The 127,937-nt window shown below is 40.3% G+C and overlaps 7 protein-coding genes across 10 annotated transcripts; 3 read left to right on the forward strand and 4 right to left on the reverse strand.

Annotated features, from left to right (window-relative positions):
* Positions 1 to 6,823: 6,823 nt before the first annotated feature.
* On the reverse strand, positions 6,824 to 18,642 carry LRIT3 (leucine rich repeat, Ig-like and transmembrane domains 3). Its single transcript, XM_066185002.1, has 4 exons — positions 18,435 to 18,642; positions 16,681 to 17,159; positions 8,888 to 9,193; positions 6,824 to 7,887 (listed from the first exon to the last, which is right to left on the reverse strand). Exons 1-4 carry the CDS (start codon positions 18,548 to 18,550, stop codon positions 6,824 to 6,826), a joined length of 1,965 nt encoding a protein of 654 aa, XP_066041099.1. The 5' UTR covers positions 18,551 to 18,642.
* A 1,314-nt stretch (positions 18,643 to 19,956) lies between these two features.
* RRH (retinal pigment epithelium-derived rhodopsin homolog) lies at positions 19,957 to 29,924 on the reverse strand. Its single transcript, XM_066185003.1, has 7 exons — positions 29,819 to 29,924; positions 26,249 to 26,439; positions 24,585 to 24,684; positions 23,733 to 23,886; positions 23,204 to 23,372; positions 20,995 to 21,173; positions 19,957 to 20,086 (listed from the first exon to the last, which is right to left on the reverse strand). The coding sequence occupies exons 1-7, from the start codon at positions 29,922 to 29,924 to the stop codon at positions 19,957 to 19,959; spliced, it is 1,029 nt and encodes a 342-aa protein (XP_066041100.1).
* Positions 29,925 to 35,074: 5,150 nt separating this feature from the next.
* GAR1 (GAR1 ribonucleoprotein) lies at positions 35,075 to 40,650 on the reverse strand. 2 transcript variants are annotated; one of them, XM_066186237.1, is made up of 7 exons: positions 40,577 to 40,650; positions 39,035 to 39,270; positions 38,800 to 38,954; positions 37,901 to 37,960; positions 37,356 to 37,491; positions 36,494 to 36,604; positions 35,075 to 36,182 (listed from the first exon to the last, which is right to left on the reverse strand). In XM_066186237.1, exons 2-7 carry the CDS (start codon positions 39,255 to 39,257, stop codon positions 36,166 to 36,168), a joined length of 702 nt encoding a protein of 233 aa, XP_066042334.1. In that variant the 5' UTR covers positions 39,258 to 39,270; positions 40,577 to 40,650; the 3' UTR covers positions 35,075 to 36,165. The 2 variants fall into 2 exon arrangements, with proteins under 2 accessions (XP_066042334.1, XP_066042335.1); XM_066186238.1 differs by lacking the exon at positions 40,577 to 40,650 and adding an exon at positions 40,023 to 40,307.
* A 453-nt stretch (positions 40,651 to 41,103) lies between these two features.
* Positions 41,104 to 54,089, forward strand: CFI (complement factor I). The gene is made up of 12 exons (XM_066185005.1): positions 41,104 to 41,182; positions 42,803 to 43,121; positions 43,781 to 43,925; positions 45,252 to 45,430; positions 46,436 to 46,546; positions 46,969 to 47,085; positions 48,206 to 48,244; positions 48,725 to 48,828; positions 49,436 to 49,551; positions 50,266 to 50,543; positions 51,663 to 51,764; positions 53,666 to 54,089. The coding sequence occupies exons 1-12, from the start codon at positions 41,123 to 41,125 to the stop codon at positions 53,881 to 53,883; spliced, it is 1,788 nt and encodes a 595-aa protein (XP_066041102.1). The 5' UTR covers positions 41,104 to 41,122; the 3' UTR covers positions 53,884 to 54,089.
* A 2,147-nt stretch (positions 54,090 to 56,236) lies between these two features.
* PLA2G12A (phospholipase A2 group XIIA) lies at positions 56,237 to 61,856 on the forward strand. The gene is made up of 4 exons (XM_066186239.1): positions 56,237 to 56,524; positions 58,195 to 58,271; positions 59,128 to 59,293; positions 60,354 to 61,856. Exons 1-4 carry the CDS (start codon positions 56,314 to 56,316, stop codon positions 60,470 to 60,472), a joined length of 573 nt encoding a protein of 190 aa, XP_066042336.1. The 5' UTR covers positions 56,237 to 56,313; the 3' UTR covers positions 60,473 to 61,856.
* A 3,263-nt stretch (positions 61,857 to 65,119) lies between these two features.
* Positions 65,120 to 74,533, forward strand: CASP6 (caspase 6). Of its 3 annotated transcripts, none has more exons than XM_066186241.1 (8): positions 65,120 to 65,232; positions 66,300 to 66,341; positions 67,095 to 67,137; positions 68,893 to 69,042; positions 69,474 to 69,550; positions 69,994 to 70,169; positions 72,086 to 72,242; positions 73,132 to 74,533. In XM_066186241.1, the coding sequence occupies exons 1-8, from the start codon at positions 65,199 to 65,201 to the stop codon at positions 73,368 to 73,370; spliced, it is 918 nt and encodes a 305-aa protein (XP_066042338.1). In that variant the 5' UTR covers positions 65,120 to 65,198; the 3' UTR covers positions 73,371 to 74,533. The 3 variants fall into 3 exon arrangements, with proteins under 3 accessions (XP_066042338.1, XP_066042339.1, XP_066042340.1); XM_066186242.1 differs by having other exon boundaries at positions 65,120 to 65,226; XM_066186243.1 differs by having other exon boundaries at positions 65,120 to 65,226; positions 68,896 to 69,042.
* A 378-nt stretch (positions 74,534 to 74,911) lies between these two features.
* Positions 74,912 to 121,689, reverse strand: MCUB (mitochondrial calcium uniporter dominant negative subunit beta). The gene is made up of 8 exons (XM_066186240.1): positions 121,419 to 121,689; positions 83,388 to 83,463; positions 82,945 to 83,115; positions 79,492 to 79,596; positions 79,122 to 79,282; positions 78,222 to 78,425; positions 76,080 to 76,196; positions 74,912 to 75,114 (listed from the first exon to the last, which is right to left on the reverse strand). The coding sequence occupies exons 1-8, from the start codon at positions 121,515 to 121,517 to the stop codon at positions 75,037 to 75,039; spliced, it is 1,011 nt and encodes a 336-aa protein (XP_066042337.1). The 5' UTR covers positions 121,518 to 121,689; the 3' UTR covers positions 74,912 to 75,036.
* Positions 121,690 to 127,937: the final 6,248 nt, after the last annotated feature.

A 127,937-nucleotide genomic window follows, 5' to 3' on the forward strand; every position in this document is an offset into this window, starting at 1 on the left:
GTTCTGCTTATACTGAGCACCTTTCTAAATGTTCATCTACCGATTCTGGGCTTTCCCAATCTTTTATTTTAAAAAGAGCAATTGTTTAACATTATTCCTTTTTTGGGCCAACTTCCGGCTGATCACCCCTTATAAGAATTTTCACTAGCATTTTTCTAGTTTCTTAATGATGGTCAATGAGCTTTAAGAATCACCCTTTTTTTCTCTCATATCATTGGATTCACATTTCATTTCTAAATCTCTGAATCTTCAGTAGTGAGAAACCGAAAACTTAATCACCTTGTGACCAGTCAAACTCTTGTCCCTGCCAGGCCACATTCAAGCATTCTCTAGTGTGAAGTCATTATCAAAGGCACAAGAAAATGTCACTTTTCTATCAATAAACAAGGGACTTTATTACTTACCTCTCCTCATGAATTCCTGTTACATTTTGAAAGAAATAGTTCATATAGCTACTGGATATAATGTCTATTCAATCATTTTGCCTGACCAGAACAAAGACCATTATTTTTCTAGCTTGTGAAAAATGTTTCTTTCCTTGTTTATGCTGCTGATTACTCTATCCAAAGGGAATGTCTGCTCCTCAGTCAAAGAGTAAAAAATGCTCAGGCAAGGAACAAATAAACAGCACTTTTGTGTATGAAAATATGCCTCTGCCATTCTAGACAGTTCCTTTCCTAATGTTGAGAAGTAATTTAGCACAATCTTCTACTGAAAAATGCTATGCTCAGATTTTACGCTGAACCCAGAATGATTGACACAGAACTCCAGGAACTGAGTGCTTTGGAGATATTGATCCAGACACAACAGCAAACAGTAAAATTGCAAGGTGCCGTGCCTGAGTTCATGTGGAAGTTAAATCACAGATAAGAGTACAGTAAGCAGCCAGCTATAGAGAATGGAAAATTAAATTCAGAATAATATTACTTTCTCTAATCCTCAGCTATGAAACATGATGCTCAGAACACCCAGATGCTTAAAGTGTTACAATTCCTGTTTTCACATTCATGCTTCAGCAGGGAGGAAATCACTCCACCATGTCACTTCCATGCCACCACAGAACAAGAAACACCAAGTAGTATTCTTTTTTTGGAGAATCAGTGAGAAATCATAACAGGTCACTCAAGACTTCAGAGCATGCTCTGGAAAAATACCCACAGCTAACATCATTCATGTGCAATCTGAAGCAAGCAATACACTGCAGGATTAGTTTAACATTGAAGAAGGCTCTATGCAAAGAGAAAAATAACATTAGAAGAGAGTAATGTCATTCTGAATTTAGTTTGCCACGCTATGTAGCTGCATGTTTACTGTATGCTTATATTGCCTTCTTTCTCTCACTGTGATTTAACTTCCACGTGATCTTAAATACAAGAGATTGGGCTATAAAACAAAAAATATAATTGGTACAAGTTATTTTTGGAGTCTTAAACATTTGACCAAATATTAGCAGGAAAAAATTCAAGACACATGACTCAGTAGTCCATCTGATTAGTCTGTGGCATTAGATTTCATCATCATTAATTAAATCAGGTTCTTACAAAAAACCAGTATTTATGAGTACTGGATTTAATTTCCTTTCTCTTCAACAAAGGTGTGACTGTTTTAGAGACTGGAAAATAATACAAAGTAGACTATACATATTGTTTTGTTCCTCTCTTCCTGAACAATACTAAACTAGAAAGAATAGATAAGAGTCAAGCAAGAACCTGATCTAGAGATTTGTTCATGAATTCACTTTTTGAAGTATTAGAGAAATTAGTCTGAGGATGCTAGAGGATTTCTCCAATTGTGTATCTAAAGGAATGAAAATACTAAAGAAAATTTGGCTAAGTACTCATTTACTTGACCAAACAAGCAACCCATTGAATTTAAACTAGGCTTGCACCCAATCTACTAGTAATTGTCATTTCGGATTGCTCTTACTTTCCATCGAGTTTAGTAGCATTCTCAAGTGCCAGCAGCCCATACCAGAGGCCTTAGAAGAAACTGCTTGAACTTTGTCTGAGGCAACAACCTTGGAATAATCTATTCCTGCCCTCAATACACACACATACATAAAGCTCCTTTCTCCTGCACTAAAAAAGTAAGAAAACACATTCCATTTTAGCCTTCTCTAGGCATAAGAATTTCACCAAGTCCCCTCTCAGTCATCTTAGTTCTATAAAAGATCAAAACAAAAAAACAAACCCCAAAAACAAGAAACCACACCACTATCAAATTCCTTTGACTCCTCCTTGTAAAAGAGGATGTCTCAGTCAAATATTTGACAGCTCATCATGTTGTAGAATAAAGTATTTTCTTCTCAGAGCCTCTTCTGTAAAATGTAAACATTCATACACTGTCAGTAAAGTGAATACCTTCCATTATAATGAGAGGTTAGTTGTAGTTGTTTGCAGTCAGCTCCTTTTATAATATTCTTAAGTCAATCAAGGGTCTTTCAGAAATACCAGACCTGAAGTTAGAACAAATATACTTAAAATATGTACCTGACAGCTGCTATTGATCTTGCTGCAGCAATTCTACATTCTTTTTTAAACACTAGGATTTTTTTTGGAAAAAAATAGAAAATTGAGAGAAGTGCAGTTACTCCTATATTGGGAAATATTGTAGCTTTTGTTTATAGCTACTTTCTGCCTTCTTGATTGAAAGGATTCCCATCTTGAACACTTATGAATAATACAACTTTGTAAAAAAAAAAAAGTCTCCTTTATACAGGCCGTTTCAGATCAATATTTCAGCTTGATTTTCCCCTGTTTAGCAAGGGAGTCTTTCAGATATAGCAAAATGACACATTATTTGTGCCTCCATTCTGAAGGGAAATCTGATCTCTTCAAATTCAGGGTAAAAAAAACTCAGTGATTTGTAAATAAAAGAGAAAGCATCTGGTCTATGGAGAATTTCTCATTTTCAACAAAGGAATGTGACAGTGGAGCTTCTATAACCTAGAACAATGCAATGAGTACTGTGAGAGAAGGCATCCAGGTCAGCAGGTTTCCAATCTATACACAGTTAGATCATTAAAAAATGTCCATTTTGAAACTTCATCTGTGGTCATGAAGAAGATTCAAGTTTGTATTTACCTCCCAGGCACAAATCTAACAAACTGATTGTTTTTAAAAGAAAATCATAGATCAAGATGGATGATTGTAGTATATCTTGGTTTCAGAGCCTCTCCAGAACAGTTGCTGATGCTTGTCCCTCTTTCTTGCAATAAACTCATAAGCTACTTGCTCATCCCTTTTCAGTCTAAAGGCAGTGGTCTCCAAAAACCTCTCACAACTTTCACTGGGGCACAGGCAGACTTCAAGACCAGCTTCAAGTGCATTCTTCAAATTCCCCCAGTGCCATTGTTCCACACTCCAGCTTCATAGCTGCCGCCACCTTGTCAAAACTGGCCATGTGTAGAGCTCCAATCATTGCAATAATCTAGCAGTATCTTCATCCATCATTTTACAGCTACCTGTCTGCAAATGCCCCAGCACCTCCAGGGCATCTGCAGACATTGTTACATGGCAGAATTTCAAGCAAAAGGTATTGTGGCACACAGTCACGGATTTCTCTAGGATATCACCCTTCTGTTGTTTCTCAGGCTTCTTTCTGTATTTTCTCTCATTTCTTTTCAGACTTCCTTTCATCCCCACAACCACACTCGTCACAAATTGTCTAAAGCTATAAACACAAAGCTATAAAAACAAAAGGGTCAGTAAAACACACTATCTTGTATAAAAACAATTTTTTATTTTCACATGAAAACAACTTCTATTTTACTTACTTCTTCAAAAAGGTATTGAGTTTGAAATGTCTTTTGTTTAGTCTCCTAGACATAGTCCAAATGCGAATGGTTTCACTATTATAGACATTTTCATGTTACACATGAAAGAGTTTTCTCTCTTAATTCCCTCCCTGAGAAAAAGGCGAGAATCTGATGATGGTGCGAAGAATACAAAGCCCACTGTGAGCAATGGCAAGGACTAAAATAGATGCACAGATGCCTTAAGTTCGGCTTAGTAAGTGCACATTGAAGTCAAGATTATGGTTTAATATGGTAAGTACTAACATCCACTAAAATTCTAAGTAAAAATGAGGTTTACTTAGAATTCAGCTCAGTTATTTCATTAGTCATCCAGTTTTGACACAGCCATTGTAGGTAATGTATAAAAAGAGCTCTAACCTTTCTGGTGAAAAGCAGGATGAATTCAGAAAACAAAGTGTAAAATATATGAAAGGCGATACACAAACACAGGTTAAATCCTCTTCAAATTCTCCTACACAGATTATAGTCATCACTGTTCTCACCAATGCTGGGTCCAGTACTGAATTTCAGAAGACCTTGTACAAACAATTATGGGTGACAAAATCTATCTCACAATGATTCCGTCGTCAAAAACTTACAATATAAAAAATTACATCTGTTAGCAAAGTATTTTTTCAGCTCTTTATTAAACCAGTCCTGGGTGATACAGTACAAACTTCATTATTGTGTGATTTGCCCTTTGTGTCAAATTCCAGCCAAAATTCCCCAGCACATTTGGTATTTTGACACAAGTTACAGAAGCGTGTCCAGATTATGTAACTCTTTTGTCTCAAGAGCCATGGAAAAAACTAATGTATCACGTGTTTTCTTGAAAGAATATGCTCTCGATAGTAAATTTCATCTTTGATATACGGATAGCCCATGTGGTCAGAGATTAATTTCTAACTTTAGGACATGCTAATTCCACAAGGATTAGTCAAACCAAAATGTTTAACATTCACAAGTGAGCTCTCTCCAAAGAACTGTGCCCCACCACAGTTCAGTATATTGATGGATCACCTACAAGTCAGGTGATACCACTTTTGAACTCCAGATCTAGATTTAGAGCTTTGAAACCTGAAATAAAATACTCTCTAGGAAAAAAAGAGAAGTAAAACAACTGTTCTCATGAAAAACGTGGTGTTTTAATTGGAAACACCTTCAACAACAAACAACTATACTTTCTATCAGGAAAATAGAAGGCAAATATTGTAACACTTCAAGTCCTGTTCAAACTTGGTTTGTCATTAACGTGTCAGATGAACCTTGGTTTTGACACACAGAGAATCTCTTTTCCCTAAAAAAACCCACAAATTAAAAAAAAAAAACCCCTACCAAAGTAAAATGGCTTAGAAAGCTAAAACTATTTTCATTGCAATCAAAATTATTCATGAAAAAAGAAGAAAGACTGATTTTCAACCACACAAAGCTGCAAAACAGAAAGGAACACCAAGGCTAATTCTAAGCAGGCAAGCTAATTTTGCACTTTTGAATGTCTCACCTGCTTATTACAGCTCCCATAGTCTCAAATACTCATTCTGCTAATCCTGGTCACTGGACACCATGGTGTAGGTGCTACAGAGATTTTTCAATGTGTTCATTTCCTGCCATGATTTTGTGTTGGTGGGTTTTTGACACCTCTCACCAAGCTATGTCTTACAAGATAAGCTCGTCAGCATTCCAGCAGGCAAAATTTCATCCTACATTACTGACAATGAGAAATCCTACTGTTTTGTAGCTGACAAACTAAGCTTTGGTTTTTAGCTTTGAGTAATATTTCTCCCTCTCAAAAATGTCAATTCCCAATTTCCTAGCAAAACAAACCATTCCTCCAGGCACAGAAAGGGTCAAGAAAACAACACAGCTGTAATTTTCAGGAAAAACTGTGGCTCGCAACTCATGCATCCTTCTAAACATAGTATCTGAACCTAGGACAACAAAAGTTCTTTTATTTACTTCAGGCATTAAAAAACAGCCTCAGAATAGACTATTCATTATTATAATTAACAAGCAGTTCTGAAGTCATTGTTACTATTAATTCCTGCTTTTTAAACATTGGGAAGCACACTCACAATTAACTTTCACTGGGCTCATTAAACTTCACATCCAACACGTTCTGAGGACAAAAACTCCTCTTACTGTACATCAAAAGGTACTATATTACTGCAGTGTAGTACAAATTGTGCAATATCTGTGTAATATATTGACATATAAGAGTGTGTGTTGTATTACACAGTACCACAGAATTTTCTGTACAAAGATTTCTGAAATTGAGGTATATAGACAGACACATCCAAGCAAATTCTAAGGCTGAGATTTTGCAATGAGATCATCTGATGTATGTTAACATAATTATCTAGTGTCTCTCAGAATTAACCATCTTACCTGAGCTTCAGGACACTAAAGAAGCTTCTTTGCCCTTTGCAATAACATCTGCAAAATGACAATTCGATGTGTATTGTACTTCTCAAGAGTCCATAAACTGTGACTTCCCTCTTGACTGGCCTGAGAATACTTCAACCCAACATACTGTACAAACAGCTGTATGACATCTCAAAGCACAAGCTGATGTCAGAAGAAAACTTATATATTCAAATAAAGTTTTGATCACAATAGAAGTAGTGAACATTGTTTCTCTATTATGTTGAAGTACATTGCTTTCAAGAAGATTGTGATTCATGTTTGATACATGTCACTAGCAGATCATGTGGTAAAATGAGAGAAGAGAAAACAGAATGTTTTAATAAAACCATAAAATATCTTTAACCATGGAACCATTTCACACTGTATTTTTCTTCGGAAGAACATCATTCCTTCACACCCAAAACCACAAGCATAAAAAAAAGAAAATAAACAGGTAACATTTTTCTTCTATTCTCCCTCCTACCCACCACCACCCAGGAAGACTCAGTTACACCAGGTAACGTATTCTGACCACCATCTAGCACCGAACTGCTTCCAGCTGCAGCATCACCATTCTGTATTAATTTTACCTATTATTTACTTCACCTCCACCCTCACCCATGCTCAGCACAGATACTCAGACCTGGAGCCCTCACTTTTGAAGGTCATTTGAGAATCCATGCTTGACCTAGAGCAAAGCAGAAGTCTTTCTGACTCATCTGTGTACCTTCGTGCCCAGAGCTGATCTCCTGCACTCAGTGTTCGTGGCTTCAGGGACAGTGTTTCAAACTGCACATAAGTCTCTTTTGCAAGTTCAGCTTCCTTTGCAGATTTTGGTTTCAAATGAAGTTTTAAAACTTTGTAGAGTAAGAAAAATATCAAAGGCAAAACAACCACGCACGCTGCACTGCTGGCCACTATCAGAATAGAAAACTCAGAGCTGCTTTCATCATTTAACCCATCAGTGGAGAAAACAACACACTGCTCTTTTGTAGGTGGCACACCTTTGGGTGACACACATGCCATATATTGAGTACTAGGTTGCAAACCATCGATTGTGACTTTGTTTTTGTTAGAATCAGTGCTGAGAGGCAACATATCTTTCTCACCATACTTGGAGTATAACACAGTCACAGCAGAATTGCCTGTGGCATTGACAATTTTCCAAGTTAAGGTCACTCTTTCATCAGTTTCACTGATCACTCTTATGTTCTTCACAGTAACATTTTGCTCAGTCATACCTGCCATATTCAATGAAGTATCCTCACCTTTCTTGCTTAAATCTCCAATCTGCTTTTTGTTTCCATTTGTCACTGCCTTTGAAATTTTCTTTCCATCTAACATGAGCCTGGATTGCTTTTTGTCAGTAAATGTCATGCTGGTGGATCTTTCAGTGCTAACCAGAGCTGTGGTGGTAAGCGTGGTGGGAAGAGGTGTGGTTGTTCTCTCAGGTTCCTGCTTGGATTCCTCCTGAGTTGTATTCTGCCTCTCAGCCTCTGGCTTCCTCCCATACTTCTGTGGTGACACAGTTGTAGTAACTACGCCAACCACTGTGACCGTCACAGCAGCTTCTGACATTCCTGCCAAGTTCTTGGCTTTACATCTGTATTCTCCTGCGTCCTTGTATGAAATTCCTGTCAAGCTCATTATAGACCATCTGACACCCTCTCCAGGAGTTTCTTGAATTACTATGGGGAAATGCAAAGAGTAAAACATTATGAATGGGAAGTAAAGAGGAAGTAAACATTATTAGACTCCTTCCTTTTCTGCCAGAAGGAATCACATATATGACAATTTAAAAAATTAAACACAAGCAGTCAAAAAAACAGAACAAAAACAAAAAACCAAAACAAACGAAATTTCCAAGACAAACTGTGGAATTCCCAGCCATAATCTATTACTAATTAAAAGTGCTCAGCGTGGGTCAAAATGGAAATAAATGTCTGGAGTTATTAGAATATAGTTTGCAGTTTCACTAAGAAAAACAAAACCACATGAAGTGAAACCAAATGTCTTAAAGCTGCTATTGACGCTTAAATACTTCCTGTGATACTTACCATGCTACCCATTTAAAATGCTATTGGAAATTACCTTTGTTCTAAGATATTTTAGTTCTCTTACCTTCAACAGACCTATGATAACTGCAAACTACTTGGCATTAGCAAGTAGCATTTTTTACATCTAAGTTACTACATAAGTATCCGTCATAGCAGCTAGAATGATGTCAGACAATTATAGCCTTGCATCATTTGCACACAGAAAACACGAATTTGGAAAATTTTCTGTTTACAATGCTGAGTTTTAAGTCATACAGTTATCGTCTCACTGCTTTTTTCAACATGAACATTTTCGAAGAGAGGTTGCAGCAAAAAATTCTCCTTTCTACTTTTTAGCTTCTTTTAGAGTACAACTAACCCAAACTCCATTTTCCTTTATCTTTGCCCCACTTTAGCCATCTCCCCCTTCTAGACACATTGTTTTTGTAACAGACCACATCCAGAATCAAAACAGCCTGGTGGACCTGTAAAGATTGAGAACTAGACAGAGCATTTCATAACAGCTGTTGCACAGATACGATTGCCAGCTTGACACAATACTTGGTCCATTGTTACTCATTACAATGATCTCAAAGCACAAGCAACCCAATAATTTTCGGTTCTCCCATCTCCTATAAAAGAGCAGTTATACCTGTATAGTTCACTGGATTATTGTCTGACCTATTCCAAGTGAGCTGTGGTGTTGGGTACCCCGTGGCGTCACAGCGTAGCAGGACATTGCTGCCCAGAGGAGAGGTGATTTTTGTTGCTGAAGTCATCACAGATGGTTTAAGACACTGCTCTAACTCAGCTCTCTGGAACATGATTCCTGCCAGGCTCTCAGGTCCGCTACATGAAACCAATGGATCAAGAAGTACAACGGAGGTGTCCACAATTTTGGAAAATTCAATTAGCTTTGAAATGCGACAGTCACAAAACCATGGGTTGTCCTGAAAACCTGAGGCAAGGAGGTAAGCAGGGAAAGAAAAAAAAAAAGTTGTCAGTCAATATATGGATATTGTGATTACAGTATAACACATGACTACTACCAAATACAATCAAGGACAACCCTGGACCTAATCTGAGTTAATCTTTTCTCTGTCAACTTGTGTTTTTTGTTCAGCTGATTGGTAGGGGAATATTTTCCGAGGTTAGGGAGAACAGTATGAATGTTTATTAAGCTAAACTTCTTCACAGAAGTTTACAGAGGCATAGTGATGTGCTGGCATTACCTGTGCTTAACTTTGCTATTTATCTACCACATTTAAAACCACTTTGAAAAGATGTCTTAAGACTGATGATATATTTTGATACATTTTCACCTGCCTCTGCCTTCTGGATAGACAGCTTCTCAGGGCTATTGTTTGGTGTCACTCTCCTCTGCTCTTAGTCCTTCTTTGGGCTCTTACAGCTTGACCTTCCCTGACCCCTTTTTCAGTGCTTGAGGAGAACACAACGATTTAAGGGTTTTGAGCTTATACCAACATCTCTGCCCCTTGAGAAAAAGGGATAAAAGCTATGGAGAAAAAGCTTTAGGCCAACAAAATTTTTATCTGGCTCTGAACTACACCAATATTGTTACAAGTTGGCCTCACCACAGCTTCTGAAATGTATTTAAAAAGAATAGCAGAAGAGTAGAAAATAGGAAGGACCACAAAACACCGTAATGACTACAATATTTTTATGATAGCACACAAGAACCCTCTCTTCTGTCAGAGCCAATAACCTTTGGTTCTTGGTTCCAGTCTATGAATTAGAAGCTTTTCCCTCTTCGTGAACTTATGATGTTGGAAGACAATAGCCATTTCTGAGAAATATCAGTCTAAATCCTCAGTTGGTATTGATTACTCCACTATGTTGGCTTTCATAGAGCAACAATGGCGTCACCAGGTAAAACACAACACAGCGTATCACTCAGGAGTTCAAAGATCTTCTTATTGGACTTACAATTTTGAATATGCCTTTCTCATTTTCTCCAAGTACTACTAATAAACAAAACTTATGGTCTGAAATAAGGGATGGTATGCAAGGACCCCTCGCTACTGAATGTACTGATCAGTACAATAAACAACCACATAAGTCAAACCAGTATTGAAAAAAAAAAAAGCCCTAAACACCTTAAAATATTTTTCAGAGTGTATGGTTAAGAATTATCAAAATAGATATTGAAGAAATGATGGGTTGTTCTGGAAAAAAACCTGCAAATGAAAGAATACATGAATAATTAACTACTTCTTCCTTTTACCACCAGACTAAGATTAGGTTATTTTAAGAGCAGTGGTGGTGATTGGTTAAAACTGCAGTAAACCCCAATTAATCCCTGCTCTTTAAAACAAGACTTGACCTGAAGAGATTCTGTGACTTTGACATCACAATCCAATTTCACCCCTTCCAGACAGAAGAGATTTTACATCTATTCACTACTTATTGTTTGCCAGACCAGAGAAAGAGAAGTCAAAGGAAAGTGTATCAGAAACTGCTTTTCTTCCAAAAAATATCCAAAACATAAAAACTTCACCTGTGAACTTCACACATATAGTCATAAGGAGAAAAGATACTATCCAAGTGTTTTGTATATCTAGGCACATCAACAGATTGTGCTTATAAAAATTCTGCTCAATCAGGACATGTGTAACTATTTGGACTCATCTTTTCAATTAGGGATGTTCTGTAGTCAGAGACTCCCATAATTTTCTTTTTCTTCTCACTTTCTTGCAATTTTCCCAACTATAGTAAGAAATTTACTGCAGGAAAGGAAGGGGTTTATTATTGGTTTTAACCTACTTGAAGCAGTCAAAAGCCTTTGAAACAGAACCAAATAACGGTTACATTAGAAAAGACCTTTCAGACCATCAAGTCCCACTGCTAACCCAGCACTGCCAAGTCCAGCACTAAACCATTACCCTGAGTGGCACATTTACATGTCTTTTAAATACCTCCAGGAATGGTGACTCCACCACTTCCCTGAACCTCTTCCAGAGAAGGAACTTTTCCTAATACATATGCACATACACAGCTGTCATATTCTCACCGTGCCCTGAAGAAAAGCCAAAGTCATTTTAATAGGTATCAGAAATTGACAAAATAAAAAGAATGATGAAGCAACAATGAGCAGTCCTTAGATTGGATGACTGTTTATTCCAGCCTAGGACACAGGTTAGACCATCTGAATGTAGGGCAAAGGAAAAGTTCTGTCAGTCAGCCACCTCATCTTCCCCGTCCATCATGCTTCCCAATTAAACTGCCTAAAGAAGCAGGACTTACTCAAATATATATAATAGATACAGCTACATGAGTTCCTTCCTTGTCCCCACAGCACAGCCCCTCAGTTTATCTGTGTCTTGCCAATGTCTGACAGTATTCCAATTATTTCTAGGCATTGTAAATCACCAAGTTATGTGAATTCCCATAATGAAAAGGTGAAAGCACAATTGACTTGGAAGCAAGATAAAACACTGAATTTCATTATACTTCAGTTAGGGTTGAAGAGAACAGAAATGTTAATGTAAACCTAGTTTCCAAACTACAAGAGGCATTTTGAACTTTAACAGCTTGTGCTGACAATATGTTAGAAGTGAGAACAAACACGTGAAAGAATAAAGAAAATGTTAAAAAGGGGGGAATATTAAGAAAATGGAAAATATTAGGGAGCTTTATTAAAAGAAATAATTTCTTAAGAACCAAAAATTAAAATAATGATAAATCTCTGATGGCACATGTATCTGAGGAAAGAGAATGTCTTCATAAATTTTGGATGCTTTTGTAGAAATATCAAGGCAGCTTGTTGATCTGAGAAAGAAATACAAGCCCAGGCAAAACAAACACTGATAAATATTTATGCATTGCAATATACCAATGCACTGTTATTTTAATATTAATTATAAATTATTAGCTATAAATTGCTCTAAACGCCTTTATTCTAGATTTAGCATATTTTATATTTACTCTCACACATCTATATGTATGCTTACACATACAATGGCAAACTTATGTATATTTGTCTGTGCATGCACATTTTTGTAGTCTTCTCAGTAAGCAGGGTTTCCCTGGGCTGTGTCAATATGGACTTTAGCTATGAGCAAAATTTCCTTTGTAAATCATTAACCAGACTCAGAGCATAACTTGTGTAACACATTGATTTTCAGTGGCTGCAAAATAGCAGGATAAAAAATATTCAAGTTTTGGGCTGATAGAAATATTCACCACATCTGGGCCAGCCTAGTCCAGGCTCTTTCCAGCTGAACCTACACATTTTGATCCATGGTTCTAAACAGTAAATTCCCTATTCAGCACTGTGTCACAGCATTTTCACCACATGGCAATTGCTAAGAGAGTAGCTTCAGGAAAAGCAATATCTACCCCATGATTCAGCGTAACAGGTGGGAGCCTCATGGACCTGCAGTATTCCAAATTTCTGGCACCTCTGCATGCAACAGAGGCAAGATCTCAAATAACTGCCACTCTGTCAAATACTGGACTCATCTGTTCATCTCAGTGACTCACTAGAGTCCACCGTATGGAAAATTCTACTCCCATCATTCCTGCCAGAAATGTAAATCTCTCTACAGCAGCAGCCAGCGCTGAAATTTGGTTGTGATTTGGATCAAAGTATCAGGCTACGACTCCAGAGATAACCAAGAGGGACGGGTGAATTCACACACTAGTCGCCCAATCATTTGCACTGCTTCATTTTCAGCTCATTCCACAGCTTCGTTTCGAGCTGCTCCAGAGGGCACTTTCCAAGACAAAGCCAGACATGGGTCCAGGAACAGTTGGCACTCCAGGGGTTGCTCCCTGAAAGGCTCATGGATGAGACCACACCAAGGATGGCTCTCTATCCTGTTGTCTCCTCCAAAGCAAGTGCAGCAGGTTTTGTACCTCCAAACTATTCTGCATGTCTGTCAGCCCTTCAGGCATACAACATACCCTGGCTATTTCATATTCTAAAGGCACAGATGAATGATTTCCAAAGCAATTCTCACGTAATTTTAGACAGGTTAGACTGAAGAGAAAACATCCCCATTCCCAGAAATACATTTGAGAGCCACTGTAGCATCCTGTAGAGGCCACAGAGAACCAAGGGCTAAATCTTACAAAGTGTGGAACAGACAGTCAGCTTTAAAAAGAGCTGGCCCTAAACTGTGTGGATGAGAGCCAGAGCCAGCCACTTGGACAAAGGGCCAGGAATCATTCCCTAACCCTCTTTCATTTAGCATAGTGCACACACAGAGGAACCTCATACAGTGGGAAGTAGTTAAAAACCCCAAACCTCTTAGTACAGAGATGATGTACTGGGAAAAGGAGATGCTAACATGCCAGTCCTCTGGCAAAAGTAGCCTTTGGCTCCTCCAAGAGTCCCTGGGGGACAAGAGTCATGGGGAACCTGAACTTTCCCATACGAGCAACTGTCTTGATGCTCAGTCAAGACACCAAAAATAAAATTGCTTCCTGGTGTTAAAAAATACATTTGCACAAACATATGAGTTTCGGGCCTTGCTGGTTTTGACCTTGTTAATTACATACATGTGACAATCTTGGTTTGCCAGAACCAGGAGAGAAGACAGCTCAAGCCATAGCTGAGTGCACTAATTAGAATCTGCCTGCTGTTTTCCTGACTAGACAAAATCAGCATTTGCACTCTGGATTCCAGCTTCCAGCAGAGTTCTGGCTGCAGTGATGGTTCCATGTAGGTAACAGGTCAGGCTGAATACTCCCACAGAGAGTGGCTAGAGCACATAGAACACTCTTCAGCATCAAAGCATGCAATTGTGGGCACTGCATTTTAAGAGAAACATTTTTTTTAAACCTAAAGGTGTCCAAAGGGAAACAGTAACTATGGTAGAAAATTAAAAGAAAATACAAAAACCGCACAGATGGGGAAAAAAAAAAAAAAAAAAAAAAAAAAAAAAAAAAAAAAAAAAAAAAAAAAAAAACAAAACACAGCAAAACCAATCAAATCAAAAAACTCAGCAAAACCAAACCAACCAAAAAAACCAATTCAAACAAAAACCAACCAACCAAAAAAACCCACAAAAACCTTCACATTGTTTTAGAAGCTGGAGAAAGAAATGGTGTGGTTAGTTAGGATGGCAAACAGGTAAGGAAAACCTATGAAAGACTACTATAAGAGATGGTGATTAGTTTTTCTGTATGCGCATGCATCGTAGGACAAGAGGTAATCAGCTTAGTTTGCAGTAAGGGGGATTGAGGTTAGATATTAAGAGAAACTTTCTCACTACTAGATAAGCACAGGAGAAGGTTATCATGGAATGCTCTGGGATGGTCTGGCCACAGGCTTTAAGAACAGCACTGACTTTACCAGAATGGCTCAGCTCCTCTGGATCTGTATCCCAGTCGGCTAGGTCCTTCCTGACCACATGTCTCTGTGAATCCCTATCTGTAGCTCAGAGGAGGAGGAGGAGGAGGAGGATATCTGTGGGATGTACTTCTTTCTCAGGCTCCACCAAGCCCAGCAGAGAAAGGAGGGCCATCAGAAAGGAAGCACTAATACTCAGTGGAGTCTAAAAAAACTTGTCAAAATAACCCATTACATAAAGAGCATTGCACTTTCTAATCTCCAGAGAAAGGGGAGGTTTTCTTGTTCACTACAGAGTTTATGTAGCAGGCACTGTCTGTCTGCATTGGAATACCCTCATCAGAAAACTATGATGTCAATGAAAAACAAAATTCAGCTAATTCATTCATAGCTTACCCAAGGTAAATTTACTCAATATAACACAAGGAAAGTACTACCTGGAATTTTGTGTACTCATTTGCAAATCTATAAGGCTGCACAGAGCCTACCTTAGCACCTAACAGCAAAAAGAAAAAGAGAAGCACAGTTCTGTTTAAACCCAGTGTATGTTCCTTTCTGGAGACCAGTTGCAGTTCACAACAGAAAACGGTCCAAAGGTCACATCCCAAGCCTTCAAAGAACTCAGTGCTGACACCAGAGGGTTTGTCAGGACTACAGGAGGCTGGAAAAGTGCCTGCACCAAGGAAGCCTGCAGATAATTCCCAGAGTTAAGGGGAGAGAAGGGGGTGTGAGTGAAGATTTTTTGGTGGTTTTTTGTGTTGTGCGTTATTTTTTTTTCTTAGTTCCTTTAGTTTTGTCTGAATTGGCGAGGGCTATATAAGACTAGGAAACCAATTAACCTCTGGGACTCCCACATGAAGACTAGATCCAGTGCTTCACAGCCTCCTGTAGGCTTCAGTGTGCTGATGTAAAAAGTTAGATGGACTTACTTTTACAGCTTTTACTCTTTTTTTTTTTAAGCCTGAATAAACAAAAACCCTTCAATGATGCAAGCCTACAGTTAACATGCTTATGAAGTCATGCAGCCTTACTTGCATCTATTAAGTTACTTATATAAACTATGATCTGAATGAGAGTTTCAAGCTGCAGCTTCTTCTGTGAAACAAAGCAGCTTAACAAATGGACACTGAATATTGGGGAGGGGTGATTAGAACAAGAAATTGGAAATATTGGGCAGTACAATGCAGGACAGATCTTTACCAGGGCTTATAGAATTACTGCAGTAGAGACAGCCAGCTGGTTTTTCTCCCTTCCACCTGCTGCACTACAAACACATCAAAATATGCACTTATATGTAAACAGTGATAGAAAAGAACAGTATTGATAGAACTGTTCCAGCCTGAAACTAAAGAAGAGAAACGAGTTACCCTGACAAGACTAGGATGTGGAGATAAAACTGTCAGATAAAGCACAACTCCACAAAGAGAACTGATGCAATTTGCCTACTAGAGAAGGGGATCAATTTATGATAAAATCAGAGTCTGACCAAATTATTCTTAAATACTTACCTTAAACACTATAAAAAGTACCACGAATATATAGGGATCAGACTCCTACTCACTCTCATATTCAATATGTAAATTAAGAAAAACTTCGGCATAATCAGTCAGCTTTAGAGTAATGCAAGGTCAGCAGATGTCCCAGAAGATCAAAGTTGCCCTGTTTTGGGCCACTGACACTATCTGCAGCATGGTGTCACAGGATAGGCTTTATATGAGCATCAACGCTAGACGCTTGCTTGGCTTGGGAGCCTCTGGAAAAAAGCAGCTGCAAATGGACACACTTACAGTTGCAAACACATACAAAGATGAGGGAAATGTCACCAGAAACACAATGTAAGTCCTGTATTTATATAGCTACTGAATGGCCTGCATTCCTGCAAACTGGATTCTCACAGCTTTTACTTCAGTTTTATAGTTTTGAGGTAACAACACACATGGGGGTCGCTATCTTCATTTTATGGTTTTCTGTTACCAGTAGAAAATAAATAAATGACCACAGAGTGAAACACAGGAGTGACCAGGTAAAACCCCCTCTCCTGAATCCTAGGCTGGTCCCCTAACTGCTCTCACTCACAATTTAATGTTCAAGTATATTTTAGTAAGGAATGAACAGGCTGTTCAACATACCCAGGATTACTCTCTGTGTCACCAGAATGTCTGTGTTCTTGGACATGATAGCGCCTGAGAAGGGGGGCCAGATGTCCATGAGGTCTGATGGCAAGGTGGTCAGCTTGTTGCTGGATAGGTCCAGGTAGGTGAGGTTTCTCAGGTAGCGGCCAGCATCAGCAGGAATGCTGGTCACCTTGTTGTTGTGAAGATCGAGAGTCCGTAAGTTGGGCATCTCTGCCAGGGATTCCCAAGGGAAAGTTGAAAGCAGATTACCATCCAGCCTCAGCTCATGCAGTTGTTTCAAGTTATAGAAGCTGCTGATATCAATGTTGGCTACGCAGTTGTAAGTGACCCACAGGTATTTGAGATCTACCAGGTAGTAAAAGGCTTCAGTTGGAATCCTTCGTATGACAGTTTTCTCTATACGAAGTTTTACAGTATCCACAGGAACATTCACAGGGATCTCATACATGTCAGGGTCATTACAGAGTACAGACCTAGAAACAGGGAAAATAAAAATAAAAATAATAATAATAAAAAAAAGAGGGAGAGAGAGATATTTGTATTTATTTATCAGAAATTTGAATTTCAGATTTAAATGCAATTGCTGTAACTTTCTGCAACACTACCACCAGAACAAAGAACATGGAAATCAAGAACAGTCCTCTGCACTTAAAAGTTGAACAAATTCCACAAACATGGAGTCTCTAAAGACTAAAGGAATACAAACTAGAACTGAAAACATCACATAAAACCTAGATTTGCTTTATTCTAAAGTATGTAAGCACCACCCTCTATCCACCCCTCACTCAACTGACAACTGAAAGACAGAAGTCACTGTACAAGGAATAATACATGCATGTATCTCAAATGGGAACTGCATACCCCCTTATTAAAACTCAAAATTAATATTACTAATCTGTATTTTTTGTGTGTGTGATGAAGATTCCAAGTATTTTCTATACTTACCTTTCAGAATAGACTGAAAATTTAAAATATACCCAAGAAAAATAAGTACAGAAGAGCTTTCTAGACCTCTTTTTGATGTCTATGTACAAATTACTTGCTTTACAGAGATGAAAACAACTTTCTGCTCACAAGGATTTCAGTGAAATGGGATTTCTAAGCATTTTCAGTTATTTTATTTCAGGAAACAATTTCTTTGGAGTATATTGTTTGCACATACTAGCTTGAAGATTCCTCTGCCTTCAATAAGTCTATCCTTAATTTTCTCCCCCTTTTTCTCTAGATAATTCCTCTATTTTACTTTTTCCTCACGCAGCTTTATACCAGATAGGCTGTGAGAATAAACAGCAATGACAAATAGCATCTCCTAAAATGCACACAACAATACCAGGTCATCACATTTCAAATTAACCTCCTCACTATCAAAATTTACATGATTTACTGCTGACTAAAAAAAAAAAAAAGAAGCTACTGTATTTATTCAAACCAGAATCACCTTACACTAGTTAATTACTTTGTAGAGAGAGAAAAGACATTGCAATAGTCATGGAATGGAATGTCATGGAACAGAAAGAAATTGCCTCCTGCAAAAAATGAAGATTTAGAGTAGCTATTTGCTAAGTACAAAGCCATAATCACCATCTGCTCCTGTTCAGGAATGCTGCTAGCCGTAAGAAGGCTAATGTAAAATATGCCTTCATTGCAACTATGCTAGAAATAACAGCAATGTCTGAAAATATTATCTCCACTTTCTTCAACCCTTTTCCTTATAAATTGCCCTATATAACAAATAATAAAACATATACCTTGTTCCAGTGCCATCACTTCTGCCATGGTAAACGCAAGTGCATTGTGAAGGACAAAAGCCATGAACTTCTTCAAAAAAATTCATTAGGAGGTAGAAGCAAATAAACAGATACATGGCTTCCTCCCAGAAAAACTGGCATGAAGAAATGTGAAAGCTTTATTCCCAGGCACTCATGTGCAGTGTGCTATGAATGTGAATGTAGCCATCCATTTAGTAACAGCAGATTACAACAGATTAGCCGAGATCTGCAGTTGCTTAACCTTCAAATGTATCCTGAATGGCATCAGTTAAACCAGCTCGTTCTTTACTCTGTCAGAACACACTCTGCTTCAAATCACACCCAACCATGTTCCAAGATTTTTTTAATATGTAGATAGTAAAGTTAGTGTGTAATAAAATACCTCTTTTCTTCTCCTAAGAGGCAGTGCATATATTATAGTGTCTATAAAGTGTTCCAAGGTTCCTGAAGGAAATCTAGTACACCATGAGGATATTGCATGGCATTTTCTTTAATACTGAAAATGGCAAACCAATAGGAAGCCTAGATTCCAGAGCTTTTAAAAATCCTGTAAAAACAGGGTTTTGCCAAAAATACACATATACTTTAAATAAGTTTTACACTGCAAAGCCAAACTGCATATGTGCACATACATAATAGTTGAAGCTAAATCTACACAGTCATCTTTTTCACCCTGAATAAATCCATTGCTCATATTGACAAAGGTATTTCTTGAAAATTAAACATCAGATCTATATAAACATAAGATTGACTTAGAAGTGATGAGAAATTACCATAAATATTTACTCAGTTTTATGTGCCTCCTGAAGTGGGAAGCTTTAGGGTACAACTTGTCACATTTTCAGGATTTGATGTGCAGTCACAGCACTAGATACATACTACTTACAAAACAATAGCTGTTTTTACTACAAATTAATTTGGTTCTGCCAATCAAATTTTTAAAAATACTTAAAATATGCTGAAATTCCTTCAAAATCCTAAAACCTAATAAAAGATTGTATGGGGTCAGTGTAGATATTTTGACAATCTAACATATTCACAGAAACAGAACTTTGCAAAGCATATCAACATGGACACTTGGTATGAATATATACAGTCATAGGGAGTATCCAGAATATTTGAAGTCTGGAAAACTTTCAAGGGAAGCTGGTGGAAAGTACTTCATTAAAGGAATTAATCCATATGAAAAATCTGGGGTTACTGAACCTAAGAACTTTGCACTTCTATCTTTCCTGGCCCCTCTGTCACCTTGTCTAACTCTAACCTTGTCTAAGAGTCACAGTGGCCACTTTGCTACCCCTTTTTTCTTGGGACAGACATACTGGACCCATAAAACTCACTCTCAAAAACTAAAGTCTTGGCAGATTTTGACTCCTTAAATTCTCTAAAAAGATTACTGTTACTAACACAAAATAGCTATCTGGGAAAGATTATTATTCAAAAAGAAATTGTCCAAAAGATTAATTAACTTGAACTCAGATTTCACTTCTTTCCGTGTAACTTATGCAGGCAAACGACTGGAGTTCTGGGATGTCAATGCACTTTGAGATACACTCATGGGCAAAGCATTGTTTATGGTTATCTCTTGTCTTGTCTGACATCGCACCATTGCCAGGATTGCCCTCCGAAACCTGCAAAGGGCAAAAGAGGGACCACAGAAAGATCATTAGCTGGAGAACCAAACAGAAGGGAAAAATTCTGTAAGGTGGTCTTAACTATTACAGTAGTTTTCAATATTAGTAGAATGTACTTAATAAAACACATGTATTTGTTATTCAAAAGGACCTGGGTGTTTTTCATTTCAAGGTACAAGAGTGTAAAGCTAACTTCACTTCTTAAACTGGGATCACCGCAGCTTTTTGTTTATCCCAGGAGAGTGTACAACCACAACAAATACGAACTTACAGAATGGGAAAAAAACACAGATGTTTTTCCATTGACTCCAGCAGGATCAGGTGTGCTCATCTAGGGAGAGATCACAGGCTCTGCTTGAAGGTTGGTAGCAGAGACAGGAAGAACACCTCTTTGCAAAACACAGTCCTCAGTCAGAGGCACTGGCTTGATTAGAGCATTTGTTATGCTTGCTCAAATCAGAATAGGCTTAACCTATTTACTTTAATGAAAAGGGTTAATCCATCCTAATCTGTCAGAATATGATACATCCCAAATCAAATAAGAAAATCTACACAAGTTTCATGTCACTAAGACGCACACACTTTAGCCACAGTCATTAAAACCAGTCTACTACTGATGCAATCCAAATTCCATACTGAATCCCCTTGAGGAAACACAAATGGGACGTTCAAAAGCTATGTTAATATGTTCCCAAAACTATGTATCAATTCAAGATGTTCTGATGATCATCATAACAATTTATTTTAGGCTTTCCTGTCCAGAAGGTCATCTTCAGTAAATTAACAGCAGCATACTCTTTGCTCTTCACTAATTAGTTTGCCTTATTTTACAGGTGATCCTTCTATATACTCAGATGACACGTTAAAACCATGAAATAGACTGGTACTAATTTCAGAACACTTACTTTTTGTTTGCAATGACATAAATGCAGGGATTATAGAATGTGGAAGATTTTGCGAAGAGGGGGGCTATGATGGCCATTGCAGGAGAAATTTTCTTTGGGTCTCCAAAGGAAGACCACAAACACACGATAGAATATGGAGACCATGCCACCAAGAACATTATAATCATCACAACAGACATCTGTAAAATTAAAGGAACAGATACATAACCATATTAACTCAAGTTGAAGACCTTATAACAAAATCTAGTAACAAAAGCACATGTACCTATGTGAAAACAGAGCTATCCTGAACGAAATAATATTTAAATAAGCACACCTAACACATTCTGACAGTTTACGCTGAAATCTCACTTTGGTGATTTAATAGAACACCTCACTGCCATGTGTTTGGCATGGTGTAATTTCATTACATATAATATTCCTTCAAAATCAGTGCTTCTCATTATGTTAAATCTGCCCATCAGGAGTTTCAATTACCAGAGAGGACTTCACACATTAATTATGACACCCATAACAAGTTACTCTGGAATGCTATTACAAACAATAAATATGAACAGAGACAAAAATTAAAGCCAAATATTTAATTAGGCTGTTCATAAAAATGTTTCATAAGGTTTAATTGCGGTACCATTAAATAAAATAAAGTATATGTTCTAGGACATATAGTGAAGGAACCCAGAAGTGTCTGCTCGGTTTAATGAAGCATTATAGACATGTTCAAGTATGATAAAGAGGAGGTATCTGAGCAGTCATGTCTTCTCTGCCTGCCTGCAGAGAGAACAACCTGGGCAGGTTGAGGCTCACACCCCAGGACATGCCACATCACAGCCAGACCTGACAGTGACAAACTGGGGGTAGTAGAAAGTAGGAGAGATTATCAACTGAGACAGACTTTTCTGGCTTTTGTCAGGAACATGAATCAGTGGTGGAAACTGGAATGGAAATCTCAAATGAATCAAGAGGACAAAACAAGCCACCAGAAAACCAACCAAAACTGCAGGGCTGTGTACACACAGGATTCCCTAGTGCTGCTCACTCATGCTCCTAGTTAGCCTTTCAGAGATTAACAAAATGAGAAACAAGAATAGCTACTTTGCATGAGCTGCTCTAGAGCACAATCAATACACAAGCAGTGACTCTCACAGAAGATCTCTGTTTAAATGCAAGCACAATACCAAACACAATACCAAAATGTAAGAAAGAACCCTTTCATTTAGAAGTTTGGTGCATAGAAGGCTTAGAGGATGCTGATTTGCAAAAAGCAGATAGTAGTCCAGTTCTAAAGAAAGATGTTGCTTAACTCCAAAGCATTAATTTTTTCTCTTTTTGTGTCTTCAACCGTAAAATAGGAAAAATGCATTTTCCTCACAAACACAAGTCTAAATTTTTAACTGAGTCCTCAATTTCAAGTATTCTGAAAGTTCTTCACAAAAGTAAAATACCCAAAGTACTCTTCTTAGGTAAAAATACTATTCTTCAGAACTTAGCAATGAGAAAGTTTCCAAGGAATGCTGTTTGTACTGATAAGTAATTCAAAAACATAGGTACACACTCTTCTGTCCAGTCCTCTCTCACTTTTTCATCATGCCCAACCATAAATCACATCTTTACACAAAATCAAAGGAGCTGGTGAACTTCAAGATTACTCAAGGACTTTTATACATAAAAAGAATGTCAACCTTCCAGGCAGGATATATCATTTCATGCCATAACTGACATTTGCTGCTGCTTACATAAGAGATAAGCTCAACAGACTGAAAAGAACAAGGGATTGGAATTACATAGCTCAGGAAGTGGAAATGCACCCTCATTTCTAGACCACGAGTTCCAATGAGAGTTGACCAATTCATTTCAGACCAGACACATCTGTGAACCAAGCAGGAAGCCTAAGGACTCTGCAGACACAAAGCAAAAGTTGTCCTAGGGCACCTTGGAGGTACATTTCTAGGTAATGACAGAGGAGAGAGGAAAGGAAAATTCACAATGTTCCCAGCCTTCAAAGCAGCTATTAATCTGGAAAGGGTATTAGATCAAAAATAAAGAATCTAGTGTGTCAAGCTCAGAGTTTTTACCAAGGCTCAGATTCAGCTAATATTTAGTATAAAAGGGGAACATAGGAAACTGAAATGCTTTAAAAGGTACACCATTCCTTTGCCAATAGAACTTTAATACAAAGAACATGCTTAAAACAAAAAATGCACTCATTTACCTTTGTCACATCTACTTGGTCAGACCAATCTATGTTAATGCTCTCCAGGCAGTTACTGCTGGCATATTGTTTCATTGTCCGGGAAACATTGTAATAACAGTAAAACATGACTGTTAAGGGCACAACAAAATTAACAGCAATTACACTCATTGTGTAGGAAATAAAGGACCTGATAAGACAGAAAAACAAAACAGAGTAACTTACAAATAGCCATCCAGGAAAAGTTACCAAAGAATTTGGTATTTTGGTTTGATTATGATGTTTTGTAACAAGCTCTAAAATAATAAGGAATTTTTTCTTTATCTATTATTTTTTAATAGGAACTACAAGTATTGAAATTTTGAAGCGTATCTCAACTCCTGTGGGGTTTTTTTTCTAGACTTACTCTTCGTTATTTTCTATTGCTTTAAATTATTGTTAAAAATTTTGTTTCATGCTTCAGAAAGAAGTTACGCTCCTACAGTGGTGAATTAATCAATCTTAGACTTCAGTGAGCCAGCAAAAATAAAAGTGTGAGGGGGAATCTTACGCATCATTTTTCCTCCAATTTACTGTGCACGTTGCTCCAGTGGGATCCGGAGCGTAGCTGGCCCAGCCTGCAGTAGGCATGGAGGACCAGAAGACTGCATTTATCCAGGCAGCAAGGATGAGAGCAGCATAGCTTCGGGTGGTCATCCTTCTTCCTGCAGCCAAGCACAGACAGTCACAAACCCTTCTCACCTGCTGCCTCTTTCCAGTGTCAAACTGGAGTGACAGGTGGCTTCCAAGCACACGTGGCAAGCACTTAACGAGTTAATAAAGACCCTTTCCAAGTCCCAAACACTGTAGGATACGTGTTTCCTTCTGCTGACTGACATCTCAGTCCTTGCAGCCTTTAAAGCCACTTGAACACCATCACCCCTTCCAACTCAGCATACAGGCAATACCTGACCCCAACCCCACGCCAAAAGCTTATTATGCAACACTGCGTTCAAGTACATCCTTGGAAGATTGCAGGAGAGGAATTAACTGTTACAACATAGCTGTAACAGAGGAGAGAAAAACACTCAGGGTGGTGTTAACACAACAGAGGCACACACCTGCTTGACAGAGGTCAAAACCTCACACAGCCAGAGGCTTTTTGTGTTCTTCTCTGTATGGATGTGGCCCTCTAAAGACTGAAAATGGCCATAAAAACACAACTTATAAACAAGAGTAACAGCCTAATGAATTTTTCACTTTAATGTGCACTATGCCAACTAGGTAACTTATTTAACCAGGTGCAGTAGGTTCAAGTTCTGCCCAGCGCTGTAACTATGGAGTCATTCATGAGAAAACAATACAATCAAATCAGAATTTTATTCCTCCCAGCAGTGACCGAGTTTTGCCCCTAAGTCAGTACCTATATCAGGCCTGCAGATGGTCAGGTAACGATCAACAGCAACAACAGTCAGCAAACCAATACTCGCCATCCCGAAAAAGATATTTAAGGCAGCATAGATCTGAAATTAAAACAAACAAGCAAGGAAATAACTTCTGAGAAATCTTTCAAAAACACAAACATAAATCTGTGCACTGAAACAACACAATTCAGCCAGAGTTCTCTTCCATAAGCAAGGTCTTGAAGGTCTTAATTCAAAGCAGGCAATTTGAAGGTGGCTCATTAAAACCAAACATTTCAAAAGCACTGGCTTGTGTGCACATCAGAAATCCTAAAGACAGCAGTCTCAAAATCGAAGAAACACTGTCCTTCAATCAGCAAATTTTGAGATTCAGTGTTTGGGGGGGTTTTTTTCATGTTTTCAATATATGTTAAGGAAACCTGAGGAGCGTTTGGGCCATCAGGAAGAGTTGCAGCCTTAGCAAATGTGAGGACCTGAATTATCACTCTTTCATCTGTTGTGATGATTTCACAGATATGGCCCACTGATTTCCCCTCTCAGGCTCCCTTTTTATGTGTGTCAGATATTTTGCACCGAGCAATACATGCTGCAATCCCAGCATGCTCCAAACGCATCAGCCCCATTATCCCATGGGAAGCCTGAGCAGGAATGATGACGGGGAGGGCTATGTTACCACTGGCACCCCAGTAATACAGAGCCCTGAGCCAGAGCACACGGCACCAGCGCTTATAATAGAACCACATGGCATTCAGCCATCTCAGGTCACAGGATTCACTTGGTTTAGGTTGACACGAGTTGTGCTTCAAGTGGTCTAACTTTCAAATCAGTGAGATCTCTCATCAACCTGAACAGATTGCAAGTCAATCCAGATCCAAGGATGTTAAAAGTGAGGCTTCCTGCCAAACAATGACTGAATTTTGAGCGTGAAGGTACTGTCTACTGAGGCAATTGATGTCAGATAAGCATCCATTATGTAAATGTCCAAAATGTTTGCCTTATGACACATTTTCAGTATATGCCTTCACATTACTGCTCATATTCCTGGGCACTTAAGCCCAACAGTCCACCAATAATGTAAATTAAAACCACAATACACAGTGAGCAAAGGCCGCCAACTCCCTGCTATGGGAGTATACATTTTTCAGCCAGTCTACTCCTAAAAATAGCTCTTAAGAGTAGGCTAAATCTTTAATGGAGACCAAAAGCCTTAGAGGCCTTCACGTAGGATATCCTATTAGTCCCACCCAAAAAGGACATGCATTTGCCAAGCAGAACTCACCAAGATCTGTCAAGCTCACCATCAAAACTGTAAACCATCAAAGTTTTCTAGCTATCAGCAAAATCATCAAATGTGCCTGTGCTACTAAAACCATCTTCATTTCAGGATTTGATTTTGTGAGCCTTCTGAAAGCTATTTTAAAATGTCTAGTTGATAAATATAAGGTTACACTTTAATGTTTTCTGATTGTAAATATAAGACTAAAATGAAAATTATACAAAATACCATCTCCAGAAATTCCTGACATTCCTGACATCAGCTTCAGGTCCAGAGTCAAATTCTGCATCTCTGCCTTATCTCTTAAAATAACACAAGGTAGAGCCATTATTTACTTCTCATTTTGCTTAAGTGCTGAAAATATTCTCTCTAACTGATTTGCAGTACCTGGCATCCAGTATGTCCAAATTTCCAGCTTCCATGCAGGTCTGAGGCAGCAGACATGGGGTATCCAATGCCACTAACACCAATATCAGTAAAAGCCAAGTTGATAATAATTGCATTGGTTGCTGTCCGAAGTTCTTTGTACTTAACAAAGATGCCTAACACAACAATGTTACTGAAAATGCTTATCACTCCTGTAAAAACAGAAGAAGGAAAACTTTGCAAAAGATACACACCAGTCAGTAATACACATGCAGAAGAAAATGCAGCCTATTGTAATATGTAAGTCCAAAAAAAGACTTCTTTTCAGTCAAGTGCAATTTTGCAAAAACGATAGACACCTGAAAAGGAGAAAAAAAGCTTTTCCAGTCAGGCAACCTTCACATGGATTCAGTAAGCACCGACAGTGGAGCATTTGCCAAACCTAAGACTTCTGATGCAAAGACAACAAGCATAGCAGAAATTCAAATGCACCTAGGATTGCCCTTCAAACACTCTGGCCACCAAGTTCAGTGCTGACCTCCATGGTAAAGAAGAATGTGGGTTGGTGACTTAAAAAAAAATTGTGTTGGAAAAAAACCTTATGCACTTGATCTAGCAGAAGGCCCCAGCTAACCCCTGAGATTCAGTAATTTTAAAATTAAATGAGGAAAAATCATAATTAACCCTCAGCTTTCTTTCTTTTAACACCACCAAGGATGTCTGTTCTCAGGTGCAGGTCTCCTGTTGGAGGTCCAACATCTTTTGGCCACGCAGATGCCGTCATCTATCATATTCATATATTCACACATTTCAGGAATGACACTGATCCTATGCTCTTCTAAAATTTAAATAAACAAGGAGCTGAGGATCTGATCTGAAATGAATACCATAGTAAAAAAAAAAAACCACTTGCAGTGCCAGCTCTGTCAGCTCTCCTGTTGACAGATAGCATGCCATCTCTCGGGAGAGAGGGAGCAAAGAAGAATTACAAGTTCAATAACACAGGCTTCTTATGAGGCATGTTTTAACAGATATTACAGCTACCAGTAATAAAATCAGACATACAAGAGGACTGTAAGCTTGTATCCTCAAGGTGAAGAAAAGACCCTTCTAGACACACTTAAATTTAATCATTCAGAGTCCAGTCTTAAAAGTAAGGGGGGGAGAGGGGAGGCAATGAAAAACAGGGGGGAAAAAGTGGAACCTATATTCATTAAAAATGTTAGTATCACTAAAATACACTAATAATAGAGCAAAAAAAGAATGCTTTGAGGAAAAAAATGTAAGACGGAAGATGGATTCCATCTTGAACAAAGCGAGAAAAAAACATGTAGATACAAGAAATTATCTCTTCACTGTTTCGGAGGAACAGGTCAAGCAGATGAATGAAGTTTTTCCAGGCAGCAGTTGAGCAGTGCCCATTAGAAGAGCATTGAAGCTGGTCAAAGTGCCAGAACACAAATCTTATGAGGAGCAGCTGCGGGAGCTGGGGTTGTTCAGAGAAAAGAGAGTCAAGGAGACCTTATCATTCTCTACAACTACCTGAAAGGAGGGTGAAGCCAGGTGGGGGTCAGTCTCTTTTTCCAAGGAACAAGCAATAGGGTGAGAAGAAATGCCCTCAAGCTGCATGAGGGAAGAGTATTTTTGGATATTAGGAAAAATTTCTTCACTGAAAAGGTTATCAAGCACTGGAACAGGCTGCCCAAGAGAGAGGTTGAGTTGCCATCCCTTGGAATGTGTAGACATGGTGCTTAGGGACATAGTTCAGGAGTGGGACATGGCAATGTTGGGTAGTAGCATCAAAGTAAAAAAAATCAGGTACATGTATAACATGGAATTTACCTTTCCAGCTAGCATTTTAAAGTGATACCCAAGCATTTCACCACTATAAGCAGAAAGACATCCATGAGGCAGCATAGCTTGCTGCAGCCTGAGTATCCCCGTTGTCATTACAAAAATGAATACAGTGACCAGTGTAATGCTTAACAATTATTTCCTTCTCAGAAAACAAGAGAGAAACACTTAAATCTTTTATAGAGTTCCATAATGATGAGCGCTGTACCCAGGCTTCATTCTTATTCTTATACATCTGCTTATTAACAAGACTTAAATCTTACAGATGTGAAATTAGCTGTGATAATGCTTTTGCAAAGCAATCAATCATACTTGCAAATATTTTATGGACTTCATTGTCAAAAATATTTTTCATTAGGAAAGTAAAGATTTATTAGACTCCCTCAACTATAATTAGAAACAAAATATGGAAAAAAACTAAAACCACAAAGTAGTCCAACTTTTTTTATTCCCCAAGACATTTAATTTTCATGCAAGATTAAGAAAGAAGAGCTGGGTTGATTCTGGCTAATTCCATTGATACCCTATGATCACCAATGATAGCTTTGATCCCAAATACCAGCTGATCAAAGCTATCTGAAAATATCACCTTGTTACATACTACATAATGACTTTTAATTAAAATATAAGAGGTATATCTAGGCTTCCAATACTTGACTGTTATTTATCTCCACAGCTTCTTAAGAAGCCTACTGCTCTGTGTAGCTGTTCTATTAATTTCTCCAAAGAACTTAAATAAATTATTGTCTTTGCATCCAAAAATACCCACTTTTCCAGAACAGCAATTTGATACTCACCACTTCAGACATATATGCTAAATAAACTGCAACCATCAGCAATACTATTTCATGTAAATATAAAATACACCAATATTTTAAAATCTAACTACAAGATGGAAAAAAAAAATTGGTACAGTCAATGAATACAGACTAAACTGATTTGCTCTTCCATAATAAATGTACAGAAGGCCTGTTTTTAAATACAGTAGATTTCAGTTTTGGTTAAGTGGATATTTGATTACTATGGCACTCAGTGCTTCAGAAAAGCACTGCTGAAGAAGTTGTGGTTATACAATGAGCAAGTGTTTAAGGGGAGAATAAAAATAATTTTATAATCATTCAAGTTCAGTCGAAGACCACTGCAGTCACAGAGAACAAACACGATGTGAAGCCTCACAGCGTGCTTTTCTAACACGTGTCATTGGTGAAAAATACAGCTGCAACTGGAATCTGCTCTTCTCTGATTAATGACCAGCTCCCTCCCTCTAAGTCACATTCCAACCCTTCCCCTTACATCCCCCTAACAGACACCCGCTCACATGCTCAGACTACACATATATTACTACAAACATGTGGCCCAGGAGAAATCTCAAGATAGCTTCGAGCACATCACAGAAAAATGCAAGATGTGACAGCTATGCCCTATTTTTATCTCTTTTGCAAGCTGGCAGAAACTAATTCTCACTCTCTTCTATAATTACATATCAACAAAATGTATTTTTTGAGACACAATGCTGCCTTCAAATATAGAGCAGAAAACTTAGATTCTGCACACTTCAGATGTTTCTGCATATTTCAGTCAGGCAGCTGATTGCTAACTTGTCAGTAAGCATGAAGAAAAGCCATCAGACAGCTTGTCTAATATAAAATAAAACACCATCATTTTTACTGTACAAAATGATTCAGATCTACAAGTTCTAGTTTAAAAAGTTACGCAACAATTTGCCCATGCCCATACCTGCTGTTATTAAGTAAGCTGCAACTATGTTGTGCTCAGTCTGTGTGAAGGCTGAATGATCTTCATTGTCACTTTCTGAGGAATTGGATGAGTCATTCCAATGCATTTTTGACAAAAGACTGTCGTCTATCCTCTGCAATAATTCATCAAGAGGAGGAAACACGACAAAAACCTGTCAGGCAAATTCTTTCATTATTCAACAGACTCACTGAACAATTAAAAGAAGGGGGGTAGGGAGGAGTTCCCCCACCATTGACAGCTTCCAAGCATGATTTAATTGGACGAAAGTGGAAAGAAGTTTACGCTCCCAATCTATGCAGGAGATTGTTAATTAAAACAAAGAGCCGCACAGATCTGAGTAAATTTTGAACAGTGTGCTTAAACTTCATTCTTACTGCTAATGAGATTAACTGTCACATGCCCCCAAACTTTTTCCCCTCAAACCTCTTGTGCAATGCTTTGGAAACCTCAACAAAAGTTGACTCAGTTCAATCAATCATCAGCCTGGCTTGGAACTAATTCTCATAATCACGCAAAACACAAAAGGCTGCAGTACAACATGAAGAGACAAATGTCAGTTTCCTTAAAGACAGGACACATTTACTCTAAAGCCCATCCCTTCAAATCTTTAAAGACTTACGTCTTCAAGGTTCTTTGATTTAAACTCTCTGACAAAGACACAAGGAAAACACATTCCAGTATTTTCCTAAGCAAAGCATGACTTTCAGAAAACTCAGCTGCCACATTTCTAAAATAGCCTGGTCTATAGAAAATGGTTGTTGAATACGTCTGCCTCTCCCAAACACAATATATGTAAGCTTACTTTGGTCAAATTTCCAAAAGCATCTTACCGGGCATTTTTCAAAGATCTGAGGAGCAAAAGCTCGTATTTTCTTCCCTTCAATGATGAGGAACCAGCACAACAAAGCAAAGACTTTTTTAAAAACCCTGCATAAATAATAATAGCTGCATTAAGTCTTTGCCCAAAGGACTTATCAGAAAGCAGCTGCTCCCCTTCAGTCCTGCTTCATACAGTTTTTGCCTTCAGTCAGTATTCATACTGGGTGTAAAAGTGACAAAGATGAGTACCACTGGTTCTTCAGATGTATATGGCTCAGAGGTAGGTCAAGCAGGTCCCAGGCTGTGGGGCTAAGGTAAGGGTGCAGTGACACAGGAATACAAACATCCAATAGAAAGTATACCTGAAGAGCTCTCTCTCCTCCAACCTGTGAAATACTCATAGAGCATTCCCTCCCACTGCTCAGTTCTCTAAAACAAACATCCTGCATGTTTATTTTTAATACAAAGGTATGAAAAATTTTATATAAACTTGTGCAGTCACAGCATTTAGTCGTCATTGCTACACACAATCTCGCATCACAGTCCCACAAGCAAACATTTTCTACAACGTCCCACATCTACACTCACAGCTCTCAGGGTATTTGGATTATTACAGTATTTTTCCTGTCAGAAGAGGATTAGGCAGGAACAGTGTAAGAGTGTTCTGAAAGGAAAGATGATCTGTTTGGCAATGAAGCCACTTTCCTCGTGCAACACTGTCCTGCCCTGAAAGATATAATGGTGATAATTTGATATCTTTGCTTTCCTCCTCTGACACTTTGGCAAGATTTTCAAAAACACTTCAGATCTTGCAGCTTCCACAGAAGTCAGAGCATGCAATGCTGAATGTCTCAGAAAAGCAAACCATTAACATTTTTACTCAGATGGGATTCCAGATGTACAGTAGCAATTAACAAAAGAAATTTCATACTTGTTGATTTAACTAAAACTTTCTAAGACATGCAGTCCCTCCTATGTACCAATTGTTTCTGTCTCTTCTCAAATTTGATTAATTTTACTGCAACTAGAATTGACAGAGAAAAGTCAAAACTGAAGGCAGACACTATCATAAGTATTTTTTCTGCAACACTGTAGTTCATAAAATAAAGCCAAAAAGATAAAACAAAAAATTCAATACTGAAGTATAAAAATAATCCACAGCTTCTAAGCCAGATAAAATATGTCTTACCACATTACTTATTAATACTGGTACAAGAATATAAAATCCAAAACCTCAGGCTGTTTTTATCCTTCAGTAATATAGCATTACAGGTGTCAGAGGGGCACTTTATCAAGCCAAGTGATGCTTTTCCTTCCCACTTGTTCCCGATCAGTAGCAAAATGTAACTTCTATTTAAATCCATTCTTCAATTTGCATGTATCTCTATATATGCGTGGGGCAGTGTGAGGCGTAGCAAGTTGCTTTCAGTTATGTGTAAAATACATATCATTGCATGAATGATGTGAGAAATGTACCTTTTGCATTAAAAATAAATAAATTGGAAAGCAAAACCCACCCCAAACCTCTTCCTATTTCCATCAGTAACCCCGCCAAAAACCCACCCCAATCCAATCCCTCCCACGTTTACTACGCCCTCCACCGCTGGAGGGCTCTCTAAGGCAAAAGGTCCCTTTAATCTTTTCCCAAACTGATGCAAATTGTTCAAACCCTAAGGAAAACAAATTAATAACTTGCCTTTCTCCTCGTTCCCAGTGATTTTTACTAGACTTAACTGTCTTTAACCAACTTTAACTAACTGTTGGTTAGAAAAGCTTTGCTCTATAGAGATTTTCAGCTGACAGCCTTGAAAAATGCATGACCCCACTAAGATATTTACTTGCCCTACATCACACAATAGCTATATGGGGTTTTTAATAAACAATACTGTTTCTTGCCAAGACAATGCTTTACACAACTTCAAATTACTTTGCACCAGTATATGTGTGACAGTCCAGCATTTCTTCAGGCAAACATTCACATGTACAAGTCAGTGCCAGAGAAAATCCTTCCGGTACTGCAAATGCCACTGTCGCAGACTTACACTAAAATGTCCCAATTATTTTCTTCCCCTCATCAAATTTCTTTGACAAAGTAACACAGCAAATCTATGAACTACATTGAGCCATCCTATCCCAGCATCTGCAGAAAACACAAGGAAAATAAACAACTCTGCAAGGAATGCAGGGGCACTAAAGTCATAATAGGTAACAATCTAAGTTTAATAATACACCTCCATGTATTCCCTCTGTTTAAAGAGGATTTAGATCCCAAACAGAAAAAGAAAAAAAACCCAAAATTTTGCTGTGGTATGGACTAAAGGCTCCAGGTCTTCTAAATACTTGTAAGCGATCTGATCCTGGTGACACACCAGGTGTCAGTTCGAATATCAGCTAAAAGTCAGACCCTACACCTGGTTCAAACACAGCCATGGCAGTGGAGGAGGACACAGGTAGGTGACACTACCACTGCTGAGTACTGAGCTGCTCTGAAACCCACCTGAGCTTCAAAGGAATTTCCAGGACATCAACCCCTCTTTTGCTGCTGGAGCAGGTGGCAGGTGAGAAGCTATTTGGATGGTCCAGCTATGTGGCCCAAAGGCTACCAGAAAGGGGAATGAATACAGGGAACACCAAACTATCATACAGAGCCTACGGTAACACCTTACCCCCACTCCCCTCACTTCAGACTGCACTGTGACTTTTCTTCCCCAGACACTACAACTACTTGAAATTTGCCATTTCTGCCAATATACCTATTTCTGTCACAGTACCCGTGAGCTCCTCTCCTATTCTCTGCAGCAGAAGCACAGAGTATCTGTAATTATGCACATAAATAAAACCAGAACATTTCACTTACTAGGATCAGGAGCACTGTGACACACTCACAGCTAGAATCTGAAGTTCACAACTGAGAGAAAGGTGTCATATAAAATTAGAGGACCTCTGTCTCTGTTCATTACACTACAGACAAGACATCTTCATTTTTTTTGAGACTGAATTTTTATCTATTACTGCTAGCACCTTACTTATATTAGAAGGGCAGGGTCACACCATGGCACAGAGAAGACAATGCAGAACTGGGACTGAATGTGTCTTGCAAATACTCCCTTCCCCAGAATGGAGAAGGAAAAAAAGGCACGTGGCGAACACATACACAGTTTCCTCATATGCTCTTTCATCCTGAGAGCACCCTACAACCTCTGTGAAGATCTAAGATTATAAATTTTCTCTGGATATTGGTATAAAATCCATCCAGCATTGTTTGTATGCGTAGGCCATGCCATAATGCTCCTCATGCATTTCTCCATTGGGACTGCAATCCCTTCCCTATAACCAAGAGGCCAACCTTTCCTCCAGAGCTGCAATGGATATTGCTGTTCAGCCCCTCTGCACACAAAGGTCAAAGCCTTTACTTTCCCCTTGCAGTGCCTTAGGCTGACTCGCTGCTCCACCTGCTGAGAGATTCAGCACAGTCTGCTCCTGCGCTGCCAGGCAACACTGCCTGCAGCCAAACACGCGGTGACAGCCGGCACTGCACAGGTCATGGCAGGAGCTTTCTGACACCCTGGCAGAAAGCAGGTCCCTAAAGAGCAGCACGAATTTGGGTGTAAGAGCGAGGACTGTGTTATGTTATTCTTCCAAAGTCAGAACAATAAGGAAAGAAGATCTGAGCCAACTGCCCATTCTTGAAGCATCAGTGAAGAAACCCAGCACAGCAGAGGATCCAGCTGCAAATGTAACAGAAGTACTGACATTGCAGCTGCACTTGGTTTGTGCTGTCCAGTTGCGATGTGGAATGCCCAAAATGGAATTACTTCGAAAGAATTTAGATAAGAGGCCATTTTACAAAGCCTCAAGTCAAAGCCCTGAGGCACTTAGGCCTAGCAATGCATAGCAACAAAAGCCTAATCATTATCACAGCTCTGTATTTAACTGACCTGGCTAAAGCTAGGCTTGTAGCAATAGCAGGGAAAAAAAAAATGGAATCCCCCAGTTCCTGGGGTTAAGAGTAGACTCAGCTTCTTCTCACAAAAGCAGACCTAGCAGAAATTCAATGTTCTGCGTTTTGTTTTTTTAAGCTGAAGAACATTTTTATCTATTATCCTTTGCAGCATCTATTCACATTTAAATGAATTCTTTACCGTTTGTTTTTCCACTTCTTCAAGTTTTGGTCAACATTATTAAAAGTAATTGTCACATTTGAAAAAACAAGCAGTAACTATCCAATCCTGGTACTGAAAAATTACCTGTTGCCCTTGTTAAGCAGAAGGCTAACATAATTAAACTGCCTCTTACTGCATTCATTAATTAAAAAACGTAACAGTCCAATCAATTCTGAAAAGAACTTTTTTCACAATGAACAACACGTTCAAAATACTTGCACATACAATATTCTACAGATCCCTTTTCAAAAGTGCTTAGTAGGAGAGTCTGTGATTAGACTCCTGGCTCCAGCTGAAAGAAATCCAGGGAAGTCCTATTTTCACCTCTTTTATTTCCAAAGTTCCAGAGCAGAGAGGCACCCTGGTCTCCTCCACCCTTAGGAAGACACGGTCACTATCTTTCCAACAATCCTCATAATACATCCATTTAAAGAGACCAAAGACTCGTGCAGACTTTGTCATGTCTTTCCAGGCAATACATAACTGAAAGCATTGTGTGCACAGGAGCCCTATGATGGGTTGTTTAACCTCAGCTCTGCACAAACCCAGAGCACTACAGAGGTACAGCACCAGGACATCAAAACCTCAAGAGAAACAGTCTAAGGGGGGATGCAGGGCCAATTAAAAACCCTTAGCATTTTAATATCAGTGTAATTAGATACCATTAGATGACTGAAGTATACTATTAAACTTGTCTTGTTCATTAGACAGTAGCTTCTAAGAAGACTATGTCTTAATGCCTTTGGCTTTCATTAGTATTTACGCAGAAAAATTCACAAAATACACTTTGCTGTCTTCTCTCTTACAAATTATTACGCATTTAAAAAATTACCAACACAGAATTTTGAAATTTAATTTATACAAAAAGGTTCACAAAAGTTCTTTAAACAGCATGTCCATTTCAGAGCAGCCCAGAAGATTCAATACAAAAGGAGGAAGAAAACCAGGAATCAGTCATGCACAGGTTCACACTGAAGTATGTGCATGCAGTGAACCTGCAGGGTCTTCTGAAAACCCATTTCAACTGATTGGTTACTCCAAACTCCAACACGGAGTTAAGCATTGACTGCGCTGCTTGTCAGAAACAAACAGTTTAAGAATAACATCGAATTGTGGCTTAGTTAGAAAAGTTGACACGTATTCTGAACAGTCTTCAGCTCTTCACCTGCAGCCACACTCTCCTCATGCACCCATCAACAGTCATTATGTGTAAAAATAATTGTCATTTGTAGCTTCAAGTTCTTTATAAATAGATTTGCAGGGTCCTTTACAAAAATTTTCCATGGTTCTTCGCTTCTGCAGATGACATGATAAGACAATGAGGAGATACTCATGGCTCCATTTTTAATGTCCTCTTCCTCCTATTTTAAGAGAAAAAATAATACATCCAACAATTCTTATCTTAGTTGTGTTTAAAGCAAATTCCATACGTAATATTGAATGAGTTGATAGAATGTGAAAAACTAATATGGTTTTACACATGTATCAACAAATGCAGAGCACTTCATTTAAACTCTGCTTCAGTTTAAACTACCAGAATGCACAGAGATCTCTTGCATAGAACTATAAACATCTATAAGACATCAAAAATCACAACATTCTGTTTAATATTTACAAGCTTTAGAAATCAGCAGCTATTCTTATTACTGAAAGATAAAACCCACACACTCACCCCGAAAGCCTCCTCCACCACCTCTTCCTCCTCTGAATCCTCCTCCTCCTCCACCTCTACCTCCTCTGAATCCTCCTCCTCTTCCTCCACCTCTGCCTCCTCCGAATCCTCCTAAACAAAAGAAAGAAATTACCCTTTGAGGAGCATATAAATTCTTGGTTATGCACAACAACTTATTTCATTGACAGCTTCTGAAATGAAAAGAACAACAAAAAACCAGAAACTGTCAATTTGCCAGACAGTTACCAGATCTATAACTAGTACCTTGTTTCTTCTAGGGGCCATCTGGAGCATTTTAGATATTGCTTAATATTTGATATACCACATCCAAAATACTAAAGAGACTTAACTATTAACTTCTTTCACAAAAGCAAAAAATTAATTACACATATTAATCAGTAATTCATTACAACTATTAGTAATTATTATCTATTAATTACAACTCAACAGAACATTAAAACAAACAAACCACTTTGAAACGCTCATGCCTTGTTGCAAAGGGGCAAGTATGGAAAAGAGGCAAGACACTGCGACGTAAGAGAAAATGAACTTCAGTTTTAATTGAAGAGTACATCACAGGTGATGTTCAAAAAGCTTTCTGTCTTTGTTATAAATCAGCATTCTCTCCTCCCTATGCTCTGGAGCTGTTATTTAGACAGTCTCACCACCTGAAAGGTATCACTGCCTTTTCTATAAAGTCAAACAGAAACATCTTTATTTGCAATACAGTTGTTGATATTCCAGTACTCACCAGCAGCTTTAGAAAACAAAACACAAATATTCCACAGAACAAGTGACCAAAGCAAGCCATGGCACCTCAAATAACTCAAACATTCTGCAGCTTTCATTCTTGTGATCTTACCTCTACCACCACCTCTTCCTCCCCCACGTCCACCACCACGTCCTCCTCTACCACCTCCTCTGGGAGCACCTTTTTCTCCAGGGGGCCTTGGCAAAAACCTCTGAAGAGGCAGCAGCTTTGCTGGATCAATGTAAAACTGCAGGAAGAGATTTCCATTAGGCTTTCAAAATACCAAGACTAAAAAGCACGTTAATATTTCCCTTTACAAATATCCACAATTTGGTCTTATCCCACTATGACAAACTGTCCTCTGCAAAAAGCCAAACAGAGAAAGGACACAAGAAGTAAATCCCAGAATTAAAAAGCTGCTAAAATATAGGTGATATTTGTGTGATTTTGTTACAGCTTTTCTCGTGGAGCAGAGAGAAGTAATAATGTGGCAAACACAAAACTTAAAAGGATGAGGAATTTAATTCCTATGTTTACAAAGGACAATCGGCTTTTAAAGTTATTAAAAACTTAATAAAGTTTTTATTATCTGCTGACAAATTAGACTTAGCTAACTGATGACATTCGGTAAAATTCTGTTACTGAGACTGACTTACCTTTTGCATTTTTTTGAATGAAGAGGCTTTCATGTTCTCAGACAGTTTCACTGAAAAATACTGTGGGTATCTTTAAGGAGAATTGCAGTAATAAAACATTAAAAACTGATTTTGATCAGTATATGGAAGGAACATTCAGACATTTTTTTAAGTTAGTACTTTATAAATTCAACTAAATTTTATCACAATTGCAATTAGAAGTGATTTAAACCTGCACATTTTACTTCCCATTTAATGTGGGAGAGGAAAATGCACGGAGCTAGTGACGGGTGCTCAACAAACCAACACAGGCTGAGTCTGTAACCAACATGTTACAGGGTTATTCCCCCAGCTATCCTGCTTTTGTCATGGATTCTGTCCATCTGACAGTAACAACAGAATGTACTCCATGTCTGGCTTTGCCAGAGACGTCCTGGCACATCCCACTTCCATGGGCAGTTTAAATAAATAAACTGGACAATGAGCAACAGGATATCTTAGTATAAATTCACTTTATAATTAAAGAATGAGCTGGAGCATGACCAAGGTCCTCTAATGCACAAAAAAATCCCAAGGCCCTTGATCCAACGCTGTTATGGCTTAGTAACCTATAGCAGAAAATTTGGTTAGCCAGAAAAAGTAACAACTTGAACTACCATGGATCCAAAAGACATCAGCAGTACTGGCACAGAGTGCAAATCTCTGAGTGACCTCAAGTTCTCTGTCCTATCAAAAAAGCTCTAAGACAGGCACTTAATGTGCATGAAGCACCTACTGACACCAACAGTTGCAGCAAGCCTCACATATAACCGGTAGCCAAAACCTGAACTATTTTAAAATGCTAAGAGAAAACCCATTTAATATCCAGATAATTTTTAAAAAAACAAATATTGTAAGTCCCACATTTTTTTAAAGGATACAAAGTCTCTCAGCTGTCCAAATATTTCATCCACTTTGCCAATCTGCTCCTTATTATCGAGGTACACCGGGGCATTGAAATAAGGCACCTTGTTCTCTTCTGTTTTACACTTACAAACTAAGTCATCTTCACAGGGATGCATGAACTCTCCCAACACTGAGATAAAGAACAAACAAGTTGAAGAGCTGGAGCAGACAGTCTAAATTAAACAAATAAAGTTTCACCATGTAACTTACAAACTACCCTTTCTGGAGGGCCCTGGTCATATCCTCCTCTGTTGAAGCCTCCTCTTCCACCTCCCCGTCCAAAGCCACCTCGTCCTCCCCGGTTGAAGCCACCTCTGTCACCGCCACCTCCTCCACGGTTGAAGCCACCTCTGTCACCACCACCTCCTCCACGGTTGAAGCCACCTCCTCTTCCTCCTCTTCCTCCTCCACCTCCTCTTCCTCGAAAAGACATTCTCTACTGTTTCCTACATCGTGAACAAAACAAAAAACAAAACAAAACAAAACAAAACAAAAAAAAAAAAAAAAACCAACAACAACAAAAAAAATCAGCTGTTTAGGATATAAAAGACGTGTCACATTTGATCTGCTGTACAAATGACAGCCTTCTGTCAGCCTGGTTTGTTAATTCACTGGTTTGTCCTTTTCAGTCCCCACTAAAAGCATGCTGGCCTATGAAAAATCAAGTTTACACCTAAGATGTCATCCACTGCAGCATCCAACTGCAAAAAGTGACTAGCAGAGATCAGCACTTTTTTCACTCATCTGTATAAAGGCTGATGACAGTCCCCAGCCTCACAGGTGGCACAAAGTGAGAACATCATTGAATGGTTTGGCCTGGAAGGGATCCTAAAGGTCACCTACTTCTGACCCCCCTGCTATGTGCAGGGACACCTTCCACAGGTTCCTCAGGGCCCCATCCAAACTGGCCCCCGGGATGGGGCATCCACAGCTTCACTGGGCAACCTGTTCCAGTGCCTCACCACTCTCACAGTAAAGAACTTCCTCCTCACGTCCTATCTCAACCTACCCTCCTTCAGTTTAAAACTGTCTTCTCTTATTCTGTCCCTATGTGCCCTCGTGAATAGTCCCTCCGGAGCTCTGCTGTAGCTTCCTTCAGGCACTGGAAGGCTGCTGTAAAATCTTCCCAGAGCCTTCTCTTCTCCAGGCCGAACAATCCCCACTCTCAGCCTGACTGCAGAGGAGAGAGGCTCCAGACCTGTGATCACCTTCGTGGCCTCTCCTGGATCCGCTCGAAAAACGCCACGTCTTCTCTGTGCTGGGAACCCCAGAGCTGATGCAGCACTGCAGGTGGGGTGTCACCAGAGGAGAGCAGAGCAGAGGGGCAGAATCCTCTCCTTGGCCCTGCTGCCCACACTGCTCTGGAGGCAGCCCAGGACAGGTTCGGCTCTCCGGGCTGGGAGTGCTCATGGCTGGGTCATGTCCATCCTGTCACCCACCAGCACCCCCACGTCCTTCTTGGCAAGGCTGCTCTCTCTCTGTCCATCCCCCGGCCTGTGTCGGTAGCGGGGGTGGCCCCGACCCTTCCGCTCGGCCCCGTTAAACCTCAGGAGGTTCCCTCAGGAGCCCGCACCGCTCGGGCTCGCCCGCACTGGGCGCTCCCGCAGCGCCTCCCAGCGCCCTCGGGACGCGGCCTGCAAGCAGGGCGGGGGGACCCCGGCATCCCTGCGGGATGGCGGACGGACAGACAGAGACAGACGGACGGACGGATAGCCATGGCAGGGGCTCCGTCCCCTCCCGCGCGGGACGTACCTGCACGTGCGCGCCCGGAAACACCCGCGCCGCCGCAAACGGGACTGCCTGCCGTAAATGCAAGGACACCGGCCGGCCGACACTGTCGCAAACAGCTTTAAATTCCCACTCATTCCCGCCCTGCCGCGGGGTGGGCGTGACAGTGACAGGGCGCTGTCCGTATGTGTGCGCCGTGTGTAACAACATCGGTCTTTCCCAATGGCCCGGGAGGTGTGAGCGCTGCCCTCAGGAGAGCCGGTGTGATGGATCGATCCGACTCCTCCGCGCAAAGAAGAGTGTCACCCCAACAAGCGCTTCCTTTTAATCACTTACTTCAAGGCCTTTGCTTCTGTTATCTCGTCATACACTTACGATAAAACCAGTTAAGGCAGGATCTTTTGAAGAGACCAAATTTATCAGTTAATAGTTGAGGCTCCTGTACTTTATTTCTAAACGCACTTCCAAATATTATTCTAATGGTTAAAAATTAAACACAAATCTAACAGCTTACATTCAAAAGAACCCCAGCCAAAGGAATTTGTCTAGGAAGGGAGATAAAATTTCATCATGCGAATGCTCCTAATTTGCTTGGTTTTCTTGTGTCTCTTTTGTCTTTGTGGATCAGAGGTAAGATATGTTTTATTGCGTTAGCAGTATTTTTTTAAAAACGTTTAATAAACAGTTTGTTGTTATAAAAGCAAAAGCAATTGATTTTTTTAAAATTTTTCTTTCATAGTATTTGTGTCTCATACACTTGTTTTAGCCCAGCCTGAACGTTTGAAGTTTGCTATTTCTCTTTCATGTTTTGGTTCTATCTGGAGCTAATGCTAACAGGTTTACGGAAAAGATTTTAATTATGATCCTATCCTAAACCAAATTTGCAAGCATGGCTGACCACAGAAAGGTGCTGCAATTTTCCCCACCTCCTTTTTCTTGAGAAATGGGATTGCAGTCTTGTAATATGGCCGCATGGGATTATCCTGCTGCCAGAAGGTTTCCTGAGGATTGTCTGCAGACAGATGTGTCCAGGAAGCCAATCTGGGCTGGGCACTCAGCATAACCAAAGTCTTTCAGACAAAGTCCGAGATAAAAACCAGCACCTGTTGTTCCCATTGTGGAGGAGCACCTAGCACAATATGGGAGTTTTGCCAAGCCGGATCTGGCTCACAGTTTGGATTCTACTGACCCGAGAACAGCAGGAAGAATTTAATAAGATTATACAACTGTGAAAAGGAGACGTATTGGATTAAATTCTGCCCCAACAACCTCCTCACCACCTTTACAGTGGGCAGGATTTCTTCATAGGAACTTTAAACTTCAGCTCTGTTGTTCCAGTTGACACAGTCAAAGCTGATAAATCACATTTGTGGACTAATGTTTTTCTCCCATTTTTACAGAGTCCATCCATATATATTTTTCATGTTCCAAGAGTCATCCTACCCACAGATCTTAGTAAGCAAAAGCACTCAGCCAGCACTGAAGTCACCAGGGAGCTGCACAAACACAGGTGCAGAGCCACTCACCCAGAGGCCATCAGAGGGAGGGTCAGAATCTGTATCTGCAGGCCAGTGACAGCCAGCAATCAACCATACTGCAAACCCACTGCTGTGCAAGATACAGGAAAAAAGCTGATAAGGATCAGCATTTAATTTTCAAATTGTTTTCAGATACTTGTTAAGATATTTGAGGTACTTGTTACTTGAGCAGTCACATGGACTCTGCAAAACAATCATTAATTATAGATTCATTTGCTAGTAAGTAGTTCATAAATGTTTACATATGATACTTAAATCCAAAGTCAACCAGGCCAATAAAACAAATCTTAGAAAAAAACCCCAAATTGCTATTTTTTTTTCTGGTGCTTAAATTCCTTTATGTTTTAATCTGACTGTTAATAGTCCCATTGCTGGGATGTACTATAAACCAACGACTTTAAAAATGTTTATAATCTGCTGTGCACTTCAGCTAATGTTTGAAAAGTAAAGAATATAAAGTTTGTGGGAGATCAGTAAGCGTGAAGGTCACACCAGGTAAATGATGCAAAAAGAAAAGAGTTCAGAAAAACTGAGAAAGATGAGGTGGCCAAAGACAAGGGGCCAAACACTATAAATGGTATTTAGGAACTTTTGATTAGATAGGAAAAGGCTTATAAATGGACACTTTTCTGAGGTCAGTGAAGGGATCTGCAAAACTCTTGGTGCAGTCCCTAATCTTGCCTTTTTTTGTGTGTGTGTGTGTGCCTCACAGAATGCAACATCTGGTGCTGAAGAAAGCTTCATTCAACAGGTTAAGCCTGCCCAGCCAGCTGAACAAGACAACTACCTGATAGAAGAATGCTTAGGCAACCAATACACCCTCAAGTCCTGTAAAAAAGTTTTTTGTCACCCATGGGAACGATGTGTGGAGGGAAAATGCCTTTGCAAGCTCCCCTACCAGTGCCCAAAGAATGGCTCTGCGGTTTGTTCCACCAGTGGAAAGACCTTCCGTACCTACTGTCAGCTAAAGAGCTATGAGTGCCAGCAACCCAGAACGAAGTTTCTGCACAAGGGAGTGTGCATGCCTGAAGGTATTAACACCTCCTTTCCAAAGTTTATCCATCAGGGGTGGCTGAGGAGGTGCTTACACTCTTTACAGCTCGGAAAGTCTGTTCATTTTCTTGCACTAGTAACAACATGAAACAGAAAATGAAAAGTCACTGAAAATGCAAAGTATCTGTTCATTTTCATAAAAAATAAAGGGATTGACAGGCCCGGGTCACCCTGCTGCTGGTTTTGCTACAAAGAGTGTTGCAGGCATTCTGCAACACAGGTAGTAGAAGTAGGATCTGGCCCCCTTACTTCAAGTACTACTGGTTGGTTATCAAAAATCCTCTAAAGAAGGTAATCATACTAAAATGCAACCTGTTCGTGGTAGATCTTCAAGTACTCTTATGGAGCCATTACCCTCATTTGTCCTTAAACTGGCATATTCTGGGAAATTAGCAGGTTCAAAGACACAAAGTCAATCCTCAGAAAATTCCGGAATAATACTGAAGCTTCTGATTCCCAATGTACTGTTCTTTCCATATGAACTTTAGCTGTAAATACAAAATTAGTGCTGATTAGGTTTTGTGCTGTCTTTCCACTAGATACATCTATATAATATGATTTTGTTTGGGGATTTTTTTTTAATTGCTCGCTCGCTCTCTCTCTCTCTCTCTCTCTTTCTTTTTTTTTTTTTTTTAAGAAACATTTTCAGTCTCTCTGGGTCATGGAAATTCAAGTTTGCTTCGAGTAAAACCCGTGAATAATAAGGATGACAGTTTTGTATGTGCCAGTGAGTGGACTATGAATGAAGCAAACGTGGCTTGCAGGCACCTTGGCTTTGAATTGTAAGTTTGGGGAATTTATGTCTGGATAACTGCAGGGGATCTGAAAAAGTAGTGATGCTTACAGAAGTGTCGGTCACAGCCAACAGTTAAGACAGAAAAAAAAAAAAAATCATGAACAATGTATTGGCCACAATATTCTGATAAAACTTCTTAAACTGACACCTGAGAGTGAAAGCCAAAACACTGATTTCTGTGTTCTGTTACAGGCTACAGCCATACAAAGCATAACTATTTTACTTTAAAATAAAGATGAAGACCAATGTGGAGGTGCTCTCCCAGGCCTATGTTAGGGAAAGTGCATGGATGGACCATCCCCAAGTAACTCTGAGCAATGATCTGTGTGCAGAGAAAGGTTTCTCAGGACAGGGTACAGCTCTGTTTTGCTACTTGAATTAGCCAGACTATCAGGGAGCAGAGTATGGGTTTTTTTCCTTCACCCCTTGCCCCTGCTGCCACTGCTTCTCTGGCCCCAAGGATGGCTGAAGCCACACAGATCTTGTTCTTTTTCCTGTCACCACACTGATGACCCGAGTGGCGTATTCAGCTCCTCATAAAGTTACCTCTGTATCCTGTACATAATCATTTTACACCTGTACAACTAATTTAACTTAGGTGGCCTTGCCTCCCCAGACTTACCAAAAAAACCCTGAAAAAGTCCCCAAAAAACTAAAACTGCCTTTGCAGTGCCTCTCTAGGTGAGAAACGTTTCCTAGTCCTGATCAGTGTATCTTCAGAGAGGGTTTGCCTTGATACAGAGCATTCAGCCCTGGAGTCTCATTTGAAAGCCTCTCTAGTTATTTATTTACTTGATCTGTATTTCTTTAACGTGAGAGATATATACACTGTTAGGACAGTACTGCTCAGGTAAAACCAAGATAAAATTTATCAATCCCAGCCTTGCAGTGGTCTGATCTTTCTCAATATTCACTGGTTTTGGTGGCACCAAGGATAGCTGACCCCATGCAGGATGGTTCCCCAGTTATGGCTCGCCCATGTCCACACAGAGATAGAGGTCTGAGCTTACAAGTTTTGCTACATAAGGAGATTTTTCTATCCATCATGATATACAGTGACTTTCTTAGAGCTAGATACGATTTGGGGACAGTTCTGTGTAGCAGCATGCAAAAATTAGTACTTTACTTTTTCTTCCAAAGTAAACGTCTCCTGTTATCCCCATGGCAACTCCATGGGAAGTCTGCTCTTTTTCTTAGCCATGACCAAAATCCTTTGACACTGAGGCAAATCATATAAATTCTAAACAATAAAAGCAGTGGACAATCCATTGTGAAATTATATAATTTGTTGTTGTTGTTATTATCTTCACAGAGGTGCTGAATATTACCAAGCCACTTCCAGCATCACAGAATCTGCCTTAAATTCATTAAACTGTCTGCAGATAAGTTGCAGGGGCCTAGAGACAAGTCTTGCTGAATGTCACATAGAGATGAAATCAAGAGATAGTAATGAGGGACTGGTTAGCCTGCAGTGCCATGAAAATCTCAAAGGTTAGTAGTTCTTTTTAGTTTAATATCTATTTGGTGTTTCTACATTTTAAGTTAATTTTAGATAATGAGGACCCAGTTTGCTGAACTCTCAGCCACAGAAAATCTGCACTGAAACATTTTGTTTGTTTTAAATCAACATTTTGCAGACTTTAAGACAATTGAGGCAATCTGGAGTCAAGATAGTCTTGAGTGTTCAAGTTTGAAAAATCACTGTTGCTCCTGAAGTATTTTTACAGATATTTCCCCAAAGGAAACTTATTTCACCCATGGTTCTGTTTGTTCCACCATCCCTTCCAAGGGTACCAAGGTGCATTGTATCCCACAAATCTTACCTCTTCTGGGTAAACTGGTGAGGAGACAGGTGATGTGTGTTGCTGCTGTTTGAGGGACATCAATTAGCACATGATTAGCACCGAAGCCAGACAAGCATGACTACGGTGTGAAACTGCTGGTGTCTCCTGCGGGGTTTCAGGACTCCTCAGTTTCTCTCTGTAAAAATTCCTTGGTTAGAATTCTGACAGCTTTTCATTCTCTGTAGGGAGCTTTCTTTGGCACTGGTGAGCATCAGCCTGAGATGCCGCTGACTAGAAGCGTTATGAATCATCTCAGTTTTTTCATACAAAAGTAGTTATTCACGGACTCTTAATGAGTTCTTTATAGAGGGGGAACCTCCATCATCCTAATCCCTTGAATTATTTACAGTGGATTTGAACTGATCGTTTCTGGTTCAGCCTTCACCAGTCCATTCATTAGAAGAAATTAAATTCCCCTTTTCCAGGCTACTGGAATTTGGAGGAAGAAAATGAGTGGTCATGCTGAAACCCTGATGAAAAGGCAACCAAAACAATAAAAAAAGATTTCTATTTACCTGACTGGGTCCCAGCATACTTACTGCTGGTAGGCCAAACTGCTGACAGAATCAAATATGCAGGCAGAATATTTCCCTGGGCAATGATGAACCTACAGTCAATTCCACACTAACTTCATTTTTATCTTGCTGCACAGTTTGTTCAGATGGGGAGTTTCGCTGTGTCAACAAGAAGTGCATTTCTCTGAAAAAAACCTGTGATGGGATTAATGACTGTGGAGACCTGAGTGATGAACTGTGCTGTAGAGGTAACAGTTTCCTTTCGTTAGATGTTTCAAAATAATTTCAGCAGAAATCCACCCACAAAGAATTTTTACAGTGTTGTAACAGCTAAATTCTTTTTCCCATTAAGTCACTACATTAAGCAAATCAGACCATAATTTATACATAGGCAAGTGCAAAAAAGCAGGCATTAGCAGTACAGCACTGCTGTGGTAACAGAAATCCACGTTTTTCAAGTCTTGTAACTTCAAGATTTTAAAGTGAGAAAAGCCAAGTATTCATTTTGTTTACATGCACAGAGTCTGCTTTTGTATTCTCTTTATGAACAGCCAGGTCTCCTGTAATATGGATATACATTTGGTTTACATTTTAAAAAGCTCTCTGACAGTGTGCGGTTGCTGAACCAAATGATCCTGTGATTTACATTTGTAATTTTCCTGTGTTACAGAGTGCAGAAACAACAGTTTCCACTGCCGGTCAAATATCTGTATTCCAAATAAGAATGTCTGCAACAAAGAAATTGACTGCCTCACAGGAGAGGATGAAGCTGGAGTTCTCTGTGCAGGTTTTCTTCTGAAAGATGTTTTTGTTTCTTTCATTCAGCTCATTTTTAACTAGAGGCTACACAATGCATATTAACATTTTATTTAGTATGCAAGAATCAGTCTTCCCAATGTTATGTTACACATAGTAGAAAGGTCATAGAATTTTCTTTCCTTTCTTCCTGGAAAGGCATGACAAGACAACTAAAGGAAGGAACAGATGATGTTTTGGGAAGCTTAAGGCAGATTATGTCTTTTGTTTATTTGGCCAGCTACCAAACTGGTATCCCCTAAGAAAGTGTAGAGAAGGCGAGCAGGAATACTTTCCTCACAAATGAGGAATTCAACTAGTTTGTCAATATAATAATTCTTCTGTGCTGTTCCCCTCTCCTTTAAAAAGATTATGTTTTGTTAGAAAATTAGAATGTTTTCCTTGCTCTCAAAATAGACAAAGTCTAAGGCCAAAAAAGTAAAAACTATTGGTAAATGGTAATTAGTACAGGTAAACTGAACTCCAGATGTAAACATTACTGTCAGTGTCAGGAGAATAGACACAATACTCAGCCCTCATTTAGGGTCTGAATTCAGTGGGCCCTTCATTTGAGTACAAGCTGACAAACCAGATTCAGCAAGCATTTAATTTACCTCTCGAGTTGAATATCCTCCCTCACCCTGTTAAAGAAGCACACAGTACCCAACAGCATAATCTAAATTGGGGGGAAAAAAACAGATAAAAACCTGCTGCTTTGGGCTTTAGAAGGTTTCTAAAGGTGGATGGGGCAGAAGGAGAAATTTTGGTTGTCTCTGGTGGAAGAGAATGGGACATCTCCCCAGAGATCACAAAGAAAAAAAGGGCAATTTTGTCGGGGTTTCCTGGCAGAAAGGCTTCCTAGGCCCTTCTAGGCAAGTAGATACTGTGTAGTTATGAACAAGTATCTGCTGGCTGTTGGTCATGTGTAGGCTGAGGCAACCAAACAGTGCCTAGCAGGAAAGGAAACAACAGGCACCAGGCTGGAGAGTGTTGCTCTCTATGTGAATAGTATGCCCGTAGGCATTTAAAATATGTTCCATTATCTTGGCACACAAACATATATTCAAGTAAATCTTTGTCAATAATTTTAATATTTTGTTATTCTACTACAGGCAAAAAAGAAGGTGCTGAAAAGGACAGCATGGATGAAGGTAAGTGTAATTAGCCCTCCAAAATCAACAGCATACCCTCTTATTAGTGACTTTCTAGCTACCAGCCAGCTGCTTAGATCTAGAGCACTCACGTATTCTGACCTTGTCATTTACTAATACACACTCTGTGACTTACTGTTTGTCTCACTTTTCACTGATTTCAAGAATGCCATAATAATTCATCCTAGCTGAGGACCTACATCTGCATGTTTTGGCAACTGGTAAACTCTCAGCTGAGGTAAACTCTCAGCAAATCTAGGGGAATATCCCTAAAATTATTTGCCTGAATGCAAGCAGCACTGGAAAATGGAGAGAAGTAATGTGATGCTAAGACACAAACATTTTCCAGAGCAAAAACAGATGCCAAAATTTTTGGTCTTTGTTTTCCTGCTATTTTAGCTACTGGCATGTTCACAGCACTCAAATTTCAGCGAGAACGTATACCTGAATTCTAAAATATATTTTTCCTTTTTGTTGAAGAAAGAAAAATGATAAAGTCACTTCTTCCCCAAGTGCACTGCGGTGTTAGGAATCACACACTAACTCGACGGAAAAGAATCATAGGTGGAGAGATTGCAGGAAAGGTAAAAAAATAACCTTACCAGGTATGAGTTCATTCAGCATTGATTTAAATGAGCATAATTTGCCTTCTGTTATGGAAATGACAAAATCAGCTACAGTGTCATGTTTTGCAGCAGTAGTGGCATTGCACTGAATGAAAGTAAAGAGAAGCACAGTTTATAAAGTAAAATATAGAGTGGCAAAATTAAGCATTGAAGTACAAGTAGACACTAAAAATTACTCAGAAAAACGATTAATACTACAGTGAAAAATAACTAATCTGGCAAAATGGAATTTAAATTTGCATCTTTGAAACAGAATACAGCAAAAATGCGTTCAAACCAGGTCAGATCCTCCATCTGTTTTTCTGACTACAAGGGGTTCCATGAGTGAAAGCTGGAGGGAAGGACACATTGCACAAAATCAGAAGATTGGATAAAATGACTGAATTTTCATATATATCCTTTATATCTGATGTAGCCCAATTTACAACTTCTGGACAGCAGATCTTTTATTAAAATCAGACATAGTCAAGGAGATTAGGTGATACCAAGAGATGGTTTTCCCCTTATGCACTAAAAGTTGTACAATTGTAATGATGTCTCATTATTTGTGTTGTTGATTGAATAGGGTGAATTTCCTTGGCAAGTGGCAATTAAAGACATCAGCAATGAAGGTTCAACAGTGTTCTGTGGAGGGGTTTATATTGGTGGCTGTTGGGTTCTGACTGCTGCTCACTGTGTCAGGTAAAAACAAATAATTCTGAAATTATTTTCTGCAAGGCAGAGAGATTGATTTGGGTATTACTGCCCTTCTCAGCTACCTGTTCGTCTATTTCTATTTGTCTGTTGAGTAGAACAGTTTAAAGCACTGACTTGCCCACATTAACAATGAGGAAGATTCAGAGAAAATAGAGGGGTTTGGCAGTGAATAGAAAGATAAAAAGTAATGATGAATTTGAAGAAACGTGGCATACTTAAGTCCGATAGCAGCAGGCAGGAGTGGTTCGTTGTAACCACTCTGCTTGAAGTTAAGTACAAGGGACCTCTTCTCTTCTCAATTTCTACCTTGTGGCAGTCCAGGATCTGTTCCCAGAGAATGTCCCCAGGGTCGTATATTCACTAGAACAACCCAAGAGCAGACACGTAAGATTTGCCAGTCCCTTCCACATCTGGTCACTCTTTTATCAGAGCAGCATAAACACCTGTTTTCTCTTTGTCACAACACTAAACAGAGCCTGGCTTTAACATGATTTACAGTATTAATTACAGTACTAGGTATGTGTCATCTGCCTTGAATCTGCTATACTTCAGAAAAACCTGGGCATTAAATCAGGAAAGAAAATAAATGTATCTAATGTGGATTTTTATCCTACAGAAATTTTGATAAAATGCTACAGTTTACAGCTTTAAACCAGTTTAAATGTAAGGCTTGTGTTTATTTTGCTGGTTTTTTTCCAGGGCAAATCGAGTCCATCTCTACCTTGTCTGGGTTGGAATGTTGAACACAGTGGAGTACGACAAAGAGACAAATACTTTCAAACTAAATCAAGTGATAATTCATGAAAATTACAATGCCTCAACTTATGAAAATGACATTGCTCTGCTGAAGCTGAAAGGTTCTGGGCATGGAGAATGCTCCTTGGAACACACCAGCATACCTGCCTGTGTCCCCTGGTCAGAGTATATGTTTAAAACTGGTGACAGATGCAAGGTTTCTGGATGGGGACTAGAGAAAGGTATTTGTTTTAGTGTTTGCTTCAGGAATGTATTATTTGTATAACTCTTTTTCTAATTGTGGTGAGCTTTCATTTTGAAAAGGCTGAAAAACAGTTGTGCACAAAGCACTGAGAAGAGGCTGAGTACAGAAAATGTAGGCTGTGGTTTGGCACTCAAGTATCACTGTTGGGTTCTTTTCTGTACTGCTTCCTCTGCTGTTTCAGCCTCTTTGTAGATTGGTATGGAGGACACACCTGAATGAAAACTACCCTGAAAGTAAGAAATTTTCCTTTTGTCCATCTAATAATTCTGTCAGCTGTGGAGACCTGTTAACATGTAACAGATGTTGTTTGGTAGCTCACAGGGCCCCATAGTCACAGCCTGCCCTCTGTCCCCTTTCCCAGTAGGATCTGAGCTGCAGCCAGCAGTCATGAAACTCAGCACAACCTGTCTCTGCCATGTTAAGGCTCAGTTCAGAGAAGCTTGCACAGAGACAGATAAGCCAAATATAGTCATGCTTTCAAAGACCTGGGAAGCATTTGTTTTGTGTCACAGTTTTAGAGCCTGGTGTGGGAGCTACCACATACTGGTTGTGTGGTTTCTCCTCTCCATACTCAGTAGCATCCACTCAGCAAATGCAAAGTTGGAAATTTGCAAACAGAGAACAAAACAGAGCATCTCTTTAGACTTGTGAATGCATAGCTCACCCATAACTTCAGTAACTGCTCTATAAAGATAGAGCAGAGTTGAAAAAAAGGTAATAAGGATGAATCAAAGCCACATCTCCAGTTCACAAAAAAAAAAAATGTACCCATTTCAAGTGCCTGGAAACCTTGATATGGAAAACACAGGAAAAAAAAGACCCTTAGAAATACAAGGAAATAGAAAGGGTGAAAATATCACAAAATGAAAGTACTGTTGTTTACACTGCAGTTAAACCACTCAGCTTTTATTTTGAAATATATGACTGATGCACTGTAATTCATATGGGGTAAATATTAATGGCAGTTTAAGCTTTCTGGTTTATAATACTGAAGATAATATTCTGTAAATAAGTAAATAACTAACTTTCAAATTATTATATTAAGTGTGTCTAATGTGTACTTGCGATTTTAAATTTTGAATTTTTTATTTTCTAGGTTACACAAAACAATTTATTCTCAAGTGGGGAAATGTTAATTTATTTCACAATTGTTCTGAATTGTATCCAGGACGATTTTTTAAAAAAATGGCATGTGCAGGTAAGCATCAATTTTCTTACTATAATTTCTCTTCCATCATGCTCTCAGTTTAGGCCAGACATACTGGCTGGGAATCTTCTAGACTTAAGAAAGACAATAAATGAACTGCCACAATATCACTGTTGACTAAGTGCCAGCCATTGGAGCCTGTGGCATCCACCATTATATATCTATTTGTAAACAGTTCAGATGACAGCATGAGAAGTTTCCACGATTATTTGGGCAAATTTTTGCATGTAATTTTGAGTTATGTTTTCTAAATACACAAGCCCTTTACAGCCTACTGAACGTCCAACTTTATTGTATTTAATTCTGATTCAGCAACATATTTAAGCAAATGCCTGTCCTAGAACACACAGCCCTGTTGACTAGAATATAACTATTCATTTGCTTAGACATCTGCCTCTACCACACTGCATGCCAGGAAAATACAATTAATTTTTCAAACGTAGATTAGTCTGTGCAGGAAACTGGTTGTCATTCCTAGTATTAAAATGAGGATTTTGAATGCACATTTTTGCTTCTCAAGTGACAAAAAGTGTTACCAAATACATAACTAAAAGAGCAGGGAGTATTCAACTTACAGGTCAAATGGTTTCAACTGTTTGTTAAATCCAAAAGTAAGGGCAATCTTTAAACAAACTACTCAACCAGAAAATTAAAACCAGATATAAAAGCGAAATCATTTGTGATAAATTCAAGATGTCATCTGTAAGATACTAGGTTTATTTAGTGCACCAGTTCTGTAATTTATCTCCCTTTTCTTCAATATATTTCAAGTGATCATACTTTACCACAAGGGGAGAATGACCGTACCACTGGAGACATATTCAGAAAGGGGATATCTGGGGTCAACATCCCCTCCCTGATGCAAATAAAATGTTTAAAATTAAGCGCTGGTACTCACAGGAGTTAGTAATACAAGCAAGTATTAATTAAACTGATTAAAGGCAATAAAATCTTGTTTCATATGGTTAGTAATACTAACTCTGAAAAGTTCACATAACTCTTTCTCAGTAATGTACAGATTCAAGAAAAGGGTTGCATTTTAAAAGTCTGGGGACTTGTGCTTAGTACGGGCTCCTTCATACTAGGACAGTCAGCCAAGCAAAAAAGTGTAGTAAGGATGTTGGAAATTAATAAACTTTTACTGGATATATAGGGAAAAAACATAAATCATATTGTAGTTCTGTAGCAGCATTTCTGTTTATATCCCATCCATCTTGATTAATTTTTTTTCCCCGAACACTGTGTTTGCTGACCTGCAAATGAGTAGGTTTGTGAACACTGAAGCATAAAGGGCACTGGATCCTGCACACTTGTGCCTCACGGCTGCTATCTGGTGTTGCTAAAGGTCCTCACTGAGACCAACCATGCAGTGGGGGCACTGAGAGTCAGTTGTTATCCCTCCCATCCCAGGATTCATGTGCTGTCCTTCTTGTACCTGCCCACCTGTTTTCATAAAGCTGGTAAAGAAATAATTGTACAGATGAAACTGGGTGATGGATTACTGGGTAGAGAAGACATCAAAGGCAGACACGGAGGCGTACACATATTATGGTATCTTAACTTCCTAAGGAATCAGTCTACAAATCTTTATACATTGTTCCGTTTTTATAGGCTACTTTTTATAGTAGGGAATGAGACTGAATTCTTTATTGCACTGTGTAAAACAAGACTGGTGAAAAAGCAAATGAGAATTTGGGACAGCCACAAGTATAAAGAGAGGCCCTGCACTTGAACTGAGAAGTAACAGACTTGAAGAGGTTCAGAGTCTTCTTTACTGGTGACCACTAGGCAAACACCTGTCAGGAAGTGACACAGACCTGAAAAATCTTCTGAGCTCTGCCTCATGTGCCAGCTTGTGCCTCCACTTAGTTTGGCTTTTATTTCCTCCTCAGGTACTTATGATGGCTCCACAGACAGCTGTAAAGGTGATTCAGGAGGTCCCCTGGTCTGCTTTGATGCAGAAAACGTGGCCTACGTCTGGGGTATTGTGAGCTGGGGTGAGAACTGTGGGGAGGCTGGTCACCCTGGCGTGTACACACAAGTTGCCAGCTATTATGACTGGATTAGCCACCATGTGACACGGGGTCTCATTTCACGGTACAATATCTGAAGCTGGAAAATTAAACGCTTCCTTCATATCACCTATGCAAAAATAGTCCTTTTTCACAATCAGCTGTCATGTTAGCAACAATCAGTACAAATCTTCAAGGAATGTATTTTGAAAATTCTTAACACACTATGAATACCTCATTTTTGCAGAACTTGCGCAAAGAGAATTTTACAGGCACAAGTCCACTGCAAAGGTCTCTAATAAAAGCAGACATTGAAATATTTTCTTCTTTTAATCTTGGTTTTTTTTCCACTTTTCACATTGAATTTCAGTTGCTGTTGTTTATTTAGCTAAAAGGGAAAATGATACTGGAAAGAGTGGTTGGAAAATGACTGCACTGGCAATGCATGAACTGCACAGAAAGGGAAGCAGTCAGCCTGCTTTAAAGAACTTACATCATCTCAAGGTCTAACTCACTAGAAACTCTCAGCAGGCTGCCTGTCTTGGCGCTTGATTCCTTAGGCTTAGTGCAGAAGTAGACTTCAGACCATCTATTAATCAACAGATTGGCTATGACCATGACATTTGTTATAATACAGCAATTACTCAAATAATAAACCTGCTTGGTAGTTTTTGCAGCTACAAACTCAGACAATTCTTATCTAGTTAATATATATCATTTGATCATCTAGCCTGTGGCAATTTTTGTAGCTCTTAAGTCTTATTAATTCAACAGCAGCTGGTCACAAACAACAAAGGAATTTTAAAACTTAAATCTTCAACTTAAATCAAAAGCATCTTTACATCTTAAGATCTCTGTGTATGTATATGTATTTCAGATATTCAACAAACTCTCAACACCAAGTAGGGTTTTACTCTACACACTATGTATTCTTATACACATACATTTTCTATAGCAATATAAATATGAAAAGACAATACCTTATACACATAAATTTAATTCTACAAAACCAAATAGCAGCTACAAAGTTAGACTTCTTGCTGTCATAAAGAAAACATCAGTTTATACAGAATACCTTCACATTCAGCAAGAGTTGTTCACAAAAAGTGTGCACAAATTCTTTTTGAAGCGGTAGAATTTGATTTGTGGATTGGTACCCTCAACACAAAACTCATATAGCTCCAGCCAGTTAATTCTAATGACAAATAATTCTAATACCGTTTTTACTTTATTTCTCTAAATTAATTATCCTACTAAATAAATGGCACACGTTCACACAACACAGTTGTTGTGGTGCTATTTCTTCTGTAATTCACCACAGTCAGACAACAATTTTTACATTTTCATTGACTTTTCTTCATCTTCCAGACTTGTAAAAACTCCACATCAGCATGGCTTTGTCACGTAAAGACACCATCAGTCACCAACATAATTAAAGTAAGGGTATGAGTTCCCTCTCTTGACAAACACACACACACCCCCTCAACAAGTTTTGCTGTTTAGGAAAGCATTTAAGTATATTCCTACACAGAAATTATTTTGCTGAATCAGGGTCTTGGTAAAGAAATCCTAAATAGGAAAAAGCTGGACAGGTGTACAAAGAGCTCCCTCTTTTGTTTGACTTAATTTTTCTGTGAAGAACTTTTCCCACCAATTTTGTTAGTTAACTACACATAATAGTAAATGCTGAGGCTGAAAAAAAAAAAAAAAAAAAAAAAACAAAAACAAAACCAAACCAAAACCGTAGAATATGTGTCCTTATGCTCTGTCTGTTCTGAAAGTCTCTTGGTTCTCTTTCCATTTCCTGTTCTTCTTTACATTTAACTTTTGCCCTGAAGCCAAATATTACTGTTTTCTGAGGGATTCCACACAACGTCAATCAGAGTTTTCATTACAAAAATTAAAACTATTTTCACCTGGTTCAAGTTCAGTTCATCTGTGAAGCATCTAGCATTTAGATATAAAATATTTCTAAAATCCTGGAAACCAAACACGATGCTTAGTAAGCAAGTTCATTTTGGTCTGATTTTTCCTTTGAACAAATCAAGGCCGGACTTTTACCGTGTAACAGGTATACTTTCATTTTGCTCTGCTTTACAACCTCGCCTTGCACTTTCGACGATGTCATGAGAACCACTCACATGTGCAAACGTGACCGGGTCAGTTTCCTTCCCACCCAACACCATCACAAAACTCGGGATCTCCGGGGGCCCTGCTCAGCCAGCGCCGAGGTGCCGACATACTAGGGCAGGTACCCGCTTGTCGCTGCCCAGGTTCGGAAGGCAGAGGGGACACGGCAGAGGGGACACGGCACTGGTGACACGGTACAGGGGATGCAGCACAGGGGACAGGGCACAGGGGACACGGAGCGCTCCGCGGCGCTGCCATGGGGCGGGCGGCCAGGGCCGCTCCTCCCCGCGGGCGGGCGCACGGGCGGGGCCGCGGGGCCATGGCGGCGGTGGCGGCGGTGGCGGCGGGCCGGGCCGGGCGGGCGGCGGAGGAGAGGGCAGCGGCTTAGCGGGCTCGGCATGGCCCCGGCCCGGCTGTCGCTGCTGCCCCCGCTGCTGCTGCTGGGGGTCGCGGCCTGCGCCTGGGGCCAGGAGGCGCCGCAGACCCCGGACTGGCGGATGACGCTGAAGACGATCCGCAATGGCGTGCACAAGATCGACATGTACCTGAACGCGGCCCTCGACCTGCTGGGCGGCGAGGACGGGCTCTGCCAGTACCAGTGCAGCGACGGTGAGCGGGGCTGAGCGGCGCGACCCTTGTCCCGGGCAGGGCCGGTGCTGCGCTCCCGCTGCGGCCCAGCGGCGCTCCCGGGGCAAACCGCGCTGGCGACTTAGTTCGTACCGCCGTACATACCTAGAAGTGCGTGTGTGAACCTCGGCAAGCCAGCTACTGCCCGTGTATGTGTGTTTAAATACGTGTGTAACGTGTACGGAGCATGTATACACGTCAGCGGTTCTCTTAACGCGACTTTTAAATAGCTCCTTTTAAACGTCTCCAAGACGTTTGCCTGGAGAAAGGCTTGTTACTGTCAAATGTGTAGCTGATGTGTACAGGGAAAAACCCTGGAGTGGGAGGAATTATTCCCTCACGGCTGGTTATTTACGAGCACCCCTTAGCATTTCTGTTGGGGACAGAAAAGCTGAAATCTGAGCTATGGAATGTGTTGTTTCGAAGTCACGGTTGAATAACAGGTTTTAATGGCAGCCGCGTTTGCCAGTGGAAGGATCCTGCTATTTGTAAGTCCTGCTGCTACCAGCAGAGGGCATCTGTGCTGCTTTCTTCCCTGCGTTTCAGCTGCCTTGTTTGCCTGAGCAATAATTGAGGCAGCTCAAGTTGGCATGACCTGGTAAATGATGATTGTTATTATTATTATCATAATCATCATCATTATTATAATATTAGGCTATTATTATTAAGATGACCCTGCTTGAGCAGGGCGTTTGGACCAGATGACTCACTGTGGTGCCTTCCAGGCTGACCCATTCTGTGATCACCTCCCGTGCCGTGCCCATCCCACGTGTGCCCATCCCGGGTGCCAGGCAGGCAATGCTCCAGAAAAGGGATTTCTTTCCAGGCTTTTCACTGGTGCTTCAGGAGATGCCCAAAATGAGAGGCTCACGTAGCCTGTCGTGGTGGAATCACATCACCCCAGTTTACTGTGTCAGATTATTTGTTAAATCAGAAAATTAGTCTGGTGGTGACACCCTGGCTGGCTCCACAAAAAAATGTGATACTTACACTCGGTACTAAAATATGCATCTTTCAAATGAGGATTTTGTCTTCTCCATTACTTTTAATTGGGGCCTCAGATTGTTTCCAATATTGAAATGAACTAGAGGGTCAGTTTTTCAAATTAACTCCACAGTCTTTCTTAACTTGGGATGCAGAATTCCTTGGTTTGCTGCACTAGTGAGTGTTCAGGGAGATGTGAGTTTAGCAGTCTCTACTAATTCAAATTCTATTAATGTTACAGCTGTAAAAATAAAAATGATGTTTCATCCCAATTAAGATTTAAAAAAAGCAGAGAACTACTGTTGATTGCATATAAAGCATAGAGGTGTTAATGAACTGACACTAAAGTACTCTGTTAATATACTCCTTTATGTTGCGTACTTAACCGACATGTCAATTTAGGTTTTTTTGGGTTTTTTTTAACTTAGGAAGCAAACATTGACACTTGCTCAGGTGCCTTGTCCCCATTTCTAAAAAAAAATTGCTTAGTACCCCAATTTCCAAAAATTTGGAAGGAATTGTTGATATGCAAGCATCGGAATGTATGTTTAAGTTAAAAAAACAAGTGATATTGTCTTAAGCCAAACAAATGTCTGTGGTGAGTTTTAAAACTACTAAAATCCTGTGCAAAAAAATCTATTTGAGACATGACAAATTACCTTTTTCAGGATCAAGGCCCGTTCCTCGCTATGAATATAAACCATCACCACCAAATGGCTGTGGATCCCCTCTATTTGGAGTTCAGGTAAGTACTTCCATTTTGGGGCTTCTTTGGGTGTCTTTCATACACCAGCTTCCCTCAATGTAGATGATTTTTTCCATCCCCCCTTCTGAGACAGCATCCATATGCAAGGTCCCTGTTCTTATCAGCTTCTAACACATGCTCAGGTAGCAACATATGGGAAGTGTTAGTATTGTAAAGGAACACAGCATAAACATTTTCAAACATTACAAGCACAAAATGTAATGATGATAAATTTCTTGGGGTTTGAGTGTTTGGTTTAGTATTTTGTTTGCACAGTCTTGAAAGCACTTAATAACTGCTGCTGTAGCCGTGTAAGAGTGGAGGGTTTGGCTATGACTCTTGCTGTCCTTACTTACACTAACTCTTTTTCCTTAATGCTAGAAAGAAAATAGGAGTTAGCTTGTTGTCCTCCAGCTTTGGGACTTTCTCTTCCCCGCCCCCCCCACTGCTTTGCCCATCCACCACCCCAGAGTGTAGGCTGGGCAAGCTGTGGGTGGGGCCACAGCTGGGGTAGCAGACCCACACTGAGCAGAGGGATGTTCCACACTGCATAGTGGTGCTCATCAATAAAAACAGGAGCAATGCGAGAAGATGGGGAGGGGGTGTTGGTAGAGCTGTGTATGACTTGCAGGTGGCTGTTGCTCAGAGACCTGCTTGGCATCCCCTCTCCTTTGAAATGTGGTGAGTGATTTTTGCACTGCTTATTTTGGGACGTTTTTGTCTTCTTTTATTCGTCTGTTAAACTGTCTTTATCTCAACCCATCAAATTAGTTTTTAATTTCTGTTACAGTCTGTCCATAGGGTATATTTTTCTTATACTAGAATACCAATGGAGGTGTGTGGTTTTTTTTCACAGTTTGACATTGGTATCCCTTCAATGACAAGGTGCTGCAATCACCATGACAGATGCTATGATACTTGTGGCAATAAAAAAAATGATTGTGATGAGCAGTTTCAGACCTGCCTCTCAAAAATTTGCAGAGATGTGCAGAAAACACTTGGAATCTCAGAGAGTGTCCAGGGTAAGTGTGAAAAAGCCTTCTTTTTTTTTTTACAAGTTTAACCTGAGGTTAACTTGGCAAAGAATCTTTGTGCAGTGCAGCAAGGACACGTTTCATAAGCTGATGAAAGATGCTTTGTTCTTTCCCTCTGCTGTGCACTTCAGGTGCTTTTACAGCCAAGCAGTGACACAGTGTAGGAAAATTATCAGGATTAAAACTAACTTTGAGTTAAGGTTAGTTTTAACTTTAGGGGAGAAAATAATGCTGCCCATTAGGGAGTATGAATATGGGAATACAACTTGATCAAAATGCATGTATAATTCTTGCATTTACTGTAACATAGCTGTAGCATGACTGTTCTGCTGGGTGATTTCTAAACTTCTATGTGTCATTGCTGGTAAACTGTAGGAAAATACAGAAACTTTCCCTGTTATGAAACAAGGTATTAAAATAATCTCCTGTCATGGTGGAAGTAGTTAATGCTGTTCCCTAGTGAATAAATGTTAGTTTTCTTAGTAACAGGCCATACAATATTCCTTCTGGTCATTGGCCTGCATCTGATGGATACATGACATATCCACTTTTTAACTTGGACCATGTCACTTTCACAGTAAATACTGCCACAGAGAGCAGTAAGTTTTTAGAACAACCTTGTGCTTGAACTTTTCAGATTTATTTAGCTGTAAATAAATCCTCATGTTAGTCTTTAGTGTCAGAACTGGTGAATATTTGTTCAATTCTCTTCAGCTGATGTTTAAAGACAGCAACCTCTGCATAAACTGGGATGCAAAGAGTGGGGAGGTAAACCAGCTCTTTCATCTTCCAAGACTCAGTATGTTTCCAACACAGATAACATTCCATATGCAATGAATTTTCATTTTGTTTGTTTGGCATACAAAAAATCTTTACTCAAAACTTAAATGGCTCTGTGTGATTCACTCTTTCATTTGACAGTCTATTTGCTGTGCCCAGAGAAGATTGCTTCTTTCTTAGAGTCATTCTCAGTTTGCCAGAGTTTTCTCCTGTTACTTTCATATTCCACTCAAAGAGTACTTTTAACTGAACTCTTCTTTGCTTGCAGCTTGTGAATCAACTGTTCAGCTGCTGTTTGATGCAGTTATACATTTAGGATGCAAACCATACCTGGACAGCCAGAGAGCTGCTTGCATGTGTCGTTACGAGGACAAGACAGATCTCTGAAAGAAGACACTGACATCTCATGGTGTAGAATAAAGTCAAAGATTCAGTCAAAATGAAGCAGGACTTTGGTTACAAGCCTTTATGCTTTTCAGACATTAAACACTGACATTAACTGACTGATTTGAAGATCACTACGATATTCTTATTCATGTAAAAAAGAAACAAGTCATCCTTCTCTCCATTTTATGCCAGAAGCTTGGGAACTGAAATGGCTTTCCTTTGGTGTATGTCCACCTAGGGCGTGCTGTTGTAAAATGCTGGTGCCATTTTAATGTTCCCAAGAAAACTCCATAGTGGGGACATCGGAGGCACCAAAGAGTTATATTGAATTCTCAGGTGATTTTTAATACAGGTCAGATTTTAGGTGTACTAGCAGTTGACACGTCTGATGGGTTCAACAGGAAAGAGTGTATTATGTGTGCCAATATAAGACATCTTACATAGCCTGTGCTTGCATATTTCTGCTGCAATTGCCTTCAGTTCTCTCTCATGGATGTGGTACTGCAGGTTTGTTGTTAAATAAACAAGGAAAGTGTCCCAAGCCAATGTCCATGCACTACATATTTCTACCTGATTCTATATCAGTGCCTTACTTCTGCATCACTTTTCAGGTCAAATATGTTGATCCTTTGAAGGGCTGTCCAGTAAAATGAACAGTTTGCAGCCTAAGGATATACTTTTGATTTGACAAAATGGTGAAATGTAGTTTCTTTGTTATTTTTTAAAAAAATCATTGAATGTCTGTTTTTGAATAAAACATTTTGTGTTGTGTATTGTATGCACGGAAAGGATGTATGTACAAATACGTTGATTTATATTTTTGTTGTGGCACAACTTGGGTACCATATTCATCTTTGCTTTCATCTAGTCTGTTCTGATGAAAACTAAAACCAAGTTCCATAGTTAAGAGCAGTGTGCCCAAAATCTTATTTAAGTTGCCCTCTGTGAGGCTGATGGATATATGAGCCTCTGCTTCTGTCACCTGTTCCCTCTCTGACTTCCCTAGCTAAAATCACCTGATGTCTGAATTATTTGGGATTTGCTCCCAAGTAAGTACTCTGTACTTGTTGCTTATCTACAGGTGTCAGTCCTTAGTTAACTTCTGCATTAGGTCCTCTGTTAAAAAAGATAATGATTTGCTTTTGGTAAAAAGCAATTCTGCTTTAGATATTCACAGGAGAGGAATGAAAATCAAAATACTGCATCTGTGAACAGGTAATAGAAACCAAATGCATAAAGTTCACTGGACTCATGGACTGTAATGTGGTATAATTTTGTGTGTGTTTTTTTCTTTACCAGTTGTGTTTTTTGTTGGTTTGTCACTAGAGCTTACTGTACATGACAGTGAATGTAAGGGCCTCATAAAGACAAAGTTTCTGCTAAAGTTCTTTGGTCGTGCCTCAAGGTTTCTTTTCTTAATTGTGGATATGAAGTAGCACTAAAAGAGAAGTATTAATGTAGAGTTTTACAAAACTTTGCTAGATTAACTTGTAGTTCCCCTTGCTTTGGTGACATTTATTTTCTGCCATAGAATTGAAACAATTCTGAATTACCCTGGAATTCCATGGTTGTAACCCTAAAAATCTTTTTAACATGAAAGCAGGGAATGGTGATGGTGTTTGTTTAAAATGACAAAAGTACCACAATAATTCCAAACCACTGTAATTCAACTAGATGTTTTATTGAATTCTGTACAAAGGGGCTTAAACTAGGTGCTTAAATGAATGCATATCCTGGATTTGGATGGGATAGAGTTAATTTTGTTCCTAGTAGCTGATGAAGTGGTGTCTTTTGGATGTAGTGTGGGAATAATGGTGGTAACTGCACTGATGATTCAGTTGCTGCTGAGCAGTGCTTACCTTAAATCTGGGACTTCTCAGTTTAACATACTCTGCCAGTGAGGAGATGCACGAGAAACTGGAAGGAAGCATGGCCAGGACAGCCGACCCAAGCTGCCCAAAGGAGTATTTCACACCACAGAGCATCATGCCCAGTGGGGAATGGGGAATTTACATCCTGATCAGCCGGTAGGCACCAACCGCTGCTTGGAGACTGGACAGGGGATGGTGAGCAACTATACTGTGTGTCACTTGTCTGTCTTGGAGTTTATTCATCTCTCTCTCTTATCCTTTTCACTTTTATTATTATTTTTGTTTACTTTATTTCAGTTACTAAAGTGTTCTTACCTAAACCCATGAATTTTACTTTTTCTGATTCTCCTTCTCCCTATCCCTTGTGTGTGTGTCTCTGTGTGTGTACACATATATACTTAGTCACTGGCTGGGGTTAAACCACAACAACACAGGAAATTTTCACTGTTGGAAAGAGCTGGGTTTTGTACCCTCCTGTACTGACCTGTAATTATACCATGAAAGCCTCCCAGAGTTTCTTTCAAACCATGTAAAATGCTGAAAAGAGCTTTAATAGTGCTGGATAGCACTTTGATAGTTCTTCTTGCAAACCACAGGAGGAATTTCACTTCTTCCTGGTAGTCTTTACTTTGCACAAGCTTTTCCTGCAGCAGAAATCCTCGATTAGAGTTACCTGCAAGTTATACAAGATGCATTTTGCAGACCATAACCCTAAGATGAAGGCTAGCTATCACCCCCAGGATTAATCATATCATTTAAGGACTTACATACAGATGTTGATATAGATATTTGCAAAAATGTAATACTTGTCCTGCTTGTGGAAGGTAATGTTTTCCCTCGCAGCTGATACAATGCTGTGTTTTGTTTTAAGGATGAGAATTATGTTGATGAAACACAGCTTCTCCTGCTGTCCTGCCAGGGAGGAGGCTGATGTGCACAAGGATTTGGGAGCAGACACAGCCAGGTCAGCAGACCCCAGCTGACCCTAGGGATATCCCACACCCCCTGAAATCATGCTGAACAATAAAACTGGGGGGGAGTTGATCAGGGAAGGGCACTGATCACTCCTCGGGGACTGGCTGGGCATCGATCAGTGAGTGGTGAGCAGCTATACTGTGTGTCACTCGTCTTGCATATCCTTTTATTACTGTTTTCCCCTCCTCTCCTGTTAAACTGACCTTACCTTTTTTTCTGATTTTCCCCTTCATCCTACGGGGGGGAGTGACTGAACAGCTCTGTGGTGTTTAGCTTCATGCTGGATTAAAGCATAACAATACTATAGATAGCGGCTCATTTAACTCAATAACGCAAGTTTTTGTGTAGTCGGTAATACTGTACGGCAGTGTGTCCACAATCGAACTTCGTTCTTCAGACTGCAGTTCTGATCCATCCATAATGCTGTGTCCAAAAAGTACCCACCTGCTGGGAAGCCACCCCAACAATCTGAAAGTGTTTCCTGACGAATAGGCATGTCTGACAATGAAAGTTTCGTATATTAATTACACGAGCAGGAAACGCGCACCAGCCCAGCGCTACCTGGGGCTGCACACACTGCGATCGAGTTACCGGTGACTCATCTGAGCACTGCGGCTGAGGCTGCTCTTAGCCTCCAGCAAAACAAAGCAGAGAAAAACTGTCTTACAAGGACCTAAGTGAAACTGTTGAACTGAGCAACACGGCTGGTACGAGTTCATACTGCTGCTACAGAGTCCTAGATTTTGTTTCTGCAGCTGCTACTTCACACGGGAGTCTTGCTGCCAGGGCGTCCAGGGGCAACTCTAGCGTGAGCTGTGAGAGCTGGAATTTGAGTTGCCTAAAAATGAATCTGTTTGGTAGGAGTCTAAATGTTACCCCGTATAAGATGCAGACTTTGTGATAGTGTTATGCTCTAACTCAAGTGTGCGCAAAGACAACTGAAACAAAGTTCTATCTTGATCCAGCTGCCTACTGGCACTCTGAGAGTAACAAATCTGAGCAAGAGAAAAACAAGCAAAGGTAATTAAAAATACCCATGGCTCCTTTAATCAAAGGGAGACATCTTGTCTAAAACCTTTGCAAGAAGCCTGGGTAAAACCAGACTGGGTAAAACTGCCTATAATTCCGCTCTAAATCTGCTTCTTTTTGTGCTTGTAGCAGCACCCTCTTAAGTCCACGTTCATATCTGAGGTTATCTCAAAGTAGGCTGGATAGAAAATTCACATCCCTCTAGGGTACAGTCTGTGAAGCTCTTATACAGAAGAATGGGGGTTTGTCATTGGCTGTGGTTTAGAAACTTGTTTGATATGCAGCTGATCAGTGACCGGGAAGTGCCGCATGATTCCCGGTTGGGGAATACTCGTTAAGGTATCTGGGCACTCTCGTCAATACCTTGTCACTCGCTTCACAGTTCCGAAAAATCATCAAAGAGAACTGAAGTGAGAACAGAGCAAAGCTACAGAATGATCCACACATCCAAACCTCAGACAAGGGTCGAGTGTGGGTGCCCGAGTGAAAACGCACTTGGAGCAACAGCAGCCTTACAGGAAATAAAACACTCTGCGCCTGAAATGGGAATTTGAGCACAGTTTTGAAAAATTTAAACCAAGTGAACACGGGAGGCTGTCATCGCATTTCAGGACGATGGTTTTGTCGAAGCCAGTGCGGTGGCTGCAGCACCCCCTCAGGAGGCACGTCACGCACTTTTAACACTTCATCCTTGCGCTTTCCCGGATCCATCCTGGCGGAGGCGGCCGGCACGAGAGCAAAGGGCGAGAAGCGCCCGCCCCCGGAAGGCACAGGAAAGGAGGAGCGCAGAAGGCTTTGCTCGGTTCGGCGGGGTTTGTGCCGGTGTGCAGTCGCTGCCTCGGTCCACGGCGATGTCGGGCTCGGAGCGGCAGGCGGCGGGTGCGTGTGAGCAGGGGAAGGGCCGGGACGCGGCGGGGAAGGGCCGGCACACGCCGCTTGTTGGGATCCTGCCGGAGCCAGCGCGGAGCAGGAGCGGGGTGGGGAATGCCTGCCAGGGGCCGGGGGCAGCGACCGGGCTTTCCCCCGAGTGGGAGCGCTGCCCGGAGGGCGCTGCCGGCGCTCATGGGGAGCGGGACCTGTGCTTCTGTCCTTCCTTCCTTCCAGAGGAGGAGGAAGGGGACGGGGAAGGTGCCAGGAGGAGGACGGCGGGTGCCAACGAGGAAATGGTTTTGCACGTAAATGCCCCGCACCCCGTCGGTGCAAAATCCGACCGGCTTCCCGCCACGGCCGCGGGACTTGAAGGCGAGGAAGGTCCCCGGCGCGCAACAGGAGGACAGCAGAAGTCAGGGCAGCAAAACTTGGTTCCCGGAGATGCAGCCAGGCTTAAAGGAACTTCTTTTGTGTGCCATTCGGTTGTTTCTAAGTGCCTTGTCCTTTGGTCTCGATGGTAGACCTGTTGAGATGAAAACGCATCCAGGGAAAGATGCTGTGAGATTCCAGTGTAACCTTGTGATTACCTGATTTTTTATTCCTTTGGAGCAATCCATCTTCACGAAATTAAAGACCAGTAGTCCCGCTGGTCTCAATCAGATTTTAGAACAAACTTGTTTCTGTGGAAGACAAACAGAAAACTTTTCATAAATCATGATAATTCAAATAGTGTTTACCTGAGTGAAGCTGCGCTATGAGAGTGACGATGAAAAGCCAAAGACTAGGAAGTTACTAAACGGGATTAAATTAACAGGAAATCCATCTTTTCCTAGTTCCCTGTAGTCCAGGAATTCTATTTGTCCTGTGTCTTCATGTTCTCTCTTAAAGTTGGATGAAGAAAATTTTGTGATGTTTTGGGGGGGGAGTGGATGGCAAGAACTTTTGTCCTCTATCGATACATAGCTCTGTTCATTTTGCAAAAGGCATTAATAACATTAGAAAAATTGATGTGAAAAGCTAGTATCTCACGTGCAAAGCAGTTTGTAAAATACATGTACATGTGACTCTTCTTATAATTGCAGGCCATGTCCAGCTGGATAGCAGACCTATATTACCCACCAAAGGTATAGTCTTGTATACAGTTCTCATAATGTGGTAGTGAGTCCCTACCAGGAGTAGCAGTGATTCAATAGCCCACTGAGATGCTTAAGTGAGAGGAACAAGTATTTTGGCCTAACCATCTGCAAGTCTGCAGTTCTGCACACTCCCAAGATGTGCATGTTCATTGTTGTGCCCACACAGTTACTTTTATGTCCATTCTGTACTGGAGGCACTTAAAGTCTGTATAGTTCAGCAGAAGAAAATGTTTAAATCTTGCATCTTCTCAGTTGTCAATAGCTATTACACTGTCTGTTGTGACTCATGTGCTGTATCCAACCTCAAAGAGAATGCTTAGCTTTGTATTAGCAGCATTACTGAAAGGAAAGAAACAGCAGTGTATTTTCAAACTTTGTAGAATTGTAACTATTGAGTTAAGAGTATCTTTAAAAAAATGCACCCAGCTAGTTAGTTATATAGAACCATAATCTCTGAATATGTTTATAGAGGTACAGATATACACAGACAGATAGAAAATATGCATGTCTTGACCACCTGAAATTCAGACTGTTGGAGTCAGCACTTCCAGGTGAGCCTTCAGAAGCTGTGGGTGCATTAATGAGGCTGTTTACCTGCATGCCTACTTACCTGATGCGTGAATGAGCTTTTGGTTCACTTTAACCACTAAACTTTAAGGCTGGATGCATAAGTTCAAATTGGTTTTGTTTGTTTTTAATGAATGATTTTGTGGCTACATTACTTTTTGATTTCTCCAACAGATGGAAATGAGAACATCGCAGGAGTAGATGCACTAAATACAAGGTAAAGTCCTGGTGGCAGAGGCAGAGATGTCCCAAGGGACTGAGGTCAGTGCAGCGTTTTCTGATTTTTGTTAAGAATTCAACAGAATTTTTTGACCCAACTCCACCCACTTACAAAGCATGTTTCTAGTTTTAGCTCCACCAGATGCAGGAGCACCCTTATTGTGAAGGCATGTGGAAGGGACTATGAAGAGTGTTGTCTTTTTATTTTAGGCAATGTGCAGAACCCATCACAATCTCAGGAGCCACTGGACAGACTAAGTGGTAGATTGTAGCACAGGAATGTATTCCTCTGGAAAGAGAGGAAATGGACCATGGAACAGTGATTCCATGAAAGCCCTGAAAACAGTAAACTACTTGTATGGTAACTTTGCCTCATCCATACAGCTGAGTAGAGAAGACTATATAGGGAATCACCCTTCAGTGGTCATTCACAGGATCCAGCGACCAAACTGTCCAAAATCCCTACTAGCCATGCACCTAGCCAAATCCTGAGGAAGAGAAATTGACAAAATCTGAAAAAAATCTGGTACCGGTACAGGCTAAATTGTTCAAGGTTAAATTTATAAAATTTGTAATCTAATTACGAGGCTAAATTTTATAATCTTTGAATTTATCATGTTCGGTACTCAGAATGGGAAGAATGTGATAAAGCACCCAACTTCCATTATTGGTTATCCAGCCAGCATTGTAGAACATTTTAGAAGCTCCCTGACTTTGAACAGTCATCCTAAATTCCTGTTCTCTGTCTGAATTCTTATGTAGATCTTACAAAAAGATGTTTCATTAAGGGGATTCTCTTAACAAAGTGGAGAAGCAGAGATAGCCTGCAGGTAATGATGGTAATTTTGTTGTGAAACAAAAGCATTTGCCCATGAAACTCTGATCTTGAATATCTGCAGGCAAATATTCTAAGCAACTTTCTCCTGCAATTGCACCAAACCTGAATATTCCATAGCAGGAAAAGAAGTATTAACATGGCAAAAAATGACTGCTCTGACCAGAGCCAGTCCGAGGGAGCATGACCTGGACTCTCATTCCGTGTACCTCGAACTCCGGACCTGTCTATTGCCAGAGTTGTTGCCAGAAGTGTTTCAGTTTCTGTTTTCTGCACCGGTAACTACAAAAGCAGAAAGATTGTCTGCTTTGTCTTTCTAATTACAGCCATGTCAACACTTAGGATCTTTTTGGGTCCAAGTGTTGGCATGACTGTGGGTCCACAGCCAAGTCCAGAGTGTGCTGTCACACATCCTATGCTGTGTTTTTGCTCATAAACCAATATATTGTGGAATGCTACACCCAAACACACAGGTATTTTTGTTCTCTGCCATGATAAAGTCCTCTACTTAGAAGCTGGGTAGGTCATTTATTCTGTCCTTAAGAAGACCTCTGTCCTTCAGCTTTAGGATTTTGTGGGCTGGTTGCTAAAAACTTAGATGAACCATTGTCATAGCTTTCATTTCATTAGGGTAAATAATAAACATTTGTTCTCCTTTTGCAAGATACACTACACTTAGCACCTCATCCCCAGTTTATAGGCTATTGATTACAATGCACCACTTGATTTACTTAGAAGAAGCAAATCACAGGCAGCGATAGTTCCAAATAAGTACGTGTGTACTATTCAATTATGTTAACATTTAGCTAAACACATAACATGGAGAATTGGAGCCAATATGCATGGAGAAATGCACCAATATTTGCCTTAACTAACGAAACAGCCTCATTTACCAAGAATGTTTTCCATCTGTGGCAGCAGACAATCACTTGATCCTGCAGTGGAATACCAAATGAACCATAAAAGAAGAGGAGTTGCATTAATCTTCAATCACGAGTACTTTTTTTGGGGTTTAATGCTGTCAGGCAGACCTGGGACTATGGCAGACAGAGACAATCTGAAACACAGGTAAGAAACTTGGTTGTTCTACTAACACTTAAAAAACCCTAAACTTTAGAAACCATGTTCAAATGAAGGAGTTACCTAAATCCTGTGTTTAAGTAAAGACAGGAAGATTTTGCAGACACAGCACCTATGCAACTTGGGTGAAGAAAGCTCTAATTAAAATGCTTCAAGGCACATTTGTTTTAGGTCACAGAAACTGCTGGCACAAATCCTATGAGTTCAGTGAGTCCGGAGCTTACTTTGGACAAACTCTTTGAAGTAACTTCAGGTGTTAGACTTGACACCAGTTTGAATTCAAAATCAACTTTAGTAGTTTTGTTCATAAATAATGTGTAAGAGTATTCATTCCCCCAGAGGCAAAGAAACTGAGTTAGTTGCAAGTGATATATAATTTGAGCAAGATTTTTACTAACACTGCTCTGTTCTAACAATAGTTTGACAGACCTTGGGTTTGAAGTCAGACATTTTGATGATCTAAATGCAGAAGATGTGAAGCAGAAAATTAAAGAAGGTGAGAGACTATGTATTGGTTATGTCTAAATTACTGCAGCGGAATTCCCAGATACTTTTTCTTCCAATCTCTCTGTTCATCTAACAAAATAAATTTCTGTGCTCAAGGAATTTAACATTAAAAGGACTTGAAGGTTAGACTGAAGATTATTTTATTGCAGTATAAGTGAAGCTTCTGTGGAGAGAACTAATTAAGTCACTAAAAGCTGAAAGGTGGTACATGCAGCTGGGAGAAGATAACTACATTCTTTTTTTTATGGTTAGTGGCCCTTCAGCCAGGTTGAATCAATGCACCTTGAAATCTCTGTAGTATGGCTGTACCTGAAAATAGCATCCATTTGAAAAAGGACTGACTGGGGATTAAATGATATGATACAAATGTACAATGTTTTTTAGACTTGAATATGACTGTTTTGTCATTTGAACACTACTTGACTATTTCAGCCTCCATTGATGACCACAGTGATGCTGACTGCTTTGTGTGTGTATTCCTGAGTCATGGTGAGGATGATCACATATATGCACGTAATGGCAAAATCAAAATTCAGGAAATCACAGACATGTTCAGAGGAGACAAGTGCCCGAGTTTGATAGGAAAACCAAAGATATTTATCATTCAGGTAAGATGTCTGTTTCTGAATTCAGTGTAGTTAACACTGACTTGTGTCCTCCTGCAATACTGATGTCAGTTTTCATGATGCAGTCTTTCCACAAGGCATTTAAGACAAGGATTCTTCTCTTTTTATTAGAAACCCTAATGTACACTACTGTTGAAATTATCAATACAGCTGTATTTAATAAGTAATTTTACAAAAAGAAACACAAATTAAGCCCATGTCAGATCGAGAGTCAGTGTGTATTTAATAGCAGTGAAGGCAGTACCAGGGTTTTTTGAGAAAGTTCTGTGCAGCCTCAGCTCAGTTCCTGTTGGTCACAGCCCTAGGCTAAGCTGATAAGCTGTCAAACCTTTGTATCTTCATTGCTTCCTTCCAAACAAATCCCTTTACCTGATCCTCAGTGAAGTTGGGTGCTGTGTTGGGTTGTCTGTTTTCATTTTTTTTTTAATGGGACTTTCTGGTTGGTTGGTTTTTGTGGTGGATTTTCATTTGCTGTTGTTCTTGGTTGGTTGTTTTTTTGTCTATGACCTATACTTGGCATCTCTGTAGAATCTAGAGAATCAAACCAAGGCTTTATTGTCTCAGGAATATTGTTTGTGCTAAGTGGTCAGATAATAACCATATGTAGCCTCCTGTTTCCTTCCTTGGTTCCTCAGGAGGTCTCTGGTCCAGCCTCCTGTTCAAAGCAGAGTCATGGTGTCAAACCAGCTCATGCAGGGCTTTATCCCCTCTTTATCCAGATTACAATTAGCAAACTCATATATGAACCTGGCCTTCAACAGATTGTAATTGTAGTCGTTTACAGACTAATTCTAAGTATTATTTTTTCTTTTTCTTTTTTTTTTTTCCCAAATGAAAGTTTCCTTAGGGCACAGGGTTGCTGCAAGAAGCAGCATCTTGTTAATTCACCTTTCATTAGGACTCATTCAGATTTCCATTAGTAATGCTCCTTTGTATCTTTTGAGTGTGTTCTCACCTTGTTATCCTCCAGGTGTTGCCTTTCTGCATCACTGACAATAGTGGGGTCAGTACTGACTTCTCACAAGAAACCCTCCCTCAACACACACACACTTGAGACTGCACTAAGAGCAGAAGTGTAACAGCATGTAATGATGGCTGTGCTTCAGAGCAGTAATTCAACACTGCCTTGCCAGCAAGGGACGCAGTTTTCTTCCTCTCTACTCAGCACTGCTGAGGCTGCATCTGAAGTATTGAGTCCAATCCTGAGCTCCGCAGTCGGAGAAAAATACACTTACTGGAGTGAGTCCTGCAAAGGCCACACAGATGATTATGGGACTCTGGAGCATGTTTGATACGAGGAGAGGCTGAGAGAGCTGGACTGTTCAGCTCAGAGGAGATGGCTCAGGGGAATCTTACCAATGTTCTAAACACCTGGTGGGAGGGAATAAGACGGAGACAGGCTCTCTTCAGTTGTACCCAAGTGACAGGTTAAGAGGCACCTGGAACAAACTTAAACACACAAAATTTCACCTCAAGACAAGAAAACACTTTTTTTTTTTTTTTAATGTGAGGTTGCTCAGACACTGGAAGAGGTCACCCATACAGATTGTGGAGTCTCCACTTATGAAGATCCTCAAAAGCTGACTGGACATAGTCGTGGCCAACATGCTATAGCTAACCCTGCTTCAGTCAGGGGGTTGGACTAGATTATCTCAAGAGATCACCTAGAATTAGATGATCTTCCAGAATTAGTGATTCTGAGATCATCTTCGAGCTTTCAGTGGACTTTGTCCCCAACATTTTAAGTGATAGAGAAGTAAATGAGTCTTTCTGAAGGCAGAGTCATGGTGATGTGGCACACCTAGCTGAACAGAAGTGGGTCTGCTTAGTGTCAGAATTTATCATATTAACAGTGAGCTCGGCAGGGGTGCAGGCATAACAACTCTTCTCACCAACAGGCCTGCCGAGGTGATAAACATGATGACGCAGTCGTTGCTCATGATTCAATAGACAGCAGCAGTGAATCCCCTGTCAATAAGATTGAAGTGGATGCAGCTTGTGTCTATACTCTGCCTACTGGTGCAGACTTTATCATGTGCTACTCTGTGGCACAAGGTAAGTTCTAGTATTGTACATCCAGTGTCTGATACTGTAACAACCCTGAACACTTCTTCATTTTGCAGTCCAAAAAATTAGAACAGTTCCAGGTCATCTGATTTACATGCCTGATAAGTAGCTACTTGTCTGGAAAAAAATGTTACGTGCTGTCGCCCTGATTCTTTAGCCTTCTGATGACTGTTTACATATTTCTAGTGGAGTCTCTCATGAATGTAACATAAACAAGTAGATTGTTTTCATTCCAGTCTCTAATGGACTGGTGAACTGACCACTAGGATCAAAAAAGTGTTCCTCTCATCTCCCAATCCTTGACCAAACTTCAAATCCTATTTGAATCACAAATGATAATAAACTTTCTCTCTTTCTCAGCTCACCTCTGAACCTGAGTGAGTGTGGTTCTTTCGTGTCCTTACCAGCGACAACCTGCTAAGGAAAAAGTGAAAGTAAATTATCAAGGTGCATTAAATTTTCCAAACAAAATCATTGCCATCAGTCTTGCGGCTGAGCTGCCTCCTGACAGCAAACATCCATCTCGTTTCCAGGACTCTGGTGGCTTATAAATTTCTCTGCACTACATGGCTGTTCTCTGCAGTCTCCCCATGTATGTTGTCCTCAGTCCCATCTGCTCTCTTACAAAGTGGAGATGCAGTCCTGTAAGCAACCAATCCCTGAATCATGTTTCTCTTAGCTGAGCACTACAAGTGCTATCAAAGCCATTTCCCATCTACAATTTGCAGTGGAATTATGTAACTGGCAAAGTAAGAGTTACAGCCGTTAGTAATTCCTTATAGATGGTAGCTAGCAAACAGTGACTCTCATAAATATTTTCCCAAGAGGTATCACTACTTACATTTGGATCTAATTTTATCTTCTTTTTCTACTCTAGGCTACTATTCTTATCGTGACACTAAAAATGGCTCCTGGTACATCCAAGATTTGTGTGAGACCCTTAGGAAGCATGGATCTTCCTTGGACTTCATAGACCTTCTTACTCTTGTTAATAGGAAAGTATCATATCGCACAGTGGGTGCGAGCAGAAACATTAATGCTATAGGGAAAAAACAGATTCCTTGTTTTACCTCAATGTTAACTAAAAAATTGTATTTTCATCCAAAATATAAGTAGATTATTTAGCAGTGATGACCATTACTATTACTTGCTGCAGAAGTAAAGAATACCATCTTAGTTGAGGAGACTTAATATTCTGCAAAATTTTCTGTAGAATCACTGGGATCGAACATTACAGTTTGTATAAATAATAGTTTCTAAAATCTTAAAGCAGTTTTACAGTTAAAATTACATCATTTCAGGGAGTTTGGGAAAAATTGACTGGTGCCAAATATTAGAAGGTGCTCAGATTTTATTGAAATTGATGCTCCAGCTAGACTACTTTTTTCTTAAAAGCTTCTTGTTTGATTGCCATCTAATTATTGCACATCTTACTATTTCCAAAACATTTCTAATGTTCCATTAGATTAACTTGTCTTTCTCTAAGAGCACAGTTTTCAGGGAATATGTTTGTAGGGCATGTTTTTAAATTTGTGGAGAGGAGAATCCACCACTTTTGTAGCTTTATTGAGCTTTTTCGACATATATTTTCTTGCAACACTAAAAAGGAACTTAATTCCTTGAATACAGTTATAGCATTAATATAGGATTAATCAAATAGGGTTGATTAATACAGGGTTTCCTTTTGCTTGAATATAATTTATGCTTGAGGCACAATCACAGCTTGCTGGTGCTATGCATCCTCAGGAGAAAAACAGCAGTAGTGAGACGAGACCATGTGTAGCTTGCTCAGGGTGAGCTTGCCTGTCTGTATCTCTAAAGCTAAAGCTGCTGGACAGCCGTAGGCAGGTCTGCAAAATATAACATATGTAAACCTTCATACTTCAGGGCTTTGAGTTGGATCAGGCCTCCTCTTGGCCCTGGAGAAGATCAGCCATTCCTCTGTCATTGTCTACATAAAAGGGATGGTGCATGGTCACCTCAGCCTTTTCAATGGTGCTGATTTGAAGCAAATATTTCTTTTCTTTGTTTTGGGGGTTTGTTTTTTACATTATTAATTGTTCCTCTGAGGGACAACAGAGAACTCAAACTGAGCAAAGTGTCTTAATACACTTTCCTGGGGAAAAAATAATCGGTTTACTGGTTCTGCTTTAGTTAAGTCTTTCCATATACTATGTTCTGAGTCATAAATGTTGTATCTTGCTACACCTACTTTTAAACTTTTATACAACCATGCATGTTTGAATGTTTTGATGAATTCTTTTAATAAAGTGCAACAGTGAAACATAATGACAAGTTTGAGATTCCTTACTTTTTCAGCACTTTTTTCTAAAGAAAGCCTAATTGTCATGCTAATATGAACTTCACCTATGGTGTTACAGTCAATGCACAGACCAGGGAAAAAGAAACGGTAATTGGAGGAAAAGAATCCTTACTACTCCACGGAAAAGTTAATTATCCTATGAGCTACTGTTGTGTTATAGTAAATGGTACTAAAAAGGTTATCCTTGTCTCTTCTATCATTTTACCAGCAGTAAGAATGCCTCCACTGTACTAATGAGATTTGACAAGTATTTTGAAGAACTTTGCTTCAGCAGTTTCTTCATAGGGTTAAAAAGCAAACAAGCAAAATAAACCCAAACCATCAAGTGACCAAATCATTTTTAAAGCTATTTATTGCAACTTTTAAAACTTTAGTGGTCAAAAATACCCAGGTGATATGGAGTAACTAAATGTTCGTCTCAGCTTTGAAAGGGCATCTCCAATATGCACAAAACCAAAGTCAATCCTTGTCACTGATTTCCTGGATGGGAAGCCTCAGGTGCAGAGGTTGGCGCAGACGCCTCAGGGATTCTTCTGCCTGCCAATGAAAGAGAGAGGGGGAGTTCATCCTTCTGCAGCCTCTGTTTTCTCCTCTTTCACACATGCACTGTCTTTCTTTTCTCAAAAAAACCTGGTCCTAGGCAAGGAACCAAACCAATCAAATGGAGGATGCTGAACACTGACAGACCTGCTCAAGTCATGCAGTCTCCAGAGAGAAGCACGAACCCTGCCCATCAACCCACTCACCCACACCCCAAAGTATTATCTTCCTGAAATGACAATTAAAAAATTCACACCCCCAGGCCACTGAAAACCGATCAAACTCTAACATCATGTCAGTTATGGCACGTGATGTTACAACACCCTGAACTATGGGGTTTGGCCAAAATTAGAGGTATTTTCCATTTTCTTTTATGAGATATTGAATACAGGGCTGTCAAGATGGGATGGAGGAGTAATAATTGATGAGTAAGAGATCTGCTACAGCTATTTCATGAAGGCCACCAAATTTCTCCAAGGTGTACATACCACCTTTTCCATCCAGTCATCCATATTCCGTAAATCTAAGTCTTTTACCTAAGGAGCAAGGTTATGATGTCACATGCTGAACTCTGCAAGGCAATCTCTTTCCAAGGAAAGGAGGAGATTGGTTTACCACAGCAGTGCAACAAATATACTGTGCCCAAAATAAATGCAGCTATTGTATCAAATGGCCAAAAATGCAACATTAACTAGAATATGCAAAAAACAGATGTCATGCTGATAAACTCACTTATTTGTTTTAAATGAAATTCATGAAGGTCTGCCTTTCTGATGACCTACAGGAGTAGTCTATACATCAAAGGCAAACTTTGTATGATTATCTGAACAGCTGAAGCTGTCTGACAAGCAATAGACTGTTTTGATATCAAGCCTTGAGGTCAATTTTCTGTTAGCTGAGAGTTTCCTGAAAAAGTCCTAAGCCCAAAGCTGCATCATTATTGAAGAACTGCACTTAATTACCTCTGCTAGGTCCTCTTTGAGCTTGTTGTATCGTTCCACATTAAAACGCTGCTTTTTGGATTTGCGGTGGAAGTAGTGGAGGAACTGCCTGTCCTTGGCTTGAGGATAAATGTAGTCCTGGGGAAGGAAGGAGGACATGGATTTGTGGTTAGCAAGGAAACTGAGGAGAGGTCAGCATGTTAGAAACTCAGCCTGTTTCAGGAAGACTTGCCTTGTCCAGCACCCACGTATGCTTTGTAAGGAGGCTACATATGAAGTTATGCTCTCATGGGTCATAAGGGCTTTCAAACACATAGTAGGAGTCATTTTCATCATGTCTGGAGGAATTTTCAGTTACAATAAACACATAGCATGATCTTCATGACTGGAGCCACCTCAGTAAACAGAGTCTACTTCCAAGGAGTCAGAGAAAGTTCAGAAACTACTTCTTGAGGACTTACTTGGAAGTCTTAAGCAATAGCACAAGCAGCTGTTCAAAAAAGCCAAGTCGTAACCTCTGTATCTACGCACAAAAAGTACGAATGGCTTAGCCCTTCTTAAAAACAGTCAGAAGGAGTAAAACTCACATTCTGAGCCAGCTGTTCATAAAAACACACATCTCCGCTTTACACTGAAGGAACCTAATGTCTCACAAGGTCTATAGATACCATGGTTGTCTTGGGTTTTGTAACCGAAAGAATGTTATTCTATTCCTTCTGTTGGGGCTGAGTGGGTCAGTGTTACTTACCAGATGGTGGAGTGTGGCTTATCTCTCTTCATTGTTCCAAGACCCCCATGGGGATATCTTCTGCTAATGGACCATTAAAGCTCACCAATGACATGACACATTACATCATACTATTGTAAGATGCTCCACACAGGGAGGAGAGCCAAACCATCTTCACCTAGATAAAGTAGCCACAAGTGCCACCTGGTATCCAGTTTTCCACCGATCCCTGGAGGAAGACCGGACCCATCTCACCATTACTGGACCCTTTCTTCGACGGGACCATCTCTACTCCAACAAAGCAACATCTGCCACTCCAGGAGGGCTTACTTTGGACTCCTTCCAACACCCTGACTAACAGGGTATCAGGTTGTATTTCTGACTCTGTCAGGGTTTTCTAGGATTTCTTGTTTGTTTGTTTATTTGCTTGCTTATTCTTCTGTACTACAACATATGTATTATATCCCTAGTAAAGAATTGCTATACCTATTCCCAAAATCTTTGCCTGACAGCCTTTTAATTGCAAATTTATAATAATTTGGAAAAGGGGGGGGAGGGGCTTACATTCCAGGGAGACTCCAACCTTCCCTGGCAGATCCCTGTCTATCTAAACCAAGACAATGGTATAATGGAAGGAAGTGTTAGTTACTCTTCCACATAATTCCACAACAAAAAGAGTTTTCATCATAGAAAGTTCAACATCAAGATGTTCACTTTGAGAGTAAAGTACAGAGCTAAAACAGGAAAAAGAAACATTTCTCTAAGTCTTAACAGGGTGTCAGAACAAGTCCCTGTAGAGAAGCTAAATTAAGATCTGAGCAAACTTTTTGCTTCTACACAATGCCTGCTTCCTGCTCCATTTCAGCTGTCCTGGATTTACCTCCATTCATTCCAAGTCATGGAAAAGCAGTCAGATTATGAAAAGTGGAGTAATAACACTTTTTCAGGCACTAAATATATTTCAGTAATGCAGCTGCCAGAGTTACAAACAGTTTGGTACCTTGCACTGTACATACATAAACTCCAGCAAATAAAAACGACTGTTGGGTGATTTGCTGCTGTAAAGCAGCATTCACAAACTGCCACAGCACTACCAGTTGCTCTCCCGTTACTGCAGTGAGCAAGGTTCCATTTACTATGCAAAGTGATCTACAAACATTTTAAAGGAGAGACTCCTTTCCTCACTTTTCATTCCCCAGGTTATGAAATCTTACCAACAGTAGCTGTGCTCAGTAGCTGGCTCATGTGCAGCAGTACCTGCTTGATTCTGCATAATGTAATGCTTTTATCCAGCTGCATTAGGGATCAAAGCAGTCCCTGTCTGATGGCAAGGCCACTCACTGAATTCTGTTTCCATCAGAGCTCAAATATTATGACTCACAGACTCAGGTTTCCTCCTTTTCAATATTCCAGGCATTTAGAAGACAAGGACTAACCTGCTTGGTGAGAACAAAGTAGGCATAGAAAGCCACGGCACTCCCGTAGGTGATGAAGTACGTGACTGGCTCCATGATGTCCCACGAGTACACCCACCACGTCAGCCATGCCAGCGCTCCCCCCTGAGTTGACATCAGAGCCAGGCCAACCCATAAAAGCCTGGAGGTTTTTGCATCTGCACTGTCCATGATTCTGGCTTTCATCTAAAGAAAAGACATGCAGAAACCCGTTCAAATAAACATGAGTGCGCCTCCGATGAACAGCTGCCCAACTGTGTTTTCTTCCCCGGGCTACATGCTTTCTCAGCATCTCTTACCAACATCTCTAACTGACTTACCCTGCTGAGAAAACAAAAGCACTGAAGTCCAAGGGCAACCAGAGCTTCTTGCCATTGTACACCAAGAATTCCTGCTTTTAATCTCCCCTTCTCACTACAAGGGATCTATGTCTGTTGGATTTCCATTTACCATTCAAGGCAGTTCTGGGTAACACTGAGGCTGGCCCTCATAAAGCAGGAGTCCTGTTGTCCACTATCCTAAGCCACGCATGATGTCAACCCCACTACTCTGGGTTTTTGCTGTCATGGGTATTCAGAACTCATAAAGGAACAGGCGACTTTCAATGACATTTCAACGATTGGCCTCTCAGTCTCAGTACTAGCCATGTTGGTGACAGCTTTCTCCAGCTGTTGCGGTTTCTACCCCATCAATGTCCACAAAAGGAAAAAAAAGAACTGAATTGAAAATAATTTGCATTCTACTTGACTTGACCTCGTTTACATAACAAACAGAACAGACACACCCTACCCATTCATACGGGTTTTCTTCTGTCACAGGACTTACTTCTGATGAAAGGAAATGCTTCTGAGTTTAAAAAAAATAAGTACCCCACTTTCCAACCTGTTCAAGAGGCAAAAGCTCTCCTTTCAGATGGTCCACTTTCTGTAGCAATTCCCTCTCTTTCCTGATCTGGTGATCTTCTAAATGTAGAGCCACAAACAGTCTGTGAACCAAGGACTTGATATCTTCCATTTCAGTAGCATGCTCACTGCTCAGCTTATCTGAAAAGAAAATATTTGCCATATAAACCATTTCAAGAACATACCCTTCTTCATTCTCTCCCCACCTCCAACCCCCAAAGCAGGACCATCCAATGGTAAAAAGACAAAACTAAAGAGAAACACCTTTCTCCCAGGTCCCAGTTTTCAGAGACTTCCCATGTCTTTCACTAAATGAAGTGAGATGATCAGTTATTAAGGATTGCTCTTACCTTTTACAGGAGGTGACACACTATATGCTGTGTTGTTGATAACAAGCTTGAAGTCATTCATCAATAAGATCTCCATCAAGGTTGCATCAGAGATCCTGGTACCATCTGCAGAAGAACTATTTCAGTTCTAGATCACTTATCATGAGGAGTTTTAAACATTAGCAGATAACCCTGCAGAGCAGTGCTGGGGTTCTTCAATAATAATGTTTGGAAGCAACTCTACTTTTAGAACTGGTAGCTAGTACTAAACAGTCAGAAGGAACCCATGGTGTGATTTTTGGGCTTGTCCTGTGCAGGGAATGGAGTTGAACTTTGATGCTCTGGAACCCTTTCCTTCATTTTCTTTTTTTTAAATTCAGAAATTTAAATGAATGGTAGCCCACAAATTTTACACACAATTTTACAGCTCCTATCAAGAAGGAGCTCTGGATTCATTAGCAGGAACATACAACAGTGGCTGCCAGGAGGACACTGGGGTTCAGATGCCCAAGAGCCCCCAGAGTCACACACCACTGTTGATGGACACATCACTGTGGCAGGAGGGTTGGAAAAGCCATGGAGCAGCTGCCCCACAGTAGCTGTTTGAGATGATTCTCATTTTCTATACACAACAGGGGCAGCTTTCCCTGCCCTTGCCAAGGGCTAGGCAGCTTTACTCCCAAGATGAATAACCAAACAGACTACAAAACACCAAGATTTTGTATGCAGATATTTGTCACAGTGCTAGTCCCTCAGCTTCTCCACCTGTCCTCTCACATCCACTACAGAAAGGCTCCACAGACAGCCCCACATCTGCAATTAGTTGTTCACCAGACCCCTGTCCTCAGGCCCCATCTGATGAGGCTTAGACTACTGAACTCTGCAAACAAACGCCCCAGCTGGTCGCCTGCCCACGCTGTGTGAGTAGAAAAGCAAACCCAGAAGCCAATCACATTCAATCCAAAATTTTAATGTGCCCATCCACTCATTTCTTTTTTCTTTTCCAGTGTAATAAAACATCAAGGCTCATTTGCATGTACATTACTAAGGTGATATTTATAACTCTTTCTATAACATTGAAGGGGAAAATGCTTTTGGAAAGAAGTGCCAGACAAGATCTCAGTTCTGGGTGTTCTGAATACACCACTGATTTATAAACATGTGCAACCTTTCATTAACTGCAATAAAGAAAAGTTTTGAGGAAAAGGAGGTATTTTATTTTAGAAAATTCCCCACAGGCTTTAAGCAAAGGATACTTTCAATCCTGTACCTAAACACAAGTGTTCCAATGTGGACAAAGGGTCATTTTTTGTCTACAAAAGGTTTGCAGGATGAAAATCAAATCCACAGGTAATGAAAAGGAGTCATCATACACAGCACTGATAACTTCAGTTAAGGTTAGGTTTCATTTAATGGTTAAATGACACAGAAGTGTGCCTACACTAAATCGAGGCTACATAATTTTTCTTTAATAATTAGTATTTAAGTTCAACTCTCAGTACTTGACCGATAGTTTCTCTTTACAGTATCAGTTTCCTAATAAATTAAGCATCTCAGCTGTTCTATAACATTACAATTGCCTGGCACTTGACAAATACAGAGCAGAAAACTATTTTGAGTCATTGTTTTAATCTAAGTATTCCCAAATCAGAGGGGATGGGAGTGTGCTTAAACAGATCCGATGAGGTGAAAACAACTCCAATTCATCTCCACTTTGGAATCTGCTGCCTGTCCATGCCAGAAATGCCAGACTTGTACATTTCTTACAAGAATCATCTCGTGCTTCACAAGTGACCCGTGTTTGCACTGATGCAGGAATAGTTAGCTTTTGCTGACATAGAAGAGAAGAAAGCAACCTGGCAGTGAATCCCAAACACTTCTGTCCTGGATGTCTGCACAAGACCAGTACCCAAAGGTTAACTGCTGCCAGCACAAGTTCTGCCTCACCCCACTAAGAAATCCTTTGTAGGAAAAAGCTTCTGTGTTAAGAGGAAGGCCAGCTGCTCACAACGACCCTTTCTTACAATGGCTTCTGAAGATAAAGGGTCTTTTAGGAAATTATCTTCAAGAGAATTTTCTACTTCTGCTCCCTAGCAGACACTGTCAAAACAAGGCAAAACAAGACCAAAAAAACCCAACACCAATGCTCCTGTGTACATGAAGCTCCTGAACACACTGGGATGCACACAGATCACATCTCCATTGCTCCAGAGGACATCAATAAATTGCTCTGTGGAGTATTTTTCTGTTTTACTAAATGTGCCCACAAAAGAAAATAAAGCAACTTCTCTTAGGTCTGTGGCTTTCTGACCTTCTGGGAACATCAATCTATTTTCAGTTTCTTTAAAAGCCCCTCCAGCCCCCTGTCATATCTACCAGAAAGAAAAGAATGTTATGAATCCACCCAGCTATGAAACCAGACCAACTTTCATTGACACCATCCTTCCTTCTGCTTATGTGTCACCTGCTGTTAAATAAATCTTTCCATAGATATGTAGGTATCCTTATTTTTCTTTGTTTTTAGGGGTGTGAGCAGGGAAGGGGGGAAATAGATGCTTTCAGTTAGCCAAATTCAAGTACCTATTCTAACAGATTCAGACAAAAAAAACCATACATCCCAATTCTAGTTTTAAGATTGAAACCTTCTCTAGTACCAGGGCAGGGGTTCCAAGAGCACTGCCAAAATACAGACCAAGTTTTCTTGGAAATAAAGTGGAGAGAATAAGGTTAACTCAATGTTAGTTTTTATCAACAGGCAAACTAAAGAGACAAAACAGAAGACAACAGTGGCAAAGCTTGAGAAAATTATCACTTGGGACAATTTGATAAACAGGGTATTACAAGGAGGAAAGCCCACACCAATGCTAAAATACCAGCTACCGTTTGACCCTAGCAATCAGTTTCCTCTCAACCCAAGAGCCCTGAAATGTTGTACTCAAGGTAATAAATGCAATCTCCTCAATGTCTTAAAAAATTGTCCTTTACTATTGCACACATTATCTGGTTGCTTAGCTCTTGAGTTTTTCATACACAAGTCTGTAGTAGGGCAAATGGACTCTTTTAGCTCTTGATAACACTGAACAACTGGCAGGCATCACATCCAATAGCCGGACAGGTTGTCTTTTAAGAATGATCATGGAGGACAAGGAAAGAAAGAGACATCAAAGAAATCAGGAGATACTTATTTAAAGTCAGTGTTACAAAGAGAAATAATTGAAAAAGATAACAGAGGACACTACTGGGATAAAAGGAGAGTTACAGTAATAGATCCAATTCTGCATTTTTAATCAGCCTTTTCAAGAGGACTCAGTTATTAACTCTGAAACAACAATAAACTCTAGAAGCATTCAAGAGCTACTCCAACAGCAACAGTGCTAAATCTGATGGAGGACTGAACTTCAGCTCCAGAAGAGAAGTACAGTCCATTTAAAAAGGAATGCATTTATTTCAGGGAATAACAGAAAAACAAGATACCTGTTGCAAAGACTTCAGCTCTCTCAATTCCTTTATCTTCTCTTTGCACATCCTGCAGGAATGCTCCTACCGTGGTCACTACTGGCTTGACGGTGAACTGACAGCGTTCACCTCTTGTGGGCAGCATAAGAGTTATCACAGGAAGACCGTGTCTGTAATTAATAGTTACTTCTGGAGGGTAACAAAGTGAAAAAGTTAATTTCACTAAGTGAAAAAGTTGCATTGTAGGTTGTAGTTTAATGTAAAGCTGTTTTTAAAACACAGGATAAATAAGGAAAATTACACCAAAAAAATCCAGATTTTTAAAAATTAATATAGTACTTCTATTTCTGAAAGATATATATAAAACTATGCAACTAATGTTATCTCACGGACTCTCATAAAATGAATAAAAAGCTTGTTGACACTGATGGGAAGGGGGGAAAGTTGCTGTGAAAGCTTACCATCAGATGGCAGCAGCGTGCTGTAAGGTGCTCCTTCCCAGCCCCTCCAAGCTCCGGTGTGCCTCCAGAGTCCCACCTGCAGCATGGACCAAGGGAATTGGCCTTAGAATAGTCAGGATGCAAGGTGTACCTGGTTAAAGGCAGCAGCTAGCCTGTCACGGTGATCTGCTTCCGTGTGATCTGACATCAGCGGTGTCTGCCTGAAGAAAACCCCTTCCTTGGCAATCTCCTATGTAAAAGGTGAAACTACCATTATAGAAAGCAGGAGTTTTGCTAAAGGTATTGCAGTATTGCCCATACTGAAAAAAACCCATTTTCTCTGTTGTGGTTTAATATACTCAAGGAAAAAAAGGGAAGGGGAATGAAAGAAAGGAAAAAAATTTGCAGTGTTTCTGAAGTGCTTCGTGCAACTCCTGCAATAAAACCTCTCCTCTCCCAGTAAAACAGTTGCCTGAAAAACCTCTACCTCATTTGGCACCTAAAGGCAGAATTCCACAGCGTAACTTCCAACAGACGGCATGGCCTCAGTGAAGGCTCACTGCTGAATTATGAACAACAATCACAAATTAAATAAGGGACTGAGGTCACTACCTGTTGCTTCATAATTCTACACTGTATACCAAAAGCTGCCTGTTGAGATTTGTGCTGCTAAAGGACAATAACAACAATACAGCTTGAAGACCTTTTATGTTTTAAATATGAATGGCTGTTTCAACTGCAAGCTGAGAGATGCTGCTGCAACTCCCAACATCACTGTGCTCTGGTACCAGACTGAAGGAGGCACAGCCAGATGCAGTGAATGTCCTCTCTGCCCTGGGACAGCCATGACAGAGCGTTTTTGAACCTGCAGGTTTACATGACAAAGCCTCCCCCTTCCAGAGCCACTGGGGAGAACCATCCCTACACTTCAACATAGGCAGATCAAAACACAGGAGACAACCTGCCTTGAGTAGACCCATTACTTAAAGCTGTCCACCCAGGTGGTGGAAGGTGCAATGTCCTTTGCTTCTACAGTTAATCCCCCTGCACAAGGAGAGGAACAATTTTATTGCAGCAATTCCATGCAGCAGTTTATAGTTATTGCTATAAGCGTAGCAGGTAAAAGGACGGGAAATCACGTCCCTGACTAAGACAGTTAAAAAAACTGTGCATGGGCTGGACCAAGGCCTCGGATTTGAAATATGACAGCTGGGGAAGGTGGAAAACAACATGGAGAGAGATGATAAGGATCGATTTTCCTCCAGTGAGCTTTATAGCTCACCTTTCTGAAGGCTAAAACATTTCAGAATCTGCAAGATAATATTCTTTGACAAGGCAGAAAACAAAACTATAAGTGCACAAGGCCCTGACTATTCAATATGCCAAACACTGTTCACCACATTCACATGATTTATTTGTTTTTAAAGAAATACGACTTTGACTCCTTAGCTGTCTGGATAGGAATATTCTATTAGGTTAAATAAAAAGATAATCTACAAATGAATCCATGTGTTTCAAAGATGTTGATGCTGCACTAATTTTTTACCTGGAACAAGCACTTTTCAGGATTTAAAGATAGTAATTCTGGGAGTTTTCAACGCTGAGAAATTTGTGTGTTGTAGCCTTCAGGTATCAAAGACAGTCAGAAACCCAGACCAAACTGCAGAATTTCTTAAGCACAAAAGTATTGCTCAAGAAAAGGTAGACAGTAGGAGTGCAGGAATGCTGACAGCCACCCAGAGCTAGGACCCATCCAGTAACTTGCCTGTTTCTTGAGCAGAGCAGGAGATTTTCACTGGAGCAGGGCAGGACACAGCCCAACTCACCAGTTCTCACCCCATTTACAGGGGGCACTGCACCCACAAAACATTTAGGAACACACAGCCTGGAGCAGGGAGACAGCCTTCAACACAGGATCTGCTTTGGGACAGTGCACAGGAAAACTCAAGAGCTTTGAACACAACAGCAACTCTTGTTTCTTCAGGGGGATATACAAGGGATAATAAGGAACTAATTTTATTACAGACACTTAATGTGTAACTTTGCAATCGGTGTCTAGATACTGATCATCCAACACACCCCAGGCAATGAATTGCACCCTGCCTGTATTTGAAGTTTACTCAAATTTCCAGCAAAAGAAATGAACTATCTACTTATAGAAGAAGCAGTGCATTCAACAATCAATACAAATTAAAATATTTAGATATGTTTAATATATTAATTTAAAATACTTATTAAATTAAATCATGTTTATTGAAGTAAGATCTTTACAGTAGTTCGTTCTATTGTTCTTTAGATTTTGACATTATCATTCATCATCCACTGAAAGAACGTCTCTATACTGGAGCTTTTCTTTTTCAGATGTCTCTAAATGCAGACTACCCATTAAAATCACCTGCAAAGAATAGAGAAGCAAAAGCCACAGAGCCATGGAGTTGAAGTAATATCTAAATAATTAACTTTCCATATTAGCTCTAGGTTGACGAATTGGGAAGCATGAAGGGCTGAGTTACTTTCTCCCTCCGTTTCCAGATTTAAATCTCCACTTTCAGTGAAGTTATTAAACCATTAGCTTGTGCCCTACAGCCAAATCATTGGGCTGTATTTTTGAGATGCTTGGAATGACCCTTATCCTACCCCTGGAAAAGAAATGTTAGTCAGCAAGCATGGCAGCTACAAGGAAGACTTGAACTCCGGGACCAAAACAAAGAGAATGCCCTCGCAACAACATCAGTGAGAGCTGAAACAGGAATGGATACCCTGAATTAACTGCATTGCAACCTTTGAGATACTCTAAGGAGCACAGCATACCGCTAATAACTCTTTCATATGCCAGTGCGTGAATCTCTTGGCTAATTCCCCTAATCATACAAAGGCTAAGCAGGCTATTCTACATCTTTCTGCAATTTGAACACACGTGTGGCAGGACAGCTAGCTAAAACACCTCTAACACAACCACAATTATGTCTAGAAATCCAAGGCTCGTGAACGGCATTTAGCTGTGAAACACTCCTTCTCCCTTGGTTATACCTGCTTCCTCGTGCAAAATACCTAGAAGCAGCAGTTGGCCACATCTCTTGACTCAGTTCAAGGTATGGGCTCTCCTGGGAGTGAATTCTCATGAGAATTTAAGGCACAGAGTTTAAATTGGGATAAAAATAATTCAACATATTCTGTTAAAAATACCAGTTAGCATAAAACAGAAAATATATATGCAATTTAAATATGTACTTCCTCTGCTAAGGGTGCCTCCAGTCTCTAACAGCAGAGAAGTTGCCACTGTTAAAGTCAAGAGTGGAAATTTCAACAATCTGGTGGCTTACAGCAAAGCGTTATGGACTAATGCAGCAGCATAACTGAGCTGGAAAACCAGACAGGCAGACATGATGAGTGGGAGAGACTGGAATAGAAATACTGAATTTTTCACTTTTGAGAGTGGCAAATGACCTACACTGCAGGTTCTGGAGCTAGCTGTTCCAAATAATCTACCTCTCATGATAGTGAGTGACTGTTCCCACAAACTTAAGCTCAAATTCACTTTGTGACCAGTTATGTCTAAGAAGCTGGTATCATTACCAGTGTATGAGGTGACATGGAAGCCTCTGATTCCTCAGCACTACATATGCAAATAGCAACCTCTCAGGAACTGTAACTTTTGTAGGAAATTGTAATGTGGGTGGGAAGAGAGAGATCACAGAAACAAAAATATTTTTTCACACAAAAAAGTTATCTTGGAAACAGAATTCTACAAAAAGATGTTACAAGGACACTTTCTGAGAACACCATTAATTATTGTTTATTTAATATTGACTTACCACACCAAAATATTGTAACAAATCTGGATCAAAATGCAGCTAGCCAGCAATCATATTTTTGAAATTTTTCTCTGTGTGTGAGATTTTCTAGAGACTGCCCCAAGTCAAACTCATGGGTAGTCATCACAAAAAATAATGCAGACTGCTATATAAATGGTCTGCTATATTCCCATTTCCTTCTCTCTGAGGCAATGATAAGAATCTGATATGGAAAAGTACAATAATAAAATGCCCTACTCCACAAAGCACAAGCATTTTACCCTTAATTACACTGCAGCAAAACACATTCTAATTAAAATGTATCTTCCAGTGTGCTTTTCCTTAGTAATGTAGTGTCACAGGCAAAAGAGGAGAGCTCAGTTATCTCCTGGAGCTGTTGTCCAACACCTGGTACAGCTCCCTCCACACAGCTGCTGAAGAGGACTGCAGGAAAGGAGCAGGAGGAGACAATTCATAGGGGAAACTAGTAGCTGCAAGGTCTAAGAATGAATTTTGGGGCCCTTTTTTCCCCAAATGTCACCAGACAAGCCAACATCCCCACTATCCATTGTTCTCCTCACATCCTGATCACCCAGTTTGAGAGGCAGAGTGCACGACAAGTCACCACCCTGGATGCAGCCTGCTTGAAAGGGCAGGAGAAAAATGAGGGCAGGGACATGCTAGCCACTGTTCAGTGAGGGCCTGTGCTATAAATAGCTGCGTATATTTTCCATACTGACTTACCTGTGTTTCTGATAAACACACTTAGAAGTTCTCTGCAGATGAATGATGTTGGTTCCTGTCTGATTCTCCCAGGGAAACCAATTGAGATTAATTAATTATGGACAACTAATCTGCAGTTTCAGAATAATCTACAGACATTTCAGGATGGTTTAAAATTAAGGGGCAGGAGGAAAAAAAAAGCAAGTGCTGCCACAGTCTACTAAGTTTGCAGATCATGCACAACCAAGCCAAAAACCAAAACTGTTCCAAAAAAATTTACATGAAGTACACATAAGGTATTTCCCTTTTTAAAATTAGTCACTAAGGCCATTTTGGAGATATCTGCTGTTAAATTTCTGTGCTGATTTTGTAAGCAATCCTACATGATCAAGAAAATGAGACATATGGAGTCCTAACAACCACCTACAACCATCTTACATTTGACATACAGATGATTTCTCTCTTATTAACTTTTCATTTGTCTTTTCTTCCACTTAAAGGACAGTCATTATTTCTCCACTAGTCCCAGAAATGATTTAAATGATAATGCAACAACAGCCTCAATGCAAACAGCAGCTTCAGATCACATCACTCAGATTTAGCCATCACTCAGATTTCTGGAAGCCCTACTTAAACTAAACAAACAAAATCCCTGCAACAGACACATCTCTCATTCTGTCATAACATCCCTATACCAATACACCAGTTTCAGCCAGGGAAGATACTTCTGACACCTGGAAATCTATTCAAGATACATCTGTCTTTCCTAGGACAAAAAAACCAAAAAGAGGACAGATTTTTTTTTTTTTAGTTTCCTGAGAGACAGCTTTCCTGTCTCATATGGGCCATTCAGTGAATACCTTCTTCTAGCTGTCCCACAAGGGACTACACTGCAACATTTATAATTCAATCCATTTCTATTTCAATTCTTTCAATGCAGCTAATTCAAAATTGCAATATTTTTAACCCCTTCCTCAGTACAAATCAACTTTAAAAGAAGTAACCAGTAGGTCTCTTTCAGCAAGACAATAGTTTCAACATGAGTACATATGTTCCAGGTATCCAGGTATCTTGAAGAAACAAGACCAATACAGGATTCATATGGTTTTTCATCAAAACTCACTTGCCTTGCAGCACTGTTAAAACCCAATAAAAGAGCCCAAGCAATCACAGTTTTGGTTTCATGTGCCTGTTATTTTTTGTGCCTTTATCATCCCTTCTGATCTTTCATTTCCTGCCTCTGCTCAGATTCCAAGAACACCTGCCACCAGATTTAATCAGCCAAACATTACCAATGACCAAAATGACAGCTATGATAAGTACAGCGAGTCAACTGGCCACCAAGAACCTCTTCTATCAAAGTCCAGCAGATGAAACCCACCACTGCAGAGGGGTTTTGCCAGGGAGACCTTCCACCTAACCTCCTGCTGGGCAGGTGTGCATCCTTCAGCTGCATTCTGCTCCATCACCACCCCTGAGTGCGCTCTCTCCCACTCCCTGCCCACTCCACTGGGTGCACGCACACAGGGGAGAGAATCCATTGTGCAACAGGGGAAGAAGTCCCTCTTCCTGAGATGTATCTCACTGAGACCATCTGACTCTACGCCAGGCACCTGTGGATGCAGAGCTCTAAAGAAGCACCAGGATTTCCAACCACATCAGTCTTACAAGCCATAAAAACAGATGCTGAAAACACTGACATTTAAAGCAGGCTGAAATTAAGCCTTGCCCTCCTCTAACCAGAAGAATGATTACAGTAACTCCTCGCTGCAGCGACTCCTCACTGCAAAGAAGCAACACCAGAAGTGCTGAGGAGATGAGAAGGATGAACATCAGCATCTGCCTGCAGGGTCTTCTGAGGACTACTCTGAAGCTACAGATATTCCCCCTTTTCAAAAGAAGCCCATCTCCAAACCAGTGTAAAAACAGGCCTAAAACCAAGACAGCTGTGCAGGCCAAGTGCATTTTTAGGAGCAACACCACTGTGCCTTATTATTTTATCAAACCTTTTTCTTCTCCTCCGACAAAGAAAAGCCGATCTTAAATCTCTTTGAAGTCTAGAGTTTTACATTATTGGAAATATAAAATCTTCATCCAGCTTCAATGAAGTCTGCTTGTCTGAAAGCTGTTGTTCTTCCCAATCTACTTTATTTTCAGAGGGAAAGATAGGATGCAACACTTAAAAGGTAGTTTGCAAATCAGACAGGAATAAGAATTTGAGAGGGAGGGATTATAGCATGAAAATGCATTTGTGCTTTATCAAAAGCAAAAGCAAGCCTACATCCAAGGGCTGTACCACCTGTTCCCCAAAAGAGTCTAGGTCAAAAGACTAATCTGTCAGCACAGACATGATTTTGAATTTGTTCCCCAGAACAGATATTTGCTCTTGTGCTGTGCCCTTTGGGAAGGCATGATGATCTGGGAAGTGTTGCAAAACTTTAAGAGTAACAAGAGTGACTTCGTTTTCAAAAATACACTTATATTTTGTCAGATAAGAAAATGGGCTGGCTGCCCATTTTCCTAAAAAGGTCTTAGAAAGACCTGTATCTTAATGTACACAGCTGTTTTTATGTTTCTTAAAAAAAAAAAAAAAGCTCAAACTCTTCTCTAGGAATAACATCATTTGTTCAAATTTTCAGACAAGAAAAAGCTTGTTTAAATTTCAGCTGAAATGAGATAACAAGAGACACAAGGATGCAAAGTCAGATGAATGCATTTACATGTTTATCAAAGTTACAGCCAAGTCTTCTCCCACAGAACTTTTCAGATTGAAAGCACTGAGCAGGTTGTAGCACACAGGAAACGATGACATAACTCAAAAACTGAACTGCTTGACAACATTTTCATTTCCAATGGACATTTTCATTTAGAACGTAAATAACCCTGTCCCTCCTCCCCACAACTCAACAGATTTACGTTTTCATATACCTGCAAGGATGTAATTCTCTTTTAGGGGCTTTCTTTCCCCAGGCTTTTCTTTACTCAATTGCAGATTTCAAAATCCTTAAGGCATTTACAGCTTGGCTAATAAAGAAGAGACTACCTGGGAAATTTGACTGACTCAAGGCTTAGAATTAGAATCTGATAGATGCGTGTGAAAAAGTCAGTCAGAATTACCAGCAGTGGAGAAATTCCCAGTGACAGCTCTCACCCAGCTTTTCAGCAAGCTTTTTAGCAGGTAACACACTTCAGAATCACTTCATCAAACAGATCTTGGAAAGGGAACCAGCTGAGCAGCTGCTGAAACGCTCCAGGCAAGGAAAGCTGGCTCTTCAGTTCCTCACCCAGCCACCTCTCCAATAAAGGGCTTCTATCTCTCTCCTGCTGGGGATGTTTCCCATCTAGACCGCACCCCCAAGGCCTCTCCCAGGGTCCGACCACAAGCCACGAGAAACCACAGTACTCTGCAAAATCAAAACAGCCATCTCCCCTGACTAATCCTATCACTTCTTGTCTTTCACTCCCTGAACACTTAACTGCACTTTTCTACGAAATAGCACAGAAACTTTGCTCTCGTGAAGAGCATTTCCCACAGCTAGAAATTTCTCCTGCCCAAAAGGCAGAACTTTTCTTGGCAATGCAGCCTGTTAATTATTATTTGGACGGGCAGGAAAATGTTTGGGATCAAATCTAAGACAACAAAGGACAGCGACAGTCCTTGTCTGGCTTAGTCACACCTAGATTTCCTCTAAATTATACTGGGACTATCTGTTCTTGCACTATTAGAGGTTTGTCCTTTTTCTCTTGCCACAACAATTCCAGAAATGCGTTGTCTATTACCATTATTCCAAAACAGCACATCATATATTGATGGTTTTAGAAATACCATCATATTTTTTTTCTTTAAAAGTCTGCAATTAGACTAGCCCAAACACTTAAGAACTCATTTTTTTTGCAGGCAGCTGTAAACAGGTACCTTTCCAAAGGGAAAACACGTATTTCTTTTGCTTGCTTATCCTAAAAAAAAAAAAAAAAAAAAAAAAAAAAAAAAAAAAAAAAAAAAGAAAAAAAAGAAATAAAAAAAAAGTAGGAGCAGAACAACAAAACAACTGACAGACTAGGTCAAATCAAATGCCTTTCTCTATTAGTAGCTGGCATTACGATGTAGCTATAAGGATAGATCAGATAACAGATTTATAAACAGATTTATAACAGATAGTTATAAAGCAATTCCAAACTGGAACTTAAGAGCTTTACATGTTGCTACACTCCTGTGGAGGCTCAAATTACTTGTAGGGAGTACAGAACACTTTTCACCCTAGTTAGAAAGTAACCCAAGGTGACAAAGGCGCAAGAGCTGAAGTAAACAGAGAATCCTAATACTTTCCCTTTTGATAGTTTCTGATGAATGATGTTTTTTAAACACGTCTAGTGCAAATACTATGAGAACATCCACAGTGTGCAACCAACTGCAAACTTAAAATCACAACTTCATAGGAACTTCAACAGGTGGTGTCAGAAACCCCAGAGCTGCCATTTCAGAGAGCCTGACAGCAGAAACATAACCAATTAAAAAATCAGACAAAACCAAAGGAAGTAAACACTTCTAAGGAAAAGATCGAAGGGGCAACTACAAATGCACCAGTTTCAAGACTTTCCAGCCTTCATGCACACTTTGCAGAGCAGTTACAACAAACTGGGTTTAGCAAGACCAACACTTTACAGAAGAAGACTTCATTCGAAGTCCTTATCAAAGATCTACATAAATAGTTTTAAAACCACAAAACTCATCTAGCAGGCAAGCTTAAAACCATCAATTTGTTTTCTTGAAAGAGAGCTCTGCTGGGAGAAGTAGCTTCAAGAGCTTTCCTGACAGAAAAGTAGCCACAGCAGAGGTCCCTAAAAGATCCAGCCACTCTGGCATGAAACACAAATGTGCTGCCTAGAGTGCAGAGGCCTCACTAGCCCAATAGTTCGGCAAAGGTCCCAATGAGCATGTATGCTCCTGGCACTTCATGACTTGTGTCTAAGTACCCATCACTCCCAAATACTTGTGGACAGAGGTCTCAACATTGCCATTCCCAAAGAGACACACCAAAATGTTGTCAGATGTCAAAAAGGAAACATTTTTGCTTTGTATTTTAATTTTCTTTTGGAAATCTATATTCTCCCACTGCTATTCAAGAGGCTATTTTAATCTAAAACTATGAAATGGCTGTGGCTTTGGTGAAACTATCCACTTCTGTGTTTCAGCTGTTGGCATCAATGCTTTAAAAACATAATTTAGCTGAACCAGCAACTCAGTGAAATCATTTGCAACACCAAATCCATCATAGACAGATTTTTACCTTCTTCCTGCAGGAGTAAAAGCACAAAGCATACACACAGCAATGAAATTTTGACATCAACAACCAATACTGGTTGTGATACACAATACAATTAAGCTATTGTTCTGATCTTCAGTTTTACTCTGTACAACATGCTTGTACATTTATCCTTTTTTACAGAGCATGCAAAGCAAACAAAACCTGAAGTTTTCCTGTAGAGGTTTCTAGTGTTTTTTTTCTAAAGCTTATTATCATAAGAAAAACAATCACACCCAGTACAAGAAGATGAAAGGCTCTGTGTGCCCCGGATGGACCAGAACCTGTGCTCTGATGTGCCTCGCAGGGGGGAAGTGAGCAAAACTGCATGCCAGCTGCTCACTTTTTCACCCCAGAGGCTTTGAACTTCAGCCAATTAAGAGCTGTTCTATTTCCTCTTCCTCAATTAATTCAGGACATGTATCTGAAACACTGATGCAATAGACAGGGCAAGAATCTGGATCTTCTGAATGCAAGGTTTACCACATGTTTTTAGGATTTTATTGCTACAGCAAACAAGAATTCAATGCCACACAGAGCAAGCAGGCAGTAGCCCAAAGATGTTGCTTTTTCTCCTCAAGCCTATAGTAACACCAATACTGGAGGTACTCATCTTGTCTTCCAACACAAGCAGATTGCTGGAACAGTGATTGTAAGGCAGAACCTCTTACCCAGCTCCATCTTTGGGATACATTTAAATGCAGGTGCCATCTATGAATCAGACTCCTGCAGAGAGCAGAATCTCTAGCCTGCAGCACTGACAGAAGTCATGGTGCCAAGTTTCCTCTAAGCTACCTCCAATAAATCCTCTCAGGTTGTTACTTAATAAAGTTAAAACCCAGTTTTGTCCCTAGACTTGCTCCTAATTGAGTGGAAGCATCTTATTCAGGTAAAGTACTACTAGGTGAAAACTCTAATATAAGTTAATAAATCCCACAGAATACATCAGGTTGAAATGTTTATAGCCTGCACTCCAGAACAAGCCACAGCACTGTCCTAGAAAATGAATGGTCTGTGGTAACTCTATTTATCTTCACTTCACTCCCAACATGCACCCAAACTCACACAGGAATTCTATGTTAAGTCCAATTTCAAATAACTTAGAATTGTGCGGTTTGACATATGCATCAATAATGCTTTACTACTCAGAACAAGCAGCACTACATACTTGCATTCCAAGGACCTGAAAACTGCTCAGTTCTTAATCTTGGAATTTTAACACAGGATCACTGGAAAATTAAAGTTTCTCCTTTCCTCTGTTACAGAAATGTGTATATGCAAACAGATTTCCTACCAGTAAAATATTCTGCCACTATATTTTGACATTAAGTATCAAAGAATATCAAGCTTGTCTTATTTTGTAAAGCATTATATTTATATCCAGTTTATGAAGGGAAAAAAAATGGTTGGGGGAAGCCAACAGGTGTTCTAACATGTTGCATCCAATTTCTCAGCAACAGAAGAACAGCAGAGAAATTCATCCCTAAAACACTAACATAGAGGGACAACCTGTATTTTTGATACATCAACCAAACCATTTACTGGAAAGCTACTAATTGTAAATTGGAAAAAAGTATATAAAATAGAATTCAAGATTACATTTAGTCCTGTAAAATTATGGATCCTGTTTCACCCTTGTATCAGCTTAGATCTGAAGGAAGATGTAGAGTACAGGTTAGTATCAGCAGCTGCAAGAACTCCTTGTTCTGAAGAAATCTAAGCTGTCTTCACAGCACTAATAGCTTTTTAAACCCATTAGAAGGCAGCTCTGTGTTATCTACCTCATTAACTGGCACTTCTGAATTTCCAGATAACCTAGTATTTTCCAGGTGAAGTTTCCCAGTTCATCAGAGGCAAGTCAAAGCCCTACCAACTCTGCCAACAGAAGAATAGGGAAAACCTCCTATAATTAACATCCCACCTGAAGGCAGGACTATTTTATGCAGAGTTATGAATGACCTGGTTTGGTTTTTTGAGGTTTTTTTGGTAGTGTGGTTTTCTAGAGGAAAGAGAAACACAATCACACCACATGGCTGTCTACCAAAGTCAGCTTCCAGTAAGATTTAAGACCATTTAATCATGAAGCTTACCAGCCATTCAGTCATAAACAGTTAACAAGTGCTCAAAGAACCAACAGCCTGCATTGCCTCTACTGGGACACAAAATACTTTAGTGCATTAGGGGTATTAATTTTAAATTAAATATAATTGGAGAGGCTACTCAAAACTGGCATTTAATATCTGTTCACTCCTGACAGCACACTTGTCACCCTGCACCACCAAAACAAGAGGAAGGAGCAATGCTCTTCAGGAGCAAGGCTGAGTTGTTCCATCTTGGTCTGTTTTCCCAGTACCTTCTAACAACAATTAACTTGTATGTAAAATAGTTTTAACATGCCTTTCTCTGCATGTGGACAAAAGTACCCCCAAGCAAACAAGAAAACACATTGATACCCCTATCAATGAGGAAAGACTGTTAAAACAAAGTTATAACAAGTTATAATAAATCAAGTTATAATCAAGTTATAACAAAGGTGTTGTCAGAAGCATGGAAAAGATGCGCAACCTACACTGAGAAACCACTCTTCCGTAGGAAAATGGCTTAATAAACTTAAAATACATTCTTCATCTTTGCTGCACTTTTCAGGCTTTTTTTTCCCAGAATTCTTTTGCAAGCTCTTCCCAGTCTAATCTGCCCTTGGACAACAGACAGCACAGACTGTTCCAGGAGTCTATTATAGGAGTGTATCTTTCATTCCTCAGCAAAGGTACGGATTTTAACATCCATAGAGTGAAAGAACCATGCTGACGTATTCTCTGCCATTTTACAGTGCAGCAATTTTCCTCCTGCTGGCAATGCAAGCAGGTGAGCTGGAAGTCAGACCAAGCGGTAATTCTGGTTTTGTCTCACTCTCTAGACTTGGCAAAGGCATTCACATCTGAGTTTAAAGGTAGAGCAGCACCCTCAAGGTGTTTCACGCTTGAGGTGTTTAAGCCTGGCATCAAGCACCCTAAAGTTATCACACACTTCAACCTCAGTCTCACATGCCTTCCAACTGAGCACCCCAAATCTGCGTGCACATCATAAAATGTTGGGGTTCTCAGTTTCTAAACTTAAGCTTCACACTGAAATACAGCTGTAAGACCTTCAGCAGACCATGTAGCCAGCCATAATTTGCCATAATCTGTAACACACATCACTGAATGTTTGGACATGATGATCTTAGGAGATCTTTTCCAACGTGAACGATTCTGTTCTCTTTTCCAACCTGTGGTTCTGTGAGGATGAGATTTAACAAGGTCTGTCTCATGGGCTGTGGCTTAGCACAGAGCAGGCTGTAGCAAACAGAACTAGAGATTTCCATATGGACCCTTACAGGGATTTGTACAACATTCATCACCTACAACCCATCTCTTTCCTTGGGGCAGGTAGCACTCATGGGATAAGGAGATTTGACTGAAAGTGTACATTGGTGCATCATGGTTTCGTATCAGTGACATGTACATATAGAGTACTTTATACACAGCCAATGGCTAGCTGATGGGAACTGCAGGATGCAAACAATGAAAGGTCTGGCTATAAATGCCTATCACAAACAAAATGTTGGTGACTTCAGAGGATATACGAGAGAGCAGAGGACAAATGGCAGACAGATATACTGGTACTCCTTGATATGACTGAGAGTGCCACAACACCACTAGCAATATCTAATTCATTCTCTTTTTTTTGTCCCACATTCAAAATGCCATGAATAAAACTTACTTTTTTAGTTAAGGTGGAAACCTCAACAGCCAACAGGTACACAAATTAATTTGTTCCAGTAGTGCCCAAAAAAACCCCAACCACTGTCTTTGCAATAAGAAAAACTGAATGTAATCAAATATCTGATTTGATCAGCTAAACAACACATAAGGACAGCAAAGAACTCTGGCTGTTGTCAGTTTTTATCTTCCCACATTTTTATTAGAAAAAAAAAATTGTGAAGAAGCGTCACAATACATTAATATCATTTCTGTATTTCCAGTACACAACTGCAGCCAAGACTACTTAGGACAAAACCTTATTTAAACTGCATTTACACTATTTCAGCTCAGGGTTCTCACAAGCAACCAATGCAAGCATGGAAAGGCAGGTACACTTATTTCCACAAAATCATACTATAGCTTAAAGAGGAAGAACCTTTTTGTTTGGTTTGGGGATATTTTGCTATCCTGGTCAGATATTAAATATAGCTCTGCAATCAAAGCACAGATCAACAAACACACCCCAAGATATTAAGGCCAGAATGGACCAGAGAAGTTGATCCTATCTGATGTGCTGCACATGTACAGCATGGCAATTTCTTCACAAAGCTCAGTCTAAGCTGGAATTCCATTTTCTTTTTTCATCAGAAAGCATCTTTGCCTTGACTTAAAAGATTTTAATAGAGGGGTGTTGTGGTTACTCCATAAATCAGAGATGAGAACAATAACCTAGCATAACTAAAAAAGCCCAGATGCTTATTTTTCTTCAATGAGCTGAGCCAGTTGATCTGTAGAGTTTAACCTGCTTAGATGAACAATTCTCTAGCCTCAGAAATGTCTCTTTATTGTAGGTACCTGTAGACTACAAGAAGCTACTTAGGTTGAAAATCTTCAGGGTTTTATTGTAAACTTTCATTGGTTTTTTGGTTGTTGGTTTTTTTTTTTCCTCAGGAAACAATTTTTGTAGTCTCTTTAAAGAAAACTCAAAACATTCCAGTTTTTCAGTGTTCAGAACTCTCCCCATCTTCAACTGCCCCAAAATCTGGGGTTCAAATGCAGCCATCACTATCCTCATGCCTCTGTCACAACAGCCACTTTACAGGACACACTTATCTTTTACGTTCTCTGTTTCCAGATGGGGACTTTATTTTTTACATCCTATAACTTTCTTTTCCTTTTTTTTTTAAACTGTATTGAAACAACACTACTGGGTTTGGTAGCTTATTGGGAAACCTTGGACATGTTACTGCACCTCTAGGGTGGGAATAGTGACACTTAACCTAACTTCTGCTTGCCTTTACATATTATAAGGTATGCAAAGGAATCAATTCCAGCAAGGAGAGAGTTTCCTACCACTGACCTCCCCATTAATCAGCAAAGCAACTGGTAAAACATATTGTTTGGGTCATCTGTGTATCTTACCAGTAATTGTATTTTGCTCTAGACACTGAGGATGCTAAACCATAAACATCAGCAGGTAAGGGCTCTCACACAGCCACACCAAACATGTGGCATCACTGCATTCACAGTTTATTTTGTGCCATCCTGTTTACAGATTCAAAATGTACATTTTAGGTGGTGTTAGTAATTGGTATGCTGGGCACCCACTTAAATCTTACTTGCTCCCACCTCCAGTTGTCAAACTTTAGAATTTGAAGTGGATTACTGCACCTTTCACAGTGTCAGAAATACTCCGTTACAAAAAGAAGGAAGACAGCTTTCAAGTCAATTTTACAAGGACAACTGGCTTCAGGGGTATAAATTAAATATGAAATGCAATAGACACAACAGCAAAAGGTTTCACATCATGCAAACATAATGCTTGCTCAAGAATGCCTTGCAAATCAGAAAGAAAAAAACACCACTTCTTTCTTATGGTCAAGCTAACCTGCCATCTCATACCTCTGTTATATTATGTGTGATTACCCATTTCCTTACAAAATTGCAGAGCAGTCAGAGCCCAGCTTTTGTCAAATGGTGAATAGCTGAATTTCCTTCTGTTTTGAAATACCAAGCTGCCAGCCACAGGCAATTTCCAAGCGAGTCCGTAAAATGTCCCTAGAACCATAATTAAAAATAATAAAATCTCAGTTTTGTTTCATAATTAATGTCCTACAAGTAAAAGCAGTGCAATCACCTGTACATGAAATGAATCAGAAGTAAACCATTTACTCTCTTCAAAGGACTTAATGACTCAGTTATTTTTCCAAGGAAAGGCTGGCAAAGTCTAAAGCTCAGTGTCACCTCTAGAAGATTAAAGCAACAAATCAAAGACTATTTATTCTTTATTATTCTTTATCATTATTATCCAGAGCTTCATGGTAACTGTTAAAGGTAAATGACAAGCCACACTGCAGAGACTCATACTCCTGTTCTGCCTAGAGCCAAGATAAGCCAATCCAAACCCTGAGCTATGGGAAAATGATATCAGAGGAACTTCAACAGCTATTTCATACCTATATATATATATAGACACCTATATCTATTTCTACATAAATAAATAAATAAATAAATAAATAGCCTTCCCATCCTTAGCTTGAATTAGAAAGGCCTGAAAACCAGGTGGATTTTGATCAGTGAACTCCCCAGCTCACTTCAGAATTCTCTTCTGGTAAGGAACAAAAATATTATTTTGGCTTGATTCAACTTGATCTATTTCTGTTTTGCTGCTAAACCATGCTTGTTATTTCCAGAACATTAACATTTGCATTGCATCCTCACTATCTGGAATCTATATCTCCTGGAAATGCGGCATCCAGTTCTCCAAAAGCAGCACTGCATTTATTCTTACCAGCCAGGAATACAACCGCAGACATTGGGTCCACATTTGTGCAGCTCCCAAAGGGCTTTAGTAGCCTAAAGATTACTTTTTTCTTTAAAGGAAGTCTCTTACACACTTATCAGGGTCCTGAACAACTGCATTTTGGGAGAGGTTCATCACATATCCCACCACTCACCCAAATCTACATGACCAAGGTCAGCAAAATAATACATTGACAAAAGGAAGAAAAGAATCTCAACACCCTTGGAATTACCCTTGGAGCTCCTGAACCTGCTAACAAATTTCCACTCAAGTCTTGAGAGATGGCAGGCACACAGTCACTCCTTGCATTGCCAACTGGGGACCCACTGATGCTTCCCACTCTCAGCTCAACATGGCATGTCCTGTGGGCAAGGATAACTAGGGGAATATTTGTCACATACCTGCAGAAAAACAGCCTTGTTAGGTCTGTGAGCCATCTAACTGCGACGTCTTGTCCTGTGCAACCTATAATCCCATCATTACAGGCTGTACAGGCTACCTGAACAGAAACATCAAAAAAGGCTGGTAAGGGATCTTTTAGCTCTGCACCAGTTTTGCACATACCTTGAATTTACACAGAACAGAATTCCCATAAGGCAAGGCTTATATTTTCTGGTGTTCCAGAGAAATTCAGCCTAAAACAAAGTGATACTTCAGTGAGAGCATGGTAGACGGAGAAGGGAAGGGAGTTGCTGTAGCTATAAAATGGCTCAAGCCTTCACAACATGTTACAGGTCTAAAGGTAGAAAATCGAAGTACATTGTTCCAGCAATGATGTTTGGGTTTTCTGTACTGTTTAAGTCTATCACAGGGAGTTCAGCAGGGCAAATGTGACCAGCATCACAACACCAACCTACAGCACCACAGACTTGCTGCTTTTCTCTCTGCAGCCCTTTATGCACCTTAGCCTTGCCTCTACACCACTGCCACCATTCCTGTAGTGACACCTCCCTCTCACTCTCAATTTGCATTTTAATAACCCAGAGATCCCACCTATATTTTGCTATTACCACCTAAATTTTACAGGTATTCTGTACAGCCCGAATTTACTCTGACAATGCCTGGGATGTCAACAAAAATAAACTACAAATTGTGGGGTTAGTTTCTTTGTTTCCAGGCTTAGCATTTGACTCTTAAGAGCAATCCAGGGTGGGCAGACCCTCCATAATACGGGTAAGGAACCTTTCAGCTAGAGCTCTGCAGGGCAGGAAGGACAGACACTTGGAGAAGGAAAAGAAAGGCTTCAAGGAAGCTGTTGGGAGCGCTGCTGTCAATCTTCAGTAGTCCTGCAATTCTGTTCTCTCGCCTGGTGGTGCTCACAAACATATTTCCATCTCTCCACAATTTCTCATAATACTTTTATCCCAGATGAGACCATTTCCCCATCATGTTCCTATTATCAGGATCATGAAAGGAAGACCTTCCACATGGAGCCAAGTAGGTAAGTACAACAGCACCATCTCCCTTCACTTTCTTCATCTGAAAAGATGAAGACCTGTGTTTAAGAAATCAAATAGGAAACAGCTGACTTCAAGTGCTGTGCTTCTAGCTGTTGGTACTTACCCAATCTTACTATTAACATGACAGTCTCTTTCTGAGAACTTTAAAATATGAGATACAACTACTTGCCTGCATACAAGTCAGGCAGTTAAGCTGAAGAAATTCACCCATCACCATGTATTTTTTATAATACATGTAGGAAGTAATTAATCGATCTACCTTTTCTTTTTTTTTTTTTTTCCCCAAAGAAAAATACCATGAAAAGCAATAGCCAGATGAGAAATTTGGACATATCAAAATTCTTTAAAAACCACAAATGCATTTTGCGTATTATGCATTTCTCAGAAATGATACAACATGCAAATGGTACTGAAATATCTGAAGTGAAACACTTCAGACAAGAAGCTGCCTGCCACTTCTCTGATAGTTATTTCTTTGTCATAATCAGGCAAGTTGTTTTGACAGTTACACTCTATGTTGACTATAAATCTGTGGATATTTCATGGATGATTGAACTGGAACAACTACCAGCAATATCCATCAGCTTGGAGCACGAAGATTTAGCCATGGTCTAATAGCTAATTGCAAACCTGTATGAGTCAAAGTGCTGAAAACCTGTATTTACTTTACACTGTTCAAGTTCATTTGGATTTTATAAAGTAACTGTAAACTACCTGACTAAATTAACAATGTACTTCATGAGCTGCATCTAAACAGGAAAGGAAACAGCTCAAATGTAGAAATGAGGAAGGAAGAGCTTTCTGAAAGTTAAACTGGAACAAGAGTAAAAATGCTTACAGGGTCGCAGGTTTCCTGTTTCCATGGAGTGCTGTTTCTTTACACTAAATCAATAACTTTAGTTCATGTTGCTGTTTAGTTCCTGCCATGAAAAAAGTCATGCTCCTGTGTCAGGACAGCTGACGCCTGAGGAGCAGCTGCTCTGGTAGGTCCTGCACTTCAGCCTGCGACAGACAGCAGCTCATTGACACCTGCCAAGGAAGGATACAGGAGTGCCCTACGACAGCCCCCTGCAGCTCCTCACTCCACGTTCTCTGAAAGATGCCTCTGCTTCAACAGTCTGATCCTACGTGGTAATCACCGCAGGCATCTGAAATACGAGACAGAATGAGCACCTGGCATCTCGGTCCTTTCCAGTGCTATCTGCAACTGTTGGGTGTCCAGGCACAGACAGTAAAGAGCACCTCTGCAGAGAACAGAACAGCTGCCCGTACCTGCAGCTCAACAACAGAGCAGTGAGCCTGCTGAAAGGTGTTTTAGAAAGAGTTGCTTTGCAGAATAGGGAAAAGTAGGAGGTAGAAAATACATTCTTATCTTTTAGAGCCCTTCCAGCTAATTTGATTATAAGTCTCTTCTTCACAGTATGATTGACTGTCTCTGAATCTCAGACAACTGCTGCAGGCAGGGAAGAACAATTAACTTCTTTATCAACTTTGAAAAACCAAGACAGTTTAAATAACTTAAGTTACTTAAGGGTAACAGAAAAAACTTACGGCAGAGGAAAGAACAAACCTGGTCTGAGTATCATCTCTGCCTCATTTGTGAAAAAGTGCTGTGTGCTTCCCTGTCCTAAGACTCAGCAGAAAAAACCTCTACCAAGATAAACATTACATTTTAAACTATCCACATACAACTTTTGAATTTTAAATCTTTTATGTCTAAATCCATTTCTTTTGTAAGTGCGTATTTTTGTTGACTTAGTATTTTTTATCAAGGGCCCTTGGGTTTTTTTTGGAGTGTTGTCAAAATATCTGCTGCCTGTATTTTGAGTATATAGCAGATCAGTTGTGAAGAAACAAGAACCACATGAAAACCAAGAACTGCTCTTAAACCCTCCGAATGGCCCTCATGGTCCATCAACAGTCCAGCCAGCTCAACAACCTCCTAAAATCCCTTAGGGGCACCCAAGGAAGAATGAGAACAAGGAAAGAATGCTTTCACTCCCTTTCACAGCCCATTTTACAGGTTTTCACTCTGCAAGAGCAAAATACAAATACGTTTAAAGTGGCTTTCACAAAATGCAGCAGCCTGACATCCCTGCCACACTCTGATTCTGCTTTGTGTCACAACTGTCACTCCAAAGATCACATGTATTAAAGACGCTCAGTAACTTGTGTTTAGGAGATCTAATTTCATAGGCTTCAGCTATTCTGCCAAACAGAAAACAGCTGCAACAAACAGAAACAACAAATGCAGCACAGAGGGGCTGCACACACTGCAGCCAGCTCTGCTCCACACTCTGGCCTGCTTCAGGTAGACTCCTGTCATTCCTGCATGCCTCAGGGACCATAAACAGCAGAAAATGCAACTGGCACATCCTCAAAGAAAAACACCAAGGAAGAGCAGCAGAAGGCTAAGAAAGAGTCCCTGGCAAAGGAGGAGAAGTTGTTCTCACCTGCAGCTTGCTGTCTCCTGCAGCCACCACCTTCACATTTCGATTGCCTGGCAGTTTTTTCAGAATCCTAGGGAAATGCCACAGACCCAACTTCCTCAGCTGACCTAAAAAGCTTTTGAAGCAGATCCAGCAGCAGCCAGACTGCTGAGGCTTTTGTTCATCTCACTGAGACACCAGGATGCCCACACTGTGTTGGAGAAGGAAGGATCATCACTATCAGTGAGGTCACTGCTCTGCTCACTGGTGCACAAGTTACAAATCAGAGAACTTGGGAATATTACCAATGTTACCTTTAAGTAACTTAGATTATCTAAACTGTGTTGGTTTTTTCAAAGCACATAAAGAAGTAATTATTTTTCCCTTCCTGCAGCAGTCTTCTGAGGATCACAGAGAGAGATGCTCAATTATACTGTGAGGACGAGACTCATCATCAAATTAGCTGGAAGGGCTTTAAAAGATAATCACTCATGAATTAAGTGATGAGTTAATGAAATCATGTTAGACTATCCTGTACAAAGGGGATTGAGTTCATTTGACATACTTGTTTGCTTTCATTCACAATAAGCTCATTAAATAAAGTTTAGTTTATAGAGTATATTGTCCTGTAAATTTGAGAGATTGAAAAGGATTGTGACACTCCTTCCCCCAGACTGGTGTTCAAGGATGAGAAGAAAGTGAGGAGTTCATCAGCATTTGTCTGTAGGACCTAAGCACAGTTAACTCTAGGTGAACACTAGATTCAAGTAACGCTGACAGCTCACATGACCAATGTCCCGAGATGAAGCCAGGCTCAATAGATAGCTCTAATCACCCTAAAAAGACAAGATATTCATTGCTACATATTTTCTAGATATCCATCTAGGAAGTCACGCACAGGATACCCGAAGTTTCCATTTCAGACATAGCCCCGGCTATATGCAGAGTTCTATTTTTTGTGTGTGTGCTTATACCTCTCACACTTGTTAGATTTATGAGCCCCAGCAGTCACTGCTTAGGCAAGTTATATATATTTAATTCTTACATTTTTCCTCATAAATTAATCTATACAGCTTCTACCCATTTATTGCTTCAGAGTTCTGACCACTGTCTTTATAGCAAGAACACTAATATAGTATTTCAACTATTGTTGTACCAGCACTCTTCTTCTCTTGTCCCCTGAAACAACTTCTCCTACACATGCAACACAACTACACTGACATTTCCTACCACCCTAGCATATTCACAGAGATTCCTCATTTAAAACCTTTACTCAGGAGTGCCAAAATTCAGTGGGTTTCCTCATTGGGAGATGGGGAAGAGCATGACAAAGGTATTACATTCCGCTTTTTCGTTTGACCAGCAATTTTTTGTCCAGAACTGAGATAATGCCAAGTGGAAATCAAGCAACTTCAGTTTAATTTATTACAACAAAAATTACAAAATAAGCCCTATGTTAATCTCAATAAAGCCTCTCAGATTTCTCTGCAGGTGCCTTTCAGTTTCTCTCTCAACATGTATGCCATTTGATTTCACTGGGACACAAAAGGAATTTACAGTGATTAATCTCTTTTATCAAATGTCTCTGTTTCCAGCACCAGTTAGACAGCACAGCCTGGGAAAAAAACCAAAACCATCAGCCACTTCAGAAATTCATCTAGTGTTCTGCCTATGCAAAACATAAGGTACACATAAGTACAGTCTCTATTCAGCAGCAGCAGCTGCAGGGTGATGTTGGCAGCTGTGTTAAGACACAGCAGGTGTTGCTCTACTGCTGCTGCTCTTCCCCTTCATGTAACACAGATTCTGGACCTCTGCAGACACAAGGACTGCAGCCCTGAGGAAGAAGCTAGAGTGACCATAAGGGGGGCTGGGAAGGAGGACAACATCAAATCAGGCTGGCAAACTCATGACTATACCTGCAAACATCATCTATGATACAGAGAAAGGCCTTGAGTGATCAGCACAGATCCAAAGCTTAGCCCTATACCAGCCACTGTGAAGAAAATTACCCCACACGAAACCATCTGTACTATACCAACTCTCCAGCACAAGCAGAAACTTGTTTTCTGGTGATTCTCAATAAAAACTCAATGTATTGTAGTTTCTTTCTTAAAGGAACTGAATATTAACTGTCCTTGCTGAAGAAGCAGGACCCTTTGCAGCCACTTGCCTGGAAACCTATGATCTGTGCACGGTTTATTACCTCATTATACTGATGGCTGAAGAAAAATGAGACTCTAAGAGCTGTCTGTTTCTGCTAAATATGTAACTACCAGAATTATGCTAACAGACTTCTCAGCTTGATTCTCCGTAACTTTACTTCAGAATCATGTTTTCCTCATCCCTTATGGCCTGAAGCTGAGAGTGTATGGTATTTAGCAACATAAGAACATTTTTCCTCTAGGATGTGAATGGATCCTACTAATATACTATGATAACATTAACTCTGAAATGAACTTCAGTCACTCTTATCTCTTCAGATAAAGAATCATCTGAATGTTTGCTCTACACTTGTTGCTTTATGAGCTTCACCTTCACAGATTAGAAAAACTTTTCCCAGCTATTAACAGAGGGAAAGAAAAAGGCTTAGCCTCTGAAATTGTTTGAAGGACACAGAGGGGTTGAATTTCACAGTTATGGATCAGGTGTTATCCAGCTGGGCATAGACCAGGGTGAGGAAGGGCAGATGTGGAAAAAGTCATCAGGCAATTCCAGGCACCAACAGCTAGAGGAAAGGCCAGCATCAAGTGTAGAGCAGCCCCAACCTTTGCACCATTCTGAAGATGCAGGACAAGTCCTGGCCACTCTCTGTTCCAGCTGTCTGTTCTAGTGCCCACAGCTCCTCCACACAGCAAGAACTGCAGGAACAAGGCACCTCCTTTTCTAAGGAGTTTGAATGAGAGAGTGGCTGTTATTCCAACTATCACTTCTCCCTCTCCTCTTCCTCTTTTTTGTCTCTTTCAGCCTCTTAAAATTACACTTAGCATATCCAGATGTCATTAGGGAAGACTCACTTGAATCCTCTAAAGCTCTGATCCTCAGGTCAGCATTCAAAACTAAAAGGAGACCACTGGAGCAGCTTGCAGAGAAGAACAGGCACTAAAAACCCCTAAAGCTGGAGTTACAGGGTCCTAATATGTGCATCTATTTGCTATGAAAATCAACTACATTCATTCAACTACACCAGAACGCTACAAAGGCATCAGATCCAAAGGACCAATATGAAGTACGCTTCTGAACACATCTGTGGGTCTAAGCAACATTGCAATTTCTTTTTATACCTTTATGTGCCACTGCAAAGATAGGACAAAGCAGCTTTCCTTTATAGCTCTGATTTTCAGCAAAAAACTCTAGTTAGACTGTTTTCAGCAGAGTAAAGTTGATAGTTTTAGTTTTTTTAATGAGGATTTCAAATATAATTTATTTCTGTAATTCCAGCTCAACTGTCACCAGCACGTTATAAGAGTAACGCCAGGACTGCACTCCCAAATGTACCTTCAGCTCCATGGCAAGCAGCAGGTCTCATTATTACACCAGCTGTTTTACTTCTGTATTCCACTAAAAATACAGGACTCACACAGCAGGCATTTTATGAGCATGAGTTAAATTTATTTGCTTTAGCATTAGTAACAACAAAACAGACGATTATGTTGCATGTGGCAGTGGCCAAGGAAAAATAGCTTCCAGTTTAACCTCTGCTCTTTCTACAAAGTAGACAATCAGCATCCCATGGCGCTGGTGCAAAAAGAAGTGCTATGGCTAGTGCTGAAGGCCATGCAGGCAGGCTGGCACAGGGCCAGCATCCCAGGGCATCCAGAAACCTCATCAGCTCCCAGATTCTGACTCGCACGGAGTTCTGCACTGAACACAAACGAAGAGCCACTGCCGCACCTGGAGGAAAGATATTGCCAGTTAACTGGCTGGGAGCGGCTTTCTTCTTTGAGAGACACCACCTCTGGCTTCCACTAAGTGCCCATCAGAATTCTTAACCTCTGCCTTAGAAAAGAAAAAGGCAATTTGACTTGCCAAAAGAAGACCTGATGTGCTGTTCTTGACAAGCTGCTCACTTTGATTCACAGCACTGCTGAATAGATCTGGTTAGTGTCCAGCTGGCTCAACACCACATTTAGCTCTTGCCTCTGTAACTAAGAACTAAAAGATGCAGTTATATATTTTTAAAATGTTTTCACATTCACTCTGCTAAGGCACTGTAAGCATTTAAAAGCACTTACTGATACAGCTATCATCAGGGAACAACTCTACAAAGGGTCTATTTCTATGTGAGTGCTTTAGATATTACTGCTGGCTCAGAAGTACCTACTTTTTAAAAAAATCCACTCAACTTTTCTTCCCCATTAATTGAAGTCATCAGCTGCAATATAGAAAGTGATCCATGAATAGGATTCCCAGAGAAGCTGTGGGTGGCACCATCCCTGGAGGTGTTGAAGGCTAGGCTGGATGGGGCTCTGAGCAACCTGGTCCACTGGAAGGTGTCCCTGCACATGGCAAGGGAGTAGGAACTAGATGATCCTTGAGATCCCTTCCAAAACAAAACATTCTATAATTCTATTATGATAATATGCTATTCTAAGTATTTTAACTTAGAACTTTCAAATTAAACAAATAAATGTCTCCTGCTTGTCAAAGTGACCACGAGAAAGATTTGTAGTACAGTTACACATTTCAAGAGGTATAAATTTCACATCCTTTTATTTATATTAAATCATGCTAGTACAATTTATTGACTTCTGTTATGTAGGAGAGGCTGAACACTGAAATTGACAGTATTTTTAATTTTTGAATGAGACCAAAAATACTTTGACAGAAAATACCTGAAAAAATACCAAAGCAACAATCAAACTTTGTTTCTTGTAAAATCTATTCGATGCTGAAACCCATTGCCTTATGAAACAACACCATTCACATTCAGTCAAGTCAATCTTTAAGTTAAGTCACTACTGCTGACCAAGTTAAAAAAAATCAAATTAAAAAACTCCTATCCCAGAGAGTAAAATATATCCATCAGCAATTCACTGACACACATAGACACTCTAAATCCTCGTGCTATTTATGTCACACCTTCTGTCATTGCTTGTCTACAGGACAAGAATCTCAGTTTTTGTAAAAGAATGTGAATCACCCTCTTGATTGTGAAAGAGCTTGGAAAAAACCCCACTATTCAAATCCATCTCAAGGGCTCAAATCTCTGTGGAAGGCAAGTACAAAGAACTACAGTATTCTATTTAGCAGATAAGTGCCTAATATTTCTGAGAAGTTATGACCTTAAAGAAAAACACACACACACAAAATATTAAGGAGCTGCTTGCCATCAAGTGACTGAAGTGGACACGGACAACATTCATTGGTAGAAATACAGAGAGGAAAAAGGTTTCTGTCCTCTATAACCTGCTTTGGTTCAGATTTGGGGGTTTTGTTTGTTTGTTTGTTCATGGGGGTTTTGTTTGTTTGTTTGTTTTTTCTTGTTTCATTTCTGTTACCTTGCAAATTTGACACTTGGACAAAAAGCTGCATCTTGAGACAAGAGCCTTGAGCAAGCCCTGGCTCACTGCTCCCTTGCCCAGCCAGTGAGAAGGTGCACACTATGTGCCCCCCCCCACACTACAGAAGGGTTTCTGGGCAAGGTCCACCATCACACTGAGAGGCTATACACTGCTTCCAGGTTCCCAGCTAGCCTCTCCATATGGACAGCTTTTTCTGGATATAGCAGCCCACTCAGAACAAGACACAGTGAAAAGCATAACCATGCCCACAGAGCCCAATCTGCATATCTGAGACCATCTGCAATACGAAAGCAGATACCCAGGACAATTTCAGCTCACCTCCTTCTTAGCAAAATGGGAAAAATGGGATCAGCCAGGCTCTCAGACCGTCATGTTGTTTTGTTGTCAGAAAGAAAGACAGTGGGAGCTGACCTGAGTTCCTCACAGTCACACAGTAGAAGGAACCATGTAAATCTTTCTCAAATTATAAAACTTCTTGAGAGGAATGCAGTCTGCAGAAGCTACAGCAACAGAGTTCTAAAGGCCTTTAACAGGAGCATTTTCCCAGAGTGCAAAATAGTGTCTGGATGGCTTATTGAAAGCCTACAAAATTAGAAAAAAATCCTGATCAACAAAAAGTAAGGAATAGAGACTCTTTGCAACATGTCATCATGGAAGAAAGTACAAGGTAAAATACTGTAACTTTGATACCACAAGATTTCATTGGGATATGGGTTCTCAGTGTTCCAGTTCCAAGAGTGAGGATTTGATATGGATAAATAAACATAATAAAAAAGCTCTTTCTGCACCTGAGACTGATGAGTCTCTATAGGCTGTTTCCCCCTTGTGTTTATTTTCTTTCACTCTCCGAAATGATGAGTGAAACTCAGTTTAAATCCTACTGCAACATCTACGTGCTGCAGCTGCAGGCTCTGAGGCAACATACAAACACTGAATTTAAATTTAGTGTTTAAATTTAGAAATTTAAACAAAGGTAATAAGTAACACTATCAAACAATAACTTAAACAAGAAGGGATAGTCTGAATAGTTACTGATCAGGGGTTATAAATACAACAGAGTGCATGTTACAGTAGACAGAGAATGCTACAACCAACCAGCAAAAATGTAGGTGAACTGCTCAGCTAATATTGATAGTCTGGCTAAACACAAGAGTTCATTAATTCTGTGCTTTCACCACTGCCTTGGAATAGGTGTTGTTCGACATTTCTCTCTCTCTGAAGAGAAATGTCTGTTGGGCTTCAAACATTTTTCCCTGAAGTCAGACACACTGGATTTTTCTGCTTCCATCCGTCGAGGACAGACAGGGAGAGAGCATGAAAGCAGGGAACAAAAGAGAAGTTCCTCCAACTGCAGCTCCCCCCTGAAGTGGAACCCTTGAGAACACCAAAAACCACATTGTGACCCCAACACAGGCTGAGAAAGCAGCACTGCAGGGGTGGGACCCTCACTCAAAGCAAGGCTTTGAGCTGCTCAGGGTTGAAAGAGCATTGAGGCACCTGGAACAGGAGCTGGAGGCACACTGAGGGCCAGCTGCATTGGGCTGGGCTATTTCTGTGGTCAGCAACACTAAGTGTGATAAACTGGCCGAGCGTTTTTTAATTTATATGACACAAACTCTAATGTCTACAGCAGCAAGGGAGGCCCTATGATATCAGCAGCCAACTGATTTAATAGAATGTGTGACTTGCCATCCCAGCTTTGAGTCTGGCTGCAGATAAAATACAAAAGCAGCAGATAAGGTGGATCCCCTGTGGGCTCCAGGCCGAGGAATAGCTACTGGCTGACTGTTTTTTATGCCACTCGCAGAACTTTGCATTGCTTGTGCATATGGAGTATTTCAAATTTGTGCCATGGAAATACAATATTATTCTACTTCACACCTGCAGATAGGATTAACTTGTGCCACAGCAGCATGCACTGACCTATGAACCAGCACATGGCTCCTGGTTCCTTCTAGTGGGTCTTGCTGGTCTGACTGCTGCCACAAGGTGTTGTGTAATTTTCTTAGAGTTCATGTTCTTGAGCTGTGGAATTACTCACCCAAAATCTAGAATCAGAGGTACCACAAAGGTCAAAAGCAGTATCTAGGGGTTTGAATTCTAAATGTTATATTTATATAAGACATTCAAAGTTTTTAGCAGCATATGAATACCCTACATTGGCATTTTTTAAACCTGTTAATAGCTTTTGATAGCTTCTACCTTATTATTTACCTTTACGCAGTTACTTCTTTTATTAGTTATGAGTATTCTTAAGTTCCACAAAATCTTTTTTATCACATGTCAAGAAAAGTATTAACTATTGATACTTAATGTCAAGTGAGACAACCTGAGCTGTAATTGTTAGTAGTAGAGTGCCCAGTTACAAGGTCTTACTTCCCAACAACCCAAAGCTGTATTTGCATTAGAAAGCCAGTGAGATCACAGTTTTCATCTGCCTCAGTGGAATCCCCAAAAATTGTTGCATCCTTGTTCATGAGGAAAGTTAACATGGCTATTCCAGAAGGAGAAGTACCCAGGAACTCACAAGGAAACAAGCTACTAATTGTGCAGCATTATGAAATGCTGAAGAATGGCACCACTGTTTGGGTTTGCACAGATTAAAGTCGTATCACGGTCTGATCTACAGCAAAATATATTCACTTTACAATTCCACTCCCATGAAGAACAGCTTGGGGTCAGTACTCCAAGGAGCATGCATGGTTTAATAAATGTAACTTAGTTTTAGAGCCTGGATTATTTGACATCTCTTTAAAATTACTCCAGCTCAGTCATATTTCCAATGTGCTTAAAGCCACAGGGCACTACAAGACCAAGCCTGAAATGTCAGCCTTCAACCTGCAATCTTCTAAGTATGCCTGATTTTATTTTACCAGAAAGTCTACAACACTGAGCACACACCTTTGGCTTCTGATTGAAACACACAGATGTAAATATGAATTATATTTTCATATCCTTTAGCCTATCAAACTCCATGGCATCAGATAAATGTTACTGAAAACCACCATAATAAAGAATACTGAAGAATGATTTCACACCCAGATTAAAATGGAAAAAAAAGGTAGACAATTCAGTACAGAAAATTTCAGTCCCTGTGCACATTCAATTTGGACCAGCCCCAGCCCTGCAAAAAAAATAATAGTGTTACTTGCCTCACAAAAAACCTCTTTTGACTGAAATCCACTGCAGCCACCTGAGAAAGTGTACCAGTCAGAACTGACTGCAAAAGATACTGCTGTGGTACCAATTCCTGGGAACACATTCTGGCAGGAATCTTGTCTCCAGATTTTTATTATAATTATCTTCGTCTAAATGAGTTTCAACTCATCCTACAGCAGGTCATTTCCCAAGTCAGCCAAGAGCAAAATCCCCAGGAACCTCCCCATTTTCAACCCACACTGCCTCTTTGCGGGGCACCTTTAGGAAGGCTTAGGCCCTGCAGTAAACACATTATGGCTTTAAAAACCATTTCAAAACCAACAGGCAAAGTGCCAAAATGTGTGCCAGAAACACACATAACCTGATGCCTCAATAGTTCAGGACCCATTTGAAAGCAGGTTTTGGGAAAGCACTAGCAGGAATCCAGCATACTGCCAGCAGCTTGTAAGATTAAAAGAGAATGCCTAAACTAAAAGCAAAGTCCCATCTAACAGAGATGCCGTGATTCAACCCTACACTGTATTTGATAAGTGAGCACAAAAGCTCCTCACAAAAGAGCTCCAAGGACTTGATTCAGTTTCCACACAGCTGTGGCCATCCAGCAGACAAATGAAAATGGGAAGGCAGGAAAGACATACTCACCCTCTGGCTGCAGAATAAAAGTGATTGTACAAGATCACTATTTGCTGTGTCTGCATTCCCTCCCTTCCCAAATTCAAGAGACTTCCTGCCTTTAGTTAAAAATACTAGCATGTGTATTGCTCTGGAAAAATATTCACAGAGCTGGGGGATGTTCTGCTCTCAGCATAAACTTCAAAAACTGGTTCTGTCTTTTAAGGAACTGGCAACTTCCTGGTAGTTTTATCTGGAATTTTAAAATTCTGAAAAGCTGGACTGAGAGGGAGGAGAGGGGCCAGTAAACTGAAATGTATCCACTGAGAAGCAAAGATAAACTCCCCACCTTGCCATTTCACAAATATCCCTTCTACCTAAAACATATCAGCTATGCAGATCAGATCCACAGCTGCTACAATACAGCTGTGAAAAGCAACTGCTTTTAAGTTCCAACTGTTTTATCAATGTTAAAAGTGTCAAGTATTTACCTGAGCCACCGATCAAGATCCTTGACTTCCAACATTTGACTCAGTATCATCAGCCTTGTGTCCTGCATTCAGGTCAGCAAGACCACTAACTTCAACTTCTCACACAGGATTTCTTTTGTTACAGATCTATAGCTTCTATTTGGCTTATATTTTTCCATTGCAAATAGTTCTTTAAGCTTATTTCCTTATCGAGAGAAGGGCAGAGACAGTATCTGTAGAAAACAAACCTGAGCTACTTTGTGGTTATGCACCGGGTTTGCCACCTTCTCAAAACACTTTTAGACAGTTCAGCCCATCTTTACTGCAATTAACCTGTTAAAACCACATACCTCAGGCTAGCCAAAACCAGTGCCCCACTCCCAGACGAATCATCACCTCAGTTCCCAAGCTCTACCTAGCTCAGCCTGGAGATTATCCCACTGCCACAGCCACCCTCCCTCCGTCCCCGACAGTGCATCCTTCACAGGGGCCGCGGCTACAGACCCACGCTTGTGCTGGGTTTGCCCCCTGGATCAGGAACCCTGTCGTGACCACGTGTCCCTTGAGGGCTCCAGCCTAGAGGGGCTGGCTGAGGAGCAGCTGGGGCCACAAAGGCCCCTAGAAGCGTGAATGCTGCTGCGCCTGAGGGGCCTGGCACCTTTATGCTTCTGTTTGTAGCAAACGCATTAAGGTGTTTTACAAAGGACTTCCTAGCACAGATAGCACAATGGAAAATGCTCGCAGCTGCGCTGTCACAGGCAGAGAGCAGCTGGTTCAAACAGCAAGTACAGAGTATAAATAATGAACAGTTTGCATGAGAAGGTGCAGAGAAGGTCAGGCTAGGCCCCAGAAAAAAGAAACCTCAAACGAACCCATGGGAATGTTGTTCTGTGAACAGCATGGCATAAGCACTTCAAGTACAACCAGTGACTGCTGTACAAACAAAACTCATTTTGCAGTAGAAGACTGCAATAGGTTGCCCAGAGAGTCTGTGGAGTCTCCCTCACAGGAGATATTCAAGAACCATCCGAATGCTATTCTCTGCCACGTGTTCAAGGTTGTCCTTTCTTGAGCAAGGAGGTTGGACCAGATGATCCCCTGTGGTACCTTCCAACCTTTAACATTCTGTGATCCGTTGCTCATCACAGCACTCTGGCCAAAGTGTTATCCTCATGATATATGGAGTTTGACTTGCCAGGAAGAAAAGTAATGTAATTTTTCCTCCACTCTGGCAAACATGCGGTACACTTAAGAACGCTTTTGTGATCTCTAAATCAATTTGTAGTCTCTTTACTTCAGTTTTAGGTAACAATGGCGAGATGCTGGGAAGCTGAAGTCGCTGCCTACTTTGCAGATAAACAAAATATTTCTTAAAAGAAGACAGTTGATTTCTCTCTATCTGACAGGAACGTGAGGACTGAAGTAAACCAGATAGTAAATGTGAAAACAACTGCATCAAAACTGTTTTCAAAGTTATACAAAATCTGAAGGAAAAAAGTAAATTATATCTTGCCTTTGTATAATGTACTCAATTTTTCTGTCCCTTTGAAGATGCACTGCCTGTGCTCATGATGATAAATTCAACCTTTTAAAGGTATAAATGTCACATTTATATAGTAAACATCTTTCTTCCATTTCGATTTGAAGGAGTCCTGAGTATTTCCTGATCACTAAGGGGAGGTTGTGCTTGCCAGTCCTCATCACACAAGCACAAAGCCTTTTGTTTATCCATGCCCTGACTGCTGACAGCTGACAGTGCTGCCTGCTTACGCCCAGCCTCACTTGTACAAGGAGAATTAGTTCGTGGACAAAAGCTATCATCCTTAGTAGGCAGGAAGCCAAACAATGTTCATTTCAACTTCTCTTCCTCAGCTGCTGTGCCACAGAGTCATTCTAACATGAGGGACTTATTTCCTTAGCAATGGACCTGATCTTCAGAGTATAGATCCATGCTTTGCCAACACCTGGATGGCAGGTATTTCTAGTGACCCAGGACTCAGGCATGAGCTGAGAATGGAAAATGTCACAACAAGTAACTTGCAGGCGTGAAAATTGTCCTCCTCCCAGCCTCCCTATGCAAGTTCACACAACAAACAGTTAACTTTAATTTTTTGCTGGACTCCTCAGATCTCCTCTGGGATACAGAAACAACCAAGTAGTCGTATGAATGGCAGAAGTGACCTTATAAAAAGCCACCTCTTTCCTATGCAAACCTAATGACCAGGTTATTACTCAGTATCTTGACATCAAGACAGAGAACAAGACAGAAACACAGAGAACCTGCCTCTCCCTTTCATCTTTCTGGAAAAGAGCAAAAGAGATAAGAAACCAACCCAGAGCAAGAGCTGCTGATAACAGACACTTAGTTTACATCATACTATAAAAAGGCACAGAAGTGATCATGAAACACCTTTAGGCTCAGAAGAGTTTACTGCCTTCTCATAAGGCTATAGGAACTTCCCCACCATGAGCCACCCCATGAGAAATTACCTTTGGTACTGTTTTCTACAAATGTCTTCAGGGTGAAGATGATCCTAAAGAAAGCAAGCCCAACTCAAGCACAGCTACTCCCTTAATTTTTCTTCAGATCATTCTGCCTCAGTGGGAAGGGGGAAATGAAAATATTGCTACTTAACTAGATGCTGAGAACAGGTTTGCTGTTTGATTCCTCTCTGATGCCAAAAATCTCATTGTGTAAGAGGGACTTCAGGAGGGAAAACTCTCAGTACAAAAAAAAAAAAACAACCCATAAACCAAAACCCAATAAAACAAACATCTCCATTTCCCTTTCCCTCGTCTCCTATCCCTTCTGAAATTACGATATTATAAATTCTAGGATAAGGTCTACATTTTTGCCCTACAAGCTTTCAAACATCAAAACGTAAAAAGAAAAAAAAAATCAGAGGAGACTCGTATCCTTAAAACAAGGTTTGTCGACAGCCTTAAGTGCTCAGTAGTTTAGTGATTTCTGGTAAATCTTCAGAGCATCTAAGACACTTGCAAAGCAATTCTCTCAGACATCCTCTAGAGGTTTAGGGGTTTTTTGTTTTGTTTTTTGCAGGAATAAAGACTGTGAGTGAAGTCTTTTAGCACACTTATTAAGAGTGCTAAAAGGAACAGTGCCAGACTTAGCTGCATCTCCTGTGCAACAAAAAATTTACAGCATTGTTGGTATGATCACAGCATCCACTGCAAATGAAATCACAGCATCGTTTTCTGTCATCTACTTTATTAATCATGGTGCAGCCAGTACAGGTATCACCCTGACTATTTCTATCCCCATTCTAAATTATATCTATAAAAAAGTCATCATGAACAGGAAGTTATATAAATTTTTATTCTCCTTTACAATAAACCTGTTGAATATATTTGGAGTAATGTACTTCCCAAATTTTGGGAAGCACAGTCTATTACTCCCATATCACATATGAGAAAGCTCTTCAAGAAATCTGTTTAAAAATTACACAGATTTTGCTATGGACAATAATGTTAGACCAGCATTTCAGTTTTCTTTACATTTCCTGAAGTACCACACAGCCTTGACTTAGCACACAAAGCTCCAACTTCCTTTGGCTTGTGATGCTGAAGAGAATGACCACACTCTTCCCAGCCTTGCAGGAGCTGGTTTTCATTTCGTTTCCTTAGGAACTGCCATATTCACACAATCACCAAAGACATGCATCTGCTGACACTCAGAGTAGGCAAAAAGCATCACACCAAGCAAGAAAAGCTGATTTGATCTACACATCTCAATCAGCTGCTTTTCTGTCAATTGCCCCACTGGAAAACAACACCAAGAATTTGAAGTCTCACTGTTGATGCAAGTTTCAAACCCTGAGTGAGACTGGTTATTAGAAATTTCCCAAACCTCTAAGGGAATGAGTATCTTGCAGGTAATTGTATGTGCACATACAAGACTATCTCACAGCCTACTAAGTTACTACAGCATCTGTCCTGGAGAGAGAAGACGGAAAAACAGAATATCTGCAGAAGTACAAAGAGAGATGAATGTGTGTGCTGTATATCACATCTCTCCCCAAAAGTGTGTTTATCAGGGAAACAGAGCCATCTCCCAGCTGCCAGATGAGAAGAGACAACAGCAAATGACTAGCAGCCATTCCCAATGCCACCCTGTTACTCTGGCACAGACAGAGCAGCAAAGTCAAAAAAATGAATTTGCCAAGACAGGAAAAGTGTTTGCAGCAGAAGCACCAGAGATCATCTAAATAGGTTTTTCTAAGGCATTTAGAAATTAGTATTTGAAAGAGTGAACAGTACTTCCACAAACAAACAGTTCAGCAGTTTACATGTTTTTGTCAATATATGCCAGTATAAGCAGGAGGTTTCTGTTTACAGAAGAAGATTTGGATCAACAAGTTAACTTGTGTTGCGCAAAGTTTTCAAAGGGAAGGAAAGACAAGGGAAAACACGCCCAGTGGCCATAAATTACACCCAGTTCTTGGCTCCAATTAGACATCAATTTCCAAAGGACTTGAGTGAGCTGAAAATAAAAAGCAGGCACTTAAACCACATTTATGTGAAATACTTGGCTGTATAAGACACTCAATGATAATCTGCTTCACTGTAGTTGCCTATTTGTCAGAATATCTTAGAAATTTTGGCAGTACATCATATGCAGAAGAGGCAAAATTAAAAACCTCCATGGAGTTATCCTGTGGCTACAAAGACACATTTAGATCCTTGCTTATAAGACTGTATAAAACTGAAGGATAAAATGGATAGGTGTAATGCTAGGAGAATTATGGTAATTTGAGAGTAAGAATTATTATAAAAACTAACAGGAAGGACAAGAGAAAATTTCAAGCCAGTCGGAGGAACTGGGTAGTCAACAACCTATCAGCTGAAAGCACTGAAAGAAATATTTTTGACAGATAAGGATGACATTGGAAACTGACAAAAAAAAAGCCCCAAAATAAAACCCTCACTACTCTGCTTTCCGCAGATAAACCCAATGACTCTCCTACTGGCTGCAGTTTGCAGCTAGGAAGAAAATTCCCCTCAGCAACAAGCATATGCAATATCCCAATCAAGGAAGAAAATTAATCCATAATGTTTTTCACAGAAGCCTTTGCAATGTGCTCTTGCCAGTTTACACATGATCTTTCCCCTTGCCAATATATTCCAGAAGCACAGTTTTATGAGAATTTTGCACATAGAAATGGAATGCATTCTGAATTAATGATGCTAAATAAACTTACATTTTGAAAACAACTCAAGTTTTCCTATTTTACTTCCCTCACTAATACTTGTTCAAAGCAAGCCCTGCCTTTTGCAGAGCTTGTCACTATTGTCACTATTCCAGCACCTTCACACAGGATAGAAACAGTTTTAGCAAGACACAGGGCTGTGTGACTGCAAAGAAACCCAGTTTTAAGCTAAGAAAAACCATGTAACGCAGACTTCTTCATTTTCCATGGTTGCCACCTATCCTAAGCGATGTAGGCATGCTGGTAGAGATCTCCACAGTACAGACTAAACTAGAAATCTCACTTACATGAATGGCTGTAAAAAGAAACACAATTTTAGACCAGTAGGATTCAGCACTATAGAGAAACTAACTAGGATCATCTGAAAAAAAAAATCCAGTCCTTTCAATGTTTCTTGGCTTAGAAGGCTTATGAATTAAAAAAACACAAAACTCAAACCTCCAGCAATTCAAAGCTTTGATTCTGTGTTAACAAATGCACTCTCCACTGACATATGGTGAGGGGAGACGTTCCTCATGAAGAGAGCAGTGCAAGCAGGGCATTTTTTCATTTTGAGCTGCAGGAGTTAAAACATGAGTCAAGAGGAAGCAAAAGGGCTGGCAACCTTTAGATTTTACCACATGCAAAATAACTTCAGAATTACAAATCTGAGACTCTAGCAAAATGAACTGCAGCCTTTGGAGAACAAAATTATGTGTAATAAGAATGCCTGTCCAAAGAAAACAATATAATACGCTTCAATTAGTTTGCAAAACTGCCTAAGCTGCTAAGCCCTTTTCTCTTTTGCAAATAGCCTGTCGCCTGGATTTCTAACACATTCCTGTCAAAGCCACAATCCCAGGACATCCCAGGCAGCTAGAGTCTGTCTAAGAACGAAACACTTTAAATACAGAAAGACCCACCTAACACAAATCTCAATTTTACAAAATGCAGAATTTGTATAAGCATCACTCTGAAAGGCAAAGCAGCTAATGACAGCTATGAGAAGAGCTGTAGTTCTAGATTAAAAGTTGAGCTGAGAAGCTAATGATTAAGGATACAGATCTTTTGGACAGCAGTCCCTGCTGTAATCCCGACAAAAATACAGCAAATTAGCAATAATACCTCATTTATCCCCAGAGCTGAGTATTTATTAGTCAAAAATACAGCACACATACACACTGTGCCCATCAACACCTGAGTAACTTGCAGTTACTCAGGTGATGGCCAAATGCACATCCTACAGCCTTGTGTGGCCACTGAAGTACCACCTCCAGCTTTAGGAGTGGAAACTCCAGTCAAGGCCTCAAAAGGCACATGGGCAGACTGATTCGCATCACTAAACACAGCATGAAACAAGCTACAGAGAACATAAAAGTATTGTATAGTAATTTATTCCAAAAATGTCCACTTCTTAAATAAACCCAATCTTGTATTAAACACTTTTCCCAATTAGATTTTCCCTCAACATTTCAACATCTCTCAGCTTCACCTATTTGGTGCAAGAATTTAATTCCCAATGCATGTGACTGTCGTTCCATCCCACAAAGTAAAAGACACGATCATTTTTTTCCTCTTGCTTATTATGACAGTGCTGCCAAAGTAAGAGCTTTTCCTCCTCCACCTCCTCCTTCTCCTCTCATTTTTGGTGTCTCTTCTTAAAGCTTTATCAGCTTTCAGTCTCGATTTAGAGCCTCAGAAAAGCACGAAGCTTGTCTGCAAAGCAGTACCCTGGAGAAGTTAGAGGTGGCAAACTGAATAGGTTGTGTCACTGTGCGCTGAATGACAGTGTAAACCCTCCCAGCGAGGTGCAAGGTGCTTTCAGCATGCCCCACCAAAACCTCAGAAGATTAAGGAGGCTAAGTCAATATTTATCTTAAATTTCCCACTTAGATATCCTCGTATACAGGCAGAGAAAGCAAAGAAGGGCTATTTGCATTAGGGGATGTGGGGCAAATTAATGCAATGGAATTTTGTAATAGGCTTTTTGAATAGTTTGAGAAAAATATATTGGGAAAAAGTAGAAGGTTCGTTTCGTACAATTCAACTCCGCCTACTGCCGCAGGATTTGAGACATGGGCGGTGGAAGCTGCTCAGTAGCAAGTGCCAGATCGCCCTGGACTTACTTCCTTCTGGGATGTCACCACTCACCCCAGCAACTTCCTTGCTATATGGGAGGGGCCCGGACACAGGGACAGGGTTTTGCCACAACAATACTTCCAAGCATACACGTGGCATATCTCTATTATTAAGAACATTTAAAAAAGTATTAAACTGCCTCCTCTCCCAGCAATTTAGGAGTCGCTCAGGGCCCTTAATATCACACTTTCCGACGAGGCAGCAAATCTTTAAATTCATTGTGTGTTCATGTCTGCCTTTATTGTTCCTTATCACAGAATCTCTGGGACTTCTGAAATCCTGGAGAAGCTCACAGGCAGGTGGACTTTAGCACTTCACATACAGGGCAGCAGCAGCACCACGACAGCCCGTAAGCGAAACTTTTTTTTTTGCACTCGCGTTTTACTCCCGGCTGTTTACAGAGCAGCCCGTGAGTCACCCGGGCAGAGCCCCCGGCCCGGCCGGCGCTGCCGCCCGTGAGTCACCCGCCCCGCCCGCAGCCGCCCGAGGCAAGCGCGGGGAGCGGCGGAGCCCGCAGCCTGCGGCGCCCCAGCCCAGCCGGGGTGACAGTCACCCCAAGCTCCGTCCCCCCGCGCCCCCGCCGCACCCCGGGGCAGAGGCGGGCGAGGCGCCAGCAGCCGCGAGGGGCAATTCCGCCCCGTCCCGCCGCCGTCCCGCGGGGATCCTCGCCCACTCCCGGTCTTACCTGAGGCGCCGAGGGCGGCGGGCAGCCATCCCGCCTGCCCAGCAGCACCGGCAGCTGCCGCCCGCCGCTGCGCAGCGCCCGCCCCAGCCCGGCCAGCATGGTCCAGCACCTCCGCCTCCTCCTGCCCCTGCGGGGTCCGGGCCCCGCGCTCTGAGCCTCGGGCCGGGCAGCGCCGCTGCAGCGCTGGGCGTGGGCGCACCCGAGCACAGGGAGGGCGGCTCCGCCGGCGGCCGGGGCGGTGTGCGCGCCTTCCCTCGGCCCCTTCCCGCCCGCCGCCGGAGGGGCCGGGCCGGGCTGTGCCGCTCCCTCCGTCCCGCGGCTCGGGCGATCCCCGGCGGCGGCGATACGCCGCTGCCCGGCCCGGAGCTGCTGCCGCTCCGCCGTGCCCAACCCACAGCCTTTGGTTACAGGTGCTGGCACCCTCCTCCGCGTCGTTCTTCTTCTTGTAATTGAAACAGGTTTTCTATATAAAAATATTAAAATAGCCATTAATGCCTGCCTTACCAGAACACCTGGCTCCTCTGTTGCTGAGCATTGCCCTTTTTGGGGGGGAACGGGACTATCACTGCTCCTGGTTTCAGTGAAATAAACACATTCAGGCACCACAGAAACGAACAACAAAGCAACGGAAGACGCTCTTGTAGTCAGTTCACGTGAGAGTTTTGTTTACAGCAATAGAGCAATTAACAAAGCTTAATATATTCCTATTCTGTCATTTGTTGGGTATCACCTCCATGCCCACAAACACAGGTTTTCATGTTCAGTAAACTACCGAAGCACACCAGACCCTCGCACTCCATCAGGAAACATATTGGGAAGCTTTGTTGTATTCCTCTGCTTTCTCCACCCCGGATGATATTCCTCCAAAGCAATGCTGCACAAAACAAAACCTTCCTTGATGATGAGAAAAAGATCTTAGAAAATGGGCTGTTGTAGAGCTAAAAGTGCCACCGTAATGGAAAATCCTCCACAACTGTACACTTGATGGCTCAAGGGGACTAAATAAGACCCCACTTGTGTTCATCTTCTGAGCTCCGGAATGGAAAACCTCCAGCACCTTAGACCTCAGGTCACGTAGACATTCACTCACATTTCAGGGTCACTGTGATCTATTAAAATGAATGTGATCCCAGGAAACAGCAGAAGAGCAGTTGCACTCTTAGCAGGCAGTGACTCCCAAGGGCAACAAATCCTGTTGTCCCCCGTTCAGGAAGCTACAGAACATCTGAAATATTTCAGAAAGAAGGAAAAATTATACTTTTCTCCACAGGTAATTATATTGCAAAACCATCCATTAGAAGAAATTCCTCAGTCTAAGGTCAACAATACCCAGTTACTCCAATAAGCAAAAAATGCTGACAGGGTTTTACATATCCAGCTGATCTCTAAATACGTCAGGTAGAGATGCATCTCAGGGTAGGACAATTTACACGAGGGATTTCTCACGTTTCACTCTGACCATCGGATAGCAGTCATTCTTAAAGGAGACAGGATGCTGGAACAGGTGGATGGGCAGCGCCGCTTGATGATCCAGCTGCAGCCTGACAGCGCTGGGGCAGCTGACAGACCCCTCACACGCTTCTTTTCCCAAGGCACAACCTTTTTCCTCCTGCACAACCGACCCCGCCGCACTGCTGGAGATGCCAGAGTCAACGTTGCACAGGCAGTTTCCATTCTTCTTCCAGGAATTTAAAAAGTTTCAAAACATTATTTGGAAGGCTGAAAGATTTCATAGCTGCTCTTCAAGAATAAATTACTCTTTGGTACATGGTTTTGGTAATTCCAAGTGATAGCTTGGGTGAGGGAAAAGGGAAAACTTGCAAACGGCTTTTTATTTTGAATGAATATACGAGGCACTGTGAAATACAGCCAGATTGTAAGAAATGCCTAAACTAGACCATCTGGATAGGAAAGCACCAATCTTCCACAAGCTCTGCATGTGCTCAGTAAACTGGATGATGACATCAGCACATATACCAGTAATCCCAGTTTTACTTCTGGCCTCTCCTAGGCTCTACTTCAGATAATGAAGGCATCATATTCTGCCGCCAAAAACAAAAGTGCAGAAAGAATTCCTTAGCTACAGATGACTGCTGCATATTTTATTCCTTTTTTTTTCCTTCAGCATTAGGTCATCAGGTAATTTGTAGTAGTATTTTGTATTCATAGAGGCTGGCTTAAAGCCTGCAAAACTTTTTGAAAGCATTTTATCTACAGAAGTTATTAACAGAAGAAAGTATTTTCCTAAATATTACCTTCCCCACCCAAATGATGATCTAACATAAAAAAATTTGTTAATTTTTAAAACATATTTTCAAACAATATGAGAATAACATTTCCTATAGATAGCAGATTACCAAGATGGCTAATTATCACCAACTCTTTCTCATACTTGAGGATTCTTATGCCAATAAACACTTAACTCAAGGATTCCCCAAGGCCTTAGTGGCTTGCAAGTGGAGACTTTCTACTCACACTGATAAAAGAAGCATTATACTGCTTGCTAACCAAACAAGTACTTCCTTCCAACACTCGTGACCTTTGGAAAACTGACACTTTTCTTTCAATGGTAGCATGATTAAGGGTGTAATTGGAGATTTGTATTTGATGATGCCTCTAGGGTAGGGTTCTCTTAACATCTGAAAAAATTCAAATAAAAGCCTCAAACATAGCTTTAATATAAATCAGAAAATCATAAAGGAAATCAGGTGCAAGAAAATAAAAATTTAATCCTTTCTCCTTTAAAAATAAATTTAAAAAAAAAACAACTTGTGAAATACTTCCAGTTCTGCCACCTCCCTCATTTATCTTCTGTAGAAGTGTGCATGGACTAAAATCCTGTGCATGACTGGGACTCCTAATTAGGCAGCTCCCTTTGCTAAGGTCTGCCAAAGGAAAGCAAGAAGAAACTGTGTAATATTTATTTTTTCCTAATTATTAAAACTGTAAAGGAAAAGACATCAAAAGCCTTTGGCCTGCAAGTGGATTGAAGCATAAAATGATGAAAGAGCTATTATGTAGTTATTTGAATTGTTGTTGTTGTAATAATCTTTTACATGATGCTAATCATGTGAGAATTCTTTTGATACACTCCAAAAAGTGGAGTGTATCAAGATTTTTCCATGGACAGGAATCATCAGTATCTTGTGAGGAAAATGTTCTCAAAAGAGACTTCAATCCCAGTTACTTGCAAAAATTGTAACCACACTTTTCCAGATTCCTGAATTTGAATGTAACATAACATCAGTTTAAGTAAAGACATGCAAGACTGCTAGAAATGGTTTTCTTTTTTTTTTAATTCTAGAGGCTGAGAGATAAAGAAATTGCATCAATAAATCATTACAGGTTGCCCATTCCCTTTAAAATTCCCCAACACAAGTCTACCCAAGATCCTGGTATGCTAAAAATCGGAAGTATTTGTGATTTTAATTATATTCTACCTCCCTTATGAAGATCTGAGATGCAACAGGGTATGTAAAACCCTCTCACCCTTTTTTAGAACTGAACAAACTACCAGGAAACATCATATAAAAATGTAACATGTATTAAAATATGAAAACCTGCTTTTAAACAAAGTATCACTTAGGTAATTTTTACATAGTAACAGACACATATTTGGGGTATTGCATGAATTCACTGCCAGCTAAGCCTCAGACCTCCCTGCTCCCCGCACTGGCTACTGAATTTCTACAGGGTTACATCCTGCCCACAGAGACAAATACAGTCCAAAACTTTTAACTGCAGAAGTAAGTCAGTGACTGAGGTCTTAATTACTTCCTCATTTACCCACTTGCGACCCATACCTTGAAACTTCATTATAAAACTCTAGGAATCTACTTGGTGTGAAAAAACTTAACATTTAAAATTACTGAAGAGCTCTTGACTCTCAGGATTACTAAACAACTGATTTTGGCTTTTTACAAACACCAGCATGACTAAACTATCTTTTCAGTATCTGACAAAATTTACAGAAAGCCAAGGCAAAACAAAATTACCTACCTCAGTCATCATTCCCTCACTGCCATAAGCTCTAGACCAAGATTAATAAATAGGTTTATTTCTAATAAGCTTAAGAACAAAATAAAGAATTGAGTTCAATAACACTTCTCAGGGAGCTGCAGCACATGTCCTACCATTGTAAGAGCTTCACGGGCTCTAATTTCTCTGACAAGAACTTCCATACTACTTCCTTGGTAAAAGAGGTACAAGATGTTGCATGTAGAACAAAAATATGAAAGGGATTCCCACTGTATTAAAAATACTGAACATTTGAACTGATCACCCAGACTTACTTAGCTGGGGCTCGGAAATATCTTCCCTGGGAAATCTTAAATTTCTAATGAAACAGACATGATTTATACTATGCAGTGTGGAAGACACTTAGGGAAAAGTTCAATCCCTAGAATGGCAAGAAAGCTACTTACTTTGGAGAGTTCAGCACTTTATTTAAGCAGATAAGGAAGTGTATCATGTTAAGTTTATTTCTTCTCCCAAACCTTACTTAAGCAGGCAACAAGCTTGTTGAGCTTCACAGTACTTCCCTTGGTGGGATTAGTCTTTAATCTGTATCTTGTCCTACAGTAGCATGACCCAAGCCATTTTAAGAGAAACTGTTTTTTGGATCACAGAATGCTTAGAGTTGGAAGGGACCAGGGCTTATCTGGTCTGACACCCCTGCTCATCAGGGGTGTCATCACACCAGGCTCATCCCAAGGCACATTGCACAGGATTGCATCCAGACGGCTTTTGAATTATCTCCAGTGAGGGAGACCCCACAGCCTCTCTGGGCAATCTGTTCCAGTGCGCAGTCACCTGCACAGTAAAAAAGGTTCCTCCTTGTGTTCAGGTGGAACTTCCTGTGCATTGGTTTCTGCCTCTTCCCTTTGGTCCTATTGCTTGGCATCACTGAGCAGAGCCTGGCTCCATCCCCTTGACACCCTCCCTCCAGATGAATATAAACACTGAGGTCCCCTCTGTGTTGTCTCCTCTCGAGGCTGAACAGACCCAGCTCCCTCAGCCTTTCCTCCTAAGAGATGCTTTAGTCCCCTCCTTGCCTTTGTGATTTCTACTGGACCCACTCCAGGAGCTCCACGTCCCTCCTGTGCTGAGGAGCCCAGAGCTGGACACAGCACTTCAGATGTGCCTCACCAGGGCTGAGCAGAGGGGCAGGATCACATCCCTCAACTTGTGGCACTGCTCTTCCTAACACACCAGGATGCCGATGGCCTTCTTGGCCACAAAGGCACACTGCTGGCTCATGGAGAGTTTGTTCTCCACCAGGACCCCCAGGTCCTTCTCAGAGAGATACTCTTGTCATGCCTACAGATACTCTACTGATCTAAAGACTAAAATCAGTACCCTAAATCCTGAGATGTTTCAAATTCAAGATATTTCCATGAGACTGTCTTTTGAAAATTTAAACCGAAGATCAGAATGGAGATGTGCTTCATAATTAATAAAAATAACTATATTCTCTGTGCTGTGTAATAATTTTACTGAACAAATAGCTCTAAAGATGTACTTTTCATTATTTTTATATACAAAAACCATACTAGAAGAATAAAGCTTTAAGAAATGATTTTACAGAATATGTTGCAATTAAACATGGCATAATGTGTTCCCATATATTGATATCAAATTCACAAATCAGAAGCATCTTCATGGAGCATTTGAAATGTTAACATGCTCTTCTCATCTTCGGAAATACAAATGATTTTTAAGATGCCCCAGTCTTCACCAGCCCTTAGCTTTCACCCAATGCACATTACTTTACGAACAAGCACTGAAATCCTGAAGGTCTGATTTCGGGACAACATTCAGCATTGCCTCAGATGTTTATTACATGATAAATTAATTTACTAAATGGAAAGTTTCTCTTATGTAATTCTTTGGGTAACTTAAACACATTTAGTTAAGGACAACACACAAATATAAGGTATCTTTTCCAAACAATGAGTCTGTGCTAACATGCAGAGTAACACTACTTGAGCAATTTAACTGTTGTAGCTTTTAAAGCATTTGCAAACCATAGCTAGTACATTTTCTCCTTGACTTTGATTCAGGGGCTATAGCAGTTAAAATACAATGTTAGCATTTTCAAGGCTACATTAAATTAAAATGTAATCATACTAATCATAATTTACTTTTTTGTACCTAATTATTCCATTGTAGTCACATTTCATTAAATGGAACAGATAAACAAAGTTCAGGAAACTAAGTGTGATTGATTGTGCTTTATGAATTAATTCTAATGTGCCTCTAAGAAAAAAGGCCAAAGAAAACCATCCCAACTTAACCAAACTGAAAAAAAAATCTGTCATAAATCTATCAAAAAGCCCAAAACCTTGAGTTACAAAAACATTAGTAAGAAAAAGTTTCTGAAATATGCAAGTGTGATTACATTTTGAATTTTGCAATTTTAAAGCCTTTACTTCCACTGATGTAATAAATTTTTACATCCCTTCTTGTTTTTTTTTAGATCACAGCAGAATTCAAATCTTCAAGTGTGAGTGATTACCC

This window comes from Chamaea fasciata, unplaced genomic scaffold (genome assembly GCF_029207755.1).
Source record: "Chamaea fasciata isolate MVZ Bird 193981 ecotype frontalis unplaced genomic scaffold, bChaFas1.0.hap1 SCAF_6, whole genome shotgun sequence".
Lineage (NCBI taxonomy): Eukaryota > Metazoa > Chordata > Aves > Passeriformes > Sylviidae > Chamaea > Chamaea fasciata.

Excerpts from the sequence above, each read along its gene's own strand:
- LRIT3 (XM_066185002.1), bottom strand. The coding sequence starts at position 18,550 with ATGTATCTGTTTATTTGCTTCTACCTCCTAATGAATTTTTTTGAAGAA. Across the intron at positions 17,160-18,434 it reads AGTGATGGCACTGGAACAAG|GTCTGTACTCTGTAATGACC; the intron begins GTATATGTTTTA and ends CCCTGTTTCTAG. Across the intron at positions 7,888-8,887 it reads TAATCCAGTGAACTATACAG|TAATTCAAGAAACTCCTGGA; the intron begins GTATAACTGCTC and ends ATTTCCCCATAG.
- RRH (XM_066185003.1), bottom strand. The coding sequence starts at position 29,924 with ATGCATTGGAATGACTCATCCAATTCCTCAGAAAGTGACAATGAAGAT. Across the intron at positions 23,373-23,732 it reads AATTGGAGGAAAAATGATGC|GTCCTTTATTTCCTACACAA; the intron begins GTAAGATTCCCC and ends CTGTCTTATCAG. Across the intron at positions 21,174-23,203 it reads ACCAAGTAGATGTGACAAAG|ATGTCTGTTGTGATGATTAT; the intron begins GTAAATGAGTGC and ends TTAATTTTACAG.
- GAR1 (XM_066186237.1), bottom strand. The coding sequence starts at position 39,257 with ATGTCTTTTCGAGGAAGAGGAGGTGGAGGAGGAAGAGGAGGAAGAGGA. Across the intron at positions 37,961-38,799 it reads TTGGACAGCTGAGAGACTTT|TATTTTTCAGTGAAACTGTC; the intron begins GTATCCTTTAAA and ends AGATACCCACAG. Across the intron at positions 37,492-37,900 it reads CATTCAAAAAAATGCAAAAG|TTTTACATTGATCCAGCAAA; the intron begins GTAAGTCAGTCT and ends CTCTTCCTGCAG.
- CFI (XM_066185005.1), top strand. The coding sequence starts at position 41,123 with ATGCGAATGCTCCTAATTTGCTTGGTTTTCTTGTGTCTCTTTTGTCTT. Across the intron at positions 41,183-42,802 it reads TTTGTCTTTGTGGATCAGAG|AATGCAACATCTGGTGCTGA; the intron begins GTAAGATATGTT and ends TGTGCCTCACAG. Across the intron at positions 48,245-48,724 it reads AAAGGACAGCATGGATGAAG|AAAGAAAAATGATAAAGTCA; the intron begins GTAAGTGTAATT and ends TTTTTGTTGAAG.
- PLA2G12A (XM_066186239.1), top strand. The coding sequence starts at position 56,314 with ATGGCCCCGGCCCGGCTGTCGCTGCTGCCCCCGCTGCTGCTGCTGGGG. Across the intron at positions 56,525-58,194 it reads CCAGTACCAGTGCAGCGACG|GATCAAGGCCCGTTCCTCGC; the intron begins GTGAGCGGGGCT and ends TACCTTTTTCAG. Across the intron at positions 59,294-60,353 it reads AATCTCAGAGAGTGTCCAGG|CTTGTGAATCAACTGTTCAG; the intron begins GTAAGTGTGAAA and ends CTTTGCTTGCAG.
- CASP6 (XM_066186241.1), top strand. The coding sequence starts at position 65,199 with ATGTCGGGCTCGGAGCGGCAGGCGGCGGGTGCGT. Across the intron at positions 67,138-68,892 it reads GTAGATGCACTAAATACAAG|CAGACAATCACTTGATCCTG; the intron begins GTAAAGTCCTGG and ends CATCTGTGGCAG. Across the intron at positions 70,170-72,085 it reads CAAAGATATTTATCATTCAG|GCCTGCCGAGGTGATAAACA; the intron begins GTAAGATGTCTG and ends TCTCACCAACAG.
- MCUB (XM_066186240.1), bottom strand. The coding sequence starts at position 121,517 with ATGCTGGCCGGGCTGGGGCGGGCGCTGCGCAGCGGCGGGCGGCAGCTG. Across the intron at positions 83,116-83,387 it reads CACGCTGCTGCCATCTGATG|AAGTAACTATTAATTACAGA; the intron begins GTAAGCTTTCAC and ends GTTACCCTCCAG. Across the intron at positions 79,597-82,944 it reads AGCTGAAGTCTTTGCAACAG|ATGGTACCAGGATCTCTGAT; the intron begins GTATCTTGTTTT and ends GTTCTTCTGCAG.